This window comes from Chionomys nivalis, chromosome 2 (assembly GCF_950005125.1).
Source record: "Chionomys nivalis chromosome 2, mChiNiv1.1, whole genome shotgun sequence".
NCBI classification, from domain to species: Eukaryota; Metazoa; Chordata; class Mammalia; order Rodentia; family Cricetidae; genus Chionomys; species Chionomys nivalis.
The window spans coordinates 11782988-11917638 of NC_080087.1; the positions used below are offsets into that span (position 1 = coordinate 11782988).

Consider the following 134651-nt stretch of genomic DNA (forward strand, 5'->3'; position numbering starts at 1 on the left):
CAGGTATGTATTACCACACACAGCTTTTTAAAATGGGTCTAGGGAATCAACTCAAGTGTCTGTGTGAAAGGCAAGCACTTTACCCATCGAGCTATCTCCTAAGCACCATGCTCTGTCTTTTTATGGGTACCCTGGTGTCAAACTCAGGTCCTTGGGAACTAGGTGAGAACACCCCCAGACGAGCTATCACCCCAGCATTCTATCTTAACTGTTCTTAAGTGTGCATGCCAGCAAGACTCAGCATTTACACGCTATTTTGCCGCTGATTTGTAGGACTTTCTCCTATAGAACTGAGAGTCACCATTGGTCAGTTCCTTTCTCCTGAAGGCTCCTAGCCCCTCTATACCACCATTCATCTAAGAGGTTAACCATGGCAGATACTGAAGTGCATTGTGAAGTATCAGAATGTCTTCCCTTTGATGACTGAAGAAGATTCTCTCTCTCCACCTTCTTTCTATCCATCTAGGTATTAAAAGACATTTTGATCATCTCTACTTATTATTATTATCATATATTAGTTACTTTTCTATTGTTGTGATTAAAAAAAAAACAAACAAAAAACCATGACCTAGGAAGCTAACAAAGAAGAAGTTTATTTGAGCTCATAGTTTCAAAGGGTTAAAAGTCCATCGGGCAGGAAACACAATAGCAAGCAGCAGGCATAGTGGCTGGAACAGAAATGGAGGGCTCACATCTTGAACTGTAAGCAGGAAGCAGCGAAAGAAGAGAGCAGCACTAGGGGTAGGTGGGGCTGTTTGCTCTCCCAACCCACCCACGTTGACATGCTCCTTCCAGCAAGGCGGCATTTCCCAGGCCTTTGTCTTAGTGTTCTATTGCTGTGAGGAGACACAATGGCCTCTGTTCTGTTCTGTTTTGTTTTTGTTTTTTGAAACAGGGTTTCTCTGTGTATCTTTGGCTGTCCTGAAACTCACTCACTAGACCAGGCTGGCCTCAAACTCAGAGATATCCACCTGCCTCTGTCTCCCGAGTGCTGGGATTAAAGTGCTGACCACAGGCTGACTGGTTGACCACATCAGCTCTTATAAGAGAAAGCATTCAGTTGGAGCTCACTTAACAATTTCAGAGGTTTAGTTCATTGTCATCATGGTGGGGAGCATGACCACATGCAGAGAGGCATGATGCTGGAGAAGTAGCTGAGAGTTCTACATCCATATCCACAGAGAGGAGGTGAAGGGGGAATGGAAGGAGGAGGGAGGGAGGGACTGGGCCTGGTTTGAGCTTTTGAAACCTCAAAGCCCACCTCCAATGGTGTGCTTCCTCTGTCAAGTCTACACCTCCTAATCCTTCTCAAGTAGTACCACTCCCTGATGACTAAGCACTTAAATATACGAGCCTATGGGGACCATTCTTATTCAAACCACCACAGCCTTCCTAAACAGCAGCACCAATTGGGTACCAAATATTCAAATACCAAGACCATAGTGAACAACTCATTCAGACCAAAACACATGAGGATTATACAGAACTTGTTACAGCAACCGTTTTTTTTCTTGGTAGTATTTATGGGGAGGTCAGAGATTAACTTGTGGGCTTGGTTCTCTTCTACTATATGAGTTCCTGGGATCAAACTCAGTTCGTTATGCTTGGTAGCAAACAGCTTTACCCACCAGGCCATGGTCTATATTTAACTGATAGCTACTTAACTTCAGTCATATACAAAAGCTTTGTCTTGTATATTTCTCCTTCCAACTATTGTCCATATCACAAATGATATATTCTTAAATTTGTATTTATTAACATACCTTTATGTAGTTATTTTTAATGTTTTTATGGTTATTTAATTATTTTTTGACTATCACAAAAGCTTATTTAGCAAAAAGTTTCATATGGAAATGTACATGATCTAATTCTATATCACAGACAAACGGGCCCTTTGGGGAGAGATGCGGACTGCTTTGCTGAGCAGCCCTGGTTTAGACCCTTTCCAAGGCTTCTAGCCTGATGGTGCTCTTTCCTTGTGTGAGCGCTAGTCCAGTGTTATTCTGCTGCCTACTAGTTGCCCTCTTGACACGCTCATTAGTCAAAAGATTCATAGAGGATCAAAGTCCCCCCCCACCCACTATTCCTTTACAGCCTGCCACCATCAATGACACATTTCTTCAGCTAGGAGGGTGGACCTAGCTCATGGCAACTCCTCAGCAGGCTCAGCACGGCAGTGGCAAAGGATATTAATTTCTAAATTCTATACCAGAAGCAAAAGTGATTTGCATGCCACCGTTATAGTATTACAGTGTTTGGTGTCTGTTTATAGTACGTATCCTCACCACAGCGCTTCATAATTCCTGTGCTTTCCCATCGCTCTGCAAGCTTTTGTTTTTTCTTGTTTTTGTTTTTGGATAGGGTTTCTCAGTGTAACAGGTGTGGCTGTCCTGGAACTTGCTCTGTAGACCTGCCTGGCCTTGAACTCACAGAGATCCATCTGCCCCTGCCTCCCCGAGTGCTGGGATTAAAGGTGTGCGCCACCACCGCCTGACAAGTTATTTCTTTTACAAGGAAAGAATTTGTATTTTCTGTTGACTTTTGCAGTACTCAAAGTCCCAGTATTCAGTGATGGGTAGGAGTCGGGGTGGGGTGAAGGTGGGGTTCTTAAAGATGCTGTTGTCACCTTCACAAATGTGTCATCTTTTCCTTCAAGGTGCATCACCTTCCAGGTGCCTAAAGATTCGTGCTGGATTTTCCTCCCGCTGAATTTAAAGTCACACAAACCTAATCCCTGAACTCAGCAAAGACAAATCCCAACCTTTGTGCTGTCAAAAGTTGTAAGAGCTAGAGCCTTAAATGAGTTTTCCCTCTGTGACTGTGACTCTTTGGTTACACACTCCTGAGTTCTGCCTGTCAAAATGCCACACTTCTCGAGATCTTGTCACCGTGAGCCCTTGGCTGGAACTGGCCTGGAACAGTTTTCTATGTTGGCTCATTCATTCCAAAAATCGCGTGAAAGACTTAAGCAGGAGGATCATTTGAGTCCTCGAGTTGGAGGTTACCCTAGATGGTGAGGCTCAATCTCAAAAATAAATAAATAGAAACAGAAAGAAGAAGAGAAGAAAAGGAAAGGAAGAAAGGAGAAAAGGAAGGAAAGGAAAGGAAAGGAAAGGAAAGGAAAGGAAAGGAAAGGAAAGGAAAGGAAAGGAAAGAGGCCAGGGATGTGTTATAGCCCAGTTGGTAGAGTGCAACTCACATGGAAAACCTAACTTTCTCAAAGTTGAAAGCAGTTATGTTATGCAGACAATAAGAAAATTTATGATCTTTTTTAAAAGTTTATTTTAGACTTCAGTGTTATAAACAAACTCAAAGGCTTGATGATAAAAATGTATTGAAACAGTTTTTATAGGAGTTCCCAGGTTCACTTGAAATATCACAGTGGAACTGGAGAAATAACTCAAAGACCCATTGCTTGCCTAACATGGACGAGGCCCAGGCTCAATCTTCAACACCAAACCCCGAAACATTGTGATATTATGAATTTTATAAGTGTGGGCACCTACTAAAAGTTATATCTCACCCCTCGGTGCCATCCAAGGCACAGTTGAAGATTTGGGTAATTCTTAATCTGCAAACTAAATGTTCCCCATAACTTCTCATTGATGACATTATGGGATGACTTTTGCACAAATTAACCAGCCTTCTGAACATAGAATCCAACATTTTCCAACATGCTGTTAGGACTACATAGACTGTGCGGTTCACTAGAGGAGGCGACAGCGTGCCCCGTAGAGCCGTGTTCTCTTCCCTTGAAAAGCGCAAACACAACAAATATGGGCAGAATCAGAATACAGACATTTTGTCTCAGTTTGCTTTGTTTTTATTGAGGTCTCACTATGTAGCACAGTCTGGTCCTGTGCTCAAGAGATCCTCCTGCCTCAGGTACCTAGCAGCTCTGGCTATGGAAGACTGGGAACCCGAAGGCAACCATCAGTTTGTGAGGGAGGACCCAGAACACCAGCTAGAGCTGGCTTTCCTCCCAAGCTGTTCACCTAAACTTTGTTCTTTCTCCTTATCCTGCTGCATCTCTCTCACAGCAGAAAGGGACTTTGGGTGCACTCTTTATTACCTTCAGGAATGTCAGCTCTTTATTCTCTGACCTCATCATACTTTGGACCTCTCTCGGGTTATCTCTGTGCTTCTGATCCTTAACCCTCACTAGCTGGAAAATTTGAATTGAATAATAAACTTCCTAGGTCTCCAGGTATGTTATTTTGTTCTACCGTGGTGTTTCTGAAATGGGTTGTTTCCCGTACCACATTCTTTTCTTTAGTTGTTTTTAAAATTACATTATTTACTTACGGAGGAACACAAATGCCATGACATATGTGTGGAGGTCAGAGGGCACTTATGGGAGTTAGTTCTCTCCCTCCACCATGTGAGTCCCAGGGATCAAACTCAGGTCATCAGGCTTAGCAGCAAGTGTCCTTACTGTAGTGCCATCTTGTCAACCCCAGGATGAGATGATCGCACTACCACTGGGAAAATGTCTTAGTCAAGGTGTAAGGAGAACATGTGGGGTCAGAGTTTGTGCTTAAGGATGGGAAAGACTTCAAAGGAGAGGTGAGGAACTTGGGGTGTTACTGAAGCATGGTGAGCTAACGGGTGACCAGTAGCAGATTAATAATTAGTCCTTACCTCAAGCACTAATTAATAAATTAGTAGATTACCCACCCCTCTTCCTGGTTGTGGCAGTGGAAGCCAAAGTGAGGCTGGGGAGTGCTCTGCTGGCCTTGGCACACTTTGGAAATGTACCGTCAGGGATACAGCTGAACATAAATATTAACAGCTGGCATTTGCATCGGATTCTCTGATAGGGCAGATTTTATCACCCCATGCGACAGAATGGGACTGTTGTTGAGGTCACCAGGCACTCAAAGATCCAGATCTCTGATTCCAAATGCTGGGTCCGTCCTCAGCCCTTTCGGTAAGAGAATCTGAGTCTCCACGGAGAGCAGGAAGGCTCAGAGCTGGACAGTATACTTTGGTGCCACCTTGCAGTCCAACCTGAGACACATTCCTTCAAAAGAATGCCTGGTTCATCTGCTCCAGTTTTCTAGGCGCCCATAGACACACACGAACACACACACACACACACACACACACGCACATCTCACCTCTGAGAACAGACAATAGGCAGAGTGTAGAGTCCCTGCTTGTCCTACCGTTCACATTTCCACAGAGCCAGCCAGGATTCCATGCTGTGGGAGTGGGAACCAGAATCTCACTGCCATCAAAGTAGGGACAAGCCTGTCACAAAACCACCTCGGGGATTCCCACGGTTCTGGAGATGGGAAAACGTCCCTGGGGCTTGTTGGTCACTGCTGTTTTCTCTGGGGAAACCTAGCAGCTCAGGTGTCTTGCAGCTGCCCACCTAGTGTCTATCAGAGGGAGTGACACAGACACCAGTGGCATCCAGCATACGACATTAGCAAATCACCCTGTACCGGGCACTCGCTGCAAATGAATGGGCTCTAATAAAGACTATAATTCTAGGCATTGTGGTGTTCGACAGGGGATAAAAGGCAGTCTGCTTAGGGACCCTGCTCAAATGTATCTGGGGGAAGGCAACTCCACATCATCTGCCTGATACCAAAACCACCTGGCTGCAGTCCAGGACATTGGTGCTGAGACGGATCTATGGAACCTAGTTAACTAAAGCCAGATTGTGTGGTGGGGAGGGGGCACACAGGGAACCAGTTCAGTCAGTAAACCTGAGTTCAACCCCCAGAATCCACACATACAAAATGCTAGGCATGGAGGCACACACTCATCATCCCATGGCAAGGTGGCAGAGACAGACAGATTCCCAGGGCTTCCTGGTCAAACAACCGAGTCTTCTTGGTGAGTTCCAGGCCAGTGAGACACCTGCTCAAAAATCCAGGTGGATGGTGACTGAGAAATGGCACCCGAGGTTGTCCTCTGGTCTCTACACACACGTCTGCATGTGTACAAGCATGTCCACATACACACATACAAATAAATAAGTGACTATCAGATGTGGGTTTAATTGTGTTGATGGTTTAACCTCCAGGGTGTCAGAATGTGTATTTGGAAACAGGGTCACTGAAGATGCTAAGGTACTGTGAGTTCTCACTAGAGTGTGTTCAGCCTTTAGTTCAATTGTTCTGACATACAGAGACACAGAAGAGAGATGACAATGAGCCACAGAGGCCGTGAGTGATTGGAGCAATACTGGAACTGTCCAAGGGACTTCTGGGGTTGCCTGAAGCTGGAAGAAGCTAGGGTCGATTCTCTCCCCCACGTTTCAAAGGGAGTGTAGCCTGCAGACTCGTTGACTCCACACTTTAGGCATCCAGAGATGGAGAAAGACATGGCTATTGTTTAAGCTGCTAAGCTTGTGTGCTTTGTTATTGACACCTGGAAAACCAAGAGGAGGCAAAGACCAGGGCTGCCTGGAAAGAGCTACACAGCAAGAGTGACAGGAGCTTGGGGTGGCCAGGAGGACAGGCGAAAGTGGGTGCAAGATCTGGAAAGGGGAGAAAGCGCTTGTTTAAAGGAGAAGCCAGATCCTGGATGGGAAGGGGCCGGGACCCACGGGTATGCAGAGCACACCTGGGTGGAGGAAAGGTCCAGAAAAAGTAGAGCAGCTGGACTGTCCACAATGGCTGGGGAGAAGTATCCCTGTGTGACTAAAACAGAGGAAGGGTGTCACAGAGGGCCGTGGGCTCTCCACAGAAGACTGGAAGGGAGTCAGAGAGCAGCTGAGAGGCTGTCTGGTCCTCCACATGGGCTGACACTTGCTCACTGTGCTGAACTACCTCATTTGGTCACAGGACCTGTTCTCTCTCTCTCTCTCTCTCTCTCTCTCTCTCTCTCTCTCTCTCTCCTCTTCTCCCTCTCTTTACTGGGGATCAAACCCAGGAGCTCACACATGCTGGTCTACCGCTAAGCTACATGTTCCGGCAGTGGTACTTGTCCTTCTTGAAGCCCGCATCTTTCTGCTAGACAACATGAAAATGACCCACGTTTAACCCCAGGTGGTCTGTGCTCCCTGCCTCCTCTGTGTTGCAGGTACAGCAGTGTGGTCCAGGGAGAGGGCCTCCATTCATTTTGCTGATCTTTTCAGAGGACCCACAAAGAATCCTGCTTCTGCGCTAGAGGGTTTGACCTTGACCATGAGCCTGTAGCTGGACCTCTAGACTCCACACGAGCCACGTAGACAGTGCCCATGTCTGTGTCCTTTGCACACTGGCTAGGCCTCCCTTCTTGGACTCTTTTGGTACCTGCAGCTCTGCTGGCCCTGGGTCTCTCTATCTCCAGGGGGCCAGACTTCGTTGCAGGCCCCACCTCTTCCTAGCACCTGCCAGGCTAGGCTGCCCCAGAAGCTACTGGCCTGTGAGATGTTGCCGGAGAACAAGCAGACACACTGGCAGATCCAAAACACAGTTCCACCTGCTGAGTCAGGGCTGTTCTCAATAATAGGTCACATGGAAGCCATGCCTGACCTAAGCCAGGCACTTAGGGAACATCTGTGGGTTAAATGAATGGACTGAGAGGTGACGTGTGAAAATTAATGTGGTTACCCAGGGCAGGGGAAACGAGAATCTCCATATAAGAGTCAGATACGGTCAGGGTGATAACTTAAGTGGCTGGCTCTGTGATGGTGACAAAAATGAATGCTTTGCTGACTGACAGGCTAGGTCCAATCTTGGCTCCCTTGCTCCTGCCCGTGGGTCTCACGTAAGCTACTTAACCTCTATGCCCTGACAGACGTTAATATTCACCTCTCAGAGCACCCAAGGAGAGCAAATGAGGAGCGGCTGACTTCCCGAAAGTTCACAGTGATCTGCAATCAGGGCATGGGTCATCAGGTGCAGGGCTCTCCCTAAACGCCAATTCCTGGAAAAAGGAATAAAATGCAAGCCACTATCGCCCAGGTTCTCAAAGCCCCAGGGCACCTGGGGATAGACTTACCGAGCACACACCCTTATGTGGCCAAGAAAACAGGTTCCATAGTCAGGACCATCCCGTACCTTGCACAGAGTCGGCGTTTAATGAGAAGGAGGAATGCCTGTGTGAGAACACAAAACTAGAGGCGCCAAGGACTAGATCTAAGGTCCGAGGTGAGGAGCACAAAGCCAAGGCTGAGTCACTCCAATGCATATCATGGTGAAGTCCCAGGTGTCAGGTCCAGAACAGCCCTTGGGGTCTGCACAGCTCAAGCTAAGGGATGGGGGTTTGGGTCTATGGCCGTCTGGGGAAGCAGCAGTGGAGGGGAGCTGGAAGAGAAGAGATGGCCATAAGTGGAATTGTGAGGGATTAGCCAGGGACGTGGGTGGAAGAGAGAGGAGAGAAGCTGGGGGTAGCCTTCACGAATGAGGAGCACCTACCTGAGCGCTTTGGGAGTGACTTGACTCTGGGGCCTGCTTGGCAGAGGCCTCAAAGCAGGAGCATTCTTGTGCCTCCTTGAGAGGCTGCGCTGTGGGCAAACTGCACTGCGCTGGAAGGGCACTATGTGACTCCATCACAAGATGGGCAGGCAAACCTAAGGGAGACGCCACGTAGCTGACAAAGGAGACAGACGCCCTGGAACCTAACCGGGAAACCACGAGTCTCGTGGTAAAATACAAAACAATAGAAATGGGTTAATTTAAGGTGTAAGAGTTAGTTAATAAGAAATCTGAGCTAATAGGCCAAGCAGTGATTTAATTAATACAGTTTCGGTGTGATTATTTTGGGTCTGGGTGGCCGGGAAACAAATGAGCAGTCTCCAGCAACACAAACCCACTCGTCCTCTAGGTTGCCCTAGTTTGAATGATGTATGGCTATCTCTCCATGACACTCTTGTGGTCATCTGCTCTATGGAAATTCTCGAGTCCTGAGAGACATGCTCGCAGAGATGGTCTTGGCATCAGTAACCAGAGGAGTTGGAGGTAGACCTGACTGTGGACCTGGGAGGAGGGGCAGGGGAAGGGTGATAGGTGCACACACAAAGGATGATGCAGGCATGAGAAATAATGAATTCCATAAACCCATGGCACCATGGGTGGGCAATGAAAACAGTGATGAGTCAGGGGTGGGGAGATATGAAGGAGATAGAATCCTTCAGCTTCGTCATTTATATAACCCAAAATACACGCATACAACAGTTTGTAGAAGATGCGTAGGAACAAAATATGCCTTAGCTACATTAAAAATTACAACAGAAAGAGCTGAACTCAATCTCAGCAGGTGGGCTCTCCCAGAAAATATCTGCCGAAATAAACATTCATGGGTTAGCCGGTACCCTAGCTCAGTTGTTCATTCATGTTTGTTTGTTTTGATTCACTGAGTCAGGGTCCTGCTGTGTAGCCCAGGCTTGTCTGCAACACTAGATATTTCTGCTTCGGCCTCACATATGTAATTGCTGTTTGCTGAGAAGTCTTGGAGCTATGAGGAGGCCCAGAAGAAAAGTGACCCCAGTGCTGGGCTAAGACAACTGAACTTTCTCTGTGTCAGACATGTCTTCAAGGAGCCAAAATCTGCCTTGCCCTAGAATGTCACTGATGTAACTAACTGTACGCAGGGAGATTCAGACCAAGTTAATCTAGCCTGAGAGGGTTTGAGAGCTGGTATAGTACTCAGTGAACAGAGTCAGTGGAGGGGAGCTTGGTCCCTAAGTGGTATTTTAAGAATGGAAAGGTAGGAGTGTTGAAGGTAGTGGTCCTGACAGAACATGCAAGATGCCAGAGAATGGGGAGGTGCAGAGGGACCCTGGGGAAGCCAGTTTAGATAAATCAGAGACAGGATTCTGAGATACCAGAACACCAAGGTGAAAAGCCTTATTGCTGGAGAATGCCTTGATGAAGTTTCTGTTTTCTCTGGGCTACCTTGGTTGATCTATGGCCTGGACACAGCCCTTGATGGGTAATCTTTCTTCCCAGCTCTTGGATGAAGAGCCAGACGGAGGCAAGTGTGTGTTGCAGTTTGAAGAGGCCTAGTAGGTAATACTGCTACTCCTGACATCTTTCTTCCATCCCAGCTCTGACACGCGGCCCTAAGGCTTCGCTGTTGATAAGGCTGCCACTATGGAATGTGTGTAAAAAACAACCTCAGAACTGAATGGCAGAGTGGATGAGGGTGCCTCCTGGTCAGCGGCAGCCTTGATCTCCTGCATTGCCTTATGGGAAGTGGCAGAGGGCTGGCACCATGGCTCGGAAGACTTGAAGAGGCCAAGCAGTGCTGGAAGGGGCTAAGAGCCCTTGGTGCTCTCTCCGAAGGGTAAAGGACAGACAGACTACAGGTGCAGATGAGTCCTCCACACAGCATTAGGAAGGGGCCGGCATGCTAGCCTCATGGGCTCCTTCACAGTGACCAGCTCATCTCCCTGAGGTCTTCCTCAATTAGAAGGTCTTCTATGTTGCAAGTTCTGGGAGATGATAGACAGGCTGTAGAAGTTCTGGAATGAATCGAGGCCATCAGAGCTTGAGAGTCCCATGACCCAGTCTGGCCACATTCCTATGGGCTTCTCCACCCACCAGTTTGTGAGGGTCCGTCCCATCACTGTCTAGGAGGAAACCAGGAAACCACCCTGAGATGCAAAATAGCCTTTTGTTTGTGAGTGAGCGACTTTTCTTTCATATATATTTATGAGTGCTTTTTCTACACGCAGGTATGTGTACCACGTGCATGCCATGTGTACGCCTGGTGAGAAGCTGTCAGGTCCCTTGGAACCACAGTTACAGGCAGTGGGTCCTCTGCAAGAGCAGCAGTTAAGTACTTTTTACCACTGAGCCATCTCTCCAGCCCCAACTTTATCTTTTTAAGAAATAATTTTCAAAATGAAAGCAAGCCCCAGGAAGTGTGTACCTAAGGCCCCTAGTTTGTTATTGGTAGATCTAAAAGAAAAACATGAAAAAAAAAAACTGCGTAGGTAGGTGTGCCTTGAGAAGAAGCCAGCTGCCTGAGTGTGTTGCACCATCATCTACTGGTCTCTGAGTAGGTTTCATCACTCTGCAGTAAGACAGGCAGATGGGACATGTAGCAGTCACAGGAACAGTAGCCATCGCTGCCAGTCTGAGGACACAGGTCGATCTGCTGGCAAGGTACTCCTCCTTATATAGTGGTGGAGCAAATGAGGGGTTTGAGCACACAGCCCAGATGGAAGCTGCCAGAGAGAAAGACCCATGGCCAACAGTTCAGGCTAGTATATACCACAAATGAGGGGAAATTCCATCCTTGGATATTCCTAGATCCAAAGCCTAAAATGGCCAGCAGTCTTTGGTCATGCCGAAAACAGAGGGTCTATGCACACGGGCCAGAGGCCAGCCGCCTCCCTAACCCCCAAGAGGAACAGCCCTGCTAGTGGTGTTGCCTGGGAGTGCCAAGCATGCCCTGAGAGACAAATTGGACCCAATCCACACAACAGATGCTCAGTCAGGGCTGTGGAACATACACAAAGGATGCACACACACCTGGCCTGCACACATGCTTCATCTGGCTAGGAGAGCATTTTGAAGGAAAACCCCAAAAGGTTCAACTCGTTGCCAACATTTAACAATTGAGAGATTTCATATAAAAATCAGTTTCAGGCTTTTTGGGGACTTGGGACATTGGCAAGACAGGGCCCACATTCTAGCTTGACAATAGCCCTCCCAGTTATCCTGCTTCTCCAAGTCCCCAGGGTCTTCAGTCTGCTCACGTCCTTGTCTGTCACCAGCCCAGGGTCTGAAGTGCCTGCCAATACTCACAGTTACTGCTGGGGCAAGGGCCAGACCCAGTTCCCGGAGTCTTTGGGCTCCACCACCCACTGTCCACGCGTTCCTGAATAAAATTCCCAGGGTCACCTGAGGTCCCAGCCTGGGGATTGCCTTGGTAATATAAATCGGCCAAGTGACAAGGCCAGTTTCTTAGAAATGCAGGGGAAATCTGGTAAACTCCAAACAGCCAAAGGCCAAACTGCAATGACAGTCGACTTCAGGGACTTCTTGCAGCCAACCCACGGCTTGAGAAGAGATTCATGTAGCTCAAAAATATTTGTCAAAGAAATATACGGCTGTATGCAGTGTGTTTCAGCCTAGGCTAAAGCATTGCTTAAAATGTTAATGAAGATAAGCCAGGCGGCGGTGGCGCTCGCCCAGAGGCAGGAGGATCTCTGTGAGTTCGAGTCCAGCCTGGTCTACAGAGTGAGTTTCAGGACAGCCAAAGATACACAGAGAAACCCTGTCTTGAAAAACAAACAAAACAAATAAAGATATTACGAAGATGAATTCATTCTGGAGGGAGTCCTTAGGATCTAACCACATCACACCAAATGCGATACATGCCACAGATTTTATTTGCTGATGTGTCAAAAAGATTTTATTTTATTTTAAATTAAAAAAAAAATTTTAAGCCTGGTGGTGGTGGACGCAGAGGTAGGTAGATCTCTAAGTTCAAGGCTAACCTGGTCTACAGAGTGAGTTCCAGGACAGCCAAAGATACACAGAGAAACCCTGTCTGGAAAAGAAATAATAATAATTAATAACAATTAGAAAATCTCCAAGGCTGCATGTCAAGTCTCAGGATCCAGATAGCTAGCTACGTGTCTGATGAGCCATCACCGACACCACAAAGAATACACAGTGTTCTGTGTTTCCTTCATTTCATAGATCTTCACTGAGCTCTGTCTTTTGCGAGGCTCCAGGCATCGAGATACCAGGACTGACAACAGGTGGCCTTACCTTGGGCTGGGGACAGAAGAGACTCACTTTAAAATCTTAATGCTTATGTGCTTAATAAATAACTTTTAAAACAAAATCTGGGAAATATTATGTTTCATGTAAACAAACCTCTTTCCATATGGATATGTCCATAGTAAAGATATGATGTCTTTAGAATACTGATTGTCCTGGTGAGGGCTAAGTAGGCTTCATCTAGAATACTTTTTAAAATCTTAAGATAATGGGATGAAATATTAATAATCATTAAATCTATAAATAGTGGGCACGTATCTGTAGACTGAATTCCCTTCTGGAATTTTAAAATATTAAATAGCAAAATAGGGTCTGGAGCGATGGCTCAGGAGCAATGGCTCAGGAGAGATGGCTCAGTGGTTACAAGCACTTGATGCTCTTCTGGAGGACCTGGGTTCAATCCCCAGCACTTTCTGTAGTTCCAGTGCCAGGGGATCCAATGTCCCTCTGACCTCCAAGAGCACTACCTGCACGCAATACACAGAATAGATGCAGGCAAAACACCCACTCACACAACAGAATTATAAAACAATTAAAGGGTGAAATAATGCATTTTCTGATAGTAGAGAGAGGGTATATGCCCTTGTCCTGAGACGTCACCGCTGTGATTGTCAATCCACTCCCAAGCTGCACTGCCTGCCCTGGGAGCTCCTGAGGAATGTGCTGGTGGTGCCTGCGAGCCCAGGTGCTGGGTCTGTTTAGTGTCATCCATGTGACCAGCTGTCACTACCTGCCCCGGGGAAGCAGACTATCAAGCTTATTGGAACCCAGGGGTGGGGCTGGGACTGTACTTAAGTTGGCAGACTGCTTGCCTAGTATGCAAGAAGCTGTAGGTTTAGTCCGTAGTGCTCCATAAAGCCAGGAATGATGGCAGAAGCCTGAAATTCTAGCACTTGAGAGGTAGGGGCAGGAAATCAAAACCCCAGAAGTCAGTCTGAGATGCACAACAAGTTCGAGGTCAGCCTGAGCTATGTGGGACCTCAAGACAACCACAGAACAAACAAAACACAAAATGAGGATGGGGGAACGGCTTAATAGGGAAAGCACTTGGCATGGGAGTATAAACATGGGGGTTTGGACCCCCAGAACCCAGGTAAAAGTAGACAGAGTAGTCTATGATCTCAGCACTTCACAGAAAGATGAGAAACAGAGAAGAGAGTCCATGGAAGCTCATAGGCAGTGTGGGCAAGAGGCCACACCTTAAGCAAGGCAGAAGGTAAGGACCAAGAGCCGAGGTTGTCCTCTGATCTTCATGTGTGTACCATGGCACGGCCACTCCTGGGCTCACACTCGCGCATACAAGATCATACATGTATTCATACACAAATCATACATGTATTCATACAACGGCACCAAAAATAAGCAAACGATGAACACAATAAAAATTGTAATGCACAGACCACAAAGGGAACCTAGAAAACCTCTACGCACACACGTAAATTATTGTTAACAATTTGGAAAGTCAAGGTGGTTAAGGAAAGACTTCTAGGTAAACTGTATCATGGCTAGTCATCACCCTTAGCAGACAGGCGAGATGGTGTAAGGACGGTAACCTAACCTGAGTCCCCAGCTTTGGCAGTAACTAGTAGTGTCTGTTCATTTGCTATGACACATTGATTGAACATCCGCAGGGCCGCAGGCACTGCTCTGGTGCTGAGGTCCTGGTCAGCAAACCAGACAGACAGGAGTGTTGACTTTGGTTGGGCTGAGAGGAAACAGGGGTAGTAACTGCAGAGCAACTCTGGGCTGGAAGGGAGCGCTGCTTCTGGAAAGCCTGCTGGGACGTGCTCCCCATAGCCAGGCCTTTGGGTGAAGACTGGGGGGCAGAAAACACAAGGCTGCTAAATAAGGCTGTTTGCTGAGAAGGGGTAGGGGAAGGCTTGAGGAATGGGGGCCCCTTTGGGGAAACCAAGGTCAGAGGTGGAGATGCAACTAAAGCCCTGGGGCCTGATGGAATGACCTAGGAGGGTGGCGTGTCCCATGAGGGCCTGGTCTAGGCCACAGTGAGTCAGGAAAGTCTGTGGAAGGACGCAGAGAAGAGTGAAGGCAGAGCGGAGAACACAGAATCCCAGAAGTAAATGGCGGTCTGGACAGGGGAAGTCCGCTAGAAGAAGGAGGACTCTTCATGTCCCCAGCTTGCTTTCTCATAAAATGAGCGTCTCTGAACAGATCTGACTGGGGATTCCTCCTTCTCCTAGTTATACCACAGGCTAAGAAGCTAGAATATCTCTTTTCAAGACAAGGGAAAAATTATGAAAAGACAAGAAAATATTATAATATCAGAAGATATACTACCTGGTACTCTTTTCTATAAAACTTTTAATGATATTTATGCAAATTGTTAAATGAGAAAAACAGTTAAAACAAAACAGTGACGGGTAGCGTTCTTCTTAGCAAGCGTGCTGTCAAAACTGACCCCGGACACACCCTGGCTTACTGTCCGGGAGAACTCCCTACCACGCTTTCCAGATGTTAACACACACTTGGACACAGCTGAGTGGCACCCTCAGGCTACTGAGCCACCCTCTCACCCACTGGCTTAGAAGAGACCTGTTGCCCTTCCAGAAGCCAGAAAGGAAACTTCAATGCTATCAGGAATTTACACGAGCAGTTCCCGGGACTTTATAAGATTGCATTTCTCCACAGAACATTTAGGTAATGAAAAGCTTGCCCTGGGGTTACGTTTAAAAGAAATTTTCCGGTCCTAGAAAGGATGCAATAAAAGACATGGGGGGACGCCACCTTGACAGAGTATTGCCAATGCTGGAACTCCCCTCCACGGATCATCTCCCTGTCTGCAGACAGAGTCCCCAGTCTTTAATTTTCACCCAAGGTTAAGTGCTGAAGGAGTACCCAGATCCTTGTTTGGCCAAGGGCGCTCGGCCTGTATTTGTTTCCCTATCGTTTATTGACTGCCCTTCCAAAGCTGGAGATTGGCATACTCTCTGCAGACTTGCCTTAATTGGTTGAGATTAACCCGGCACCTGTCTGGAGACAGGCTCTCAGGTGGTTTGATACAAAGACTAGAGGGTGTATCAGAGCAAGTGACTTCTCAAACTACATATGTCCAAGGGAGGCCCTGTCTGGTTGGCTTTAACCTTGCTGGAGGAACTCCAAGTAAGGTGCCCAGAGACTTCCTCCTGGCTCCTGAGGACGACATGTGATCAGGCCCCCATGCCTGAAAATCAGAAAACCTAAAATATGGCTTCAGTCAGAGTAAGTGGCCAGCTGAATAGCTGGTGGGATAGTACCCATGAGCCCTCGCTACACAGCTTTCTCTTGGCCTTCAGAGGCACTGATTATCCTGTTATCCAACACTACTTTCAGATAGATACAGTTACAGGCTTCCAAAGGGTAAAGAGCCATGCAAGGTAAGTAATTCACATCAGGCTCCTATTGTTAATATATCCTAAGTCAGAAGTTCTCAAATCTACGTGTGTATCCCAATCACCAGGCGTGGGGTGATAGGATGGTGGTAAAGACACGACTTTCTAGGCCACCTTTCCATAGACTGCCTTGCAGTTCAGACCCCTAAAAGTGCTGGGCTGAGGGAATTTAAGTCGGATAGAAAGAGATGACCCCTGACACATCCTTCTAAAACAATCATTAGATGTAATATGTGTGTGGGGGGGGGCAAGTTTTTCCTGTACAGTTACTTTTAACTGTACGTTTTAGGGTTTATAGTAATGGGAGATGCATGAGAAAAGTACATACAAAATATGACTTTGTGATGCCAATTTATCTGAGAAAGCATATACATATGTCGAATATGCATGCGTGCTCTCCCCATGTGACCGACTCAGCAGCTGTAAGGATTCTGCAAGATGTCTACAGAGTGCACCTCTGCCGTAGGGATGAGGAGGTGGCCTGGACGCTGGGTTGCGTGGCTTGCCCAGTGACCAGCTGGGAACTGCTGAAGACAGAACACAGCTTTCATTGTTGTTTCTAAATCCTGTCATCCTTTTATTTTTACTACACCGTACTGGCTGTTTTTCAAAATTCCTCTGGAGGGTAAGGTTCAGAAAGGCTTCTGAAGGCCTCGGGCCACTGCTACTTCAGACTGTAAACTGAGTTAAGATCAGAACTGGATTAGATGCAGGCACTGTCAAGGCATGGGGGAAGAAGGCAGCCAGGTGGGCTGGGTCAGGAGTATGTCCAATCTGAGATGTTCTTGCTGTACGTGCTCTGAACATCCTCCATAGTTTATTATTCATTATATGATTTTCATTTTAATAAAAAAGAATTCCATCTTTCAAGGGAAAGGACTGTGCTGATGAGAGGCCATCCAAGCCATGGCCTCAGTCTTTGCCAGGCCCCTGACATGCCTAAACATGCAGTCCCGAGCCATGTGATCCCGCAACAGACTGTGTAGCACTTGGAATCCAGCACTAAGCTACGTTCATTTACGTCTACAGCTTTCTAGGCGTTGCTCCTACGGTCCTATTCTAGAAATTAGGATACTAAGTACAAAAGGACCTCCTCCCAGTCACTGTATACTCTGTACTGGAATGGAGCAGAGTGCGTTTCACATCCAATCCATCTACTCCTTGTGACAACCTCACGGAAGAGGTGCCACAAAATTGGGCAGTTTTGCCGATAAGAAAACCAAGTAATCAACCCATGCAGTCCCCCCTCCTCACCCCACCAGAAAGTTACCGGGGAGCAGCTCTGGTCTCAACCTTCACCCAACACCAACCACCGGTGGAGCTTAGTTGTCTCAGAACCAGACTTTGAGAATCAATATTTTGATCACAGTCCAACAAATGCCACAGATCACCAGGGAACACGTGCCCAGGAGTGTTACAGGGCGGGCGTGTGTGTGAGTCCCTTTGAGGACTACTAGATAGAAAAAAAAAACAACTTTCAGAATTAGTTTAGGTCTTCAGAGGCGACTCCCCGCGGAGTCAAGTCGAGTAAGACAGCACATGAGTTGTTTAAAGCATGCGGGAATGGGATCTTCCAGGCGCGGGTCTGCTTCGGAGGCTGCGCAGGCCACGTGCACGGGGACCGGGGGCCATGACCACTGTGAGACCCGGCCGCCCCACCCACGAACGGCCCGGTGGCCGCCGCCCCACCACGTGGAGGTGCATTTCCTCGACTCCGCTTAGGATGGCGTGGCGCACCACCAGCCCCCTCCTCCCTCCGCGCTCGCCAGCGGCCCCAGACTCCGCGCGGCCGTGAGCCAGGGCGCGCGGCGGGAGGTCCCGGGTCCCGTTCCGTCCGGACCCCGTCGGGCAGCAGCCATCTTGGCGGGCGCACCTCGCCGGGTCCCGCCCCGTTCGGTGTCCCGCCGCTTACGCTCCCCGGCGGGGTGGAGGAGGGGAGGGACCACCTGTGCACGGGGGGGGGGGATAGAGTGGAGCCGGATCCTCGGTGCGCGCCTCCGTCCCGGGGCCCCGCGAAGCGCGGCAGGCTGCGTGGACACGCCCCCTCCCGGCCGCTCCCAGTTTGTAGGGGAAAAAAAGAAAAAAGCGTTTCTCTAAAAATGTCCCGCGGTCGCGGTTTCAGCTCTAGGGCAACGGTTGCTAGACGAAATGAAACTCTCCGGAGCTCGGCTTCGCGTCCCGCGCGCCCCCGCGCCCCGCCCCGCCCCGCGCCCGGCCCGGGCTGGGCGGTGACTCAGCCGGCACCGCCCGGCCTGTTCTTAAGCTCCGGCCTGCGGGGCGCGCTCAGGGCTTCCCTCCGTCTGCAGGTCCCGACGTGTCTCAGCTGCCGCCGTAGAGCCGACTTTCCGAGGACCCACGCAGCCACCAGCCAGCCAAGATGCCCAAGCCAGTAAGTCATCGGGTGGCGTGCGCCAGGCTGGGCTCCCCGCGGGAGTCACCTCTCGCAGGCTGCTCTGCAGTTCTTTTTTTTTCTGGTGAAGGGCGCCGACCGCCCTCTTGGTACCTGGGGACGCCTTTGTGGTACTCTTTAGTTACCTTGCTGGTGCTTTTCGGTTGCTGGCCTCTCCTCAGACCTCCCCTACCCCAACCTCGGGTTTTCCGACTGCTTTAAAAGTGTCTGCTAAATTAACTTCGAAGTTTCTTAACTAGTGCAAATCGCACGGAGACTGGGGTGGCTTCTTTACGACCTACACCTGCCCGCCCAGTTCCTTCGAGCGACCGAAACCACTTGCAACCCACACCTTCCTGGGCGATTTGAAGGGCATTTGGGAGGAGAGAGGCTCTGTGTCTGGGGCAGCCTGGTCTCAGCCCTTTCTGGGGAGGCGCGGCCGGGCTAAGCAGGGTTTTTGCTGGTTGCAGCAGGATCCCTATCTCGGACAGGGTTAGCCATGGGCAGATGAGGTAGTCCCAGAGGTTTGATAAGAAGGTTCACTGGGCGCTGGTTGTGAACTTGGGCTAATTAAGCTGTAAGCTTGCCTCTCTCGTCTTGAATCTGATTGTGTTGAGATTGCTGGCGGGACGGGGTTGGGGGTGGGGGAGAAACAACTAGAGTGGGTTCTCAGGGTGATATATTCCACCTGCCTTAACCCGAGGGGCTGGTGACTGGATAGAGGGAGAGTTTTGGTGCTTTTTTTTAAGTTGAGATGGAGAAAATAAGATTAACAAAAACGACAAAGATATGAAGGATTTATTCCTAGTCTCTAGAGTTTGTCTGCTTTTGCTACTTTTCATTTTATGCTCTGAAAGGAGGTTCTAATCTAGAAATCTTATTATTCTTAAAATGATAATCGATCCGGACATTAATATAGTTTTTGGTCTGAGTTATTCATGAGAGAGTATTTTTAACCCCTACACAAAATGCATTTCAAACTCAGAGTGACTCATCCGTACCCTACAATGCCTGTGGTATAAAACTGGCCCAGGATGTCTTACTCTGGTGCTGCAGCAGATGCCGGTGGGGAGGGGGGTTGGTCAGTACATTAGTTCCCGGTGTGGTTTTCTTGATTTCATTAAAACATACAGAGGTAGTGCGGGGGGGGGGGGGGGGGGGGCGGGGCAGAGCCTGTTTCCAGTCACTCCTTTTCCTTCTCTCTCTACACACTGCAATTTCTCTTTTTCTTCTTTTTATTTTCTTAATTATAAGCTATACATAGCATATAATTTATCCTTATAACCAGTTTTAAATGCGTAGGTGAGTGGCATCAAATATATTGTTAATCAGCCATCACCATCGTCCATTTTTTCAGCGACACTATTTGACACTCCAACACAATCTCCCTTCCCCAGACCCTGGCAATCACCTTACTAGTCTATCTCCATGAATTGAGTATTCTAGGGACCTTCTGTGGATGGAACCTTGTTACTTGTTCTGCCTCATTTCCATTAGTATAAAGTGTTCATAATTCCAGACACTGCCCTGTGTCAAAACTGCCTCACTTTTAAGGTTCTCTCTCTCTCTCTCCCTCTCTCCCTCTCTCTCTCTCTCTCTCTCTCTCTCTCTCTCCCTCCCTCCCTCCCTCCCTCCCTCCCTCCCTCTCTCTCTCTCTCTCTCTCTCAATGGCTAATGGCTGGTATGTTTCAATGTTGTCCTGGTTTAAAGGTCTTCTATGGTAAGAACTTTGGTCTGAAGAGGTAGAGAGTCATCCAGCTGACGAGGTGTGCACTATCAGCTGTAGTAACAGAGTAACTTTTTTGAAGCCTCCGCTCCACAATAGCCAGAGTTAACAATTTCCAGACTGCTGAGAGGGCTCCTTTGAGGTGCAAGGTGCACGCCTGCTGAAGGAAATCCCATCCTGCCCCCTTGCAGGGATGGGAGGATGTGAGCTATGGACTGCGAGATTGAACGCTGAGAACAGCCTAGTGGCCATCTAAGGCTGTTGAGGGAAACTGGGTTTGTTAGTTTAGGTTTTTTATTGTTGTTGTGAGGGGGTTGTTTATTTCGTGCCTGGGTCAATGTTAAATGAAGCATCCACCAGCAAACTCTGTAGGTATGTCCTTTAAACAAAAGGTTATTGATTCTATTGAAGCCTAAAAGGAGCGTTGCCTTGGGTAGCTTGAGTGAGGGGACAATCACAGTCAGCTATGGGCACATCTGAATGGCTGGTTTGGGCCTTCCATGTGGTGGCTGACTTCTCCAGACTGAGCCAGATAACTTTGTTCATAAAACAGTACAAATGGCATGATATTTAGACCCTACTTATTCAAAGGCCGGGTGTTTATATGACAGCAAGCAGGGTGCCCGGCACAGAGGTCAACACGGTTCTTTCCCCGTGGAGACTCACAGTCTGGTTCTCCAACCACAACACAATTTAGCCCCCCACACCGTGCTTTCAGAGAAGGAAAGATTCCTCAGTAAAGTTAAGACAGCCTTCGGGTGGGGTGAGGTGTGGGGGAAACCTGTGATCCCCTGGATCCACCGCAGCCCGCTTGGAAAGCTTTGTAGAGGGGTCTAGTACCCTAGGAAGGACAGCTCTGGCCTGCTGTCTGCTCTTGAATTTTCCATGGTCGCTTTGGAGCTCCCTCTGATAGGACTGATGGACTTCCAAGGAAGGCAGTCTGGTGCTCTGCTCATCTAGTGTCAGGATTAGATGCTGTGTGGTCTCCTTGGAGACCAACCGGGTCAAGTTGGCCTGAGGGGCTGGTTCAGGAAGCAGTTACTGCCTAATCTTTTCAAGGCTGGGTGGCCTGGGAGCTCCTCTCCCTCCCTCCCCAACCTGCTATCCTGGTCTTGTGGGAAGCTGCAGGCGAGTCTCAGAGAGAAGGGTGTTGCCTTTCAAGCCACCATCTCAAATATCTCAGAGCTTCAAGGGGAACTGCCTCTTTGCCTTACCAAGATGCCTCATGTCCAAAGTGGTGGTGTGGACCTTTCTAATGTAGTAGATTTACCCTCGGTTAAAACTTGAATGTACGTTTGACTATCTACTGTGAACTAAAACTTTCTGTCTTACACTGCTAAGGACTGAACCCAGGGCTTCATGTGTGCTAGGCAACTGCCCTACAACAAGCCAAGATAATTTCTGAGATCACCGTACCTCTTTGGTAATAACTGCTTTTCACTTGATGTTTTAACAAGAACAGACTTGTAATGAGTAGACCGATAGGTTTTAAGTACACACGTGCATGCGTGCACACACCTCTTCATTGAGAAGAAAGCGGGCATGCTACCCCCATCCCTCTCACCCAGGACAGATGGTGAATTAGGTAGCTAAGGTTTTGGCATGGGGCAGTGAGAAATGCTGGCTAGGGTTACTGATCTGCCGTCATCACACAATAAGACACCATGAATATTTATAGCTCATCCAGGAGTCGAGCAGACCTTTGCTAAGTTCCCGTGAGAGGTGTGAGGACACTGGATGGCAGACGTAACCCCAGTCATTGGGCAGACAGTAATCACAGTCAACGCTGAGTTGTGACCCCGCAGTTGCGGGCAGGGGTGCTGAGCACTGAGGAGCAAGGAACGAAGGAGTGCTAAGTGGGAGCAAGCACCCTGGCCCCGCAGTGGGAGGAAGTGGGAGGAATTGGGGTTCCAGTTGGAGCCTGGTGTCTGTGCCGTGTCAGCCATACTCTGGCATTTTAATCTTAACTCAGGTCTTGACCTTCTGGAAGGAGTCCATGGTGCGGCAGCCCGGACTGGGGAGGTGAGAGTGGGAAGCATTGTTGGTAGCTTTGGCTACACAGGATTACAAGGCCTGGCTCAGGTGGCCTTCTGGGTTCTGTCCTGCAGAGATGAATGGGTGCTGGGGGATGGTTGAGAACCTGCTTTTGTACATGGTAATAAAGCTGAAAAAAGGTTTTATTTTCTTAAAGTCTGACTTCAATCTTATATTGCTGTTTTGGACTCTGGCTTGTGACCGAGGTGGGAAAGAGGCCCTAATTCCAGAAAGACAATGCTAGCTAGCTCTGATGCGAAGTGGCAACGGTGACTTGGTTTCTCTCTTGTGGGGTCCAGGAGCAGCCCTTAACCCCTGTGAATCTGTTCCTTTCTCCTCTTATTCCTTCCACACTGGCCTCTGTCAGTTGCTGCCCTTAACAATGACATTGTGATTTCTTAGCAGAAAGAGGACTAGCTAGTCTGTTTCTAGCTAGGGAGAAGAGAACAGCACCACCTAGTGAGCTGAAATTCTTTTTCTTAAGTTTTGAGACTGAAACTCCTGTGGCTCTGACCCTTTGGTGACCCCTTTGGCTCAGTGTGCTGGGTCTCCTTGGTGGTTGCTTCCACTAAGCGGCTAGATGCACAGTCGGCTTTGGCCATCAGGAAAGCACGCTTGAGTCTTCTTTCTTTTCAACATTAACTACATGTGCACCTCCCATTGATTCTTAATTAGTTTTTAATTCGCGCTATCACTGTTGAGGTATGGAATGCTTGCGGAAGAGCCCAGAGGTTTGGTCATCTTTCCTTACATGCCTGCCCTCTACAGCTGTTGACTTTGGAATAAAGATGACATTTTTTTTATCTTTAACGAATGGTGGAGCGTTCTCTTGTAGCCAAGGCTGCCTAGACCTTGCTTTGTAGCTGAGGATGACCTTGGAATGTCTGTTCCTCCTGCCTCCAACTCCCGAATACTGGGGCTTCAGGTTTGTGCTACCACACCTAGTGATTGCTGAGCTGGGACCAAACCCAGGATTCTGCACACCAGACAAGCACTCTACCTACTGAGCTATATCCCCAGTGCAAGAGTTTTTTAACTAACCAATCGGTGGTTAAGCGCACTTGCTGCTCTTGTAGAGGACCTGGGCTTGTTTCCAGCACCCAGCATGGCAGCTCACAACCTCTGTAACTCCACCTCCAGGAAAGGGGACACTGTCTCCTAGACCCCTCGAGTACTGTATGGTAGGCAGGCAGAACACACGTACATATAAGATACGGGACCAAGCAGAGCATTCTGTTACAGCGTGACTTAGAAAGTACATTGCTCTTAGAAGAGCCATTGAGCATCTACAGACCTCAGTTTGTCATCTGGAGTATAAAAGATTTTAAGTGCAGAAGATAATCCCTAGGGTAAACTGAGGCAAGGCTTGTGTTTGTGAAGTGCAAATGGCTAATCTTACGCTTTGTGGCTCTCGTGTGCACTTCTCGGAGTAGACTGTCAGCGAAAAGTAGAGTTCTCGGCCAGACTTACCCGTGACTTCACAGGGAAAGAGCCACAGGAAACGTTAGTAAAAATGAATCCCCTGTCTCTCACATCTCCCGTCTTCAGAATCCCCTGGGAATTCTGTCTCCTGCGTGTGGTGAGTTGTCAGGTGCCTCTGTGGGCCTGGCGCCGGGTGTCAGAAATAGTAACAGTGGCTTTGCCTGGGAGGAGTTCTATGGAGCAGGTGAGTGTGGGCAGAGGTCACAGGGAGTGAGGTCGGAGAGTGACCAGGAGCAAGGGGAGTCAGGGCTTTGTTCATTGCCTGTCCCCCCTCCTCACCCCCACATTGGCCAGTTGCTAGGGGCCAGATAAGGGATCTGGGTTGAGGGCTGAGAACATTTCTGGCCTCAGGCTGGTTCCACTTTTTTCTTTGTTGAGTTCAGTAAGGCCCTTTTACATGCTATAGATAGATGGTAATACTGTTGCAAAGGAGAGGAAAACTTTATGAACACATTGCCCTTTTAGTTTAATATATTTGAGAGGACAAACTTTAAAGGCAAAAATGAAACAAATTTAACTTCAACTCTACTTTCTCTGGAAGTAAGGGGGAGACGGGGTGTCCCTCGAGTGGGACCACACGGGTTAGTACAGGGGAGATGGGTGTCCCTGAAGTGGGACCACACGGGTTAGTACAGGGGAGGCGGGTGTCCCTGAAGTGGGACCACACGGGTTAGTACAGGGGAGACGGGTGTCCCTTGAGTGGGACCACGCGGGTTAGTACAGGGGAGACGGGTGTCCCTCGAGTGGGACCACATGGGTTAGTTTAGTACAGGGGAGACGGGTGTCCCTCGAGTGGGACCACGCGGGTTAGTACAGGGGAGACAGGTGTCCCTCGAGTGGGACCACGCTGGTCAGCACAGACACAGCAGATTTTTGCCTAACTTTTGTGAACTCGAGGTCCTTCTCCACAACCGGCTTCTGTTGTTTTCCTTCCCTTTTGCCCGAGAGAAGGTAGCCCAGCATTGCTTGGGGACGCTCGGCACAGTAGATGGTGGAGGTCTCTGTTCTTACTTAAGGAGAGGACAGGTGAACCATCACACGTACAAGCCAATGTTTTTTTCTTCGGTGTCCCAGCTAAGAGTATGTTTAGGGTTTTTGAAGCCTTGCTTTTAAACAGCAGCAAGTGTGAGCATTGATAAAGCCCTCAAAGCCTGAGGTATTTACCCTCTGGGCCTTTACAGAAAAAAGGACCAATCCCTTGCTTCCAGGATAAAGGTAACTATTGTCCAGCTTTTGTTAGACCTTGTGTATATTTTATGACTAGGCCAATATTTGGAAGGAGAACCACTCCTTTGGTTCTAGTTTTTGCAAAACTCTTCTCAGAAAACAAAGGACCCGGTTTTGTTTTGTTTTTGTTTTTTGTTTGTCCTTTTTTTTTTTCAGTAGCTTCTAAGTGTGACCCTCACATGTCCTGAGCACAGACTCCCATGGGGAAAACTGTCACGGAGTGCAGGCAGCATTGGGGCTGAAGTACTATTTTAACAAGGCTGATGTTAGTGGCTGCCCTTTGTTTCGTAGAGAAAATGGCAGTATCTTGTATCACCTTCTAAGCTATTGTCTGATGACAGATTTTTGGCACATGCTAAGAGCAATTTGTACCTGATATTTGAGTTGGAAAGAGAGTGTCTGTAAATGTGTTGCTTTTTTATCATTGAAAACTTAAAAATTAAACCCAGCCAAAATGACACCTACCCCTTGCCCTCTTCATTATACTTCCTAGACCTTAGCTCTGCCTATCCTGATTTTGGTACCTGTTTATTTATGTTTTTCCTGGCAGTACAGTGAGAGGTCAGATAGCTTAAAAAACACTAACTGCTTCCAAAAAGACCTTTTCATTCTTGCATTATTGGCTGATACATAGGAATAGTAGAGTCGGTACAAGCTTGCCTCTCACTGGGTACTTCCACTCTCTCTATGCCTTTAAACAACAACCTACCTGCCTGCTTCGATGGGCCAAGGAGGTAGGTGTGTGTGTGTGTGTGTGTGTTTTACATACTCAGCCTTGTGCCTGAGCCTGGTGGGTTCTACTTCAACTACAGAGTTCTCATATAATCGAGAGAGTTCCTGCCCCATGCTGGTCATTCTTTTCCCTCCAGTTTAGACAGCCCACTGACCTAGGGAGCAAATACAGTTTGCTTTTGCTCTTTTGCTCTCGTGGTCAATACTGCTCACACCCCTCCAACATACAGTGTTTGTCTTGGGGTCTCAAGTCCTGGGAATACACCGACTAACAATGGATGGCCTTCTAAGAGATTGGATCACTGTTGCCTTCATCCCCCTCCATAGTCACCACATCGTGGCTGAACAGTTTCCACCTGCCGTGAACTCTAGCCTTTCCTGAATATGCCCCACCCTCCTTCAGTGGCCAAAGGCCATGGAGCGTTGGTATAGGCCTGAGATAGCCTGTCTGCCAAGAGGCCACGGGGGAGCAGTGGTTCCCTCCGCCCTTCCCTAGGGTAAGGCCTACCTGCTCTCAAGAAGGGTTGGTACGTGATGGGGGTCAGGGGTGGAGAGAGATTCTTAATAAGATGTGGAAAAGCAGGCAGACAGCTACTGTCTATGTTCGGGCTTTGTTAAGGGATAGAATTACTTTTTATTTATTTATCCGCTTTTTGGGTGAAATGACCAGAGTGGACAAGACGTGATGGCTTTGTTTGTTTGTTCTTATAAGTCACTTGTCAGTGAGCTTATCTTGAGTGACATTCCTCTAAACTTTGTTTTCAAACAGATTTGATGGTGGGTGTACATCAGCATCTTCTGGGTCCCCCGAGACATGACACGTCCATTGTTCCTCAGATGCTGTGGGTCAGAGGCATCGGTTGAGAAATGTTTGCCTGTGTCTCCATGGTAGCATCTGTAGATTTCTTCTTCAGCCTCGGTCTGTGTGTTGCTGAAGAGAAAACGGATGTGGGGATGATGTGGTCAGCACAACTCAGAGTAGGATCTGTCCTTATGGACCTGTTGCTGTCCTTGCTCTCACTGAGATGCTCACACAGTACATGGCTGTTGGGGTGAGCATTCCTCAGTAGCCTTAGCCAGGGAGGTAGGGCTGGGACATCTTCCTAAGAAGCTGGCTGGGGAGGACGGTGCGGCAGTAGTGAGAAGCAGGGCGGCAAAATGTATTAGCTGGACCATAAGAGAACCCATGGGGCTGCATGCTGAGGTGGATGGGTGGATGGGGTTTGAGATCCTTAAAATACACAATATCCATCCTCCCTCCATCTTCCCTTCCTTCCTCCCTCCGTCCCTCCTTCCCTCCTCTCTCCCTCTCTCCATTCCTCCCTCCAGATGAAGCATTCCAGGGAGTCAGTGGTATCAATATGAAGGAAGAGCATGTGGAGTCTCCCTGTAGCTTTCCTTCTTTCTATCTTTTGTGACTGTTTCCGTTGTCTGTAGGAGAGTTTGCATCTTTAAAGTTTGTGATGGGAAAGGAGGCAAGATGGCTCAGCAGGTCAAGGAGCTTGCTGCCAAGCCTGAGGGTCCGAGTCGAGTCCATCCCCAGGTTCACATGGTGGACGGAGAGGAGTAGTCCTCTGAGATCATGTACAAGACCCACATGCATGCACGCACGCAGAGCACACGGCAGCACACTAACTAAACCTTGTTACAGGTACAGATAAGGGGAGAATTCTTCACTTTGTTCCTCACCAAATGTCGGCATCTTCTTCCAACTGGAAATCTAAACAGCGAAGCCCCTAGTGCTGGGAGCCTGTCTCTGTATACAGACTTAGCGTGCTGAGGGTTCTCTATGAAATCCCAAGTGGCGTCCCAGTTCTGTAGATGACCTGTGTGTGCCAATCAAATGAATAACTGATATCATTGCACCTGGGCCTTCATCTTCCCCTCAACACACATATTCGTTAAGGCGATCTCTCATCAGAATTGCAGTTGGCATGGAAACCCACAAACTGTAGGTTCCCAGCTATACCAGTTTTAGTCTATAGTTTCAGGACTCGGGGTGGGAGGGAGGTATTGTGGCCCAGCACAGTGTCCTGCCAGTGGTAACAAGACTGCAGAGTGTACAGCCTGGTGTTCTTACCCCCAGTCGAGTACCTGTCTTCACAACCCCTTTGTGGCACTCGGCTGTGACAGCATGCAAATCGGAGAGTTTGGTTTAACTTAATATAACTTCAAAACGAGAGAAGTTTTAAAAATAGAAGGTTTTTTTTGTCTGCTTATTTAAGCAGATTTTACAAACATACCTATTTACAGTGGGTTTCTTTTAAAAAAAGTAAAAAGCTTTTGGGAGTCTGGCTATAATTGCTGGAGGCAAAATGAAAGACTTCATAGGCATAAATTCAAATAACCCTTATCTAAGCCTCTTATAGAAAAAAAATGTTCCCTAAACTGCAAAATATTACTGCTCGTGTGGTCTCAGAAATCACACTGGATTTCATTGTGATTGGCTTTATTGTCTCGTCCCTAGAATAACAGGTTAGCAAAGAAATCAGGGCGTTCTGACAATTTCATTGTTTCCCCGCCGCTCCTCCTCCACTGGACTTTACAAACTTCTAAATTTACAAAGAAAATAGTACATTCCAGGTGGGTTTGGTTGGCAGGCCTTTCGTGTCCTGTGTTGTGTTCAGTGTAGCGTGTAGTAGCCATCTTGGCTGCCCCTACCTTTGTCTTTCCAGGGCTAGTCAGCTGGTGTGTATAATCAGGCAGGTATTTCAGTGAGCTGCATCCAAGCTGACGTATGTGTCATGTAGCCAGTGAAATGTCACAGAATCCAGACTCCACTGGTTTGATAGCTAAGAGAAAGTGCCCTTGAGTGAGAATTTATTTTGTCTGCCTTGGTGGAGTGAGGGATGTGTGGGTTGTTTGTGTTTCTCCTCAGCAGCAGGTAAAGTTCTTTCATTGTCTCTGCCCCCTCCCCTATGTGAGGTGGTCTCTGGGAATTCTTGTTTGATTCCCATGGAAACCCCAGGCTGGAAGAGATGGGCACCCACTTACGGACAGGCACGCACAAAGCGTGTGAGAAGTTACAGATGCCAGGCACCAGGCAGCCCTGGCGTAGACTTAGCAGTTCAGAAAGTGTCCTTTGGGTTGCTCTGCCCACAGGTCTCTCTCTGCTGCTTGTGGGGAGGGCTCTGCACAGCCTGGTTTTGAAGCAGAGAGAGCTAACCCGCTTTTTAATGTGAGGCTCAGAAAGTTCCCTTCTGGTTCTAAGGTCAGATTTTTTTTTTTCCTCCTGATCATAATGAGTACAAACAGGACTGGTTTGTCCGCTCTTTGTGTTTGTTAAGCAGCCTTGGTCTGACAGGAAGTGGGTCTGGGGGCAGGAAGTGGCTTACTTTCTGAGACAGAAAGGAGCTATTGAGAAGAACTTGAGATTTCATTACATGTTCTCAAAGTTATGGGAAAGCCTTTGCCCATCTGAGTTTGTCGCCATTTTCAGTCTGGAATTTAGTAATACAGACTTTTCAATCCAGAGGCTTAAAACCATCGACTTAGATACCGGCTCAGACATAAAGCATGAGGACTATACAGATAGAAGTGGTGGGTTTGTTTGTTTGGTTGTTTTTTTTTTTTTTTTTTTTTTTTCTAGACTGGGTTTCTCTGTAGCTTTGGAGCCTGTCCTGGAACTAGCTCTATGGACCAGGCTGGCCTCAAACTCCTAGAGATCCGCCTGCCTCTGCCTCCCAAGTGCTGGGATTAAAGGCGTGCACCACCACCCGGCTACACCACATTTTCTAAGCACTGAAGAAGAGCAGTGAACTGGGAGAGGGGACTGCTTGCTCCTGATGCAGTCAAGATGGCTCCTTGGGCTCTAACCTCTGCGGTCACATTTTTCGTTAGTGATTAGTGCTAGAGCAGACGCTAGCCAGGATGGTGCTAATAAAGAGGCACTGGCCCAGTGGTGGCTTGGTCTCATTCATGCTACCACCAGGATTCTGTTCTTCCACATGCAGCCCACCTTGAATTCCCCTGCCAGTCGACCTTACTGTTGGGAACCACACCTGTCCCGAAGAACAGTCTTCTTTGAAATTTCTGATCCTGGCCTGGGCTCCTGATGTTGCCGCTGGTTCTCAATGACTTTGTATTTCTGTGAACGGTGTGACCAGCATTCATGGTTCCTGGGAAAGTTAGAGAAATAGCCGAACTGTAGACCCGCACTTTGACCTCTGTGGAATGGCTCTCTGCTTGAGTGGCAAGTGGACTTGTGTCAGCTCTGACCTTGGACTTTATTATTGTTATTACTTAGGCAATAAAAGACACATAGGCTAGGACTGTGCCATCGTATGGGATTTTATTACTCTGCGGACATGCATCTTTCGCCTTGCTCTGCTAGAGACCGTGATGCATACAGACCTTACCCCTTGCCTAGCCAACAGTTTTTGGAGTAATTGACCCAAGGCTGAGCTTATTTTTGTGTATGGCAGTGATCAAGCTGCTTTACATGTGTAGAAAGGCAGCATGACATGATGACCACATCTGACTTAGAGAACTTGGTGTAAATGACCCACAGTGTGTGCTTGTCACTAGCAGTGGTCTGCAGATTCTCCTGGGGCTATCTCATCCCTGCTGTGGTCAGTCCTGCTGCTCCCACCTCTTCCACACATCAGCCCGAATGTGCAGGATGCCTGTCAGCAAGAGCCAGAGCTTAGATGGGCACCAGCCTGCCTTTGAACATCCAGCAGGAGCCAGAGCTTAGATGGGCACCAGCCTGCCTTTGGACATCCAGTTTCAGCTCTAACTGTGGGTAGGAGGTTTGGCGATAACCACATTGCCAGTGCTTGATTGACAGGCATGTGAGCATTGTGACAAGTATGACGTTCCTTCAATAAACAGTCCTGTTCTGAGGACCCCATGCTGTGGTACTGCTCCCTGCCACACTGACAATATTTTGGTCAACTCTGGTTCAGCATAGTAATTCTTGCTTTGGCCCTCTCCAAAAGAAGGGGTAGCTTCGTGGAATTAAAAGTCGGGGGGACACATTACAAATAATTATTTATAGAAATAGTAACAATATCAAACAGCACCCTGGGAGCTGCTGTTGTAGCAGTTTTATAGACCTTATGCATATATAAGTAGCAGTTAGCCTGGGTGCAGATGTAGGTAGTCACTTGTTACAGATGGAAACAATCTTACCTTAACAATTGGCTGGGAGATAGGAAGGGGTGGGATGGGGGTAGCTCAGCAGGTAAAGTGCCGTGCACAAGGTTGCCTATGTGAGATCACTCCCTGGGACCTACATAAAGGTGGGTAGGGAGAACCAGCTTTTACAGTGGTCCTGTGGCACTGGTGGGTCCAGGCATACCATAATAGTAAATTAATAATTAAAATTTTTAATTAGCTATTGCTGTTAAGGCTTCCAAAGCGGGTTGTTTGCAGAAGGAAAAGAGCTTCCTTATCCACAGTAAGCCACAAGAACCACCCACCTGCCGTGGACCATAGTCTGCCCACCTTGACAGAGTTCCGGCGTCTTGCCTTTGCACACAAGGGTGGTTAAGGCTTGCTAAGTTAGTGGTAATGTTTTACAGAATTTGGTTATTTGTTAGCCAGCATTTGTGCAAAGTGGCCACCGTGTCTTAGCAGATGCTATAAGATGGCACTGCATTTGCAGAGACCGTGGTTTGTATCAAGAAGGGACCAGAATTCTGAGAACTAGAATGTGGGCCCCTCTGTCTCGTCTCCCCCCTCACCCCAGCTTCTACCCCCAAGTCCAGTGATTTCCATGAAGATCACAGTTAGCTGGTGCTTTAGTGCCAGCTGAAGGAGGTGCCACCTTCATCATGTCAGGCTCTTTCCCATGGGCACACGTTGTCATTGGCTTCACCCCTGAGTAGAGTAGAGTACATAAGTTCACACACATCCCTGTCTCACCCGGGGCCAGTACATGCTACAGTGTGGCTTACACCCCAGAGGAACACTATGGTTAGTGTTCAGGTGTAGCTGCACACACTTCTTAGACCATTAGGAAAGGTTGTGGCTTAGGTTTCCTTCTCAGGTCAGACCCCATAGAAAGTGTGTTTCTGCGTATTTCCTTCAGCAGGAGCAGGCCTTGGGGGCCGGGGGAGTCTGTTAACATAAGGGTGTGGGGTGACCAGTATCATTGGAGTGGGGTACAGAACAGAGGACCGAGTCCCTGTTTCTCTCTAGGGAGAAGCAGGACCCAGGGAGAGCCTGTCTCTCACCCCTGCCCTAGAGGGACAGACCTCTCAGTCCCAAGGGCTCACCCTGCCACCGCCCGACGTGGGAGTGGGGTGGGGTTGTCTGCTGCTGTGGTCGGCCAGTTTGTGTGATTACTAGTCCTGCCTTCCCAAGAACATTGGATTTTTCATTTAAAACTCAAAGTGAGCTTAGTTAAATCTTTTAGTTTTTGAAAATCAGTCTCCTCTCATCTTTGTTCCATCGAGCTGACCATACACAATCTGGCTTTAGTGACCTTGCTCTTTTGCTGTCCTGTTTGCTGTCAATCACTGAAGCAGCGGGGAACAAACTAACAAATAAAATGCTTACCCAGTAACTCATCCAGTGGATTGAGACAGGGATGTGTCCATACAGTGGAATGTCATTTGGCAACAAAAAGGAATGAAGTACTAATACATGCTTCACAGAGATGATCTCGAAAACGTGCTAAGTGGTAGACAGGAGATTTCATCTGTCTGATATGCCCAGAGTAGGGAAATCATAGAGCCAGAAGGTTATAGAGCAAGGTTTGGGGCCTGAGAGTAGTGAGGGGAGAGATGCTGGTAAGCACTGTGTTGATTTTTGAGGTGGTTGAGAACATCTTAAAAGCAGCTTGGCTATGGCAGTGCACACCTGGAATCCTCGGTTGAGGCAGGAGGATTGTGAGCTGAGGCCAGCTGTTCTGTGTAGCAATACCCTGTCTCCAAAAAAAAAAAAAAAAAAAAAAAATCTAAAATTTGACAATAATGTGTGTGTGTAATTCTATGAATGATAGAAATCCCAAATTGCACATTGCAAATGTGTTAATTTTTACGGCATGTAAATTACATTTCCCCAAAGCCTGACAACAGCACTGACCCAACATGGAAATGAGAATATAGACTTGGCTCATTTATCCAGTCAGGTGACCTGAAACAGCAGGTGAGCGAAGGGGATGCTCCTACATCCTCCCTCTGTGGGAGAGCGGTTCCATGTCCCTTCCCAGTCAGAGCACTTCCAAGCATGTAAAAGGTCCTGCCCGAGTCCACAAGGTTTCCCGAAGTTGCTGAAATGGCACTCCTGGCTGGAATGTTGGACCTCAGCACTGACATTTGCCTTGATAAGAAAGGCTGGACTCTCAGCACAATCTTGGGCCCAGACTGAGCTCTGAGCCCAGATAGGTGTAACTGGGTGCTGCCTTACCACCCAATCCCCTGCCTGAAATCCAAACATTCAGATGCCACTTTCTGAGTTTCCTTTCTGTGCCATGGCGTTCCTCATACTTGAATATAGATGAAAAGTCACTGGGACAGTCTGCTCCCTGAAGGCTGTGTCACGTGACTGTGTGTGGAGGATTCAGTCTAGAAGGTATCCCTGTGTCAGAGCTTGTATTGATGTGTTTGCTTTACTCTGTAAAAGGGAGTGTAGAAGCCGGCCATGGTGGTGCACACCTTTAATCCCAGCACTTGGGAGGCAGAGGCAGGCGAATCTTTGTGAGTTTGAGGCCAGCCTGGTCTACAAGAGCTAGTTCCAGGACAGCCAAGACTACACTGAGAAACCCTGTCTCCAAAAACAAAACAAACAAAAGTGAGTGTAGTAGAAATCTTAAGCTAAGGTCAGGTCTCTCTGTGACGCTACCCAAAGGAAACTTGAGCAACCAAGATTGATTTACCAAGGCCAGAGAAAGCCAGGAGATAATTTGACAGAAGTCAAACTCTGCAATTACACATTGAGAGATAGGATAGATGGTACAAGGTTTCATGTCAAAGTCCATCTGGTTTCTTCACCCCCCCAAGACTCTTAGAAAGATGTTTCAGATAACATTTTGATAATTAAACTGTAAGAATCCAGAAATTGTGTTTTTTCAAAATACATTCTGAAAAATCCTACATCTTTGAGATGCCTCTGGGCAACAGGGACTGGGAATTCTAGCCTGGCATCCATGGAATTTTAGTTTGTATTAGCTAAAGAAAGGAGGAGTTACTCCACGTTCACAGGACCTTGAGATATGGCCCCATCCCTGTCTTCCTATTCTCTTTAAAAGTCCATAACTCTCTAGAGAACCCCCAACCACTGACATGGCCAGAAGACACCCAAGACAGATTTCAGACTTTATACATGGTTCAAGTTGGGAATCACTACAGCTGGGGGAAGGGAGCGTGTAGGTAAAAGATTCTGACCTTTGTGCCCAGTGACTGAGGGACCAGCAAAGGGGAGGCTGGTTTATTTTGCTAACAGGGTAGCTGCTACTGGTTTATTCAAAGCAAAAACAGGTTGGTTGATTAGGTCTTTAATCTCCGAGACACAGAAGCAGTCCGGCCTGCTCTGTGGCCTGTCTGCCTAGAAAGGTCACCCCGAAAACTGAAGTAGGTGTTCATGACCGTGTCCTCCCGGCTACTTGTTACTCAGCTCTGTTGTTACTTTTTTCCCTGGTCAAGCGATGTTATTGGCTGTCCTGTGTTCCATATGCATGGCCCTAAGATGGCAGGCCATCTGCACCCTCAGTTCCTGTGTCTCTGGACAGACCTCGTTCCCCTGGACCAGCCCCAGCCAGCTGAGAACATTGACCTAGCTTGTGTCAAGCCTTTAAGAGGTAAAGGGAGGCAGGACCCACGTCCAGCCTTCTGTGGATCAGGTGACTGAGGCCCAAGGACGGACAGTATCCTCTGCTCTAGATTAAAGGACCCAGTCCATGACACTTTAATTTTATGTATTTATTTATTTATTTTGAGGTATGGTTTCTCTGTGTAGCCTTGACTGTCCTGGAACTTGCTCTGTAGACCACTTGACCATGAATTTACAAAGATTCTTTTGACTCTGCCTTCTGACTAAAGGCGTGCACCACTGCATGGCAACACCTTCCTTCTTCCTGTTTCAGTGATGCCTGCATTTGGTCTGCCCTCAAAACTCTTTACTTGGTTTTAAGAAATATGAACCCCTGAGCACACTGGGGGTCAAGGCCGGAGGATCGTGAGTTCTAGACTAACCTAGGCTGTATACCCAGACCTTGTCTCAAAATAACAAAAGGAAGATATAGGCTCCTAGACTCTGAGACTGACAGGCATATAAGAAGAAGTTCCAAGAAAACTGATGAAGCTCACCCGAGGAAGAGGACAGGGCGGGTGGCTCATGGTGTCCACAGATGCCTATTACATCCTCAATGAGCCTAGGATGTGGGCGGTACCCAACCAGGAAGGCCAGGCCTGTTAATCTCCTCAGTTCTGGGAACAGTAGGTTTAAGATGAGCTAACCTAGACTAAGAATGACAAACAGAATGCTTTGAAAAGATTTATTAAACTCGGGGTGGGTGGAGTCACTGTGGGTCAGGCCACCATTCAGTACTGATCCCAAATAAGGCGTGGCTCAGGGGGTCCCTGTGAGTGCTTGCGAAATGCTAGCTGCTTTTCATTAGAAGCAAAAACAAAACCGCGAAGTTTTGTTTAATTTTAGTTTTTGCTGGCTAGTTTCACCCTTATTTTTTAGAAATAAGATTTTAGTTTTAGGTGGTTTGGTTGAAAGAAAACGCTGCTCCGCGGTCTGGCAGCTGATGGCGAACTGGCCCTCCCCCGAAGTCACTCTCTGAAACAGTGCCGCTGTGGGAGCCACTCAGTAGATCAATGCAAGCATGTGTGTGTTTATTAGAAAACCACTTTTTCTCGGGTATTGTCAATACCACGCTGACCTGACTTGTGTCCAAGACAACCTCCCTTTGAACAAATTTTTCAAATTAAATTAATTAAATTTAATTTAAAAATAATTAAAATTTAATTAGATTAATTTTAAATTACATTTATTTGTTGGGCAGAGAGGGCGCACATATACCACTGGTGTGCATGCGGAGGGCAGAGGTCGTGTTGAGGGAGTCTCTTCTCTCCTTCCACCGTGTGAGTCTGGGAGCTCAAATTCAGGTCAGGCTTGGTGGTAGGTGCCTTTCCCTGCCATGTCAAGGTGTTCCGAAGTTCTGATGGTAGGCGCTCTAGAGAGACTCCCTTACTGCCAACCTGAAGGATGCTGCGTATCAGTGCTTATCCGTACATTCCTATCATAAGCAGTTGAGTGTATTATGTCTGGTTGCTTAGGAATTTTAACATCTTAGAACCCCTAGGTATTTATTATCTTACATCAGTTTCAGGATTGGGCGCACAAGAGACACATGTATGTCCCCCTACACCCTCCCATATAGGGACGCATGCTTTAGAGTACTTTGGCAACCCTGGGATAAATCCTACTCTTTTTTGGATGTTGGGATTAGATTTTAAGTGACTAAGGTGTATGTGTGTGTGTGTGCAAGGCATACATGCACAGGTGACTATGCTGACATCAATACTGGTAGCCCTTCATCATTGCTCTTACGAGTAGGAGATGTAAATTATCCAGACAGTGACCTGCCGCGAGCCCTTTGCTCCCCATCTCTGCGTGCAGTTTGGAGTTGCAAGTCAGTTGAGTTCTCGTGGGACCGTCCTGCTGTCAACAGGACACTTAGTTCTCCTTTATTTCTGTGGCATTGTTGCCATTCAGGCACCAGATGCTCCGCATCCTCTGAGTTCATTAAAAACCATCATTCGCCATACAAACCCAGCATCAGAGGACCACGAAGGAAAGGCGGGGTGTCTTCGTTTGTTAAAGCCTGGTTTCTCTTAGGTTCCCATAATGTGAATGTTATTAAAGGTCACATTTAAATTTTGATGGAAGTTTATGCTGTGTTGCAACATGTTATTAAAGATTGATAAACTGATAACAATCCTACTGGCCTTTTTAAACACAGACTAGGTCAGTGTGCGTAGCCTAAGGTGGTGTGCCATGTTTGGGAAATCTGTGTGGTTGGGGAGATGACTAGTGACTGGGAGCATAGGTGCTTAGAAACTGGTCCTAAGGGACATGGAAGGATCTGCTTGCTTGGGATGGTCTCGTAGAATGACCACCATGCTGTCCAGATACCAGCAATGTCCTCAGCAGAGGCGCTGCTGGGCCATAACTGCTGAGCAGTGTGTGCTCATCAGCCAAGAGCGGCACAGCCATGGACAGCGAGGGCCCTGCTCGTCCTCTGTAGCCATGACAGCCAGGGCCCTGTTCATCCGCTGCAGCTGTGGACAGCAAGGGCCCTGCTCGTCCGCTGCAGCCGTGGACAGCGAGGGCCCTGCTCGTCCGCTGCAGCCATGACAGCGAGGGCCCTGCTCGTCCGCTGCAGCCATGACAGCGAGGGCCCTGCTCGTCTGCTGCAGCCGTGGACAGCAAGGGCCCTGCTAGTTCTCTGCTCTGCTGCCCTGGTAGCTTCCGCACACCTGTGCTAGTCTTTAGTATCAAGATTGTAGAGATAACACCATAGATGAATCTCTATATTTACGTTAATACTGACTTGGCATCTTTAGGGAGGACTTTTTTGTTTGTTGTTTGTCTTTTGCTTTGTTTTTGTTGTGGGTTTTAGAGACAAGGTTTCTCTGTGTAGCCCTGGCTGTCCTGGAACTCTCTCTGTAGACCAGGCTAGCCTCCAACTCAGAGATCCACCTGCCTCTGCCTCCTGAGTGATGGAATTAAAGGCGTGTGCCACCATCGCCTGGCACATTTTAAATTTCTAATAAAGTGTTTCATGTAGTTTTCAGAACGGTTGATACTAACTGCATATGTGTACAAACATATATGTGATGTGGGTAGATGCAGATGTTTATGTATACCTGCTACGGCCTGAAGTTGATGATGGTAGTCTTTAGATTGCTGTCCACTCTATTTATAAAGGCAGGGTCTCTCATGGAACTCCAAGCTCTCCAGTTCCAACTAGTCTGGGTACCAAACTCTGGTCCTCATACTTTTCTGCCAAGCACTTTATCCACTGAGCTGTCCCCACGCCCACACAGCATCTTTTTATGGTAATGACTGGCTTTGGCTTCTGGAGATGATCTCTCCCCAGTGCCCTAAGTTTGGAAAGCCTTGGTCCCAAATGTTCTCTTCATCCAGCCTGCTCTTCCTGTATTGGTCACTGAAGATCTGATGACCTGGTGTTGGGGTGTTTGTTTAGTTTATGTTCTCCTAATGTCCCCTCTTTTAATTAAAAGGAATGTTGTTATCAGGAAGTGACTACCACTCTAAGTTTTAAAAATAATATTAAAATATAAAATGAAGGTTTCTTTACAGCGAATTCTAGTTCTTCAACTTGCAGATATGGGGAGGTGGTTGTTTTTTTGCAGGGGGTGGTTGGGGATTTTTCTTTGTTTTTGTTGTTGTTCTTTTAATCTGGGGAATGATGCCTCTCTCCTATGTACTAGAGAAGCCAGATAGCAAGGCTCTGGGCATCTGGGATCATCCTTCGGTTTGTCCAGTCTTTAACACCAGTGCAAACCTTTTGTTTTTCCTCTTCCTTCTTGGTTTTGTTTTTATATTTTAGACAGTGTCTCACTGTGTAGCCTTGAGACCAGACTGGCCTCAAACACAGAGATCTGCCTGCCTCTGCCTCCCAAGTGCTAGAATTAAATGTCTGTGCTGTCCCAGCTGGAGAGAAAGCAGACAAATTCTGTTTCTACTGAAGGATCTTACATCTAGTGCCTACTCTATACTGGTACATCCTGTATCTACTGTATTCTGAGCTCTCTGAGCTAAGTGCTGTCCTCATGACAGAGCCCTGTGCTGGGAAGAGAGCCCTCTGACTGTCTGAATCACAGTTGCTGTGTGCTGTGGTCTTTCCCCGTGGAAGGATAATAAGGAAGAGATACTGCAGTCTCCTATACTTAGCCTAGGTATTCTCAAGTGTAAAGTGTGAGAACTGTCTTTTTTTTTAATTAAAAAAATATATACATATATACATACACAGCCTGCATGTATGTGTGTGTGTGTGTGTGTGGTACCCATGGAGGTCAGAAAAAGGCATTAGTTCTCTGGAACTGGAGTGATAGATAGTAGTGAGCCACGATGCGGGTGCTGGGAACTGAACCCGGTCCTCTGTAAGAGCAACAAGTGCTCTTAACTGGTGAGCCATCTCTCCAGCTCCAACTTGTTTAAAAACAAAGACAAAAAACCCTAGTAGGGCGAGAGTAGAAATATTTTAGGGCTCTCCCCATCACTGGGATCACCTAAGCAAGGGTACCATTGATGCAGCTTCCACTGCCTTCCCTACATCTGTCCTGTGTGCCAGCATTCATAGACTGCACCACCTGCCTGTGCCGGTTTTAACTTTAGACGTCATTTTCCCTTTTTCTGCTTCACAGTTAGCATCTTAAATGGTTGTGTGACGTTTTGTCCTCTTTGGTTTTGATGTGTACTTGTTGCGTTGTTTTTCTCAGTTCCTAATGTCCCCAAACTATCAGTTGCGTGGCCTTTCCTCCCTTCTCGACGTTTCACCTTGGTGCGAGCCTCCGGCTGGGACCTCAGGAGTGCTGCCTGCCTCAGCTGACTCTCGTGGGGGTTTCAAGATTTTTGCAGACACGCGTGTGCTTTATTGAGGCAGTAAGGCTGCATTTGAGCCCAGACCCTGTACTTGCTGGGACTTCAGTCAGCTGTCCTCATTTAGGACCTGTGGCAAGTGTTTTGTGGTTGGCATGAAGACAGATGTTAGGAGCTTGTGCAGCAGCCACATGACCAAGCAGCTCTAGGCTTAGGTGGGAGGTCGCGGAGGCCACCAGGGGAAGAAAGCACAGGGAGATTCAAGTTTTTCCTCCTGTTTTCCAGATCAATGTTCGGGTGACCACCATGGATGCTGAGCTGGAGTTTGCCATCCAGCCAAACACCACTGGGAAACAGCTTTTTGATCAGGTCAGTCTACAACATCGGGGCGGGGAATTGAGCACTCATGAGAAGTGGATGACGGGCTAACCTTTTGGTCTTCTAAGCAGATAGTGTGTTTTGTCACTCCAGGTAACAGATGAAAGGGGCCTTTGAGAAGGTAGAGCACTGTTTAGATCTCATCCGCCATGACACGCCCGTGACGTCGGGTCTTTCTGTTAAGTAGCTGTTAGCTGATAACACTCAGTAGATATTAGGGTTTATCATAGCAGCCCTGCCACAAACACAGTTTTGTTAAATGGTTCAGCCCTTCCCAAACTGGACTAGGAAACGATACCTAGTGTTGTTTAGCAGCTGCCAGTCACGTGTCAGCAAGCTTTTCGCAGCTCTGTTAGGTTCGAAGACCCCATGGTCTTCGTTGTAACTGCTCATTCTTTTCACTGTTACAAATCCGTGAATTGTGAGCACAGTGACCTTGTTCAGATAAAAGACGATGTGGGGTCCCGCATTTTAAAAGGGATTTCCAGAACCTTTTTAAAAAATAAACAACAACAACAAAAAAGAGCAGAACCCCATTCTTACCTTGAGGACCATACAGGTGGTCAAGCAGGCCGGATGTGGCATCCAAGCCAGAGCTGGCCACCTCTTCTGCAGTTCAGACAGAGGCAGCTTTGCTAATGTGACAGGGCTGTGGTGGAGATCATCCAAATAGTTCTTAGGGTGTCAGTCCTGTGGTCCCCCTCAGTTCCTTGAGGAAACAGAATAGCCTACATCTGTTTCTTAAGAAAACACTTCAGGTAGCTGGCTCCAACAGGCAGTTTCACCGCAGAACACTTGGTTTTGGAAAGCAGCTTTTCCAGAATGTTCTACGTTACTCTCACATAGAATGGGGAGAAAGGGTACCTCTTGTTTCCATCTCTCGGTAGCTCCTGGGAAACCCTCCTTACCTTTTTGTTCTCTGCCCAATCTCATAGACTAAATGGGCCCAGACAATGGTGAGGGATGCACCAAGGATACCAGCTCAGCCTTGGAATCCAGGCCCTCAGCGCGGTCTGCACAGGCTTTGCCTGGAGGTAGCAGGGCAAGCACGTTCCTGTTTCTGCGCCTCTTGAAGCTTGAGGTGGATGGGAGAGATAAATGAGAGCGAACTCTTGAGAGCAGACAGGGGTCTGGGTCACAAGGCCAGAGGTGAGCCACACAACACCTGACCCAAGAGCTTGCTGACTCGAGTGGCCCCACTGCCACAGCGGGTGGCCCTCTGCATTCAAGGTCCAAACCTGAAAATGAGCGCTGGTGCTGGAAAGGCGTAGGAAGGGAATTTCAGCACTACTGCCCATTCTCGGGCCAGCCTTTTCGGAAAAGTGAGCACAGAGTAGTGCCAGGTGGTTCTACCTGCGGCAGAACCCTGGGTGCCAGGGCGTGCCCAGACCTGTTCCACAGGGCTGGCAGCCAGTCACCATTGTTTGGAAGGTGTTCTCTTCTAGTGAGATTTAAGATACTTTCTGCTCTGGGGTGGGGCTAGATTAAGGATGAAATCTAAAGGTCACCCCTGAAAGTTTCCCAGAAAAAGCTGGGCACAGCCGCTAAGTGCCGTGTGGCACCATGTCCAGGACCTTAGCCTGGTCAGTTCTGGCTCTCGAGCATTGCTCTTCCCTACTGGAAAATGGGTGGTGGGGCCACCAGCAACATTGCTTCCAGAGCATAGCAGGAAACTATAGTACGAGGGAAAATGAACAAGGCTTGTCCCAGAACCAGACCCTCCAGCCTGATGGAGCCAAGGGAAAGAGACCATGGGCATGCCGGCACCCCTGTGACAGCGCCCCCAGACATCACCCCACCATCCTGCCGCTGCAGCAGCCTCTTCCCTCGCAGTCCAGGCTGCAGCATGTCACTGGACTAGCTGCGGCTTCATGTAGAGCAAGAGCTGGCATTGGATGTGCTGTGGGGACAGGAGGCGTGGGACATAGCACTTCAGCTGCTGCTTGGTTGATTGAATCAGGCACCTCTGTCCTTGTGTCTCTAAAGTCTGTCATCCAAACCCGTCCCAAGGCAGAGGTGAGGGTCAGCCCCCAAGCTACTGAGACCCTTCTTTGGGTGAAGCTGAGAGATGAATCACAGGACCTTGAAGGCAGTGGAAATAACGACTTTGTGGGAGTGCGAGATTCCCCTATGGGAGGACCATGGTTTCAGAATGTACCGAGGGAAGGTGTTTAACCTGCCCTTGGGGGAAGCCCATCCTTTAAAATAAAACCGCAGAAGCCCATTCATTGAGAACAGTAAGGAGGGAGTGTCAAGTCAGGGCAACGGGGCAGCTTTTCACTGAGAGCGGTGGCCTTGGCTACACGGGATGCTTGCAGACTGACTCAGCCATCCACACAAATGTAGGAGAGGACTCTGAGTGGTGGCCTTGGCAGTCAGTGGAAGCCTAGAGCCCTGGAGAGGGAGGTCAGATGGACAGGAAGTTCTCACTAGCTGCACAGGACTGAGGTTGCAGTTGGGCGGACGAACTGGAAAGGGTGGATTGGAGCCAACACCCGCTTGCTATGTGTGTAGGACTTTGTTGTGCAGCCCGCGTCACCTCGGATGATAAGGTGCTGGTTTGTGCAGAGTAGGAAGTTGGCAGGGGTGGACGGAGAGTCCTCTGCACTCAGCACAAGGGCACGGGCTTCACGAAGTCCTGGGGGCAGAGTGTGTGGAGCAAGCCAAGTTTCCCTCACACCATCCGTTGGGGTGGTGCATCCCCACTGTTGTGTGGGGTGCACGAGCAGGGCGGCCCGGGACAGTTCATAAGCAGAGATTCTGGAGGTAGCAAGCATTTGCCCCTCTACAGATGAAGGTGGCAGGCGGCCAGGGTTCCTCGTTGCCCTGTGTGTATGGTTTCTCTTTTTAGGGAAGATGAGGCATTTCACAATGGAACCTATGATGGTCCCTAACTCACACCCTTCTTGCCATGCACCCCTGAAAGCTGGGATCTGGTGTGTACCACCAACACATGGCTTCCTATGTGGTTTCTGGTGTGTTCATTCATTCTAGTCTTGCGTGTCGTTTATACCTCCCAGGAACTCCTAGAAGGACAGGTTTAATGTTCCCTGTCATGGCGTTTAAAACTGCAACATCTAAGGTTTAGGACTTAGTTCTCTTATGTGTGTGGGTGTGAGTATGTGTGTCTATGTGTGGGGGGGTGATTATTTCCATGGACCACGTGTGGTGCTGGTGATTTCCAGCCATCCCCCTGCCTGAGCATCCTGATGCAGGGCAGTATGCCTAGACATTCCCGAAGGTGGGCTCTCGGTTCTGTGTGCTCATCACAGCCAGCCCGAGCCTGCAGTCAAGGGGTGGGGTGAGAGCTGGTAAAGCTTACAGATAACCTTGAATCCGGTCAGATTCAGGCTAAAATGTGTCACTTATGCTTTGACATGACATCTGGGCCAGAGGTTGTGCTCGAGACTGCCTGTTTGTCGTACCAGTCAGAGTCCCGGTCTCTGGGGACTGGTGAACACATGGCGGGGGCACCCACTGGCTGGCGTTGCCTGTGTGAGGGTGTTTCTCATCGAGGGCCTCTCGTTCTCCCACAGGTGGTAAAGACAATTGGCCTCCGTGAAGTGTGGTACTTTGGTCTCCAGTATGTGGACAATAAAGGATTTCCTACCTGGTTGAAACTTGATAAAAAGGTAAGCCGGAGTTCACCATTTGCAGGCTATTAGTTAACTAGGATCTGATCTGCTCTCTGGGCATTAAAACCAGAATGCTTCAACCATGTCTGCTGTGGGAACTCCTTCCCTCTGTCAGCTAGCAGGCATAGACCCAGCATATGTCTTTGTCTTTGTGTTCCTTGTTATTTGTGTAAAGACTTTTATAGACAGAGGGGCTGCAAGCTTCCAGGAAGGGAGAATCAGATCTTGGCACTCCTCCCCTTGAGTCCCCTGTTGGGGCAGGTAATAGCTAACTGCCTTGTTTCCCCCCACCTCCACCCCCCCATGAGATTAATCTAGAAATCATGAGTCACTTACCATATTGTCAGAACCTGCTGTTCTGTTTGAGTCTGCAGTAAATTATCTTCTAGCTCCGAAAATTTGGCAACGTCATTCATAGTAATGAAAGCTAAGTGTGTTTTCTTCAGACCCTTGCAGGCTGTGCTATTTTTCCTCCACCTCATTTCCCATGTCACTGCAAGGAGGGCAAGAGGGGTCAGTTCATGGTCCAGGCACAGGCTGGCTTAGGGCAAGTCCCAGCGTGAGGACATGGGGCATTCCTAAATGAGCTCTTTGGAACTGATAGCACTGTCCCAAGAAATGGCAGAGGGCCGAGCGGTCCTGCAGCCTAGTAGCTGGGTTTCCAACAGAGCCAAGATGCTTTAGGCTGACATCACATGCTACAGTGATGGATTTGGGGCTAGGGAATGTGCTGAATTGGTAGAATGCTTGCCTGGCATGCATGAAGCCCTGTATAAACCAGGCATGGTGGGTCATGCCTGGAATCCCAGGTCTCAGGAGGCAGAGACAGGAGTATTAAACTCAGGACCACCCTCCATAATGCAGCAAGTCTGAAGCAGGCCTGGGACACTCTCAAATGATAAGAACAATACTTATATAATAGCGTTTGGATCCCTGGTGTTCAGGAATGGGCTGGAGTTGGTACTGAGAACTGCCTTCTGTCCCATAGGTATCAGCACAAGAGGTTCGGAAGGAGAACCCTGTCCAGTTCAAATTCCGGGCCAAGTTCTACCCCGAGGATGTGGCAGAGGAGCTCATCCAGGACATCACGCAGAAGCTGTTCTTCCTCCAAGTCAAGGAGGGGATCCTCAGCGATGAGATCTACTGCCCCCCAGAGACAGCTGTGCTCCTGGGGTCCTACGCCGTGCAGGCCAAGTTTGGAGATTATAACAAGGAGATGCACAAGTCTGGGTACCTTAGCTCTGAGCGACTGATCCCCCAGAGGTGAGCCTAGGCCGGCCTGAGAGGAGGGAGGAGGAAATAGGGAGCACTGTCAAGTCACTTAGGCTGGGAGGCTGGAACTTTCCTAAGTGCTCCTTTAGGACTGTTCTGAGCCAGTCCACCCCTCTGATGATTAACTGAGACACAGCAGGGTCACTGTGTCCCTTCCTCTTGTGTTTGATGGCCAGGCCCCCTCTGACCTGCTTAGCTCTGCCTGGTATACAGTAACCTGGCCTCTGGCAAGTCTGCCCTTCCTCACTGGTGACAAAATATGACCCCTTTTGGAAGAAAAGTCATTTAAAATACTGTATAAAAGCTTACAGCGGGATTTTGGGTTCTTTGAAAGGCTAAGTCTTCAGACTTATGTTCCAGAAAGAAAACCAGAAAGTAGAAACAAAAACCCTGTGTGATTGTCTCATTCACAAGAACAGTGGGGGTGAATGCACGTAGGAAGGGGCCTCTTGGCTCACATGCCACAGCCCTCGAGGTGACAGCCCGCCCTGCATCTCTCCTTTTGAAACCTAGAGTCATGGACCAGCACAAGCTCACCAGGGACCAGTGGGAGGACCGGATCCAGGTGTGGCACGCAGAACACCGAGGGATGCTCAAGTAAGTGTTGCCATTTCCCGCTTACCTTCTTCTCATGGGACTCCAGGTAGCACTTCCAGAGAGGTCAGCGTTTGGTCTTCATGCTTGGTGACATACAGCACAGACAAGTGGGGTTCCCTTGGGAAGAAATTTTAGAGTTTTGTTTTTTTAAATAAGGCCTAGTGTTCTTGCCTGGGGAAAGAAGCAACTCGGTTTAAGCCTCAGATGCTAGCTCCAGCCATCAGAGGAAAATCCTGCAGTGAGGTTATCGCCTTCAACACTACACATAATGTAAACATGGGCCCGGGTGAGAAGGCCGTGGAGCCTGAGGGACAGAGGCGTGGAGGCTTCAGGGTGCTCAGGTGAAGATCCCAGTCCCTGCTGCTGGCCTCAGCCCTCACTATTTTCTTGTAGTGTGGGACTTGGAAACTATGTGCTGCAGAGTCTTTAGCCAAGAGCCTTTGTTGGGATCTCTGGTCATTCTGTGAATGCAAGAAACAGGGTTATCCTAGCAAGAGAATAAAAAAAAAAAATCTGTCTCCTTAGAAACCAGAGCAAATCAGTTAGCTCTCCTTGAATGTGTAGAGCAGATAAGTTTCAGGGCTCAGGATCGCACAGACCCCTGTCAGGGAGCTGCTTGCAGGCCTAGCCCATCCCTACTGCCTAGCTGCCTCTGGTTGATCCAGGCTTTGCCTCCTTGTAAGCCATGCCCCCACTCTCCTTTGCTGGCCTTTATTCCCAGCATCTGCAGAGGCTCGTGTGTTTGGGTGTGATTTATTGCTAACCCCAGAACCTATGTTTTCTTTCCCATTAGGGACAGCGCTATGCTAGAATACCTGAAGATTGCCCAGGACCTGGAAATGTACGGGATCAACTATTTCGAGATCAAAAATAAAAAAGGAACAGACCTTTGGCTTGGAGTTGATGCCCTTGGACTTAATATTTATGAGAAAGATGACAAGTGAGTTGAAATTGATCATTGGTTTTAACTGTGGGGTAGCAGGCCTACAAAGCCAAGGAAATGCCAGGTGTGTGTGCACACATGCTCATGTGCACATATGTGTGTGCATCTGTGTGTGTGTGTGTGGTGCGTGTCGAACGGTGCGGTAGCTTAGTGACCAGAAGTCAGTTGTACCTCTAGTCTGTTCTGTAGCACGTGGAGTCTGTGGCAAGGGAAGGCCTAGAGTGCACCAACCTTAGAACCCTGAGCCCTGTGATGCAGAGAGGGTGTAGCTAGCTTTTAGAGGACTTTCCCCCTCTGCAGCTATTCCAAGGCTGTTGTCTAGCCAAGGTGGACTCCTGGCTCAAGGTTTGTGCTAATCCAACCAGGAATGTTGGTAATGCCAGCAGACACTCCAGGAGTCTGTAAGCAGCAGCAGCCTGCATGTAGGAACAATTAGCTAAATCCCCTGAGCCCACAGAAGGTGTCTAATTGCTTCACAGCCATCCCATGCAAGGTCTGCGAACAGAGTCATAGGAAGAGAGCCGCCTGGCGCCAGGAGTCTCTTGTCAGCCGCAGGTGTTCGCCCGCCCGAGTTGCCTTTTTCCCACCAGGGGAAATCAGCCGGCTTTAGCAAGGGTTGCCTGAGTGCAGCAGCTGGGCAACAGGAGTGTGCCATGGTCTTGATGCCAGCCTGGAGCCCTGAGGTGCAGCCAAGCCCTGTGAAGTGTGTCAGGATGTGTCGGCTCCCCCTTGTCTCACCCTGCCGCCATGTCCCTGTGCAGTTATCTAAGAGAGTGGCCTTGCTGGTAATAAGTAACATAAAGCATCCAGCTAGCGGCCAGGCATGGTGGCAACGCCATTAATCCAGCATTCAGCATTCAGGAGGCAGAACAGACAGAGCTCTGTGAATTCAAGGCCAGCAAGGGCTACACAGTGAGACCCTGTTTAAAATATAAAGTAACCCATTCAGAACATCCCAGGAACCCTAGAAGTGGGCTGTGGAGTGTTTCATGCTTGCTAATGCACAAGTATGCTTGGTGCGGTGTTGGTAGAGAAGCAAAGGCAGTCTGAGCCACAGGCAACAGGTGCTCTCGGCCCACAGGCCCTCCTCTGCGCCAGGACTAGAGGCTGGGGGACTCTGAGACACCACCATGCCGAAAAGCCGGGCCTGGGGTCAGAAAGTGAGCACCCGGCCCTGGCTGTGGGAAGTTAGCTGCCTCTGCCTTTTAGCTCTGTTTGTGAATGGCCAGATTTTGTAACAAGCCCTGGCAAGGGCTGTCCAAACAGGTTTTTCCAGCTGTAAGAAACAGCCATGGGCAGGGACTTGGTGATGTCAGCCTGTAACCAGCCTAGCCCACAGAAATGTTGCCGCTTTTTCCCCCAAGTAAATTTTGAACTGTGCCCTGCTGGGTCCCCCACCCACCCCCAGGCTCCCTCCCATTCAGCAGCCAATGCAATTCCCCTGGTGGCAGCACTGTGACTTCTAAAGAAAGCACAGCCTCTCTGCAGAGGAAAAGCATTGAGATCGAGACCGAATCGGTTAACAGCCAGGTTTTCTCCTGTTTGCAGTAGCTACAGGAGGTTGTTCCCGGCTCTAAGGCCCTGAGTATTGAATTGCATCCTTCACCAATAGAACTAGTGGTAGGGATTGGGTATTCTTGATACATTGTTAATAGGGCAATTTGATACACAAATAAACAGATATATCTTTATCATAGTTTTTTTTAAATTAAATGGGCTCTGGCTGGGAAATGCCTCCCAGAGACCCCCTTTTCATGGTGTACGGCTTAGAACAGTGGGAGCATAGGTATTGAAAGCCTGTGTGTGTCCCCCTTCTTTAATCCTTGGCTCGGAAGGAGGGGCGATGGGCTCAGAAGTCCAGCTGAGCCATTCCCCTACCAAAGCTCTCCTGACTCGGAAATCAGTGAAAACTAGGGACACTGAGGTGTCTCCCGCCTTGGCGTCAGCATGTCAAGCCGCCTCACTCCACCATGAAGTGGTTGTGTAGGCAGCAGTCCTGACTCTGAAAGACTGGGTCCCAGAGGGGCTTGTGGACTGGTGGGGACATCAGTCCATCCATCCATGTGGTCACTGAGGGTGGCTTCACAAGCATGCTCTTCAGCTGGCAGCACCCTACCCTGGAGCTGGTGTGTCTCACCGTGAATTACGGCATCCGTACTTGTCCCAAGAAATGAAAACCGAGATCACGTACTACGTTTTGTTATCGCAGTAGGTTTTGATAGAAGATTTAAAAATAGTAAAATGTAGACTTGTGTTTATTTGCCGACTTTTGACAAATATGCCTGAAAAATCCCAAATCATACCAAGACGTAGAGTATTTATCATCTCAGCTGGGCTCTTGTGGCGCACGCCTTTAATCCTAAGCACTCAAGAGGCCGAGGCAGGTGGATCTCTGAATTTGAGGCCAGCCTGATCTACAGAGTGAGTTCCAGGATAGCATGAGCTACAGAGAGAACCCAGTCTCAAGAAACCACCCTGCCCCCCCCCCAATATCTCCATTGCTGCTGATTTTGGATTTAAAAAGTTTTAAATATCCTTAAAAAATTTGTTCCCAACTTAAGTTTAAAATAGTACAAAGAATTCCACTATACCTTTTACCTGTCTTCTCGCAAGGGTGACCACCAGAACTGGTGCTCACGCGGACGGTGGCCCTCTGTGGGTCTCATTTCCACGTGTTGTCCCAGCAGCCAGTTCCTGCTTCTGACACCCAGCCAGCATCAGCACCGTGCTTCCTTGTCTCCTGGCTCCTCAGCACTGCTGGCCTGGACTTTCCACTGATTTTCTAAAACCTTCAGCTTCGCAGGGCCAGGGTTTGCTCACATCAGATTGGAGTTTTGCCCTTTGGGCAAGAATCCCATAGAAGGGCCTGAGGCCTTCCACAAAGAGCAGCAGGTGGTGTCCGTGGGTCCAGCCCTCAGTGGGAGCCTCCACTGTCATGTCTGTCCCTCTCATTGGAGTTGGCAGTATATTTTAGGGAGATTCTGTGAGGCTGAGCTTACTGACACCGACTCTTTGACATTCTGCTATTGATTCTAATGTCCATGGATGAAACCTTCATGAGATTATTTCTGTGTTAAGAAATGGCGATCTGGGGGAGGGGGACAGGCAGTCTCACACAGATACACATAGCTCGAAGGAGCCAGTTTCTTTTTTCTATTTATTCGACTCTGTATTAAAATGAAGTGCGGGTATTTGTCAGTGGTAATGTTGTTCGTTTAATTACTCGGGCTGTTTCAGATTCAGCCTGTAGGGACCTTGGCATCGGTACCTGTGTCCTTTCCAAGTACCCCATTGTGCTGAGGGTGTCCTTGTCCTCTCACATCTCAGGATGCCTCAGTCCAGTCCTGTGTGTGCCCAGCATCCAGCCATCTGCAGAAACCTCTGTGTTTTTGGTAGAGGCTCCCACGTTGCCATCATCAACCGCCTCCAGTTCCAGCTTACAAGTTGCCCAGGCTACCCTAGAACTCACCACTCTCCTGCCCCTCAGTTTTCCCGGTGCTGGGACTATTGGCATGTACCACCTGTTCTCTCCCACCCCCTTCTCAGTGGGTGACACATACAGGCAGTCACAGGATACATCTCCTTGGTGGGCCATGCCCATGTCCTACGTGTGATCTCTGTTTGGACAGGGAGAGGCAAAGAGGGTGCTTGTAGGCTTTCGTTTTCCAACTGGTTAAGAATTAAAGGGTGTTCTTTAACTCAGAAGTGAGTCACAGCTACCATGTTTAACGCTGTGCTTTGATACAGCAATTAGGCTTATGAGTGGCTACGGGATTGTCGCTCGCTCGTGTGAGCTTTCAAAGTCTTCAAGGCCATGTTGGGCCCAGCCTTTGGGAAACAGGTGCCTGTTGAGCTTGGAGGCCTGGCTTTTCTGGGTCAGAGACTAGAGAGACCTGTACGGACAGGACTGTGGGCCAGAGCCCGGCCTCCTTGGGCTTTAAGGAGCTGAGACATTGATCCGGCCATGTGGCTATGGGTTGAGTAGCTGTCTCCTGGTTCTTAGTGCTTCTGTGACCAGCTTTGTCCTCAGAGTCTGGAGGAAGTGCTCCAGAAGCAGCTGCTTGTCATTGCCATGTTTTAGCTTTTCTCTGTGTATGTGGGGCGGGGGAACACAGGCAGAGGATGCTGGGGACAGACACAGGCAGAGGATGCTGGGGACACACACAGGCAGAGGATGCTGGGGACACAGGCAGAAGATTGCTGGTAGGCACAGGCTCTGGCTGTATTTCAAGTGTTTTGAGACTATATTGCTGAAAGTTACGTGTCCCATGGGTGACAATATAAAGTGACAGACACGCCACATTTGAGGGACATGATGTGTGTTAGCAGTGGCTGCAAGCATAGGTGACAGAGTTGTGGCCTACATGGCTTCTGCAGTTTGTGCCGTGACTACTGTGCCCTAGAAGCCCTCTTGTGGCCTTCAGAGGCTGCCTTTTGTTTTTGACCCAGCCTTTGCTGCCAAAGCAAAAACCCACCCTGCCCATTATGTCATTAGGCGCTGGATGCCACCCCAACCCCCAGCCTTGCTGTGATAGCTGAAAGTAGGAACTGTAGGGGCAGCTGGTTGGTCTTCCCCTCCTGTTAATTTTCATTTAGGTGTGTGTGTGTGTGTGTGTGTGTGTGTGTGTGTGTGTGTGTGTGTGACAGTGTGCGTGTGTGTACAGAAGCCAGAGGACATCAGGTGCCCTGCTTGATCACGCTCCACTTTATTCCCTTAAGACAGGGTCTCTTGTTGAGCCTGAAGCTAGTCTGGTTGCCAGGGAAACTTAGCAATCGTGTCTCTGCCACCATAGTGGTTACAGATGCCTTTGATTTATGAGTTCTGTGGATTTGAACTCTGGCTTTCATATTTGTGTAGAGAACACTCTTCCCCGTGAGCCATCTCCCCAGCCCAGGGCTATTTTGATGGCAGTACTTGGACAGTGGTTTCAGAGTCTGTCCTGTGTTGTTGCTATTTCTGGTGCAGCACTGGAAAGAAGGGTGGGGACATGATGAAGCGAGCAGTGTGGTCTTGACATCTCTTGATGGGAAAGCCAGGATTCAGCCAGTGATGTAGTGACATTGAGTAGTAGGACCATACAGGGCTTCCGTGTAGTCTCAGAGCCACCCTGAACAGACACAGGGTAACATCTAGCAAGGTAGGAGCATGTGCCGGATGAGAGCCAGAGGCAAGGAGTCCGTCTGTCCTGCCCGCTTCCATCAGTCAGTGGCTTCTCTCTGTGATGGAGGCTTGTATGGAAAGCAAGGCATGTTTTTATAAAGCTAAAGGTAACAAGGATCTAAATAACACTGACACGGTCTGTGTCAGAGAGGGAAGGAAGGGGCCTGGGGGAGAGGACAAGGAAGCGTGTTGCTGCCCGGAACCCCATGTTGAAAGTGTAGTTTGAGAAGGAAGGCCACTCTCAGGTGAGTAGAAACAGTTGACATGTCTGAAGCGAGAATTGGTTGACCAACAGGAAATTAATCAGACCCGCAGAACGGAACCAGCTGTGTGAGAGCTTGGGGAGGGTGATGTGTGGGGATTTGAAGCAGGAGGCTGTGTCAAGGCTGGACCTGGGATGGCAGAGACTGTTGAGATGTGGTGTCTTACTAATTATGAACTTGCGTTATGTTTTAAAGAGAGATTTGCTAAGGTCTCTCAGTCCTAGAGTGCTCGTGTGTCCGGACACCTAACCAACTGCTGCTCTTCTTCTTCTAACCTCAGGTTGACCCCAAAGATTGGCTTCCCTTGGAGTGAAATCAGGAACATCTCTTTCAATGACAAAAAGTTTGTCATTAAGCCCATCGACAAGAAGGCACCTGTAAGTTCAAGTGTAGACCTGGCTACTGCTTATAGGTCTCAGCTAGCTGGGTTTTCAGAACATTGAAGCTCCCCTGTGTCCTGGGAAGACAGTGTTTCTCAGAGTTCCCACTTACGGAGGCTCAGAGACCTTTGTGCCACATGACTGACCATCACAGTGGGAGGTTGTTATGGAGACCAGATGTGTCCATCCAAGTTAGATGATGTAATCTCAGCCTTCATACGGAGGAAAGGACAGCTCTCAGTCATTGACCTTGACCAAGTGATAATAAGCATTTCCCAAAATGACACACTTCTGCCGTGGCACACCCAACTTGCCCAATGTTCGTGTAGGCAGCCAGCCTACCCCTCATACGAACTTGTGGGTGCAGCTACCAGTGTCTCCTTGGTAGCTTGTTGGAACATAGACAATGAGACTTTCAAATCCAAAGGACCAAAATGTGACTTTGTGTACCTTCTTGGGCTGAGCAGTTAAGAAGCGTTCTAGCGTTTCAGAGCATGGCAGTTCCCCAGGGCTTCCACTCTGCCTCTTGTTTTTTCCTCCCAGTTGAGCCTCCCACCTTTCCCCATGGTCACTCTGGTCATCACATGACCTTCACTCAGGCCGGTGCTCTCTGCCCATGTGGGAGGCAGAGTGTAAGAACTGAAAGGATCAGTGTATTGTGGCACTTCATTTGGGCTTTATTCTGTCAGCATTTAAACATTTAGCTGACGTTAGCTCAGAATATTAAAGACAGACATATAGACACAACTATAATATGGAGGAAATGGCAAGAATTCTGTTTTCTGGTTTTTTTTAATAATATTTTTTTTTCTAGAGCTTGTTCTTTTTACTACAGTTATAGATTGGGAACGACTAGGTCCCCAGTCACAGTGGGAAGCTTAGGGAGGCAAACACAGGCTTTTAGGACTGAGATCCACTGCGGAGTGACAGACCCACTCAAAACACTCCCTGCTGCTGCCGCTGCTTTCCTCCCCACACTGCGGGAGTTGCCAAGTCAGCAGGTCTCGCGGCTCGGCTGGCGGAGGTATTTTCTTTATTGAAATGTGCCCCGCTGTGCGTGAGCACGTGCTCCACCTCCACAGGCGCTCACATAGTTCTTCAAAATCAAATTGTGTTTAATGCAGACTCGGGCTCCATGGTAACAGCTCCCATCAGTATGTGGTCCCACCAGCTGAGGGCTACAGCAGTTCCACGTTTTGTGGGCAGTGAGGCGGCGTGGCTAGAAGAACAAGACAATTCTAAAGGAGGTGGCTTTCCACCCAGTGCAGTGCTTACACGCTTTCAGAGCTTTGTTTAATTCCAGCTGACAGGAAAGCCAGCCTTAGGGCTAGACTGTTGAAGAGTGTGTGCACCCACGAAAACATATATGTTGATCAGATTGAATTAGTGCATGCATGTTCACTACTGGGCCGCCCCATGGGAAGCCTCACTTAAAGAAACAGACGTAAGGAGATGACTCAGGCAGGTGCTTGCCATGCCAGCTTGAGGCCCTGAGTCTGGATCCTAACCTACCTGATGGCAGCCCCAGTGGTTAGGGGAAGGTGAGACTGGCACAGGCGGATCTGTGGCATACACCAGCCAGCCCGTCTAGTTGAACTTCTGAGCCCCAGGTTCAGAGAGACCCTGCCTCAAAAAATAAGGTGGAGAGTGATTGAGGATTCCTGATTGATGTGTCCTACCCTCAACACACACACCACCTCCGCTGCGTGCACCCCATTGTGAGGGAAAAGCGGTAAAACCAGGCAGAGAGTAGGACTGTGAGTCTGGCAGTGAGCGGGCTAAGGAGAGGGAGGCCTGTATTAGGGAGCTGAGGGGCAATGGAAGAGGCAGTGTCCCGGTGACCCTCCAGATCTCACCAGAGCTGCCATGTGGCCATGCCTCGTGTCAGCATTTACTTTGGGCACAAGAAAACCACATTTTTAAATTAGACTTTGATGTTAAAAACAACAGAACCCCTGCTGGTGAAGGAGGTATAGGATTTTTTTCCTTGTTGCAGCCTTGCAAAGGGAACCCTGGGAATTTAGAGAACCTCTCTAGAGGACCAGGCCAGGAGGCAGCTTCTCGCCTACCAGCTCACAGATTTGGGGCCTCATTTTGGCTTTTGGGTGGGATCTCTGATCTTACTTCCCTTTCTGCTTGTCCAGGCAGCCTGTGAAGGGCCAAAGCAGTCCCTTCCCTTCAGACCAGGTCCCCCCCATTCCTGTAGCAACCAGGGAAAGGGAGAGAGCTCTCAGGCAGCTGATCCATGGCGTCTGGACTCTGCTCAGCTGATTGCTCAGGGCAGCCTTCTCAGGAACCCTGACAGAACAAGATGGAGCTTCCTGGGGGTGTAGCAGGGCTTGTCTCCTTTACCTGACAGGATTTGGGGTGTCTTGGCCTCCCTCTTCCTTAGTCTTTTTGTGCCTGATGTCTGTTTTAGGACATGGGCTGTCTGTTCTAAGAAAGCTCCCCCTGGTCTCTTCTGTTTTGCATTAAGATGCACTTTGGGGACTTGAACTCGGAAATCTTTAGCTTGAAGTCATAACTGGCTTCTTTCTAAGGTGCCGGTGAAATTCCCTCCCCTCACCCACGCAGCTGCCAACTGCTATCTCTCTGAATGTTTGCTAGTGGTTTCTGGGTCTTTGTCTTACAGGCAGGGTCAGGGAGTCTCGTGTCCGCCTGTAGTTCTAACTCTCAAATCTAGGTGATGGGTGTTTTCTAAAGGGGAGTTGGTACATTTCTCTGCACGTACTTGTGAGTCACAGTGGAACATTTTTTGGGCTGTGTGCCTCTGAAGCCATAAGCCAAGGTTGTTTCCTCTTGTGCAATAAGAGATAGGTAGGTAATAAAAATTCCTGTTTCTCTCAGCTCTGTGGGCTCCTCCCTGGGAAACTCAATGAGTTAATAATCAGTCTGAAACCAGAAGGGAGCCCCACCCAGGAAGTTGAGGGTTTCAGATGGCCTCATGCATACAGGGCAACTAAACGGGCTACCCTTGGGTGTGTCACTTGTCTAGTCCAGCATGCTATCAGTCTCTCGGGTGGCTGTGGGCGGGATGCGCACTGCTGTGTTTCCGTCACCTTCCTTCCAGGTGGCTGGAGGAAGCCACAAGACATTTCCAAATAAGCCATGTCTCCCCTCTGTTACCCAAGCTATTGTGGAAGGAGCAAGAAGTTAGGAAGTGAGGTTGTCTGTCCTGCAGACAGAATTTCCAAATACCATGCTCTGCCTCGAGTACATAAGGCATAAGGCAGCTGGCACCAATAAGTAGCCACTGTGCATGGAGCCAGTTTACTGTCCCAGGTACTACTCGAGTCCCTTATGAACAATTTAGTCCCGTGACATTCCCACTATATCATCACCCTCATTCTCTGAGTGATGGAGTAATTTGCTCAGGGTTGCAGGACTCAGCTGTGGTGGCGTGTATTAACGGGCTATCACCCAGCTACTATCTGTTGAGCGCCAGCAGAAACTACTGAGTGTTGATTTGGTCCTGGGAGACAGATGAGTAGACAGCCCCCGCTCTCAGGAGGGAGCTGTGGTCTAGTGGGGGTCGGATGCAGAACTAGGCAGTGGAATTGTGTGAGTGACACACTAGCACGGTGGTCTAGAAACAGGCCTGGGGTCGCTGGGTAGACGGGGCTGGACTGACACTCCCTTTGAAGGTGCTGTGGCAGCGCAGCTCAGTTCACATGGGTTGTAGGGCTGGCAACCGGGAGGCCGATCAGGGCAGTGAGCAGTGTGTGCATGGTGACGGGCTTGGCAGGAGGCAGACAGCTCAGGACCAGGAATGGAAGGATAGTGAGAGGGGCTGGGGAAGCAGACACCAAAACATAATACACTAGGGGGTCCATGATGACCACCCCCCTGCCTTTCTCACGACAGGAGAGGTCTCTTGATAGAACGCTGTAGACCGAGATTTAGTGTGTACAAACCCACGCTAGGCATACCACACACCAAAACATAATACACTAGGGGGTCCATGATGACCACCCCCCTGCCTTTCTCACGACAGGAGAGGCCTCTTGATAGAATGCCGTAGACCGAGATTTAGTGTGTACAAACCCACACTAGGCATACCACACATAGACCACAAATATGTATGTGAGTGGATATACACACATGTGCATACAGACCACACACACGCCTCATGGGGAGTGAGCATTTCTGGCCCCATCCTCTGTGGCATTTGGACCGTTAAAGAAGGTTCTGGAACTCTGAAGTGTGGTCTTGGGAAAGGAGGAGTTGGTGTCAACCAGGCCACCCTGTTCTGTTTTGTAGGACTTCGTGTTCTATGCCCCACGCCTGAGAATCAACAAGAGGATCCTGCAGCTTTGCATGGGGAACCACGAGTTGTACATGCGCCGCAGGAAGCCTGACACCATCGAGGTGCAGCAGATGAAGGCCCAGGCCCGGGAGGAGAAGCACCAGAAGCAGCTGGAGCGGTGAGTGGCCAAAGAGCCCAGTAGAATGTCACCATCTGTAGGTGTCTGGGACCCCAGACACATCCCAGGAACTGTCCCTGGGAACCTCTGCCACCCGGTGTGTCACCAACCATCCAGGCCCAGGCTCCCAAGAGAACAGAGATGTAGCAGGCCGGCAGCTGTGTTCAGGTCCGGGGCTGCCTGCCTCACCCTCCCCTTCGTCTTCCCTCTACCAGACAACAGTTGGAAACGGAGAAGAAAAGGAGAGAAACTGTGGAGAGAGAGAAAGAACAGATGCTGCGGGAGAAGGAGGAGCTGATGCTTAGGCTGCAGGACTATGAGCAGAAGACCAAGAGGGCCGAGAAAGGTCAGGAGCTCGGGCTGCCCACCCCTTCCCACCCAACCCCCTCCCCCCGGTCATGCTGGGGTTGGCCCACAGCCAAGAGGGGACTTGTGTGTCTGTTTAACATAACCCCCTAAGATAGATGACTGTGCCGTCATTGAGATTAGACAGGGTCCTGTGCTTTAAATGTCTGCGCCTGTCATATTTGATTTTCCACTACTTTCCTGAGACTGTGAGGTCGAGGCAGCCTGCAGTCAAGCTCCAGTGAGGGACAGAGATGTGGGACACACTACTCCTACACCTTTTAGAATCAGTACCACATCCCCTTAGCACATACTCAGCTGCCACAGCCAGCTTGTGACACCTCCACCATCCGTCCCGGGTCACAGGACCAGCCCTGCCCTTAGAAGACACTTAGAAGGGAGATGGTGTTTGCTGGGGCCTGCCAGATCCCAGCGGGCCAGTTCTGTGTCTGAGGCAGTGTGCAGATGAGGTGGAGCTGGCGAGGGTGCTGTGGGGCCATTAGGGTGCAGCGGGTTAGCCCCGGGGTCAGGGTGTCGTCGGTGGTCTCCACATACTTAGGTCATCAGCAGGAACGAGCCCTGAGGTGTCCCTGCTCACAAGCCCGTGACTCAATCTAGGACTCGGGGGTTTGAGGTTCAGTTTTTCACCCAGTGTCCCTCAGCCTACTAGGGTGGGAATGGAAGGCTGAGGCTCATTTCTTGCCTGGGAGAGTCTGAGCAGTTCTGACTCCATGTTCCCTGCAGAGCTCTCGGAGCAGATTGAGAAGGCCCTCCAGCTGGAGGAAGAGAGGAGGCGAGCCCAGGAGGAGTCTGAGCGTCTGGAGGCCGACCGTGTGGCTGCCCTTCGGGCCAAGGAGGAACTGGAGAGACAGGCACAGGATCAGATAAAGAGCCAGGAGCAGCTGGTATGATTGCCTGGTTTCAAGATGCTGAATTATGGAGAGGTTGTTCCTGGGGAGCCAAGCAGGTGACACCTGCCTTGCAAAGCTTTCAGCTAGGGCTGTAAGCAGATCTGCAGCCGCAGGGAGCGGGGTGGGCTGCATGTGTGTGCACCCTCAGGGAGGTGCCAGCAGGGTCTCCAGGCCATGAAGGAGGGGGCGCAGCCCATCGCCAGGGAGGCCATTCATTCCTGTCGGTGAATGTTGGTTCACCAATGGACTCTGCCAGAAGGATCCTAGGAGTGACTCCACCCTCTCTTCCAGGCGGCCGAGCTGGCAGAGTACACTGCCAAGATCGCACTCCTGGAGGAGGCTCGGCGGCGCAAGGAGGACGAGGTGGAGCAGTGGCAGCACCGGGTAAGTCTGACCCCAGAGACCCTGCGTAGCCATGGGGTGGGTACATCTGGGTGGGAGCCTTGCGAAGGGCTCTAGCTCAGCTGCAGGTCACATCACAAGCTTCCGGAACCTCTCAGAACCCTTTGCAGATGTCTTCTCTGTTAATGAGATGGAAATCTTGACCTGGTTGAAGAGGTAGAACAGCAGGCCAGCGTTGCATTGGGTTAGCAGAGGAACAAAGGCCTGCTTATTCCTTTCCCACCTCCCACGCGCTTCAGCCTTGATCAGACACTGACTGGAATGAGTTTTTGATTCTAATTGCTTGGGTGCCCCCTGCAGTGGGGTCACCGAGCTTTGAAGCTGGTGTGACAGTTGGAATGTCCTGAAGAACTTGGAGTGCTCCAGGCTCCTCAGACTGGGCGGCAGCAGTGTTGTGTCCTGCCTAGGTCAGTCAGCTATGGCTGAAAGAGTGCCTGGATCCGCCTTTGTCCCCATGTCCTCCAGGACATCTAGGTGATACGGTGTTTACCATGGACTCAACACTGCACTTTGGCAGTCCCCTTTCCCACATGTCCTGCTTCTAGGGGTTCCTTTCTGGGGCTGCCCCGGGCCTGTATCTCCCATCTATACTGTATATGTTCTCCAGCCCATTGCAAGCAGGTGAAGAAAGCCATTTATTTATAAGGCTTCTTTAAGAGGAAGGGTGATGGTGGCTGAGGATGAGATGCAGGCACAGACACTCCCAGTGCTGGTGCTTCCAGGCTGGAGACTAGGAGTCTAGGTGGAGACATGGTATTCAGAGGGTCCAGGCTCTGCACTTGGGTGGTGCCACCCTTGTGAGAGCCGAGGAGTCAAGATCTCTAGGCTCCTTACTGGCAGACCATGCCATTTCTTAGAACACAGGCTGTGGGAAAGAGTTCTCATTTGACCTGTGGTCTCCTCTCCAAAGGCCAGAGAAGCCCAGGATGACCTGGTGAAAACCAAGGAAGAGCTGCACCTGGTGATGACAACACCGCCACCTCCTCCACCCCCAATGTACGAACCGGTGAATTACCACGTACATGAGGGGCTGCATGACGAGGGTGCAGAGCCCATGGGCTACAGCGCTGAGCTCTCCAGTGAGGGCATCCTGGGCGACCGCAACGAGGAGAAGCGGATCACCGAGGCCGAGAAGAATGAGCGCGTGCAGCGGCAGCTGCTGGTGAGTGGGCGGAGGGTCCTCCCTCCTGTCCATCCGTATTCTCATCTGCTGGTCACTCCATGGGGTCACCATGTTAGCATCATGACAGGTAGGTAACAGATCCTTGCTTCATGTTGCAGACCCTGAGTAATGAGTTGTCCCAGGCCCGGGATGAGAATAAGAGAACCCACAATGACATCATCCACAACGAGAACATGCGGCAAGGTCGGGACAAGTACAAGACGCTGCGGCAGATCAGGCAGGGCAACACCAAGCAGCGGATTGACGAGTTCGAGGCCATGTAAAGGCCACGCCACACCACGACCCAGGGTGGAGGGCACCTCACGGCGGGGGGTGTCACCCTTGGCTCTTTAGTACTCTTAAGTCTAGAAACCCCCTTGACAGGTTCCAGTCCCTCAAAGAGCAGTTTCGGGGCAGAACTGTTCTACACCAGGTCCCAGTGGAAGCCCCCTGGTTACTTCCAGCTGTATCATAGTGCCAAACAGGCCAGATTTTTATGACAGTTACCGAATCACTTCCTGTTTTAAGCAGGATTACAGTGGATTTCGGATACCTCTAAAGGCTAAATAACTTCAGGCTGGCCGTGTGACACAAGGTTCACCATCAGCAGGGACCACACTGCGGCGCACACCTGGGTGCCATACTTTTTCTAGTTTCGAAATGAGCTCAAATCGACTTTGTTCTTGATTTCTATGAAGGATCCATCTCCGTGTTCTAAGGGGTGAAAATGATTTTGCAGTCTGAGTCTAAAGCACGCTCCCGCACAGTTCCCTTCCTCCGCACCGCTGCAAAGTCTACGGCGGTCCTTGAGCGTACGGTACAGGACCCTCCCACTAGAAAACTTGGTTTCCGTGCTTGCTGTTAGCGTACATTGGTGGACTTCTCTACCTAATGATCTGCTATAGAGAATAGTATTTATATAAAGTGATAATATGGGTTTGTAACATTAGTTCTCAAAAGGGAAAGTTTTGTTCTGTATATTTTGTTACCTTTTACAGAATAAAGGAGCATTAAGAACCGTGTACTCGAGACACTTGATCTGACATGGGGCAGTTGGAAACCGACTACTGCAGTAATCATGCCTGGACATAATGTTGGTGGGGTTTTGTGCACGTAAGTGCACACTTCAATCTCCTGTCGGTTTCTCATTTAAAAAAATACACCCTGAGAGCATTCACACTCCAGCCCGCCTATTGTGAGCGCCTGGTTCCTGTTTTCAGTTTGTCTTCCTTTGTGCCGCCCCGTCCTTTTCAGATGTGATGTCATCGCACCAGACCTGTGCACAATAAAAGCTCTCCGAGGCCTTGTGTCTGCTTGCATGGGGTCTTTCGAGACATGCCCAGCACACTTACCAGACAGATGTCTTCCCAGGCTCCTTCACTGGGAGGCTTTCCACAGGAAACAGGCAGGCAACACTCAGCACACTCTTTTCTCTGAGACACACACGAAGTACAGAACTTTTGTTGTTAATGATGAGAGCCACAGGCCGCTGCTGAGCATTTATTGAAATCAGGACACTTCCGGTCAGTAACCTCCCCAAGTGGCCGTAACCATACAACTACAGTTGGTTACTGGTGCCCCGGTGGGTCTGATTCCGCCATGATCTGTCGGCCTTGGGCTTCGCCTCAGTGCAGGACGAGGGTCATGTCTGTCCATAAGTTGGGACTGGACAGGACTTTCTGCCATTGAAGTTTGGACTGTGAACAGGAGTCCGTACAACCCGCAGCGCCTCCTTCTGCAATGAGATAGTAGGCGGTGGGTGAGAGCGCCCCTTCCCCTTCCTAGCCTAAATTTAAGAAGGGCGCTAAAGAGAAGCCCCTTCTTTCCCTAAGAGGCACCACACCCCTGCACAGGAGACGTGAGGATGGTATGTACTGGGGGTGTCCTCAGAGTGGAGTCTCCAGAGCCTAGGATTCTATGCTTGAAAGTGGTGGTTTTCAACCTGAGGGTTGTGACCCTTTTACAGGGGTCATCAAAGACCATCAGAAAACACAAATACTTACATTGTGATTCATAACAGCAGCAAAATTAGAGTTCTGAAGTAGCAACAAAAATAATGTTGTGATTGGGGGTTACCATATGAGGAACTGTATTAAGGGTTGCAGCGTTAGGAAGGTTGAGAACGCTGCTCTAAAGGAGAGGAAGTGGACTCCAAGCTTCCAGTTCTCAGCGGGAGTCATGGACCTTAATTCTGAGGTTGAAGGTGGGCTGGGGACCCTGTTTTTTCATGGAAAAGATTTCTCAGAGGAAGGGTTTACTTTGAAACATTTGCATCCTAAGGAATGCAGCTCCAGCCGGTTAGTGCAAGAGATGCTGGTGGTACCTGGGGAGGTCTTAGATGTGGGAGCCCCGCTGAGAGCACAGAACCTGCCTGCTCCCAGTAGGAGGCTGTCCATACAATGCCAGCAGCCCCCTTCAGGGTGAGCTGTGCAGAATGGTGCCCTTGTCTGCCCCTCAGTGACGTCCTTCCAGATGTATGTTTGGCTGGGCTGAGATATTTTCCTTAAGGAAGTAATCCTCTTATGACTGACACCAGAACAATAGTAAATACTGTCCCTTGCCTGTTGTGAACCCTGAAGCTTTTGTTTCTTTAGCTGATCCAAATCTGATTTAAATTGCAGAAATAGTTGGCGGTATTATCTTCTCTGGTGTAGTTAAACCTGGATTTGGGGATCCCCGTTAATGACAGGACAGGGCAGTTTCAAAGCTGAAACTGTTGAAACGGTACCCACGTTGGGTAGTCACTAAGGACATAAATCTGTGATTTTCACCAATAAAGTCTGGGAGACATAGAGCCACAAAGTAGACTTACTTGAGCCAAGCCTGGCTCCCCCGAGCAGGCGGTCACTCATGCCAAAGATGGCCTGGTCCCAGACAGTCAGCTCCAGGCTGGACTGCCTCAGCTGAGAGCTGCTCACACCGCTGAACACGAAAGAGTGCTTCCACTGGGGACAGGCCTGCTTCTTCAGCACTGGGGATCTCACACGCAGCTTTTGCTGGTCTGGCAGAGTGAGGCAGCTGAAGAAGGAAACAGGAAGCTTGAGGCCACAGCCCAGCATGCGACCCCCTTCCTCATTGGTACCCATCATTTGTCACCTAAGCCCATTCTACACTGAACTGTGTTAGAATCGAGGCCTGTCTCCTCCCTAGAATTCCTATTTCCTTTTAGTGCTGGATCCCACCTCAGGTATTAGGGTAAGTTAGAATTCTGTGGGACGTGACCCTCACTGCGAGCTCTCCTCACGGCCACGCCACCACTGAAACCAATGCTGAGGGACCAGATCTCTGTATATCCATGGCTTCATTTTGTTCCAGTCTTAGGAAGATACATTCAGAAAAGCTAAATTGCCCTAGGGTGTACATAGTAGTAGCAAGGGGTTCTATCCTGACAAGCCACCATTTTTTCCCCATGCTTCAGTGACTGGGGTTCACGCCTTTATTAGTGTTTTCCTCTGGGGACACGGACACCTGTAGTGACTGGAATGGCAGAGTGACCATGTGATGCTTAATGCAAGACCAGGTGCTGAGCTAGGGAAATGCTAACTGAACTTCACACTCAATTTCAAAACTGATTGCTGGTCTATCAAGAACTGGCGAGGTCTGGGTTCCTGTTTAAAATGCGCTATTCCCAGTCATGCTGCGCATAACCAAACCTCATCTCTTGGAATTCTTGGTCCTTAAAAATGTGCTTTGTTCGATTTTTTTTAAAATCTAATTACTTTGTTATTTTGTATGTGCATGCATGTAAGAACAAGTGCACACGCCACATGTGTTGGACACAGAACAACTTGCAAAAGCTGGTTCTTGCACTGTGTGGTTGGTTCCAGGTCTTTATTCACTGAGCCATCTCACCAGCAAGCACTATTTTAGATTTTCATAGGAAAACTAAATAAGTTCAAATGGTCTATACTTTTTGATGTTTCCTACAGATTTTGGACCATGGTCAGTATATACTCACTGATATCTAATACCTACCCCTTAACAAAAGAGTTTAAGGTACCATCCGAACGCACGGGTAAATTCTTGGCTCCCAGTACAACCAAACAAAGTTGCCCATTAAGCGATAACTGACCTCCCGTACCTGGAAGGGAAGTCAGAACTCGGGTTAAGCATATTTTTCCTGATATGTTAGTCTACAGTACCAACAGTCAGAAAGTGGTAGCTCCCTGAGAGGCTTTGCCCACACATTTCCTGAGGCAGACAGAATGGAAGAACCAGTAAAATGCCAGGAAGGTGACTGTTCCACAGAGGACCGGGGAAACCATGGCGAGAAAGCTGTGAAAGCTGGTTGTAGCCTGTGCTTTGAGAAGGGAGCCATACGCTGCTAAGCTAGGTCCTGGCAACCTCTGGCAGGTACACGCTGCTGGCCCTGGGAGCCAAAGTCACTGAGCGACGCTTTGTCGTTTATGAGTCCTCCCGTGTCCTTCTCTACCCTCGGTATCTGCATTCCTCATATTATCTAAGTTAAATAGTTCCAGAATCTGCCCTTCACCCACTCCATCCTGACCTCTCTCGGCCTCCAGCTCCCAGGGCCCTAGAAGCAGTCTTGGGTCCTGAATTCTCCATGTGTGCTGCTACAGTGGCCCTCTCTTCAACAGGGCCACCAGAGACTGGCCGTTAGGAAGGATGAAGTGTGCACCGGAGGCCTTGCCTATTCTGGTCACCCATGTACAGGGCCTGGAATGTGGGGCCAGTGGGCAGTGGGAAATCCTTTGCCTACCTCAGACTGCCTGCTCTCTGGATTTTGGGCACAGTGACACAAAAGCTCACGGGGCTGGAGGTCACTCACCTTCTTGGGCCTCCTGGAGCTTTTTTGGCCCTGCAGGAAGGACCAGTTTGGCTCGAACAGCAAGTTCTCCATTATTCTGAGGAATATTGTCTTCGTATTTCTCAGCCTGAGGGTGAGAGGCAGAGCTTAGAAGGAGAATCTTACCCCTGCATCTCAAAACCACCTGTGCCATGCAGGTTGTCCCACCCCAGCCCCATAGACCCTCTCAAAGCCTAAGGATGGAATGGGGGTGCCTGGTGGACTAGCCCTCTGTCTCTCCATATTCACTGCTGCCACCTCAGCCCCTCAGCATGGGAGGAGCAATTCACTACCTTAGCACGTCAGAAGCCATTGGGAACAGCGTGGCCCCAGGGAAGCCTGGACAGCACTGGGCTTGAAAACCCAAGATTTATCCCCGTCCACCAGCCCACTCTAGGTCAGTAAGGATTGGAGCTACCCTTCCATGCCAGCGCCTCCTTTGGGCACCGAGGGCAGAAAGAGTGGCGGACTGCTTCTGAGACCTTACATGATAGCTCTGTAGGCCATGGTGTGTAGCCCTGCAGAGATACAGTTCAGAAGTGACTTCTCGGGTCCTGAGTGACTACCAAAAAGTGAATGGAAAGCCCAGAGAGGAGAGGGTCCTGAATCTGACAGCCCTCCGTCCAGGTGCTGGGAGGGAAGGTGAGGGTTACCACCACCAGAAGCGAGAAGCTGCCCTCAGGGTACCCAGGACTTCTGGAAGCCTGCTTGGGCCTGCTACCATCTGCACTGAAACATTCAACAGGCCCTTCGGTGCCAACTGGGGCAGGGACACTCAAGGTCTAGAAAGCAAGTCCCAGCCCGAGTATCCTGGTGCCAGAGCCCCATGGCAGCCTGTTGACATTCACACCCCATTCAGTGACAGGGTGCTGTGCTACTCCCAGCTGGCATCCCATGAGGTGACAGCTTGGCACTCTGCTGCTGGCCCATTCGCCAAAGGAGGCTGGGCAGGACACCTATGGTAGCCAGTCAGAGATGTCCCAGCCATCTTCATGCTGCCAGTATGTGCGTGCGTGTAGGTGCTCTCAGGCCCTGTGTAGTTTGAATGACAAATGTCCCGCCATAGGCTCATGAATCTAAACTATTAGTGCCTAATTGTGGCACTGTTTGGGGAGGTTACAGAACTTTGAGGATGTGGAGCCTTGTTTGAAGAAGTGTGTCACCGAGGTGGGCTTTGAGAGTTTAGAACCTCAATCCACGTCCACAGGGCTGCCCTTGAGGTGTGATCCCAAGCGTCCTCCCTGCCATGACAAATTCTATCCATCTGGAGCCACACACCAGAACCAAAACATACCCTCTGTTAAGTGGCTTCTGGTCATGGTGTCTTCTCACAGCAACAGAACGGTAGCAACTACAGCTCCCAAAATACAGCCCCCAAAATACAGCCCCCAAACACACACCTTGGCCCGAAGTGGATACCACCTGGCATTCTGGGTCGAACTGTCCTCAAAGTCCCATGTGGCCAGAGGAAGGATCACTTCTCCAAGAAACACCCTCCGGGCAAGGGTACCTAGATGCCACACAGAGACCTGCAGCCTCCGGGTCACCAGCTGGGTGAGGTCTACCTGATACTGCAGGTGCAAGAACAAGATTGTCAGCCGGGTCTTCTAGAACCACCCCCAGGCCTGCGTAGGTTGAGCCCTGGGACTCAGCTGCAGGCAGAGTCCAGGTGTAGTCAGGGTGGGCCAAGCTGAACCTCGCTGTCTGCTTGCCAAGCACCTTGAGCTTCCCCAGAGTCTAGTTCTCATCCCCTCCCACCCCTATTCTCACCCATCACCCTTTCCTGTTTCTCGGATGAAAGTCCTTGCCTAGCCCAGGACTCTGGGAAACCAAATCATGACATACCCTTACACAGGACTGCCCCAAGCCAGTGTTATCCCAAAATACTAAAAACCAGACTTTTGATTTTTTTATTAAATGCAGGGGGACCATAGCTGGAAATCAAAGATATATTTGACACACACCAAGTCCTATGACCCTTCCCCAGTAACGCAGCAAAATAAAGAAGCAAGCAAACAAAGGAAGGCACAAGATTCCAGAGCAGTGTGTTTACCATGGATAGAAAATACATGTGGGTGGGATGTGGGGACAGAGATCAGGAATGTAGGTGACACATGGCCCCTCTGAAGGCTGGGCCACACGCAACACTCCATCTCAGCCTCTGGGAGCCCAGGCTTTGGTCTGTACACTGTACGTTTTCAATAATGGCTACAAAGTGCAAGCTGTTGGGCCCTTGTCCTGTACGGGCACCTTTGGCCTCCAAGAATACAAGTGAGGTCAATACTGTGAATCACTTAGAAGGTAGGTGTGCCTGCCTTGGTCCCGAAGCCATCAGCAGTGAGTGGCATCGCCACCCACGTACCCAGCCCTGAGCTCTCCCTGCTAACTTTTGCACCCTCCTGCCAGCGCTAGCCTCGTGGCATGGTTTGAGCAGCCGCGCACACTGAGGGGACGTGGGCAGTCTGCCTGGATTTTGCATCCTCTTTCCCATCTCAGCGCCTTTCTTTCCCTTTGAGGGACAAGATGGGAAGGAAATGGGGACAGAGACGCTGTGACCTAATTAGCAGAGAGGTGGTGGCGATGGGTGCTGTCCCCATCCTGCCATCTCCTCTTCCCTCTGGGCTCCATGTGCCATGGCTCCAAATGCTTTTGAGCCATGCACATTCCCATTCCACAGCCCTGGGCTCTGTTTTTTTTTTCCCACTTTCCAAATCTCTGTTTTATTTCCTTTCTGTTGTTGTTTTCAAGACAAGGTCTCACTGTGTAACTCCGGCTGTCCTGGAACTCACTGTGTCGCCCACCCGGTCTGGCCTCTAACTCGGAGATCACCTGTTTCTGCCTCCCCAGCACTGTGGTTACAGGTACAGGCACTACACCCAGCACCCTGTTCCATTTCTCCCTCTGTCAGACGGACAACTAAATCATCCTGCGGACTCACCCTCTCCCGTTCCTCACGAGCAGTCGGTTACAAGCCTGACCACAGGGCTGGCTTGCTGCCCTCAGAAATAAGGCTGTTCCAAGAAGAGCTAGCTACAGGGCCATGGTGCAGTGGGTCTTCAGTGTCACCTGAGGCCATTCCCTAACCGCTCCCTCTGCAGCCCCTTGTGGGTCTCCCTGGGACACTCAGGCCTGAGGACATTTCCTGGGTCCTCACTGGCTGCTCACCCTTATCTGATAATCAGGACTGTTCTCCTTCAATAATGAATTTACTATGTTGAACAAGAACTATCTTGTTAGGCTATGTCTCCAAAGCCTGCATCAGTGGTCTGAGGCTACTGTAGACTATGGGGTCTGACACATTAACAGCTCAGAGAACATGCGCAGACAAGGACCAAGTCTGCTGTTTCCTTCCCCTTTCTGATTCCCAGAGTCTCAAAAGGAGTTAGAAACCTCCCCCAACCCAGAGGGCCCCAAGAAACACTCTGTCCAGAAAATGATGGCAAGTGGCTTTTAGAGCCTCAACTTTGTGTGTCTGGTGTATGTGGGGGTACATGCTGTACGTAGTATGTATACATGGTGTGTGTGGTGTATGCTCTATGTGGTATTTGTGTGTGTGTCTGTGGTGTATGCTGTACATGGTCTGTATGTGTAGGACATGTGTGTGTTTGGAGTGCATGTGTCTGTCTGGTACGGTGTGTGCTATATGCAGTGTGTGTATGTGTGTGTGTGTGTGTGTGTTGTGTGATGTATGCTGTATGGGGCGTGTATGTGGTATGGTATGTGCTATAGCATATTATTTGTGTAGGTGCACAGGCATATGAAGATCAGAGATTGATATTAATGTCAGCCTCAATTGCTTTCCTTTTGTTTTCTGTTTTTTGTTTTTGTTTTTGAGACAGGATCCCTCAGTTGAGCCTAAAGCTGTTTGACTAGGCTAGCTGACCAAATGAGCTCCAGGGATCCTCCTGTTTCTAGTCCCGAGCACTGAGGTTACACACATGTATCACAACTGCTTTTTACATGGGTCCTGGGCCCTCAGGCTTATATATAGTGGCAGGTACCTTGCGAGCTGAGCCATTTCTCTAGCCCAAGCCTCAATTTTGATACCCAGACTTCTATAAGACAGACGCAATGAGGGTAGAATTACATCAACCCACAGTTTTTTCCTTAAAACCAGCTGGAGGTAGCTCTCACAGCCATCTCCCCTTGGTTTTACAAGCCTGCTGGATACCAGACCCAGAGAGAAGTGAAATGCAAGTTCCTACCACAGGTTTTTAAAAAAAATTAACCTGGCAAGTGGTGGTGGCACACGCCTTTAATCCCAGCACTCAGGAGGCAGAGGCAGGTGGATTTCTATGAGTTTGAGGCCAGCCTGATCTACACAGTGAGTTACAGGATAGGCTGCAAAACTACACAGAAAAAGCCTGTCTCAAAAAAACCAACCAACCAACCAACCAACCAACCAGCCAGCCAAACAACCAACCAAATGACCTGGAACTCACAATGTAGACCAGGCTGGTCTTGAACTCGCAAAGATCTACCTGCCTCTGTCTCTCTAGTGCTGGGACTAGAAGCTTGCACCACCATGCCTGCAGGAGTTTCTTTAAGAATAAGTTTGGTCTGCGTTAGAACACTATAAAATTAAGACATTATTCTTTCAGATAGATCTAAAATATCCCCTAAGACCCTAAAACATGCCTAAGACTGTGATTGTGATTTCTTTGAGATCGTGCATGTAACTTAAATAAGGCAAGAAAGACTTTTAAACTGAACTATATAATTAAACACTTATCTAAAAATAGTTCACATCTCATTTCTTGAGCCTCCTCAGTCTTACAACAAAATACCTTATCAGACTTATGATGAATATTTCAATATCAACCTAAAATGTGCCAGCAAGCAAGCAGCCTGCAGACTGGCTGCAGTGGCCCACATGTGGGTGGCCAGCAGAGGAGTCTGAGGGAACAGAAGACTTCAGGCCCTGCCTACACCTGCTGAGTCAGAATCTGCAGTTTAAAAACAGAGCAGGGGATTCCTACCCTTATGAACTCTCCAGGATAGCCTCTCCATTGTGAGTTCCTGCTAAGCTTCCTGACCTCCCCAAGTCCAATTTCCCATTGGCAGATGGAGATTCTAATACCATCCTCAGTGTGTACATGAAGCATTTGGCCAGAGCAGAGGCCCAGGGAACAATGGCTATTATTATTATTATTTAATGAATTCAAGGCTCTGTGCCAGCCCCCACACGGCCCCTGACTGCTACTCCTTGCCAAGAAAGGCAGACAAAGCCCCTGCCAGTGCCAGACAGCAGGGCTTCTGAGTTGCCAGTCGTGGCTGGGGTTTCTACAGGTCCAGGCAGCCCATCTGGCTGGAACAGTCACAGCCCATGCTGGGGCTTCCTCTACTTCAAATGAAATTATGAGGGCCCGGCTCTGCTCTAAAGCATAATTCCGTTTCTCAGTAGCACAGAGGATGAAGACTTAAATAATTCCTCTATATTTTTTTCTGTCTTTGTATATGTGTGAGGGGTGTGTATAGGATGTGCGTGTGATGGGTATATATATGATGTGTGAATGATGGGTGTGTATACTATGTATGCATGATGGGTATGTATGATGTGCACATGATGGGTGTGTATAAGATATGCGCATGATGGGTGTGTATATGATGCACACATGATGGATGTGTATATAATGTGTGCATGAAGGGTTGTATAATATGTGTGCATGATGGGTGTTTATATAATGTGTGCATGATGGGTATGTGTATGATGTGTGCATGATGGGTGTGTATATAATATGTGCATGAAGGGTGTATAATATGTGTGCATGATGGGTGTGCATATAATGTGTACATGAAGGGTATTTATATATATAATGTGTGCATGATGGGTATGTATATGATATGTGCATGATGGGTGTGTATGTGATGCACACATGATGGATGTGTATATAATGTGTGCACGAAGGGTGTGTATACAATGTGTGCATGATGGGTATGTATATGATGTGTGTACAAAGAGTGTGTATATGGTGTGTGCACTATGGGTGTATATATAATGCGTGCATGAAGGGTGTGTTTATGATGTGTGGATGATGAGTGTGTACATGATGTGTGCATGATGGGTATGTATAAGATGTGTGCAAAATGGGTGTGTATAATGGATTGCAGGATGGGTGTCTATATGATGTGTGTGTGTGATGGGTGTGTATATAATATGTGCATGATGGGTATGTTTATGATGTGTGCATGAAGGGTTTGTATATTTGGTATGTAGGATATATATCTGCACATGAATGTACGTGTAAGTACAGGCACTTGCATGGGCACCTTTGGATATCAGAAAACAACCATCTACTTTGTTTGAGACGGAGTCTCTTGTTTTGCCACTGTGTCCACCAGGTGTCCTCCAGTTTCTAGGGACTCCACTGTCTCCGCCTCCCACATTGCTGTAGGACATTGAGAATCTGGCTTTATATAGGTTCTCAAGACTTCACCTACTGAGACATCTCCCTGGTCCTATAACTGCTTTTTTTTTTCATAAAAAGAAATGAAACCTATGGTTTTCATCTATTCTAATAAAGAGGTACTTCTGTGGAGAATAAAACCCAGGAGCGTCACTCTTGGGACCCTCTGCTGGAGAATGCCTCTCTGATGTTCAGTCTTTCAAGTCGTTCTGCACCCAGTTGTTAGCTTGAGACCTGTGTCTTCTTAGAAATCATTAAACCAAAGCTGTGTCTGAGTCTGGCAGACTACAAAGGCTGATGTCTGCCTTCTATCAACTTGGCACTGATTGACATGAAGAAATGTATAGATGTCTGCAATTATATTTAACTGACTCAAGAGTTTCAAAGAGGCATGCTGACCTCTGACCCTAAACCTAGCCTGGGATAGGGAAAACTCAGGAATGTCTGGCTCACAAGTACCTTCAAGGTTTCCTCGAAAGTTGGGTCCAGAGTGTTCTTTTGGACTTGCGTCTTGCGCTTTCCTTGGGACGACCTGTCAGGCAACAGGTAGGTCTTGATGTACCTAGTGGGCAGAGGCAGAAGAACAAAGGGAGAACTCAACATGGGGTGAGCATAGAGTTCAGGGGAGTACAACGTAGCATCAGTGGGTTTTCTAGCCTGCTTCCCTGCTGGAGCTTGAGTTAATAGGCAGGATTTGCATCCTGACTTGAGTAGAGAGGGAGAGAGAGAGAGAGAAAGGAAGGGAGGGAGGGAAAGAGAAAGAGAATGTAAGCACCTTTACATGGAGGCCAAAGGTTGATGTTTGATGTCTTTCTGAATTGCCCTCCACCTTATTGCTTTATTATTGTTACTAATGTTATTAACAACACAGGGTCTCTTGTTGAACCTGGAGCTCCCTGGCTAGGCTAGTCTGTCTGGTCTGCAAACCCCAGGCCTCCTCCTGTCTCCGTTTCTCTATCACATGCAACACCATGCACAGCTTGTTACACAGATGTTTTTGGGATCCAAACTTGGGTCCTCATACTTGTGGAGCAAGCCCTTTACTGACCAGGACATGCCCCTACAGCCCTCAACGTGAGCGATCTCAGTGCAGTATGAGTAACTTCGGATTCACACAGCTAGGCTGAGTGCTGAGTGTGTAGCCCTGCTGCATTCTCTCAAGACTGAAGGTAAAGCGCCTTGGCCTTACTCTCGGGTCCTACTTCTAGAATCTGTCCCTGTTCCTCATTTACCGCTTCATGATGACCACATGACCGCAGAACCTGATGTTCCACATACATGCCAGACTCCCTCTTTCCACCTCTACCCATTGCTACCCCTGAACCCTCAGAACTAAGGAGGAGAATAGAAACTCATGACTCACACTTAGCTTTAGCTCAGAGACCTCAAAGATTATACTCTTTCCCACAAAAGATCCACGTAAGGGAAACGGCTCACCTGCATTCTCTAACTCACCTTGTCCCCTCATGAGCATGATGTTTGAGATTGATCCCCCTCCCCCGCTTACGGAGCTTTGATCCCTCCATTTCTCTACATATCATTGTACCGTATTGATCATCACTGTTCCTTAGCCTCGGAAGACTCTTGATGTCTTAGTTTTTGCTATTATAGTCTATAGTCCTGATACACGTATGCATTGGGCACAGAACTAAACATGACAGGGTGCATGCTGACTACTTCCCCAGCCTGTATGCATGCTGTCAATTTTAATAGATCAGGCCAAATTCGACCTCTTTAAAATAAAAGGGACTATTTGGAAGCCTGACTTGGTGGAACACACCTTTAATCCTAGCACTTGGGAGGCAGAGGCGGGCGGACCTCTGACGTTAATTTTGTTTTTCCTCTATGAAATCAGCCTTCCAGCACCCTTTACTGGGCACCATCTCTCTCCCTTGATTGGCTAGAGCTCCCTGACACACACCGAATGTTTTTCCCCTAAGTCTCAACTCCTGTGTGTTGGAGCTTAACTCCCATGTGACTGTATGTGGAGGTGGTTGGGTGGAAGGGTGGCCCTCATGAATGAGATCTGTGCTCTTAGAACGGAGTCCTCAGAGAGCTGCTTCTCCCATGGACTGACAGGCACCGGTGTCCATCTGTGAACCAGGAGCTGGCCCTCACCAGACACCAGCTCTGTCAGCCCCTGGGCTTCTCAGCATCCACAACTGTGAGGATAAATTGCTGCTAATTCTTAGCAATTCCGTCTCTTGCCATCTGTTACAGCAATTCATGTGCTCTAAACACCCCTTGAGCATCCAAATTCCCATATATGCTAAGGCCTATAAAACAGGACCTTGATCCTCTATGGACCTATCTTCACCTTAGCATCAGCAACACATCCAATGTTGTGATGCCAAACTTCAATTAAAGCAAAACAAAACCCAACAACTTACGGGTTGCACTTCCTCTTCTTTTCCTCCCCGTAGGCAAGGTTCTTACAGGTCTTGATATGTATTTCTAAAGAACGGCTTTTAAAGCAGTAACGGATAGCAAATTCGATTTCTCCGGTGACATTAGCCTTGTCAAAATTACCCATCTCCGTGCAGGTGCTGTTAATACTAATTAAGCTTCCCTGAAATCAATGGCAGACATAATAAATTAACTCACAGTTAATAGTTTGCTATTCTGCTCTCACGGTAAGTCACAATTCACGCAGAGCATGCAACCCAACTCACGTTAAGCTGATATGTGCACCCGGCATGCCCGCTGCTAACCCATGTTGCCACCTGGTGACTCCTAAGGTGACAAGGCATCCTCAGGAGACCTTGTCTCCTTCTGTCTCTGCCTGGCAATAAAGATTATCCAATCTTTACCGCAGGTCACCGGGATGACGTGGACTAGGTCATGTGCCATTCTTTCACCGTAACTCTTGGGCCAGATGGCACCCACAGCTGGACGGTGTGTATAAGGCAGCAGTGAGACTAAGTGACCGAGGCTAGAATCAGACAGTTAGGAAGAGGCCTACACAGAATGACTTATGTAGACTGTGCAAAGACAATAGATTATCCTTAAGTTTTATGGGCACCTAAAATAAAAATGAAAGTAGCTTCAGATATTAGCACACTCTAAGCATCCCAGGATGCTGTGCCTAAAAGATTAGGTCATCTCATCATTATTAAATTTGCTTAGACAACTGCCACCATTTGTGAGTAGTCATGTCAGTACTGCCTTTAGAGGAACACTAAATAATTTCTGCTTCTAATACCCAGCCACCTCCTCCACACCATAAACTCCCGGAAAAGAAAGCAAGAAAATCTACAACAGAAAGTCATAACTGGCAGAGAGAGATAAAACCCAAACCAACTCAAAGGGCTGGGAACCTGCTTTAACTAATGCCAAGAATACAGCCCCCACTGCCACACCCAGCCCCAGAAAAATGTCACCTGACCATACCCTGTGATGGTCAGATGGAAAGCAACCTTAGCCGGTATACATTCAAAGATGACACATGGGACAGGAAACAGCGAGAGCGAGTGAGTGTTGAAAACAAAGACAGGCAAAAGATGTCAGCTGCCAAAAGAACTGAAGAATTCTAGTCATTATGATAAAATTTTTGCTGGGACTGTAGCTCAGAGATAAAGCACTCGCCTACAAAGCAGAAGGTGTTCTAGGTTCAAGGCCCAGGACTGGGGAAAACCTCAAAAGGTCCTTTGCCTAAAACTCAGTCCAGAGAAGGACTTTGCCCCACATGAAATTCTTTGGAGGCGGCTGATAATCCTCCAACCAGTTCCTTGTCTGGGACTCAGTTCTGTTTTCTCTGGAGCCAGAATAGAACTTCAGAGCAAGCAACCAGGTGGTGGTGGTGCACACCTTTAACCCCAGCACTCAGGAGGCAGAGGCAGGCGGATTTCTGTGAGTTTGAGGCCAGCCTGGTCTGCAGTGAGTTCCAGGATAGCCAGGGCTGTCACAGAAACCTGTTTAAAAAACAAAAACCTGAGCAGTAAACTTGAATCAACCAAAAGTTTCTGGCCCCAAAGTGCAACCCAGATCCGATTCCTGTTGGAGTCACTGGTTCTGACTGCTTTCGAAAGGCCAACTTAGGCCAAGCAAGGACCATACACCCACCAGTAGCCAGAGACCCCCTGAAGGTCAGAGGTCATCTACTATCACCTCAAACTGAGTCCTGGGCCTGTCTATGTCACAAAGGCAGAAAAACTAGGAAATTTTTTTTTTTTTTTAAAGTGATACATTCTGTTAGCCAAGAACACAGGGAAAGTATTACACAGTGGTTTAGCCGGTGATAGGCAGTCTTTTGTTCTGGCCGAGCCCTGCTGGCTGTGTGGCCTCCAGCAATTTCCCTCAGTTTCCTCATCTGTGAAGCCCGAATCTCTTTTATAAGGCTGTGACAGCTCAGACAGTCACAAGACACAGAGGCTTAGAACCCGGTCTATGGGCAGCTCCCAAAGTGTGTGTCTATTGTAAACTCTGCACCTTCGGGGGCCCTTTGCAAGCTGGGTGAACCCCTTCCTTTGTTCTTGTCTTCTTGGCTGTGAAGTGTATACAGCACTTGAACATCACGTGTATTGCACAAGAGTAGTTAAAAAAAAAACTGCGGTGACCTCATCTCTCCCCACTCGCGTGCTAAGAAAAAGAACACTGGGCTGGGAGGGCGATGGCTCAGCAGCTACCATGCGAGCAGAGCTTGAGGATCTGAGTCTGTAACCCTACCGCCCACATAAAGCTGGGTGCAGTAACACATCTGTAATCTCAGTGACCCTATAGGCAGATACAGGAGGATCCCTGGGAGCCACCAGGCCAGCTAGCCAAGTATAAGCAGTGGAAACAAGAGACCCTGTCTCAAACAGTGTAGCTTGGGTGATGAGGATGACACCTGAGGATATTCTGACACACGCATATGATATGACACACGCATGCCTCTGTTCACAAGCATGAGCGCGTGCACCTGCACATGCGCACACATACACACACTCACCAGGATCTCTGAGACTCCCTATAGCCCCTTCTTTAGTTAGTCCCCACCCTTCCTGTCTGAGTACCAGCTGCTTCAAAGCCTCTTGCTCATCAACTTCATTTTTATTTATGGTTTATTAGTAATATCACTCCCCTCCCAAACAGTCTGCCTTATTCTGGTGTCGCGCAGTTAAAAGCATTTCGTGTGCCTATGAACCACAGCTTGTTCTCTGTCTGGTTGCTGCCAAATTTCCAACATCGAAACAATCGTAAACAGCGCTGCCCTGGACATCCACGCGTGTGGGGCAACATTTAGGACAGGCTTTAGAAATACTTCCATCTGTTGGATTCTTCGAGAGAACCTGCAGGGGCAGGAGTGTGGCTCAGCGGTAAGAGGTGTGTTTAGCATGCACAAGGCCTGTGGCAGAGGCAGACACCTCCAAGGCTTTTGAATATGTGCATGTGTCTCCAGGGAAGCTGCAACAATTTCCATTTGCCATGTGGTTTTCAGATGCCTGCTGCTCTGGGCCCTTGCCTTGCATTTTTAGACATTATTAACATTGTCCCAAAATAGGATTTTGCTTCGGTTTTGCCCTGATTCCACTACTTGGGAGGTTAGATGGTTGTCTCTATTTACTCCCCGTCTCTATGTATAAGCAGAGATTTCTCAGGCTTTTTCTAGCCAACTCCTGGTTTCTCGGAGTCGTGAATTTCTCCAGGAAGGGTAGGCCACATATCTGGACATGAAATAACACAGTGGTTATTTGCCTTGTAGAAGTTTGAATCCCTTAGACAGATATTGCTTCGGTTTAAAAGAAGACATTACAATTAAGAATCTAATGTCACCATCATAACTTTGAAGGGAATACACCACACACACACACAAAAAAAAATTAGAAGGAGCTGGGCAGTGGTGGCGCATGCCTTTAATCACAGCACTTGGGAAGCAGAGGCTGGTGGAGCTCTGTGAGTTCAAGGCCACCCTGGGCTACAGAGCTAGTTCCAGGACAGCATCTAGGGCTCTTACACAGAGAAATCCTGTCTCAAAACAAAACAAACAAAAAATTAGAAGGGATGAGAATGAAGTGGCCTACTGAGTTTAGAGCCAAGAGAAATTATCATAAGAAAAACCCCACCACAATGTCTTCCTCCTTAGCTCAGTGTCATGGCCCTAACACTCTTTTAAAACAGCTGATTTTTTGTGTATGATGTGTACGTATGAATACATGTTCGTGTGAAGGTGCACATGCCACAGTACATGTGTGAATGTCGGAGAACAACTTTGGGTGTCAGTCCCTACCTTCCCCTGTATTTATACCAGGCTAAATGGCCCTGAACTTTTGGGGTGCTCTCATGTCTCTGTTGGGATTATAGACTCATGCCACAGCATCTGGTTTTTACAGGGTTCCAGGGATTTGAGCTCAGGACATCATGATTAGTTTTACCCACTGAACCATTTTCCTCTGCCCAACCTTAATTCTTGAAGGTTTTCTGGGCAGAGATCAGCTATAGGGAGAGAAACAAGGACGGTGTGGTTAAGAAAAACCAGTTCATACCAGAGTGCAACAAGCCTTGGGTCATAGCTGCTATTCTGTGGTCCCTGGGTTAGTTGACCCCAAGTTCTACAACCCCTGCAGGACTCTAGTGAACCACCTACCCCTGAACTCTCAGGTTGCTCAATTGTGAAATGGACTAACAGTGGCCAACATGTGGTCACAGGAGATGAGAAGCCTTCAGCACAGGCTCTCAGAGCACAGTGGCTATGGTGGGTGACTGACCCGTCATCTGGTGAGTGTTTATCAAGGGTCGCTTGAGTGTCAGACATGGCTCTGAGGACTTGGGAGTTGCGTTCTAAGGATCAGCAGATGAAAGGCAGGTAAGTGAGGTGGATCTCAGGTAGAAGATGCTAAGGACATGAGCCCGGAGCAGGTGAGTGAATGGGAACCAACAGGGTCCTCTCTGAAAAGGAGCCTCCAAACAAAATTCAGAGAACTAGGGAGTGACCTGGAAGTCTCTGTGTGTCCTAGGGCTTGAGACCCAGTGACTGACCACATGGTTGAGTGATGGAGCAACGGGAGGAGGAAGCAGATGGGGTCAAAGCAGGATGGGGGCAGGTGCTCAGGACCCTGTGGACCATCTCAAGTGTAGAGACGTGCTGGCTCTGGAGCTGCATGAAAGCCATCCTGTTCCATGAAGGGACATAGAGCCAACTCTAGTGGGATGTCAGGAACTGTGTGGACACAGCCCCTCGGGCTAAGAAGTGAGTTCAGCTGGAACTGTGTGGACACAGCCCCTCAGGCTAAGAAGTGAGTTCAGTTTTGTTCTACTGGATCAGGGTCCTTTTGAGTCAACATCAGGCTCCTGCTGGCTCGTTCCCAGAGTCTCCCTGCTCCCAGGCCGTTCTCACTGCCTTGAGTCCACCATAGGAATCCATACCAGAAAAGAAGGTTCTAGAGCCAGTCTTGCCCGCCTGATCTTCATGGAGAAGTCCTCTTGACTTTCATCTATCTTTCTAGACTATTCTAAAACACAAACAGCCCTTGGTGTTAAGCCAGCCTCACACACGAGCACTGAAACCTATGATATGAGGAGGTGAGCAGGTTATGAGCCTTCATGAATGGGGTTAACTTAGAAAACAGGCCACAGGGAGCCCCTCATCATTTCCACCAGGTGAGCACACAGCTTGAAGATGCCTACCACGAAGTAGGAAGCCCACAACAGGCTGAGTCTGCCACCGCTTGATCTTGGAATCCCATCTTCTAGAATCATAAGTAAATTTCTACTGTTTTCAAATTACCAAGTCAGTGTTGCTCTGTGATAGCACCACAGAACCAATCAAAACTACCATTAACTGAGGCCTCAGAGTTCAGCAAAAAAATCTAGGCCTAAGTATCATTAGGTTTGTTTAGTAAATGAGTCAAGAGGTGACTCCACATGCGGTCTAGAAACAGAGCAGATCTGAAACATTATGAAGCTATCTTGAAAAAGAATACACCTTAACCTCAGACCTCCAAACATAAAGCAAAGTCACAAATAAGACAAGATGGCCTTGGCCTAAATATAGGCCCAGTGACCAGAGGACAGGGTCCAGAACAGGAACCGTGCTCATAAGACTTGGTGACAAAATGACCAAGTCACTAGAGAACAGGCGGTCTTTTAAAAACAGGAATGCTGTATTGACTAAATAGCCACATAAAGTTAGCCTCAACCTGTGCATCATACCAAACAATGAGTCAAAATACAGATGGAAATATGAAAGGAAAATTCTAACGAAAGCTCCTAGACAGAACAGGACACTATCTCCACAGCCCATGAAGATACAAACCACACGAATACCAGAGAAGAAAATCTTGATAAATGAGACCATCAAACTTTAAACCATTTTCTCTGGACAGAATGGCACATGCCTTTAATTCCAGCACTTGGGAGTCAGAGTCAAGCAGATCTCTGTGAATTCCAGGTTAGTGTGGTCTACATAGTGAGTTCCAAGCCAGCCAGGGCTACATACAGAGGCCCTGTCTCAAACAAACTTTAAAACTTTTCCTTGAAGCTAGAGGTGGTGACAACGTGCTTTAATTCCAGCTCTCAGAAGGCAGAGACAGGCAGATCTCTGAGCTCGAGGCCAGCCTGGACTACCGAGTGAGTTTCAGGACAGATAGGACTATACAGAGAAACCCTGTCTTGAAAAAAACAAACAAATCAAAAAAGACAAAACAAGACAAAAAAAAAAAACCCAAACAAAAAGCCAAATCTAAAACTTTTCCTTGAAACACATCATTATTATTCTCCTGTCTTAGCTTGCTTCCTATTGCTAAGATAAAACCAGTGACCTAAAGCAACTTTGGGAGGACAGGGTCTATTTCAGCCTATAGGTGACCGTGCATCATGGAGGAAGACCAGGGCAGGAGATCGAGGCAGGAACCAGGAGACAGAACTGAAGCAAAGACCATGGAGGGACTGCTTCCTGGCTTGTGGTTTGCTCAACTTGATTTCTTATGTAACCCAGGACCACCACCTAAGGGTGGCCCCAAGCACAAAGGGCTGGGCCCTCTTCTGGTCGTTTATCAAGAAAATGTCCAATAGACTTGCCCATGAGCCAGTTTTATGGAGGCGGATCCTCAACTGGGGTTCCCTCTTTCCAGATGACTCCATATTGACAAAACCCAGCACAATGACCAGTTACTGTCTGAAGGTATAAAATGTTCTCAACGAGACGGCATTTTTAAAAGGTGAACAGAAAAGACAGCTTCAATGTGTTTTGAGGCTTTCCCTAGCTCCAAAACTACATGAAAATCACCTCCACACTCTCCTCTTACCTCCAGAGTCGACCACAGACCATCGTCTATTCCTTCCCTTGGGTCTTAGTTACTTTTCTATTAAAATCACCATGACCAAGGCAGCATATGGTAGAAAGTTTACTGGGGGCTTACAGTTTTAGAGGGTGAGTCCTTGACCATCATTAGTGGGGGCCATTGCAGCAGGCAGGCAGGCATGGTGCTGGAACAGTAGCTGAGAGTTTACACCTGACCCACAAGCACAAAGCAGAGAAAGAGCTAACTGGGGATGACAGAAGGTTTTGAAGAAAGCCTGCCACTGGTGATGTTCCTCCTCCAACAAGGCCACTCCTCCGAATCCTTCCCAAACAGTTCAACAAACCGAGGACCAAGCATTCAAATATATAAGCCTATGGGGGCCATTCTCATTCAATGCACCGTGCCTTACCTACCAGGCCAGTTGGATGATGTCTGGTTGGTTTCTCTTTTCTGGTGCTGGGGATTCAACAGAGTTGGGCCGTGTGCATGCTCTGCCTGTCACTACTGCCAAGCTCCATCTCTAGTCCCTGGTGGCTTAAGAACCACACCTCTTACAAGAGTATTGGGACAAGACTCACATGTCTCAGGCCTCCAGAGAAGACAGCGCTGTGTGTCGGACTGGACGGGAGAGTGCCTTGCTTCAAGACAGGACTGGGAGGTTGCTTGGGATCTTCTTGATGGAATGCTTTCAGAATATCGGGTGAGCTGACCTTCTGGAAAGGGTAAAAACAAACATAGCCCACTGTCCCACATGACCAAAGAGGCCAGCAAGCTCAGCCAGCATCTGTGAAGTGATGCTTCTCACACACAAACTTCTGGCCGCTGCATAGGACACACTTGTGTTTGGATCAATGTGCACACCCTACACACCAGCAGGACCTTAAAGCAGAATCGTTAGGGACCATTGCCAGCATGGACAGGTGGGCTCCTATGAGTTATAGAAAGTGCTAAAAAACGTTTAAATTCTGGCTTTAATAATGATCATGTCATGAAATTACATGAAATATAGTATTCATACTGAAAAAATTTTTACTTCTAACATGTCCATAAAAAGAAAAAAAATAAGTCTTTAGATTCTATTTATTCCTTTTTGGTAATAATTAGTATTTCTTCTATCATGTTACAGCAGTATTCCTCAATAGCCACTAACCACATGGGGGTGGAGTCAGTTCAAATTAGCTGAAGTAAAATATAATAAACTAGGTTCCCAGCAGCACCATGCTGCAAGGGAGTCTGTGCAGTGGAGGCTGAGGCCAGGACGAAGGAGCCAAGCCTCTCTGCACTTCCTTGCTTGGATTCCTCAATCCTCACAACTCAGACATTCTCTGAGCTGGGACTGCCTGGGAAGCTCTGAACCATGGACTCATGCAGCAGGGGAGGGGCATGCAGCCAAGGATGCCATGTGACATCAACATTCCGAATGCCAAGAGTGAGGCCTGAGGGAACTTGAGATACCCTGCAGGGGGCACATTTCAAACAAGTGAGAAAAGAGCACCTCCCATGGCAGGAGCTGAGGAGGGGCTGGCACACTCCAAGTAGGTTTGGCCTCCTCTTTCTGACCACACTGTCCTCTGCTGGCTCTCTGCCCCCCCAAGTCCTCATCTTTAATGGGGACAAATCCTACAGAACTGCTCTAAAGATGAAAAGCAACATGGTCTCTCTGCAGAGGACAGTGTCCGGCATGAGGACTGCCCTCGGTCAGCGCCACCATCAGACTAGCTTCGTCTGATCTGGCAAGTGTGCCATCTGGAGTTCCCTTCCTTGAAGCCTCCTCCTTCAGACATTCCCTTGTCCCCAGGGCAGAAATGAAGCAGCCTAGAAATGAGCAATATCTGAACATAGGCTCTACTCCTGGCACCATTGTTCCCTAGATGTGAGCTGCTGGTTGGTCGGCTTCTGAGTCAAGATCAGGTCTCTGACTGTGGTCATGAGAGTGAGTCTATTCTGTGATTAGGTGGGCAGATATGGTGCCGTCTGCCCGGAACAAAGGACTTTAACTAGCTAATGGCCCTCCAGCTTTTTTTTTTTTTTTTTTTTGATTTTTCAAGACAGGGTTTCTCCGTAGCTTTTGGTTCCTGTCCTGGAACTAGCTTTTGTAGACCAGGCTGGCCTCAAACTCACAGAGATCCACCTGCCTCTGCCTCCCGAGTGCTGGGATTAAAGGCGTGCACCACCACCACCTGGCAACAAAGGACTTTAAAAGAGGACCTTGTGCTAGCCCCCACCTGCCCATGGACCCTGTGCTAGCCCCCACCTGCCCATGGACCCTGTGCTAGCCCCTACTTGCCTGTGGACCCTGTGCTAGCCCCTACCTGCCCGTGGACCCTGTGCTAGCCCCCTATCTGCCCGTGAACCTAATGTTAATCCCCATCTGCCCATGGACCTAATGTTAGCCCCCACCTGCCCATGGACCCTGTGCTAGCCCCCACCTGCCCATGGACCCTGTGCTAGCCCCTACTTGCCTGTAGACCCTGTGCTAGCCCCCACCTGCCCGTGGACCTAATGTTAGCCCCCATCTGTACACTTGAAGAGGTTGGCTCCAGGGAGCCACTGTGAGCAGATATGTTTGCACTTGAGAATTTTAAAGCCCTGCCAGTGAGTACATCACAAATATTTGAGACACGTGTCATTGGAAAACCATCAGCATCAGTAACCGTTTATCACCCAAAGCTCAGCAGAAAGGTATCAGAGACTCCACACCTCATACCCAGTGAGGTCACAGTGATGTGGGAGCCTGTGCATCTCACACCCAGTGAGGTCAGTGATGTGGGAGTCTGTGCATCTCACACCTAGTGAGGTCAGTGATACGTCTTCCTATGTCTCTCAGTGTAAAACAGGGCTACATTTAATCTCCAGTTTGTTGGATTGATAGTGGTTCTCAACCTTCCTAATGCTGCAACCCTTTAATACAGTTCCTCATGTTGTAGTGACTCCCAACCAAAAAATTATTTTCATTGTTACTGCATAACTATAATTTTGTTACTGTTAAGAATAGCAATGTGAATACTTTTTGGGGACAAAGGTTGCCTCAGGACCTTTGAGACTTGAGAATCTCTGCTCTAGAGCAAGTTCTAGAAGGAAAGCAAGTTAAGTTCTCCACCATTACAAAAAGGACAGTCTGGGGACATCAAGGATGGACTCACGGGCATAGAAGAGGGGCACGGGTGCTACAGAGCCCACAGTTAGACCGAAACAACAGGTGCTGGCACCTGCCTGCCAGGTCATCTGGGCTGGATTGGAACCCAAGTATTTGACTCCAAAGTCAGCGTTATCCGGAGTTCAGTGCACCTTTTAGTTTAACTCATTCAGTAGAGGCCATTGTGATGGCCTCCCTAACCGCTCTCCTTTCCCAGTGAGCTTCTTTCACTTTAGACCCCAGGGGAGGAGCTGCGCTCCTGCTCCCTCACTCCGTGCAGAGTTTGTGTGTCCACTTTCCACCAGAGGCCGAGCCCAACCAAAGGATGTTTGCCTTGAATGGAAGTTGGAAGGCCTCCCCGTGAGAAGACTTGTAGACCCCAGAAAATGGCAGGTCAGCCCTGCAGGTGAGGCCTGCTTTTGGTTGGCACTGAAACCAGAGAGAAGCAGCCTTGGGAGCTTGGGATTGGGTAAAAGTCTACCCCTGATCTGATTAATTCTCCATGGTGATCCTGAATCATCATTATTCTTTTTTTTTTTCAGGGGAGTCTCACATTGTTGCTCAGCTTGGTTATAATCCCTGATTCAGACAAACCTCCTGCCTCAACTTCCCAAATAACTGGACATGCAGGCACGGGCTAGTGCATATGGCTTGACCTCAAACTCTTGCTTCCTTTGGTTAGGTGTGCCTGAATACAGATTAAACCTACTTAGGTTTTCCTGGCCGATTGAAGCTTTCTATCCAAAAAAAAAAAAAAAAAGCAAATGCAGAGGACGATAAGCCAGAAGAGGACATGAAGAGGACACAAAGGCGCTAGGCATAGAGGCCCAGCAGGTCAGTGCATACCCTGGAAGTGACATTGACGGCTGTGTCAGACTGGCTCCGCCTCTCCGTGTGGACCACACACTGCCTGGGATCCATAGCAAGAAGATGCTTCTCGGAAGTCATGTCATTCTGGGACTTGGAGAGCTCTAGAAGACAAGGGGTGACAGTTGGGAGCATGAAATTTTGCCAGGGTGTACAGATCCTGGGGGACTGACTAAGCAAGGGTGGCAGGTCCACGGTAGAACAAAGGGCACTGGGTGTAACTGTGTGCCAGAGGCAGGAAGAGGAAAGGCTAGCCCTTCGAAGGTCCACACTGGCCGCATGCCTCTGTGGGCAGCAATGGTCAAGGTGGGGTTCAGAGGGAAATTCTCGTCCAGTTTCCCTGTGCCCCAAACCATTGTATGGTCAACCACCTGTTCTGAAACAGACTGTTGGCCGAATATTTTCTCTTGTGACTACAGGAAGGGGGAAGATTAGAGATGGCCTGAGGCCAGAAAGAGTACTCACACTTTGGGTTTCTCAGTACACTAGTGCCCAATCTTTTGGCTTCCGTGGGCTGTGCTTGATGGACACACATTAAATTGACAATGAACAAAGCATAAGGGAGGGAACCCCACACAAGTGAAGGCTCTGTATGCCATCCAGATTCTTCCTCAAATCCAGATCCCCTTCCCAGAGCTCCCCCACCCATCTTCATAGCCGTACTTCATGCTCTAGAGATATAATCTGAATTACTTATGCTACTTTAAGATGTTTCCTTAGCCACATTAACAGGTGACATTAACTCTGCACTTCATTAGACACAGTATTCAGATTGTCAAGATAGATTGCGAATATTAAAGTTACTTGTGAGACCATCCACCAACTGTACAATTCTCTGGAATCTCGAATGTCATTCACTCCAGCTGTGCTCCTTGCCGCTGTCCCCTGGGAACTTCTGAGCATCGTGTGCACCAGCCTCCCCCTGTCCGCTAGTCCACACACGGAATCATCATTGGGATGATCCCATGCTACCATTGCCTGGTGGCTGCCTGCCATCCGCACTGTCCAGGGAGAGCCTGGAAGGTCTCCTTTCCTTGACATGGATCCCTGACCTGCTTCCCGAGCCAAGGGCACCCAGTTTGTTAGTCTCGCTTCCTAGCCACTCTTCTTTGAGAGCCACACCACCCCAGCATTCTCAAGTCTACCATCCAGAAGTATCCTGGGGGTCATCAGTTGTCAGCAACTGGAAAAGACCAGCATATGGCGGAGATCAATGACAGCCACCCGCAGCAACCTGGATGCCAAGGGCACAAAAGACTCTCAAGTCTGGCCATTGGTAGGCACCATCTGCCATCTGCCTGCTCACACTACCTTGGGGCTGTGCCTATTTGGCCCATTTCAAGGTCATGGCTTCAAGTAGAGAAGAACCTGAGAAGTTTGGGGTTCTGACAAGTATCTCTCTACATCAGTAGGATTGGTGATGGGTGGGCAGAAAGAAACAGTTGGCTCCCAAGTAAGAGTCAACCCAACCCCCTGTCTGTCTGCTAAGGGGTCTCATAAAGGACTGGAATCTTTCTCCTAGGTGCTTTGGACCACACTGGCAGACAGAGGGTGCCACTCTGGGGCAGCATTCTCAAATCCTGTGCTTCCAAACCAGCTTTAGCATCCTGGGCCACGAGTTCAACCCAAAGGGTCAGATGTCAGGTAACATCCGAGGCCTCTAACAGAAACTTCCCCACTTTGCCATAATCCAGCCCTCTGATGTTTCCACCAGTGAATTTGAAAAGTGCTGTTGATGGATGATTTTCCTTGTATTGGTACCACAAAATTGCCACGAGACTTTTACTGCATTTCATTGTGGGATTTGGGGTAACCTGAGCTGCGCATCTTTGTCTGCAGAACAAACTGCCTCTTATTTCCTTTGAAATGAGAGCTGTGTTTCTGGAGTGATAGAAAGTTAGTCACGTGGACTTGGGGAGGAGTCTGATTTAGAAGACTGTCATGGGACTAGCGCCAGCTTTTCAGAGAACAGACTGATATCCGCAGAGGGGCAAACGGGCCCATCAAACTCAACTATTTCCTCCTCTGGAAAGAGACCCAAGACAGCCCACTGCTGATGGGAAGAGCCGGGCTTTCATCTCAGCTGTCTGTGTGGTGGGGCTTGTGTGGAATACAGATGACTAATTTAAATCCAGTTGTAGTTGGCTCAGAAGCAATAACAACAATGAGACCATCACAGGCAACTGCAAAAAGTGGGCGGTAAATGAAGATAAAGAGAGTAGAGACCCTTCTGGAAGGATTGCCACGACGGCTGTCCACGGAGAGCAGCAGGTCCAAGGCAAGCTCGTCCTGGTGGGCGACAGCGGCACTGGGAAGTGCCACTTGACTGGCGAGTTCGAGAAGCTGTCTGTAGCCACCCTGGGTGTGGAGGTACACTTGCTGGTCTTTCATGCCAACAGAGGACCCATCAGGTTCAACGTGTGGGACACAGTCAGCCAGGAGAAGTTCGGGGACCTGCGTGACGGCTACTACATCCAAGCCCAGTGTACCATTATAATGTCTGATATAACGTCAAAAGTGAGTTACAAGAATGTACCTAACTGGCATAGAGATCTGGTGTGTGTGTGTGTGTGTGTGTGTGTGTGTGTGTGTGTGTGTGTGTGTGAAAACATCCTGATTGTGTTGTGTAGCAACAAATTGGATATTAGGGACAGAAAAGTGAAGGCAAAATCTATTGTCTTCCACCAAAATTAGAATCTTCAATATTATGACATTTCTGCCAAAAGGAACTACGACTTTGAAAAGCGTCTTCTCTGGCTTGCCAGAAAGCTCACTGGAGTTTGTGGCCGTGCCTGCTCTCACCCCACCTGAGGTGGTCAGAGACCCAGCTTCAGCAGCACAGTACAAGTGTGATTTAGAGATTGCTCAAACAGCTCCCCTCCTGGATGAGAGGACGACCTGTGAGAAAGTGAAGCTGGAGCCTGCATCAGAGTCCAGTCTCGTAGACAACTGTCCCGTGATGTCGTCGGTGAGCGTGTGTGCTACCTTACTTAGCTAAGCAGAGTGTGTACTTTATGGATGCTGACGGACAGGAGTGGGTTTCAGAGTGAACATGTTTTAACATACCATCATTTTTTTGGACTTGAATATTTAGCTGTTTGGAACACAACTGCTTCCTGAATTTCAAAAATAAGACCACTACAGTCCCAGCGCACTGTTCCATCCGTGGTGAATCTTCTTTGTTACTGTCATTCCCATCCTTTTTGTTTAGAATCGAAATAAAGTTGTATTTTAGAAGGAAGGAAGGAAGGAAGGAAGGAAGGAAGGAAGGAAGGAAGGAAGGAAGGAAGGAAGGAAGGACACAGTAGAGAAAGAGAATTATGTGTGTTGTGTATCCAAGGTCTATTTGGACCCCGCTCTATCACTGCCCACGTTTGGATACCTTAGGAGGTGTGAGAAGCAGAAATGGGTAAAGTAGATCTGAACAGAAGGTGCCAGGTCATGGCAGGGTTAATTGCCCCTGCATTGGGGGATTATTGCTGCCTGCATTAAAGTTCACCAGGAAGAAGAATGGACAAGTAGAAGATACTGGACTTGCAAAGCCAGAAAAGCCAAGGTTTTGGATTTTGCTAGGTATTTTGTGTTTTGTTTTCATTTCTCTGGAATCCTTTGTGCTGCTGAGCTGGGCAGGTTTGGGCAAGACAAGCAGGAGTCAGAGCGAGGCCAATAGACCGAAATGGCGCCTGCTCTCAAGGAGCCAGAGGCTGCTCCACTGACCCACAGCTTTCCCACCTGAGGCTCCTGGGCTGACCTGCACAGGGCTGACCTGCACAGGGCTGGATAGAAGAACACATCCTGTGTATCACTTACTTCTCATCTGGGAGGTGACAGACAGAAACAAGTTTTCCACGGACTTATTAAATCCTCTGAAGTGACCAAGTTCCTGTAACTAAAACAGACACGGGACAATGAGATGTTAGGCCACCACCTGTGTTTGCCCCACCGTCTCCAGGCTGCCAGCCCCCAACACTACAAGCAGAAAGGGGTGGAAAGGGGTGCAGGTGTGGGTACAAGTGTGCATGTTTGGAGGGGACAGGGCACAGCCCCCAGGAATTAGGCATCCCTGGCACTTAGCCATCTTCCTCTGTGTTTTGCAGCCTCGTTAAAGGATGGAGCATTATCAACAGGTAGTTCACAAGACAACAACTACCTCTTAGATGTAATGACTGACATTTCATTGGCTCAGAGATAATTACTGCTTGTTTGACCTCCTTTTCCTAGCCCTATACAAATTCTATGTAGAAGGTACAGGATGCGGGTGACATGGGGGTTGAGGGTACCATAAGTGGTAAGGTGACTAGCCTAGGGACAGAGGACTGTCTCCCAAAAGGGTTCATAGAAAAGGGAAAACAGTAACTTTATTCGGGTCTCATCCATCCATCTACCCACTTACTGTCTACCCATCTATCTACCTATCCATCCATTCTTTATCCACTTACCTGTATGTACCCAACCACTCATCTGTCTACCCATCTATCTATCCATCCATTCATCCATTTATATATCCATGTGTCCAATGTCTGTCAACACACCCATCCATCCAGTTTCTACTTGTCTATCCACCTGCCTCAACATTCTATGTACCCATCCACTCACCTACTCAACAATACATGAATGCATGCATCCATCCAGAGACCACTTACTCATCTACCCATTCAGTGACTATGCTTTTGTCCACCCACTTCCATCAACCCATACAACTATCTACCCAGCCCACCTACCCACCTGCCCACCTACCCATTCATCCACCTATCCACCTACACACCTACCCATTCATCCACATACCCACCTACCCAGCTATCCACCTACCCTTCAAACCACCTATCCAGCTACCCATCTGCCTACCCACCTTCCCACCTACCCTTCTACCCACCTATCCATCTACTCACCTACCTACCCACCTACCCACCTATCCACCTACCCACCTACCCAGCTACCCACATACCCACATACCCATCTACCCACCTACCCACCTACCTACCCACCTACCTACCCACCTACCTACCCACCTACCTACCCACATACCCATCTACCCATCTACCCACCTACCCACCTATCCAGCTACCCACCTACCCATCTACCCACCTACCCATCTATCAAGCTACCCACCTACCCACCTATCCAACTACTCACCTACCCATCTACCCACCTACCCACCTATCCACCTACCCATCTACCCACCTACCCAACTATCCGCCTATCCATCCTTCCAGAGCTCATCCATATATGTCCTCAGAACACAATCCCCAAGGTGTCTGTGAACTTGGAAAACAACGAACATGTTTTCACCGCTCAAATGGTCATGTATATTATCCCACGTAAGACATAACTGCTTCCTCTAATGTACAGATTGATGCAGGGAATCAAAACCATACAATTCCCTGGCACTCCAGTTTCCAAGCACACACAGACACATCCTGCATGGGAGACAGAGTTATTTCCACTTCTCAGGTGGAGAACCAAGGTAACTGAGATCCCACAGCTAAATTCTTTGGACAGAACTGGTTCTGCTCCCCCCCCCCTCGAGCCAGCAAACACTGATTCATCCCCACAGGCATACCACTTACACACACACCCACAGCCTGCTGTGCACACATGTCAGACCCGCACACACTGAAAGGCACACTACAGAGTCGAGGATGGAAGCTGTGGCAAGAGCCAGGACAAGATGTCTCAGGGCACGAGCAGAAGGAGCCAGCTGAGACTGCAGATGGTCCCTGGCAACGGAACGAAAAAGAAATCACTTTTCAGCTCCAGGTAAGTCAGGTCCGCTGGCCCAGTTCTCCAGCATCCTCCCCTGGCCTTCCTTCCCCGCTTCCCACCCAGGGACCCGCCGACAGACGAGTTACCCTGCCAGGGCTGCCACTGCACTGGCTCTCGCTGAGTGGTGGAGGCGTCGGAGGGACCACAGAGATTTTGCTGCCAAGGAAAAAGACAATAATGCCTTAGAACTACGCGAGGCACTAGTTCACATGTATTCAAATGTGTGAGTTTACCCTTCGAGTGCTTAGCTTTGTTTGGGTCTAATTTCCTTTTAAAGAAAATGGCCCAGCAGCACAGCTTGGCCCTACTTTTCTGAGCAGGTGCAGTGTGCTGGTGTCTCAGAGGGACATAAAGGTTTCATAGCTCGTCACATTCTGAAGCCACTAGGGGACCCTGACTCCCACTGAGCTGCTCCTGGACCCATGCTTCATATGTGGAATCCTATCTGGACTCTTGTATCCTTAGTACAAACCACAACAGCAAAAGGGTCAAAGTGCAAAGGGGGGAAAAACCAAACAAAAAATTAAACATACTTTGAGAAAAACTGGAAGCATGAGCTAAAAGAACCAATGGGGACTGGAAAAATAAAGTAAAAAGCTGGTGTGGTCACAGCCTGTAAACCCAGTGCTGGGTAGGCTGAGGTAAGAAGATCACCAGAACTTCACAGCCAGCCTGGGCTACATAGCCATGACCAGACCACGAGGCTACACGGCAAGACACTGTATAGGGAAGGAGGGGGAGGTTCTAAGTTTTGAGACCAGACAAATTTTATCATGAGCCAACAAAAGTCAGCGCCGGTGGGATTTCTCGGTGTAGCTCACTAACCTCAGCAGGACAGGCAGTGTGACTCCTGCCGGTTCAAGGCTGCAGGGATTCAGAATCCTGTGCAAAGAGGTCACCACCTCTCAGAGCACTGGTACGGGCAACAGATATTTTTCCCCCACAGATATATTAGGGAGATTCCCAGCACCCGGGAAGATGCCAAAGGAAGGGAAATAAACACAACTGTTTGGTTTAGAAGGTCTCAGATGCACCATCAAAAATGATATTTCATTTTTTACAGCATAGCAGGAGAAGCTGAGGGGGAAACTATGTAAAAATAGGATTGCTAGAAGGTTCCTCATAAATCTGGAAGCGCATCTCAATCTTTTCCAAGAACTTTTGAATTTTTTGAAAAGTCGTGTTCCTCTGGAAAAAGTGACCTTTGGAGGTCTGGACTCATGAGCTCTTTCAGGACGTCCTCTGAGCTCCGCTGGCATGGGACCTGCTGTCCCAGGCACTCACCTCAGCCTCTGATAAGATTGCAGGAGCTTCGCCCCAGCCGTCTCATGTTTACCTGGAGGAGAAACAAGCCAAGGGCAGTCAGGGCTGAGAACATGCTGTAGGTGCCACAACACGGGCATCAAAACGGTAAGATTATCCTAATATCACTTCTTGGTATTAAAGAGAGAGGTCCTTTGGGGGGGTGACAGAAATGCTCAAAGTCAGGTTGCAGAAGACAGGTGAAGTGGTTCAGCAGGCAAAGGCCACCAAACCTACCAAGATGAGCTTCATCCCCAAAATCTACATGGTGCAAAGAGAGATCACTCCTCCAAGTCATTCTCTGATCAGTACACGCATGCCTGGCACATTCATGTGTGTGCATGAATGCATGTGTACACACACACACATCATTAATCAACATAGGGCTGAAGAAATAGCTCAGCAGTTAAGAGCACTGATTCATCTTCTAGAGGACCTGGATTTGATTCCCAGCGCCCACATGGCAGCTCAAAACCATCTGCAGCTCCAATTCCAGGCGATTCAATGCCCTCTTCTGACCTCTGTGGGCACACATGCAGAGCACAGACATACACACAGACAAGACACCTATACACAAAAACTAAAAAATAATGAACATAAAAACATAACTCCAGGGAGCTGGAAAGATGGTTCAGTGGTTAAGAGAACTGCTGTTCCCAGCACCCACACGGCAGCTCACAACTGTCTGTCACTCCAAGATCTGACACACTCACACAGACTTACATGCACATCAAGGCACATAAGCTAAAAATAAATCATTTAAAAATATAATTCTGGATGGTGGGGATTATTGTGCAGCCTTCCATCCCTGGAGAACCACCGACTTATTAACTCTCCTACACACACACCCCACAATCCATCATGTCTGGGACTGCTTCTATGAGACGCTAATGTTGAATTAGATTTTCTAAATCTGGGTAATTTGAAACAATCCTTTAAGTCCCCCAGTTTCTTTCCCCCAGGAAACGCTGCCTACAAAATGCCCCTTGTGATGAAGACTTAAGCTAATCTCTTTAAAAATGTAATCTACTTATTTCTAGTTAGTGACTAATAATTTCCCAGAGCAGACTGCACCTGCCGTAGTAACCCTTTTTATTTCCTCGTGTACCACTACAACTCTGCCTGTCCATATTCCTGTGACCATCGTGGTTCTTAGCTACCAGCAAGGGGGGGCGGGGGAGACTGCAGTATGGGAGCATGTTTGTAGCTCATGGAACTTTCTAGAACCTCCACGCAGCCTGGCCCACCAGGGCTCTGGGAGAGCAGGACCGCTCTTGTGTTGCCTGGGAGATTTTAATTCATTGCACAGATCTGGGTAGCAGTGTTACTTAAGGACACAATAACAGAGTGTGGTACTGAGAGCAGCGGGCAGGCAGGGGCGCCTCTAGGAGGGAAAGACAACACCTAGCGTTAACCCTGATGTGAAGCTCCAACCCTCGAAGCAGGACGTAGCTTCAGCTCCAGATCTGAAGCTGGGCTGCCTCCATAAGAGACTGGAATCTTAAAATCATACCTAAAAGATTTTTGTCTTCTTTTGTTTGAGACAGGGTCTTGTGTAGCCCAGGATAGCCTTGAACTCAGGACATAGTGAGAGGAGATCCTGAACTTCAAATCAGGTGTACACCACTGTCCCTGATTTTATGTAGTGTAAGGGCTCAAACCCAAGGCTTCCGTACATGAGGCAAGCGCTCTACCAACTGAGTCCTATCCCAGCCCAAATGTTTTGAACCTCTGTGATTGTGTACATTTTGGGGGCTTCATAGAAGTGTTCTAAAATAACTTGGGAGCACCCCCATATGCTGGTCCACTAAGAAGAACTTCAAGGCAGAACAAAAAGGCCTCTCCCAAAGACAGGCAGCTAAATAGTAAAGCCAGAAAGCAACATATGGAAACCCAACACCCCCACTCCCACCCCCACCCCCGCCCCCTGCCCATCTACAAGAGCTGCCCTGATGGCAGTGTCTGCATAGAGACAGAGAGAGCCAACCTCACTGCACGGTTATGGTGGACAGGGAGGCAGAGGAGAGCAAGGAAAGGGGAGAAAGGAAGACGAGAAACTGGCACAATGCATACCCAGAAGGACCCCGGCCAAGACACAGGACAGTGAGCTCCGACACCCACTTCCCCTAGCCTCTGTTACCTGCTTGACCTTGGATGGCTGCAATACTCAGCCCTGAGGCACGACCTCCAGGGCTGCTGTTCTCCCACACCCTCAAATCTGATGCTATCATCTGTCGTCCTACGTGGTGTCCTGGGTGTTCTTGCCTCGCCTGGGCTCCTCCGTGCCCTACAGCCCTTGCTCTTTCCACTCCAAATAGCATATCGTTTCTTCCTGCCTCTCTGGTTTACCTAGCCTGCACTTGACCTCTGCCTCCACAACTACTGTGACCCCACCTCTCTTGGGGCTGCTTCTGCATGCATTCCTACCCCAGACCCTTACCGCACAGCTCTCTACTAACTCCCACCCTGGCCCTCCCTGTTTCATATGCTCCTGTGGCCACAGGAAGTGGCCTTGCTGCTGTGTCTGGCTTTCTGCTGCCCCCTGCAGGCTGTGGCGAGCTGTGGATCAAGACCAAATGGGAAGCACTTACTCAGGGCTTCTGCTTGGAAAAACAGCCCTGATAGTTACTGAAGGTTACGCAGCTGTGTTCTGACAAAACATCATGGACACTAACTTTCTAATTTAATATCACTTATATAATCACGAATATTAACTTTTAAAAACAACTGAAAAATTCTAGGGGCCAGAAAGATGACTCAGTGGCTAAGAGCACATGTTACTCTTACCAAAGACCCAGGTTCAGGTCTCCGCACCTACATGGTGGTTCACAACCTTCTGTAATTTAGTTCCAGAGGATCTGATTTCCTCTTCTGACCTCCATGGGCACCAGGAACACATGTGGTGCACATTCACACACGATACAAAATACCCATACATATAAAGTAAAATAAAACTTTTTAAAAAATTCTTAGCTCAGCATAAGTTTGCTTCAGGTCCATATGTCGTATGGCAGGGAAGTGGGGGGCTACCCAGAACCTCAGATCCACCCTCACTGTGGATCAGAACCTCCGTGGCCTGAGATCCCCAAATGAGGCTGATCGGGTGCACACAGCAACTGAGACACATGGCCCCATGTGTGGCTTTTATTGATCCCCCATTCCCCTCGCTCATTGCTTTTATTCAAAAACCACAAAGTCTTCATACTGTTGTTGTTAACACGTTTCCAATTCCTGTAGCCATCTGAGGAAATGTGTACAGAGGTGCTTCCCTGGACCTCAGGGGAGTCAGGAGCAGCAGGACTGGAGAGGCCTGCAGCCTGCTTAGCTGCAGCAAGACCAGCTCCTATGGCCTGGGCTCCTTGCAGGACCATGCGATTGACCAGTTTTAAATTAGAGGAATGTTCTCACTTTGGTCACGCTATTCTCCCCTTTTCCCGGGTAGGAAGACTTTATGGAGATGGCTAGTAGCGATGAGACAGGGGTGAGGTGAAGCTTCTAAAAGCCAAGGACATGCCAGAGGCTGCTGGGAACCGCCAGAGGCTAGACAAACACGGGGAAGTGTGGTCTCACGGTCACCTTGGTCTTTCTTGGGTTTTCAGCCTCTGAAACAGCTAACAATAACTCTCCATTACTTGGAGCTACGAATGTAACAAAGGCCTTGGCACTTTATTGTGGTGTTCCAAGAAGCCAGTCTAGAGACCATTTGTAGCCACCACCTTCCTCTCCAGGGTCCCCTGCTGCCTCTTCTGTCCCATGTACTTGGTCCTGGTCAGGTAAGCTTCCCAGACAGACACACTGCACAACACACTTCGTGTTCTCCCTGAGCCTCTCTCAACTGAAACTGGACCTAGCCTGCCCCTCCTGCTCATGTCTCACAGGCTGTTTGTTTACAGCGATATGACTGTTGTGTGCTGTTAGCTTTCACTTCACACAGCCCAGAGTCACCTGGGGAGAGAATCGCAGTTGCGGAATTGACTAGACCAGGTTGGCCGCTGAGCCCGTCTCTCACCATTGCCTTGGTTATTAATTGATGTAGGAAGGACCCAGCCCATTCTGGGCAGCACCGTTCCCTAATTTAGGGCCCTGGATTGTACAACTCTGAAGAGAGCCAGCGAGGTGTAAGATGCAAGCATGCAAGAACGCATTCATTTCTCTCTGCTCTTGCCCGAGGATACGACGTGACCAGCTGCTTGAGCTCCTGCCTTGACTTCCCCTCAGTGATGGTCTGTGACCTGAAATTTTGAGCTAGATAAACCCTTCCCCCACCTAAACTGATTTTGACTGTTCTATCACAGCAACAGAAATAAACCTGGAACAATGAACAACCAACCATCTTTGAGAGGCTGGTCTCTCCCAGTGGCAACAGTACAGACCCTGTGTCTTCCCCATAGGAACTGGGTGTATGTTCATAACCGCCATTAGAGTGAGGACTCTGAGGACATGAGCCTCATCGTTTTACCTCAAGTACCCAGGAGAAGGTAGCCCATACAAGGGGTGGTGGTTATGAATATAATGTTGACAGGAACCGACACAGACTCAGTAACCTGAAGGCTCACTGAGTCTCCCTGACCAACAACTCAAAAACCATAAAGAAGGGAAAGAGGTGGGTGAGGCAGGAAAGGTCATTGGGGAGTAATAAGAATTACTGACATTTGTAAAACTGCAAAAGAATAAATGAAAATTTTTTTTAAGACAGGATTTCTCTGTGTGATAGTCCTGACTGTCCTAGAACTTAACTTGCTTGGTTGACCAAGCTGGCCTCAAACTCACAGAGATTCGCCTACCTCTGCCAGGATTAAAGGCGTGTGTCACCATTGCCAAGACTAAACTGATTTTTTCTTTTTAATGGAAAAGAAAATCAAGAACCTGCTTTGGGAAGATTACTATCTGCAGACATTGGGTAAAAGCAGAAAGTTTAAAAGTCTGGATCTTACTTTACCTATTGATCATGAAATCTGATTATCTCTGCTCTACCCAGCTTGGTAGGACCAGTCTAAAATTCAGGGGCCTGACAGGCACCCAGCCTTCTGGGAGCAGCATTTCTAGGACTATCCCTCTGTGGTGTCGTGTCTGCGGGCTTTCCTCTTAAGGGGAATATCAAGAAAAAAAGCAATCAAACACAGGATCCTATCTTTTCTTTAATATAAGAAACAGAGGGTTGGAGAGATGACTCGTGGTTAAGAGCACTGACTGCTCTTCTAGAGGACCTGGGCTCAATTCCCCAAACCCACATGGCAGCTTACAGCTGTCCGTAACTCCGAGATCTGACACCCTCACAGGTGCAGGCAAAACACCAAAACAAATAAAATTACAAAAAGAAATAAGACATTTTATCTCTGGGAAATAAATGTGATTTCACTGAAGATACTAATTAGTAGGAGTGTGAAGTCATGGGAACTGTGAGTGTTACAGAACCAGCCTTCTGAGTCTGTCTACCTGTCTGACAAATGGGGTAGGTGGGTGTTCACTGACGGAGCAGAGGAGAGGACACACACACGGTCTTGAACAGAGCTGTACACACTCAATGGAACCTATCTCTTCAAAATTCTTATTTGTTTAGTGTGTGTGTGTGTATGTGTGACAAAATTTGGGAGTCAATCCTCTCTGTGTGGAGCTGGAGACCAAACACAGGCCATGAGACTTGGTTGTTGAACCATCTCTCCCCAGCCCAACTAACCGTTGCCCTTTCTGTCCAGGGATGGACCTCAGTGCCTCGTGCACGCTGGGCAAGCACTCTGCCGTTGAGATGTCTCCCCAGCCCCTCTACTGCTCTTCATTCATGAGCCCGAGCGCTGATTCTGTCTGCAGAATCCTGTGACCAGACAGGTTCTGACTAAGCTGCCTAGGTAGAAGCATAGGACTCTTAAAAGTTGTTTGAAATATTAAATCCCTGCTTACTACGGAAGGGGATAAAGATCCCTGCACTTCCATAATGACCAACTGCAAAACTCATCCTGGTTTGTGATACAATCGGCTACAGAGACAGTTAGCTGAGAGAGTGTGGAAGCCAGCCGCCCTAAGTCATTTTATTTCCAGGTATTAACAACAGAAGTCTCATTATTTACATATAGCATTTACCCTCTTTTAACTTGAAAAGAGTATTAAAGGTACTGATGCTGCTTTCTGATGTGTGTGCGCACGCACACGTGCACATGTGTTCATGTGTATGCATGTGTGCATGTGTGTACCAACTGATGACTAAAGGCATACAAATGTTAAGTTTGTAGAACAAACTAAAAAGCTACCATTGGCACCAAAGTAAACATGCACTTCCAACAACGAGCCAAAAGGCGGCGCCAGAAGTAAAGGTGACTTCCAGTTACAGATTCCAATGGCTAGTGACTCATGAAAATGTCCATCATGATTAACAGAGACACTTCACTAGTGACTCTCAAACCCACAGTGCTCATAAGAACGCCCTGGCAACCTGCCTAACATGACCTTGTGAAGCCCCACCGGCCCACCTAACACACCCCCAGGGTCCCACTGAACTGCACCATTAGTGTGGGAAACCAGGAGCTACCAACTTGAAACACTTTCAGCTGGTCGTGAAGCCAGGGTCCTGGAAACCACATGAAAAGCCTGCACGCACCACCAAATACTGCAGACAGCAGATCCAGAGGAAACAATGCCAAGATAACCAGGGAAGGCTCCTAAAGACACGTCAGAGCTGTGAAGCTCTGGACACACAATGATTCCGATGAGGACAGAAAACCTCAACAACATTGGAAAAGCAGGGGCTGGGGAGATGGCTCAGCGGGTGAGAATACTGGCTGTTCTTGCAGAGGACCTGGGTGCAGATCCCGACACCCACATCAGGCACCTCCAGTTCCAGGGGATTCAACACCCTTCTTCAGACACCATATGTGGTACATATACATACACTCAGACATACATACAATAATTTTGTTGTTGTTATAATTATTATTATTTTGGTTTTTCGAGACAGGGTTTCTTTGTGTAACAGCCCTAGCTGTCCTGGAACCAGCTCTGTAGACCAGGCTGGCCTCAAACTCACAGAGATCCACATCCGCCTGCCTCTGCCTCCTGAGTGCTGGGATTAAAAGCGAGTGCCACCATTGTCTGGCATAAATTATTTTTTATAAAAGCCACAAAACTAATTTAAAAGATTTAGAAAATGTAGCATATCTTCAGAAAAAAAAGTGAGCCAAGATAACTAAATTTTTATACTGTGTGTGTGCAGAATGAGGAACTGGAGTTTATTTTTGCTTATTTTTAAACCTTTTTGATGCACACAGTCTATATACACGGTGTACGCACGAGTGTGGGTGCACACTGTCTATATATGTAGTGTATGCACGAGTGTGGGGTGCACACCATCTATATACAGTATACGCACGAGTGTGGGGTGCACACCGTCTATATACACAGTGTACGCACGAGTGTGGGGTGCACACCGTCTATATACACAGTGTATGCACGAGTGTGGGGTGCACACCATCTATATACACAGTGTACGCACGAGTGTGGGGTGCACACCGTCTATATACAGTGTACGCACGAGTGTGGGGTGCACACCATCTATATACACAGTGTACGCACGAGTGTGGGGTGCACACCATCTATATACACGGTGTACGCACGAGTGTGGGGTGCACACCTTGCACACTCACAGCTCTGTCAGTCCTCATCATGTTTTCCTCAGACAGGTTGTCTCACACATCTGGAGACCGGTGGCCTGGGAGACTTAGTGATCCTCCCCCCAGTCCTGGGGCTGCAGGCACAGACACGGTCACACTAGCTTTCTATGTGGGTTCTGGAGACTTTGAACCCAGAAGTTCATAACTGAGCAGCAAATGCCCTTCCTCGCTGAGCCGCCCTGCCAGTTCTCATCTTTTGAGAGGTTGGCACAGTCAACGTTACCACAATCTATCTCTACCACTCCATCTAGTCCACTCTCACGGGAATTTTGGTAACATTGATCTTAAATGGCACATATCAAATAGAACCATTAAGGGAGAAATAAGTAAAGCACATAAAAAGGGAAATGGTGCTGAGGGCGTAATGATCCCTGGAACAACAGCTAAACATTAAACTCGGCTCTAGTTTTCCAATGATATAAAGGAAAAGCACCAAACCTTAGCCCGAGGTGGGCACTCGTGGATAGGATACAGCCTTTATCGTCAAATAGCCCTGCCTACCCAGCCCACAATCATAACTTGGCTGAGCAAATGGAGGGGACATCTGAGGATGGGTGAGCTGTGGTCAGCAGAAACCACAAGGTCCACGATGTTGAAGTATCTGGAAAATATCCTTCACGAAGTATTGCACAGAAAAATACCAGATTAAAACGAAAGATGAATTGCTCCAATCACACGAATATCATAGAAAATTGTCATCAATCATTTTTATGCCTAAGTCTCTTGATTCACGTAGATAATTAAACATTTCAGTGCATTTTAATACAGTGTGGGGGGCGTGTCAGAGGACGCAATTGAACTCAGGTTGCCCACGTGGGGGAGGGTGGGCAGAAACAACATGTAACAGAACATTAGCAACCACTCCCTGAGAGAAGCGGCTCTGCTTCTCACACCGCCACCCTCCCCTCCTGCTGCTCCTCTTCATCTCCGATCCCCTGCTGAACCCTCTTCTGATGGGAGGCTGAACTCAGGGTCCCACACACGCCAGGCGAGTGTTCTATGAAGCCTTATCTGCAGTCAGCCTCCCTTTCCGATTTTTGAATGGATGCATAGTACTTACATCAAAACAAAAGCACTAATGGAATCTGATATCACGCTTCCGAGAGGCCTAGAGTATTGGGAGAAGAAAGCCGGCCGGCCCGCCAAGCACACCAAGTGAAATGGCTTCCTAGAAGGTGTGTTGGCAAAACATCCCAACCCACTCGTGTGCCCCTGCATGCAATCAGCCACCCTCCCTCTGAGAACTCTCTCCTAGGGAGTCACACAGAACTGCCAAGACCTCTTTACAAGATGCTCATCACAGTGACCTGCCACGTGAAAATCAGATAAAAGGTGTAATGCCTGCCAGTAGGGGACAAGTCGAACCAACTGCTGTCACTCTATTTGATGTATAAAGGCATCGATACATTTCCGACAATGGCTGGGGTGGTTTGAAGAAGAAAGGTCCCTCATAGGCTCAAGTATTTGGCTAAGCGGTCCCCAGCTGGTGATGCAGTTTGGGGAGGCAATGGAGCCTTAAGGAGGTGGGGCCTTGCTGGAGGAAGGATGTGGGTGGTGATGGTTTCTAGTCTGGTTCCATGCCCTATTAGCACAATGTCTCTCTGTTTCCTGTTTGTGGCTACAATGTGCTTAGCCACCAAACTGCTCCTGCCACTAACCATGCATTGCCATTGCTGCAATGATGACCTCCACCCACCTGGAACCATATGCCAAAATAAACCTCTTCTCCCTTTCTTCTTTCCTCTGCGACTGGGTCTCACTGTGTAGCCCTAGCTGTCCTGGTACTCGCTCTGTAGACCAGGATGGCCTCAAACTCAAACATCTGCCTGCCTCTATCTCCTGAGTGCTGCGATTAAAGGGTCCTACCATCACCACCTGGCCAAACCCCTTCATCTTACGCTGCCTTTGCTTTGGTGTGTTTTACCACAGCAAGAAAAGTAACAAAATGTCATCCCCACCCCCAAGTCCTTGGGTCTCATTCATGTGAGCCCAGCACACTACCACTAATATAGCCCCAGGCACTGATCTTTTAAATTTACTTATTTTTTTTTTATTTTTTAAAGCAGCCATATATTTTATATTATTTTCCTGGGGTCCTGCCTGCTTCTCTTGATGCTTCTTTTTTTTTTTTTTTTTAAGATTTATTTATCTATTATGTATACAGTATTCTCAGTGCTCTGCCTGCAGGCCAGAAGTGGGCACCAGATCTCAATACAGATGGCTGTGAGCCACCATGTGGTTGCTGGGAATTGAACTCAGGACCTTTGGAAGAGCAGGCGGTGCTCTTAACCACTGAGCCATCTCTCAAGCCCCCAAATTTACTTATTTAACTTGTATTTAGCGTTATTATCTTTTGTATGTGGATGCGTATATTTGTGTGGGAGCCATGCACTTGCCATGACTGCCTGTGAAGTTGGAGGAACACCTCTGGCATTAGTCCTCACCCCCGTCCTGTTAGAGAGAGGGAGAGAGGGAGGGAGGGAAGGGGAGAGGGAGGGAGGGAAGGAGGGAGGGAGAGAGGGAGGAACCTGCTAATTACCACTCACACAGGAGATGGCTGCTATTGGTCCTCAGGTGTTCCCTGTCTTGTTTATTTGATGCAGTGTCTCTCACTGGCTGGGAACTTGCTCGATGGCGTGGGCTGGCTACCCAGCAAACCCTAAGGATTTGCCTGTCTCTGCCTCTGTAAGGATTACAAGCTTGGACCACATGCCCAGCCTTTTTCTGAGGTGGGTTCTGGGGCCGGAGCTCAGGTCCATATCTGCTTTATCAACTGAGCCCAGATCTAAGCTAATTATTTTTAATTCAGGATCACGAACAAACACTGGATGAAAAGATTTCAAAAAGATTTTTTTAAATGAAAATATAGAAAAGCACTTGCAGAGAGAAATGGAAGCACGCAAACGAGCCTTGCAACAGTCACAGAAAACCAGGCAGAAGGCAGCCGCTGTACGGCAGTCCAGAACAACTCCAGAAGCTGGAAGTCTGGCAAAGCAGAGATGAAGTGGGTTAGACTGGGCAGAGCCTCAGGCAGAGGTAACCAATCGACTTGGTTCAGAACAGGAATGCTCAGATAGATGGAAGGGACAGACCAGCTGTCAGAGCCTAGGCGCCACACACTCAAGTCCTGGGAAGTCGCTCCTGTGGTCTGAGGTCCCAAGAAGCCAGATCAAACAGAAACAGAGTCACTCATGCTAAAAGGCCTAAGGGAGAAGAAAGACCCCAGATAGACTGCCATCCTGGAGACCAGAGTCCTCTTGGCCCGAGCTGCATGCATTAGCCCTTACAGCCCATTTACAGCACTGAAGGAGCACTTACCGTGGGTGTGAGCCCTCACCAGAGCAAGGAAGCTGTCCCTGCCTTGCCAACCCCACTCTCTGCCACTGCTTAGGGGTGACTGCTTACGGTGAAATCATTAGATTTTGTACATTGGAGGCTGCCTCGGTTTGTGACGTGCAAGTAAAAGCCAGTCAGATCCGTCACTAAAAACACTGTCATTTCATGTTTTGACAATTCCAACACCATGTGGGTTTTTGACTTACAAACAAACAAAACAACAGCAAGCCAACAATAACCACAAAAATAACTCAGTGCCAAATACTAGAAAGGATCATCTTACAGGAGCTAAGGTGTTAGAGCAGTTACCTTCAGTTGGAAATTTCCTGGCTCGCTCCTCAAAGAACCATTCTCCAGTTTTGATTTTCACATTTCTGCAAAGCAAACAGAAATATCTTCTTGAGAGCAGGCTTCACTCTCCAGCTCAAACTGACCTATAACTCACTCGGCAGAGCCCAGGCCTCCCGCTCACAGCACGCTCCTGCCTCAGCTGCTCGTGCTGAGGTGACAGCTGTGAGCCATTAAGACCTTTACAGATACCTGTTTTTTAAATAGTGTGATTTTTGTATGGGTGCTTTGCTTGCATGTGTGTCTGTGTACCACACGCATACCTGGTAACTTCCGAGGCCAGAAGTGTCAGATCCATGGGAAATGGAGTTACAGGCAATTGTTAGCCACCGGGCCTGCCCCTGCCCCTACTCTAGGTAGCCATGGACATCCAACCTTTTGGCTTCTCCGGATCAATTGAAGAAAAATGGTCTTGGCCCACACATTCCAAAGTATCCAACTCCAAAGCCAGCTTTGAATGTGGCCCCAACACAAAACTGTGAACGTACTAAAAACATTGTGTGTGTGTGTGTGTGTGTGTGAGAGAGAGAGAGAGAGAGAGAGAGAGAGAGAGAGAGAGAGAGAGAGAGGATGTTAGAGTTTATCTTATAATTTGTTCAATGCTCTAACTGCCCTCATTTGCTTTCTGTGCTGTGGTAAAACATTGACTAGAAGCAGCCTGGAGGAAGAAAGGTTTGTTCGGCTCCCGGCCCATCACCAAGGAAAAGCCAGGACAAGAACTCAGGCAGGAACTGAAGTAGAGACCACAGGAGAACGTTGCTGTTCTTGCTCGCTCTCTCTCAATGGTTTCTTCAGCCTGTTTTCTTAGTACAAGACTACCTGCCCAGAGTGGCACCACCCAGCACGGGTTTGGCCCTCCCACAGACCTGTGCACAAGTAAATCCAATGGATGCAGTTCTTCAATTGTGACTTTTTTGTCATCCTGACACAAACTAACCTGCACAGTAGCCTTTGTAGATGGCAGCATTGTGTCCAGACGTCACTTAAACGCACCCTTGCAACCCGACAACCATGGCTTGAACACTTCTGGAAGATAGTCCCTGCCTGCGGGAGGCTGGGATTATAAACATCGAACACCTGATTCTGCTTCTAGAAAGCACCAGCATCCGTCTTTATGGTCTTCCACCTTCCTGATGCTGAATTAGCAAACGAGAAATAACTGTGGAACACACTCTGTGAATTCTAGCACAGATGTTTCCTGATGGGGAGGCTGGAGGCACCTAGCAGAAAGCTGCTTTGACCTCACTGCTACGAGCAAGTCGCAGATTAAATGGTTATGTAGGGGTGTATCTTCCCTCTGCATCAAGCTGCTGCGTCTGCAGGTGGGGAAGCAGTGACATTTATGCTTTATGTGCTGAGAAAGTGGGCATGATGTCCCCCAGAGATGCTGAAGGTATTTTCACCATTCAACCCACAAGAAGTGAAAGACGGGTGGGGCTGTATCTTCAGAACACTTTGAATGCCTGAAACTGCTCATCTCTGCAGGTCTGCTCTCTGGTCAAGGCCCTGATCGCAAAGAAACCTGAAGAACACCCCAAGAGCCCCTGGTGGCTTGCCAGATGCTCAAGGTGCAAACACTCGGAATTAAGCAGCAGGCTAGTGTGAAACAGAACAACGGGCGTCCAGTGCGGGCCATTCCGCCCTCTAACTCCTGCTAGGAGCAGTCTGTGAACTCACCCAGTTAAAACTTTCCTTCCAACAACCCTGCAGTGAAGCTGCTTTGCTGTGGTGAAGCAAACTAGTGGGGGTTTGCTTTGTCTATCCACAAGCCCAGCTGATCTGCTGTCAGCGTTGGTCCAGGAAAACAGACAGATGTGTGTGATTAAATCCTAGGCAACTATGAGAAGAGAGGAGACTCGTGATGAAGATAAAACATGATTTTATCACGCTGCCATCAACCCCTTCCTGCAAAACATTCACTATGTCCCTTTTTTAACCCAGAGCCTGGTGTCCATCACACCCAGAGACACACTCACAGGTCCCAGTTCAGTGCACTGGTGAATAGATGAATATTCCCACCCTCTAGGGAGCCCTCTGAGAAGAAAGGGATGAGGTGGGATCCAAAGCGGATAGAGCCCATAGCCGTGTGCCTTCAAGGGGCTTCTTGTCACCAAAAGGACTGAGCTAAGGGTACCGGGGCAAGAACCACTCTGAGTTGGCACAGCCCCAATCCAGAGGTCTGAGGAGACAGAAAAGAGCAGCTGGCAAAATGCCACAGGCAATCTCCATGGAGCCTGCAAGACCAGGGGAACAGCCATGCTGAGCAAGCGTCACTATGGCAACTAGAAAGCACTAGCTGGAAGCAGCTTTCAAAAACATGGCTCTTGCCTCTGTGCAAAAGAACCTCAACCACAGCAGGAAATCAGGCTGGAGTGAGGAGACATGGGGCTGAGCGCAGGAGACGGTGAAGGAGGTTAGGACACTGACCGAGCACAGGGAGCCCTGCTGACGCCCAATAAAAGGCAGAACCAGCAGGTAAAGGGGGCGCACGCCTTTAATCCCAGCACTCAAGAATAGAGGTAGGCAGATCTCTGAGTTCGAGACCAACCTGGTCGACATAGTTAGTTCCAGGACAGCCAGGGCTACACACAGAAACCCTGTCTGGCAAAAAAAAAAAAAAAAAAAAAAAAAAAGTGGGGGGCAGAACCAAATCAGCTGAGTCCTGACTGAGGCTCGGCTCAGCCGCTTTCCTCAGCTCCTTCTCCAGCACCATGTCTGCCTGCACGCCACCATGTCACACTACGATGATAATGGACTGAACCTCTGAAACTGTAAGCCACCCCCAATAAAAATATTTTCCTTTATAAGAGTCTCTGTGGTTATGGTGTCTCTTCACAGAAACCTCCAGACAGGGGAATCTCTAGGGCATAAAGAATAGGTGATAAACACCTTCAGAAGTCTCTGTAGCATTACATTCTGAAAGACAAGGAGGAATTTATTGAATTTCTTGATTAAAAGGGCGATATAGAAACCCAGTGAGGTCACCACACGTAAAAAAAAAGCCGCTGGAAGGCACACTTAAATCCACTGGCTTGGGAAATGCAGTTTGACGGGGGTAATTAATGTTCATACGGGTAACTATGTGCAGAACAAGCTTTTATGGGGAAGATCCAAGTGTCTTCCTAGGAAAGGGGCACATTGTTGGCTTCTGAAAACCAGAAGTATTCATCGTAATCAAAAAAAAAATTCCAGAATCTAACCCAACCATCACCAGAGCATCTCAGCGTAGGAGGGATTTCAGAGCACAGCAGCCTACAGTCAGCTCTATGACTGGGCAGGAACCCAGGCTGCCCTCTTTCTGTGACGATCAAGAGGCTCATTCGTGACAACACTGAAATTGCCGCATCAATGGGCCAGTGTGGGAGCTGAGTCACCTGAAGCTAGGACACACATGACGTCTGCTGGTTTGGGAACACACTCCGGTCTGTCTTGTGGATGTGCACAAGTTATTATGGAAATCCTTATGAAAGCATACTGTACAGAAATACCCACCCCCACCCACCTGTCCAAGCTCTCAACTCCCGGCCCCCTGTGACCTGATTACCATGCCAAGTGCCAGCCCCGGTAAACTGCCTCCTGTATGGTGACAGGCTCCAGCTGAAGTAAGCAGATGACAACGGAGAGTACAAACCAGACATAATAAAATAAAAAGCTCACTGATTCTCAAAAGGGTTTTAAAAGCAAGAACTGCAATCAAGTGCTGACCACAAAATGAGCCTGACCTTCACAAAACTGTGTGAACTCATTCTCTTTCTGGGCATGTTGGCATGAGCCTACTAATCCTATCACCCGAGAGGTGGAGACAGGAGGATTATGAGTCTGAGGTCGGCCTGAACTACCTACTGAGGCCCGGTCTCAAAAATGAGTTCTCTTTAGTAAGCACCAAAGAAGTATTCTAGTGCTGAGCTCAGTGGGTCCACTCAGTGCTCACTTCACAAGGGTCGAGAGCCGCGTTTGGCTCAATAGAACCCACATAAAGTTAGATGTGGTAGCATGGGCCCATAATCGCAGCAATCCTATGGCAAGACGGGAGGAGGTGGAATTCTCAGGGACTCAGAGGCCAGCTACGCAGCCATACACAGGAGATCCCGTCTCAGACAAGGCGGAAGGGTGGAAGCCAGGGCTGCAAAGATGCATCCTGCTCTTATTGAGGACCAAGTACAGTCCCAGAACTCAGGGCAGCAGCTCACAACTGCCCGTAGCTCCAGCTCCCAAAGGATCTGACGCCCCTGGCCTCTGAGGGCACCAACACGTATACGCACACACGCTACCCCACACACACAATTAAAAATAAATCTTTAAAATAAAAAGGTGGAAGGCGCCTGATAGAGATGGTGAACACCTTTAATCCCAGCCCTTGGGAGGCAGAGGCAGGCAGATTTTTGTGAGTTCGAGGCCAGCCTGGCCTACAAAGTGAGTTCCAGGACAGCAGCCAGGGCTACACAGAGAAACCCTGTCTCAAAAAAACTTAAGAAAAGAAAGAAAGAAAAAAAATAGTAGAAGGCAAGGACCAACAACTAAGTCACGGCCTCTGAGTTCCACACGTGCACCATGGTACACGCGTGCCTATGCTTAGACATACAAACATGTACACACACACAAACATGCGCGCTCCCACGTCATACACAGAAAAGTATTCTATAATTTTCTACAGTTTTATTTTCTGCTTTGACTTCAAAGAATATTAAGAATCTTTACTCTCTATTTGTGTGTGAGTAAAATATCATAATCCTGTAAATAATTTCCCTACTCTTAAGATGAGTATACATATTCCACATAAAATGGCACGGGCCGCCCTGCAAGGACTAGATATATAACACTGCCCGTGAGGAGTTCTGTCTGACAATGCGAAATCCTTTACACAATATATCTTATTACCATTGCTTAATAAAGAAGCTGTTTTGGCCAACGGCTTAGTAGAGTAAATGCAGGCGGCAAATCCCATCAGAGGTATATAGAGAGAGTAGGCAGAGTCTAAGAGACACCATGTAGCTGCCGAAGGAGACAGATGCTGGACCCTTACCAGTAGGCCACAGCCTCATGCTGATAGACAGATTAATAGAAATGGGTTAATTTAAGATATATGAGTTAGTAAGAATCCTGAGCTAACAGACCAAGCAGTGTTGTAATTAGTGTGTTCCTGTGTGATTATTCGGGTTTGGGCAGCTGGGAAATGAAGGAGCAGTCTCTGCGTACAATTGAGCAAGCCAGTAAACAGCACCCTCCATGGCCTGCACCAGCCCCTGCCTCCAGGTTCCCACCTGTTTGAGCTCCTGTCCTGACTTCCTTCAGCAATGGACTGTGATAGCTAGATAAACCCTTTCCTCCCCAGCGTGCTGTGCTTGTGGTGTTTCATCAGAGCAGTGGTAACTAAGACACTTTGCTCTAATTGTTTTTTTTTTTAAATTAGACTTCTTTTTTTAATTTATTTATTTATTTATTATGTATATAATATTCTGTCTGCATGTATGCCTACAGGCCAGAAGAGGACACCAGACCTCATTACAGATGGTTGTGAGCCACCATGTGGTTGCTGGGAATTGAACTCAGGACCTTTGGAAGAGCAGGCAATACTCTTAACCACTGAGCCATCTCTCCAGCCCCCATCTAATTGTTTTATAAAAATTTCAGGACACACTTATTGCTCGAATACTTTCAAACTTGAATAACTCCTCGATTTTCAGGTTTGAATCTGTTCAGTCCAAGCAGAGGTGTCTGTCCTTTAGGTATGTAGCAAGACATTGTCACCTACAAAGTTCAGCCTGAGAACCACATGATGGGGTTTTCGGTTGTTTTTTAGGTAAAACAATTCCATAATGCTGTAAGCAAATTTATGATTTGCTGTTTGGCAAGGAGTATCCCTAGGCACACACGGCTGGGGGTGCAGTGTAGCGGCTCATTGACTTTCTGGTGTCTAACAACCCACTGCCAGTGTCAAACAGTAGCAAGTACCCCGTAAGACTGTATGCGTGCAACTGCTGGGAGGTGAAGTTCAGTGGCAGAGTGCTTGATCAGCATGCTTGATCATTGCAGCCCCAAAACTGGATGGTGGCTCCATGTGGACAGAGCTGGAGATGAGAGTCAGGAGTGTGAAGAAGTGGGCAGAATGGGGTGAGAGAAATCCTGAGTCACTAAATTAGCTTTCTTCTAACACGGCTTCATCTCCAAATTCACATGGAGTGGCGCAATTACCACAGGTATTTTGAAAAACATCCTTATTTCAAAATAAGGAAGCTGGGGGTCATAGAAAGTGACATTTTGTGTACTTTGTGGGTCAAGTTACAATGCTGGGCATGATGCCGTGTAGGGTGGAAATTTCAACATACTTACCTCCCTAGGAGATTGCCTCAGCCCAGGCCCTCTATTCTGATTTTTAGTTTGCAGTTAACCATTAGAGGGGAAAAAAATTGCTAAGAGTTCATCTATTCCCTTCATTAGGGTTGACTGTAGGCATCAAAGTCAGGTGACTGACTGAGTGGGGAAGAAAGTCCTTGGACCTGTGTGGAGAAGACTTGGAATCAATCCCCTCTCCAGGCCCACATCAGCACCATGTGGCCAGGGCAGCGCCTAGTCCTGCTTAGGTTTTTCTCTTGAACCAAGAAAAGCCTGAAGGACACTGATCCAGGACAGGGAGAGATGGTGTGGGGCCAAAGGAAGGGACTGATTCAGACACAGAGAGTGCAGAGCCATTTCCATATTGTTGAGTGACTGACATGCATTAAGCCTTGCAAAGGAACAGGGAATCCAGCATTACTGTCAGGGTGGCCGTACAGACAGCCTTCCTGTTCCTGCTGCTGTGTTCAAATCTCCCATGATCTGTTCTAGGGCCCTCCAACACGAGCAGGGATATTACAAGTTGCTTTTAGGCCAGAGTCTGACGGCTCATTTACAGGTTGGCATCGCCTCACACTGCCCTCTTCCTGTGAGGTCTGCGGCATTCTGTGTTTGCTCTTCCTTCAAGTGGGTGCGCCCGTTCATGTCTCAAGGAACCTATGACCTGCTCTCATTTAGGACAGTGGGACTGCAGGTCAAATATGCTAATTTTCAAGATGACTTGTTCAAAGACACCACTTCTGGGCTTAAAACACGTCACCATCAACCAGGTACTATGGTGCTCTCCTTCAGTCCAAGAATTTATAGGCAGAGGCTAGTAGAGGTTCAGGCCAACTTGGTCTACATTGATGGGGAACCTCCTTCAGCCAATGGCCTTTAAGAGGCTGGACTAGGTTGGGGCATGACTGGGTACCAAAAAGCTGCAGTCCTTCCCTGCTTGGTGTCTTCTTCCCACAACCCACACCTGGATGTTGGACCCCATTCCTATTTCCTCACTGTGATCCATGAGTTCCCTTTTAATAATAATAATAATAAACAAACAAAACAAAACAAAACAAAAAAACCTTAAAATCTCTATTTGGAGTAAGCTTGGGATTATCTGACTCGCATCCCCCCCCCCCCCCTTGACGCGTTCTGCAGCATCTGGCACACAATGTGGGGCCGAGTCCACGCTTATGGGGATACCCCACCCCCGGCGGTGTTCCCCGTTCACCAGCCAGGGCACATTTCTCACCTGCCCGCGACTCTCCTGCCGCTGCTTAGGACTCTGACTCTGCCGACCCATGGCACCCAGACCCAGCACACTGCTGCAACCTCTCTCGTTCCACCCGCCTCTAGAGGCCCAGGACTCTGAATTTCCCCGCAGTCCGCCATTTTGCAGCTGCTCGCAACTGACAAAAAGCCACCATGAAATTCGCTCCCTGTACAGAATCACTTTAATTGTCCTTAATAACTGCTCTTAATTTGTTAAACAAAGCATATTTGTCAGTATCTAAGTAGGTAACATGAGCAAAACCAAACCAGGACTGTTCGCCACTGCTCGGGTCTCTCCACCACACAGCTGCAGTCATGACACCGGCTGGCCAATAAAGATTATTACACCTATCCACTAAAATCTTCTATAGCAGGTAAGTGATGAATTTAAAAGTTATAAAATGACTGACAATATTATCATTCAAAAATTTAATAACCATTTTGCTTATGCTACCAAGGGTATTCTACAAGGCTTATGTGATTTTTCTTATACATTCATTTATTTGATTTCAGGAAATAGTTTTGTTTTCCATATTATATCATTAAAATTGGTTTAATAACAGAGCCAAGAATGAGGCATTTTTAAAAATAATACAGTCTTTACAGACAAATAATAAACAGCTGTTTAAAAATCCTGTTAAAAAGAATAACATTAATTTGACAGATAAAATCCAATCAATGTCAAAGGGTGCTGACACATTATCTAAGAAAATTCATGCTGTCAAATTTAGCAATCAAAATCAGTTAAAAAGTTATGATAGATTAATGGATAAGGTAGCTCTCCAGAAAGGCAATATATACACCATTAAAATTATGTCCAAGGATGAGACATTTTCTTTACTGGACAGGCTTCATACCTTGAAATCATCAATGAGGACATTAGAATGGAACACTATACAGCAGAGTCAGACTCCACAAAAGAGTGGTAAAAATATTTAAAACAATTGAGGAGATTATTGTACCTGATGAACACGGAGGGAAGGTACAAGAACAGGACTCAACACGGCCAGTACATATTAGAACCAGAGACAAATTCTTGGTGAGGCACTTATGCTGATCCACATGACCAAGCTCTCTATGATGAACACAGCTTGTTCCTAAGCAGCACAGCAGCTTTAAATGCTTGGAACAGGATTCAGGAATCAGGAAAGAGGATTGAATGATATATCAGTGTTAAACAGAGCCAGAGAGAACCCTTTAGTGACTTTTTACAAAGATTAACAAAGGCTGTACAAGTAGGAGCAACAGACCCAGATGCTAGATGAGTATTTATCAAATATATGACTCTTTAAAATGCAAAAAGATACTTGGGCCTTTAAAGATTAGATCAGCACCAGTGGATAAATGGATTCTGCATACAATGAATATTGAGACATTTGACTATAATACTGAGGCTTGGGTAGGAGAAGCAATTTCCAAAGGTATAAGGAGACATCAAAATGCCAAATGCTTTAATTGTGCTTTAAGAGGACATCTGAGAAGGAATTGTAGACAAGAAATTCCTAAAAATAATGTCTTCTTTGAAAATGAGAAAAATAGGCAGTCTCAGCCTTCTAAAATATGTAGGAGGTGTGGCAAAGGCTAACATTCAACAAACAAATATAGGTCAACAAAAGACAGACAATGCGACCCAATACCAACAGAAAACTCCTTGGGGGCCTCTTGCAGGCCCCCATGTCAAACATGGTCCAGTCATTCCCAGTCACTGTAAAAAATATGTCTCACAAAAAAATTTCAAGATCTACTGCCTACTAGATAATATTACTCAATTAATATTACTCAAGTAATATTATCTCCCCTTCTCAGGCCTTTGATAGTGTTAAAGATTAGATAGATGTAGTTACCTTCCTCTTATAATCTAGCCAAGCCATTTCAAATACAAGACTTGGACTTCTTAGGATAAAATGGTTATTGGGCCATTTAGCATATGTTCCTTGCTTAATATTGGTTATGATGGTTACAATTCTAATTTTTATACTTGATATCTATTCTTATTGTAAATAGTTTTGTATTGTGTTTGAAACTCTTTTATTTAGACAAAAGGGGGAGGTAATAGAGAACCTCCTTCAGCCAATGGCCTTTGAGAGGTTGGGACATGACTTTGGGTACCAAAAAGCTGTGGTCCCATCCCTCTTGGTCTCATCTTCCCATAAGCCACTCCTGGATGTTGGACCCTATTCCTATTTCCTCGCTGTGATCCGTGAGTTCCCTTTTAATAATAATAATAATAAACGTTAAAATACTCTATTAGAAGTTAGCTTGGAACTATTTACTCACATTTTTCCCATTTGGTGCATTCTGCATCACTACATAGTGTGTCCCAGGCTATCTTGGTCTACATAGTGACTTCCAACCCAGCCAGGGCTGCACAGACAGACCCTGTCTCAAAACAAAGCAAAACCAAACAAAAGAAGTCTCATGAGAGATGGCTCACTGGTTAAGAGCACTGACTGCTTTTTCTGAAGACCTGGGTTCAATTCCCAGCATCCACATGGTGGCTAACAACCATCTGTAACTCCTGTTTCAGGGGATGCAACACTGTCTTCTGGTCACCAGGTATGTATGTGGTTCACAGACATACATGAATGTAAAATATACATAAATTTAAAAAAATTAAAACCCACAGCATCAAATGGTTAAAATGGATGCAGAATCTGTATACAACTAACAGTCACCAGCTAATTGTGTGTCCAAGCCCACTTCCCTCCTTCAAAACACTCTCCTAGAACACAGCTCCAGACCTTGCTCACAACCCAGTTCTCATTCCCTCCTACTTGGGTAGTAGCTGGAGGATCGGGAGTTCAAGATCAGCCTCAGCTACATATACTGAACTTGAAGTCAGCCTGGGCTTCCTGAGACCCTATCCTTACGAAGAAAAAGACTAAGGCACTAGTCAAGAAACACAGTATCACCTCAAGTCCTGGGTCAGTCCATCATCAGTCACCAAACATTCATCAATAAAAATGTTATATGGCTGGGCAGAATGGCACACAGCTTTCTTTAATCCCAGACTCAGGAGTAGAGATCTGGAAATTCGAGGCCAGCCTGGTTATGAATCAATTTACAGACCTTCCAGGATACGTAGTGAGACTCTAGCTCAAAAAAGAAAGAAAGAGAGAGAGACAGAGCCAGAGAAGAGATGCTTCTGCTTCCTCAGTGCTAGGATGGATAGATACCACCATGCAGCAATAAAATCATTTTTTAATTAAGATTTCTCTCTCTTAAACAGAGAAAATCAGCCCTAGCTGAGGCACCTGGGAGCAGCTATGGATCTGAATTGGTGTGATGATGGCTCTCGGGAACCATCTATTGGTGACTGAAGTGTGGTGGCCACAGACAATGAGTTTGAAGCCAGAATGGTTTTGGACCAGTCCTGGGTCAGAGAAGGAACAGAACACTCTTTGGAGTGCTTGTACACACACACACACACACACACACACACCCTAACTATGATGCTTACCTGTCCTCAAAGCACACTGTGCACTTCCACGCATGAGTCCTCCGCAGGAACACGCGGCACTCGGAGCACACCCGGTGGCTGCAGCCCTGGCAGACGGCCCCACGGTTCAGCAGCAGGCCCAGAGCCCGCTGGCAGCGTGCGCAGCACTTGGCCCTGTATTCCTGGCTCGAGCTCTTCGCCCCTTTCCACCGAAGATGCTGCAGGTGCGTTTTCAATTTCCTGTGATCCAATGAGTTGAATAATGATTGGGTGGTATAATGGTTTGCTTTACCTGCCTACATGGCGCCACCTTGAATCACCTGGGAAGAGCCTCCACAAAGATTGTCTACATTGGGTTGACCTGTGGACATATCTGTGGGGCATTGTCTTAAGTTAACTGATGTGGAAAAAGCCAGCCCTCTGTGGGCAGCACCATTCCCTAGGCAGGGGCAAACTATGAGAATGGCAAGATGGAGCTGGGCTATCAGGCAAGCACATGCGCATTGGTTTCTCTCCACCGCTCTTGGCTGTGCACGTGACTGTTTGAAGTTCCTACCTGGACCTTCCCACAATAATGGGTGGTAACCTGGAATCATAAGAAAAGATAAACCTTTTTCTCCCCTAAACTGCTTTTTGTCAGGGTAATTTATCATAGCAACATAAAGAAAACTAAGCCAGACACGGTGGTAGACAGCCGACTAGAGGCAGGAGCTCCCACAGACCACCACAAAAGGCTGCCTGAGCTGGTCTCTCTCCTCAGCAGCTAAAGCCTAGGCCCAGGGTTTTCTGTGAAGCAAAGCCTGGTCTCCCAGGGTGGCGGAGAGGATCACATGACACAACACCGCGTGCCTAAGTCAGAGGCGGTTCATTCACACTACTGTCCTTCCCGAATAGAGCCTTCTCACCAGCACCCACAAACTCTGTTACTCCAGTACTGTCTCTCTAATTACCAAAGAGATTTAAATCACCTCCTCAGCCTATTATTATTTCAATGAATTAGAGTTTGCAAGTATATTTAAGGGGCTTTGAAACGAAGGAGGAACCAGACAGGGTAACACACCCCTCTAATCCCAGCATTTGGAACAGAGGAGGACACCAAGGCAGACAGATCTCTGTGAGTTCAAAGTCAGCCTGGGACAGGGAATTCCAGGACAGCCAAGGCGATTGGGAGAGAGCTCGTCTCAGACAGATAAACAAATGAATGAATAAATAAAATAAATAGAGGAACAAGGAAAAAGAACTTTGTATCTTTGTTTAACTAAACAAATTCCCTCGCTCTTCAAAAATTTTGCTTTATGTGTATGGCTTTGTTTTTTGCCTACGTGGGTTGTTTTTGCCTGCACGTATGTCAGAGCATCTTGTGCATGCAGTGCCTGTGGTGGCCAGCAGAGGGCATCGGGTTCCCCTGGGACTGGAGTTACAAATGATTGTACCATACGGGTACTGGGAAGGAAACCCTGTCCTCTGGAAGAGCAACCAGTGCTCTTAACTGCTGAGCCATGTCTCCAGTGACTCTGAAAAAGTTCTATTAAGAACCCTGGCTTGGTCCCCTCGTTGGTACCAGAATCGACTCTGGAGTTCTTACATGCTCAGCATGGCTCAACCATTCATCTGCTTACTTTCAAACAGGCCTGAGAGCTAAAAGGTGATCTTGAACTTTTTTTAAATTAAAAAATATTTAGCTTTCTTTCAATTTTATGTGTATGTTTTGTCTATGCATATATGTGCACCACATGAGAGCCTGGTTCCCACAAAGGCCAGAGAGGGCACTGGGTCCCCCTGGAACTGGAGTTAAGGGATGGTTGTGGGTGACCACGCCGATGCTAGGAATTGAACCCAAGGTCTTAGGCAAGATGAAAAAGTGCCCTTAGCTGCTGAGGCTTCTCCTGAACCCTGACCTTGCACCCCTAATACTCCTGTTTCTACCTCCCAGGTACTGAGATTTCAGGTGTGCCATGAACTGAAAAACAAGCCTTGTATTTACAGAGGGAACCTTCCAGCTAACAGTGTGCCGTTCTGCTACCCAGAGCCGCCAGTAAATGCAACCTCAGACCAAACAGCCATGCCAGAAAAAGAAGCTCCTGTTGATAAAGCGGTCAGGGAACAGGCTGAGCAGGTTCACCCTTCCTTCTTCCAAGCCAGCTGCAGGCAAACGTGAACAAAGAGAAAAAACAGAAACGGATTCCTCCGGTTCTGTTTCTGAGCCTCCTCCTTTGTACCTCCAGCTACCACAGAAAACGGGCGTGTGGGGGGGGGCACTCTGAACTGGAAGTTCGCTCTGGGGGAGGGTCTGCCAGAAGCCTGTCGGTGCCCCACTAGGTACCCTCATAAAGTGGGCAAGCGCACAAAGAACAAATATCACAAAGGCACCCTTTCCAAAGAATTGTGAAGTTAATTTAGGTCCATTTAGAAAATAATCCCCATCTCCACACCTTCACTGGGACCCTTCTGGGTTAGAAGTTCAGCCCTGAGCTAGCAGTCACAAGCAAGCCAACAAGCCATGGCTCCAAACAGAAAAAGCCAAGCCCCATAGGACGGCCCCAGGTCGGAGTGCAACTTACCGGACTCTTTCCTCCTCTCTGCTTTGAACAGCCCGATCTCGGTATAGGACCCCGAGAATGACCTCCCGTTCCAACTCCTTGAAGGACTCCAGGTCCACTTCATGGGCCATTTCCTCTCCCCACGACGGAGGGAAGAGATCCACTGTCCCGCGGAGAAGCCCGAGTCCAGCTGCTTCCCTCGATCCTGCAGGAGCCCCTCTCTGGTTTCACCAGGGACCGTGTTTGGTTTGTGACTCTTGCTTCCTTCCTAACTGTGCCATACTCCCTCCAAGAAGCAAGCTCCACGAGGCTGCCCCCCTGCCAGAGTCACTGCCACCGGGCGAGTGTTTTCTCTGGGCTCACTGATGACACAAGAGCGTATCTTTTTCTGAGGTTTTGCCAGAGATTGTTATAAATGATGCATGGCTGCTGAGCAGATGACTTCTGCAAAGCACAAGTAATCGCCAGCCCGAGAAAGTTCACAAACAGCAATGGGAGAGCACCAAAGGTTTATGGCAACAAACTTTTCCCAGGAAAACGGGTCCAGGTCCGCAGAAGCGACAATCAAAAGTCCAGCCTGTTTAATGCCTGAAAACCTGTTTAAAAGACAGAGAACAAACGAGACCAGCGTTAGTCTCCCTGGCTTGGCAGCCCTGCTACAACACTTTGGAAGAGAGAACACGTTTTTAAGCTGTGATTCAAACATTATTAAGGCATTTTTCCAACATTTCTTACAGTTCCCACACTTGGGGTTTCCTATCAAGAATTCTGGATCTTCATTGGAAGGGGACAAAGAGCCCAGTCTGATGTCCCGAGAGATGAGCTGTTAGCCATTCTGTCACCACAAACATTGGAGTTCACCAGACCTCCATTGCATAGACCCATGTGTATGTATGTATGACATAGCCCACTGCACCTGGGGCAATGAACAAAACCTTACAAGATTAGATCAAGCCCGAGAGCAGACGATGCCACCAGAGCTGGGAAGAAATTGGTGCCTGAGCAACAAAACACAGCAGCCTACTTGGCGGTGAGTGTCTTCTAAAAGCAGAAGACAAACACGAGAAAACACATTTTAAAATATGAAGGCTACAGAGTTGGCTACGATGGTGAACTGTTTGCCTTGGAAGAAGGAGAACCCGAGTTCAATACCAGAACCCAAGTAAAAATGCTGGACGTGGAGGCATGCATTTTAATCCAAGTGTTGGGGAGGTGGAGACAGGAAGGGCCCTGTCTTTAAAATAAAAAATCAAGGTGGGTGGTCTGAGGAACAACAGCTGGGGCCTTCATCTGGCTTCTGTTTGCATGAGCACACATATGCACTTGTATATACATGAGCAAATACACATATCACACACACACTAACAATTGTGGTGTGGTAGAGCTGCAGAGATGGCTCAGTGACTAAGAGTACTTGTTACTCCTCCAGAGCACCCCTTTGGTTCCCAGCACCCCAACTGTGCAGCTTACTGGGCAGTCACAAGGGCCTGTAACTCTAGCTCCAGGGAACAGAGAGCTTGGGCACTACATTCCCAAGCACAAATACGCATTCACAGATAATTAAAAGTTAAAAAATACTATGTTCAACGCACAAACGTGTACCATGGTCATTTATCAAGTATCGTTCACACATACAGTCTGGTCTATCCCGGTCACGTTGGTATCCAAACCACCACAAACAGGCAGAACAAGGCACGAATTTCCCATCTCTGAAATAATCTTACGGGACCATTATGTTATATAGCTGTTGACTGAAGCATCTTTATGGAGCATGTGACTACCTTTAATCATCTTAATTGAAAATACATTAGAGAAAGGATGTCCGCAGTCATTGGCTATTATTTTTACAAGTATCGTCAAAACTCAAAAAAAAAAAATTGTAATCAATTAGGGAAAAGTGCATACCCACAGCAAACTCAACTTATCAATTATTTATGTCCAGTAATAGCACTGTGAGCATCGCTAGGCATTGGGCTAACGTTAGGTTTCTGTTTAGTTCAAGTCAGAAGATTCTGCGTGCATCCATCTGTCAAGAGCATATAGATGCTTCAAGCAGCATGCTTCTGTAATGCCATTTAGATTTTCCAGCCTAGTGGACCCCTTAGGAATAAGGAGTCCTCTCGGTACTTTGGCAGCTACACTCCTTTGGAGTCCGTGAGTGATGAGCAACCAATCCTAGGGCATCGTTCTCTTTCAGCAAATGCTCCTAGCTCTTTTCTCTATTTGTAGTCTGGGGAGGTCTGTGTATTTCAATGCATACCATAAAGTATATTGGGTTAAAAAAACAATTGATCACACCAGACTATTTAAAAATTGTTACGTAGTAGCATGTTTGTCCATTGATACATGAGATAACTAAGGTCTGGCACGTATTTAATGGTTATCATAATGTCAATGTGCCAGTGATATAAACAATGCTTTGAGATATCCACGGCACACGATATCATAGGGAAATGCTTGTGATTTCTATTGGGAACAAGGTTACAGGTTTGGCTGATTTTATCTTAGTTTTTACTTAGGTTCATAATTGAAGGAAATGCTAAACTTTAGTTAAAGATTAGTGGAACTAGGGTCTGGAGTAGTTTCTCAGTGGTAGAAGCTCTTCCATTGATCAGAGTTCAATTCCAACACCCACATAAGGGCTTATGACCAATCCCAGGGGATGCAGTGCCCTCTTCTGGCCTCTGAGAGCACCAGACACAAGTGTGTGCAACTATACCCATACACTATAATAAGACAAAACACATTTTAAAAAAGATTAAAGAAGATAAAGATACTGTTTACTCCAGACCAAGATCTGCAGCCTGAGAGGCTCTGAATCTGTTGGTTTCTCCACCGTAAAATAAAATTAGCATAACAGTTGTGGGGGTTGCATGAACGGGAAAAGTTAGAGGTCTGAAAAGGGGGTTTCTACTGCTGTGAAGAGACACCATCACCATGGCAGCTCTTCTAAGGAAAAACATGTAATTGGGGTGGCTTGCTTAGAGTTTCAGAGATTTAGTCCCTTGTCATCATGGGAGGAAGCATGACGGCACGCAGGCAGATGGGGTCCTGGAGGAGTACCCGAGAGTCCTACATCCTGCAGGCAACAGAAAATGGCCTGAGACACTGAGAGATGTCCTGAGGATAGGAAACCTCAAAGCCCGCTCTAAGGAGCAAGCTAATATTCGCGTCACCAGCTTCCCAGGCGTAACCTCCTGGGCTCACAGCAGGCTGTCTCCTCATTTGCACTTCTAGTAAACACACTGCTGAGTCGAACACTGTTTCGTTTGATTCTCAGCTATTTTAAATGAATGTTTTGTGCCCAGCTAAAACACTGGATGCGAACAGTTGTCTCTTCCCAGTGGGATATACTCCTCTCCAGCTTCTCAGCAAAGCAGGCCCCAGTGAGTGCCATCTTGGAAGAATTATGACAGGGTTTCCCGGTAGAGTTTCCACAGGAGGAACCCTGGTATCCCCAGGGCTCACTCAGTCGTGCGATTCAGCAATACAGCTATCTACAAAACACTATTCCATGCCCTTTCTGGATCAGCATCAAGAAGTGGGATCCCAAGCCGGGCGATGGTGGTGCACGCCTTTAATCCCAGCACTCGGGAGGCAGAGGCAGGCGGATCTCTGTGAGTTTGAGACCAGCCTGGTCTACAAGAGCTAGTTCCAGGACAGGCTCCAAAGCCACAGAGAAACCCTGTCTCGAAAAACAAAAACAACAAAAAAAAACAAAACAAAACAAAAAAAAAAGTGGGATCCCTGTCCAAGAAGATGGAGAACTCTGGCACCCCCTTGTGGCAGAGGAGTGGGGTTCACCCTTGGGTATTCTGGAACATCTTCCAGGAGTATGGCACTATTCTGGGTGCCTCCACTTGCTATGTATACCCTTCCTATGACGGGATTATAACAAAAGCATATAAAGAAGAGAATAAATTCAGAGAGATGTCAAGAGCAAGAAAAAGGGGCTGGAATTTTTGTCAGGAAGCTGGAATGAAACAACCACTTTGATGTCCTTCAGTATCAAATAGACTTCTAACCTTCCTAGTCCCCAAGGCAAAGCAATGCGGTAGAAAATCCAGAGGGTGCACAGAGTTCTAATAAACCGAGAGAAATGCAGAAGGGTGTCCTCAGGCTGGAGCACCGGGACACCGATCACGTCCGCAGCACTTCGGAAGCCCCTGAGGAATGTGGTCCACTGTTCAGTGCTATACGAGCTCAAAGCCGAGGATGTAGCACCAGGTTTTAAATCACCGAAAAAATTTCAAGCCTAGGTCACACTGCTTTTTGGTTTTCCAAGAAGACACGGATGAAATGGTCGTCTAACTCCAGGTGTGGGCCTTCCAAATCCATGTCCCTGTGGTTAGTCTTGACTCTTGGGGACCCAGATCCCAGCTTCTGGATACATTCAGCTAAATGGGAGACTTGATTTTTTTTTTTTTTTTTTGGTTTTTCGAGACAGGGTTTCTCTGTGGTTTTGGAGCCTGTCCTGGAACTAGCTCTTGTAGACCACGCTGGTCTTGAACTCACAGAGATCCGCCTGCCTCTGCCTCCCGAGTGCTGGGATTAAAGGTGTGTACCACCACCGCGTGGCGAGAGACTTGATTTTCATTTTGTAAAATTTTAGTATGTCAGGTACTTGGTCAGCACAGAGTGTAAGTAAAGCCTTCTGTCGTTTGAAACATTTATTGTTTTCTTTCTTTTTTTTTTTTTTTACCTTAGAGGGCTGTCTTGGCTAGTTCTATTCCAGCTTGACATAAGCTGGATTCATCTGAAAGGAGGGAATCTCGATTGAGAAAATGCCTCCATAAGATCTGACTGTAGGGCATTTTCTTTATCACTGATAGAAGAGGGAATCCCTAGCCCATTCTGGGTGGGGCCATCCCTGGGCTAGTAGTCTTGGGTCTATAATAAAGCAGGCTGAGCAAACCATGGTGAGTAAACCAGTGAGCAGTACGCCTCCATGGCCTCTGCATCTGCTCCTGCCTCCAGGTTCCTGCTCTGATTGAGTTCCTACCCTGACTCCCTCCCTTCCTTGATGGACTACAATGTAGAAGTGTAAGTCAAATAACCCTTTCCTCCCCAACTTGCTTTTTGGTCAAGGTATTTTTGAAGCAATAGAAACCCCAAACTAAGACAGGGCCTACTTCAAGGTTAAAAAACAAAACAAAACAAAAAAAAACTTACAAAATAGCGACACAAATATGGTGCCCAGGTCATCCGTGACACGGGTCAGCAGAGGCTTGTGGTACACGCTGACCTTTCGTTCACTTACGAGTCACAGGGTCAGTGTCAGGATGAGCTGTACAGCAAGGCCAGTGTCAGGAAGGAAAAGGACTGGATGGAAGGCCGCAGACATCTGCTCTTTGGATAGTGCCACACTGACTGGCTTGGTGGCCTTGTCAGCCTGTTTACTATGATTGACCACTACAGGGGACAATCAGCCCTGGTTTAGAGATGTGTGGCTGTCCTGTTATTACACTGATAAAGACTATCTTACCCAATGACCAGCTTACCCAGCTTAGGGGGAAGGGCACAACCTGGTAACAGAAGTTAACTCGTGGGAACGCCAGGGATGCTTTTGCATCCTCTGCACTTTCAAGGAAAGGAGCCAGTGTGCAAACTGGAGAAGAAGAAAGCTTTGCCCATCGTTTCCCATCTCAGAAAGGCATCACTGCTTAAGGCATTTGAGTCAACCCCACGACAGGCCAGCAACAGTGTGCGCACGTAGAGGCCAACATCCACGGACATCTGGTCACCTCCTCTGTCCACTGATGTTCTTTTCATAGAGAACTCATGTCGCATCCTGACAACAACTTACGTCTCTTTATCATGGCGATGGCGTTGTACCATTACTGTTATAATCACTGCACACGTATTAACCTCAGGATAGAAAGTGAGGCACAAAGCAGTTCCTATGGCAACCGCTGAATCCTACAGGCTTAAGGACCATTGAACTAGAAGACCCCATCAATACCCAGATTACATCACCCTCTTGTCCACTTTCTAATTTGCCAATGTTGTATAGGAGATTGGGGACAAGAAAAATAGCATATGCATTAGTTACTGTTTGGGGCTTATAGAGCTGAATTCTGCCTGATTCCTGGGTTATATCGGAGTTTGTAGTTGCTCTTTCAGAATAAACCATTTATTTATCTATTTACTTATTTATTTTTATGTATTTATTATGTATATAGTATTCTGCCTGCATGCACGCCTGCAGGCCAGAAGAGGGCACCAGATCTCATTACAGAGGGTTGTGAGCCACCAAGTGGTTGCTGGGAATTGAACTCAGGACCTTTGGAAGGTCAGCCAGTGCTCTGAGCCGCTGAGCCATCTCTCCTGCCCAGTATAAACCATTTAAATGACTTCAGTTGTATGTCTCCAATCCTCTTGAACTTTCTCCTGCCTAGGTTGGCACTGGATTCTTGGGTGTCACTTGCCAACGTGGAGATCCCTCTGCTGGGTCATTCAGAACCAACTCCTGCCAGGTACAGCAGCATGCTCCCGTAATCTCCACTCTTTGGGAGGCTGAGGCAGAGGACTGTAATCTCGAGGCCAGTGTGGGGACCTCAGTGAGATGTGTCTTAGGAAATAAAAAGGCAGGCTGGGAACACAGTTGTTTGTAGCATGCTTGCCTAGGGTGCACAAGATCCCTCCCCATCTTAATCACTGGTGAAAAAAATGATCATTGAATCTATAATTCCTGGTGCACAGCATACTTTTTCACAACAATTTTTTTATCTGAAAAATTGCTAGTAAAATTATTCCTAGTCAGACACAGTTAGTTTAAAAGATGCACAGGCCCACCATAGACACCAGTGCTTACAGTTTTAGCAAGATAAAGAACGTAGTTACAAATTTGATATCTGGTCATGTGTACTACTAACACATGTAAGACTATACTGGGGTTTTCCATGTGCTCTTAAAAATATGCACAAAACAGACACACTTATCTCTTGGATGCTCTTCATTTTGTGACATTTTAGAACAGAGCAAGAGAGTAAAGTAATCCTGTGAAAATTTGCTTGCATGATCTTCTCACCGGCCCGTGTTCCGCATAAGGGCAGGTCTGTGCTTTCCCATCCTCAATAACCCCAAGAACCCTGACTGAACTCACTTAAGACCACTTCCCACGAGATCAGGGAGATGTTCAGTGGGTATGGCACTTGCTTTGCAAATGTGAGGTCCTGAGATCGGTTCCTCGGAGCCCACATAAAAGCTGATCAGCACTCTACAGTGAGATGGGCCAAGAGTCAGAAGAGTCCCCCAGACACTTATCAACACTGAGACTCTCCTCAGACAAGGTGGAAAGTGAAGACTGCCAGCCAAGGTTGTCCTGTGACCTCTACATGTGCACCGTAGCATGAGCTGTCTCCTCTCCATTCTGCCTCTGCAACTACGGCCATGTCTCTGAGCCCATCATACTCTCCCATCTCCACATAATTTCCCAACTCTTTCTTCTTGCCAGATAAATTTCACTGACTCTGAGAAACTGAAGGCAATAAGAGATGTCGTCCTGTAAGTAACCCTATTCTGCCCCTTGCTCATCATGGAGGTCTTGGGCAATTTATGTAACTTCACCCACCCAGGACTTAATACCCTTATGCACAAATCAGAGAGAAGCCCAGCCCACATCCTAGTCCTGTGGCCAACGATGTGTAGATACACACAGAGAACTCAGCACATGGCAGGCGGGCAGTGCTGGTTGATATTAGTAACAGTGCTTGGAAGAGGATGCACACTACCGTGTGTGCTGGCTAGATTTATATCAACTTAACACAAGCTATAGTCATTGTCATCTGAAAGGAAGAACCTCAACTGAGAAAATGTCTCCCTAAGATCTAGCTATAAAATATATTCTTAAATAGTAATTGATGGAGAAGGCCCAGACCATTGTGGGTGGTGCCATCCCTGGGCTGGTGGTCCTGGATTCTATAGACAGCAGAATGAATAGGTCATGGGGAGCAAGCCAGTAAGCAGCACCCCTCCCTGGCCTCTGCATCAGCTCCTGCCTCCAGGTTCCAGCCCGTGTGAGTTCCTGTCTTGACTTCCTTTGATGATAAACAGCAATGGCGAAGTGTAAGCTAAATAAACCCTTTCCTCCCCAACTTGCTCTGTGGTCATGGTGTTTCATCACAGAGCAGAACACTGGCTAAGACATGGCGTTAGTCTTCCAAGGCCACATGGACTGCTAACTGCTTCAGTCAATCACCCCTTCCTTCATCTTCAGCCCCTTTCTGCTCTGTGTGTGTCTTCAAGGTGGCTTCAGTTTCACTATGGGTTGGGGTGCTACCCTCTAGTGAGGACCTCAAGTTACAGCAGGAGACACCCAATGCCTGGCTGGAACTGAGAAACCCCGAGAACATCATGGCCTGTGGGTTTACTAAACTGGAAGCAGGAAGTAGCAAAGCAGGGCAGAGACCACTGAGCATCGACCACACACAGAAAGCGGTAGTCTCAGAACTCCGAAGCACACAGGCAAACCAGAGTCATTTCTAAACTTGAAAAGGACACTAGAAATGATCACATACGTAGAAATGACCTCACGCAGAGAGTCACAATGTCACAGCGTACGCCCCGAGATCTCTCAAACCCACTTCTCTACGATGTCTAGAATCTCCTTTGTTCAGGAAGGCCGAAGCAGAAAAGGAAGCCATTTCTCTAGGACTATGGGGCACATTGTACTGTGGGCTGGGGCATTTCTATACGTGCACAGCAACCCCCACCCTGGACTGACCAAAGTCTTCAGTGGGTGCCTGGAAGCCCAGACAGCACCCACCCTGCGTGCAGTGTCTTTTCTGTCATATCTATCGTAAAGTTTCAGGGATAAACAGACAGAAGGGGTTAACAATAAGTGATACTGAAGTGGCAGTAACGAGCTGTGCCACTTCTGTCCCCATGACGAGCAGCCTGACAGAAAGCACCACAGCACAGAGAGGGCTTTATTTGGCTTATCCTTTTGGGTCACAGTCCAGCACCGAGGGAGGTCAAAGAAGAAACTCACAGCCTCAGACAGAAACGGATGTACACACATGTTGCCTGCTGATACGCAACTCATTTTTCTTTAATACGGTTCAGGGTCCCACTAATGAAACAGCACCACCCACACTGGGGTGGGTCTTCCCCCATGAATGAACAACCAAGGGCAGAGCGTGGTGGCACATGCCTTTAATCCCAGCACTCAGGAGGCAGATGCTGGCATAGTTCTGTGAGTTCAAACCTAACCTGGTCTACACAGCAAGCTCCGGGTCAGTCAGGGCTACATAGTGAGACCCTGTCTCAAAATCCAATAAAATAAACAGTCACTCACAGGCCAGCCTGACCGGGGTAACTCCTTAGACTCGCTCTTCCCAGGCTGTTGCAGACTGACAGTGAAAGCCATCACACGTGTTGTAGTAAATTATTTAGCCCAAACATGTGAGATGCTTACTTCTAGGATTAGCTGTTCGTATTTTTGAATTGTAACTAAAAACGTGAAAGATGAAGCCGTGGCTCAGGGAGCCGACTGTAGTCCTCTCTCGTCTGTGCAGACCTACTGGATCCCAGGGGCAGGGAGGGCTACCGCATCCAGACGTTCTGCTCGCCGGGCGTGGGACAGTCCTGCAGCATCTATAAAAATAGTTTTATTGCCCTTCCGAGTGTCAGGAACACGTGAGCAATTGAGGACACAAAACCAAAATCGACCCAATCTGTATTCAAAAAGCCTGAAAAGCGGCATGCAAACCAACCAATCACAGTGCAGGAGGATGCCTGGGAAGTAAGGACACATGCTGCGATGGACACGGGTCCGGAAGAAAGGGTTAGGAGAACCCGGGAGGGCTGACCTGGTCACAGAGTAGCATCTACCATGGGGAAAGTCAAACAGCCGCAAAGAGGCCTCTTTGAGGATGGCAGCCTGTGTAGGCCTCGTTTCTGATACTGTGAGGGAACATCCCAACAAAGGCAGCTCAGGGGAGAAAAGAGCTTATTTCATCTTACAGCTCCGGGTTCACGGTGGGGAAGGCAAGGCAGGAACTTCGAAGAACTGGTCACATTTCATCCGTAAGATCAGAACAGAGAGAATGAACATAAGTGAGTTCACTTGCTTGGTTTGTTTTCTGTACTCAGCTCAATCTCCCCATTTTTATACAGTTCAGGATCCACACACACGCTCTCCCCCATCTAGGGGACGCTGTCACCCACACCAACTAATTTAAGTAAGAGAATTTCTCACAGACATGCCCACAGACCATCACAGTGTAGATGGTCACCCAGGGAATTCTAGTCAAGCAGACAGTTAAGACAGTCCCAGACAACTGTCTCTTCTGCGGAGCCATCTACACTCTGTGACCTTTGCACACCGACAACAGCACCAAACATGGAACTCCTCAAAACTAGTCTCTGTGGTTGACACACGCCTGTATTCATTCCCGAGATGGAAACGGGAAACAGAGATTGTTGCTATCCTGGGCCCAACCGCCAACCTTGACTTTGGCCTTGAGACCTGGCAAGGGGTCAGGTACAGGAAATGGAGGGCGAAGGACAGAAGAGGAGGCGTGGGGGGAGGAGGTTCTTTGTCTGCTGGCAGGCCCTTGCTTCTTCACCTACTGGTGTGTGCTCTTTGAGCTGGCAGCCACTGAACCAGAGGAAATGGACGTCAGCGCGGTGCTGGGACAAAAGGACAGTGGAGTGGAGATGAGCAAACAGCAACAGCGCATGCGCATGCCCGAGCCCACACTGTCCCGGCCCTGCAGTCTCACAGCCTGCAGGCCTCAGCCATGGGGGCTGCACCCAGGCCTGGCTGCTTTCCCACGGCTGTTTTCTCAGCTTCAATGCGAGGCCACAACGTTTTTGCCTCCAACGCAAAGGAAACGCCGAGTGACTGAACAGACCTTGGCGTGGTCCCCGAGAAATCCCCTTCTTTACTTTTCTTGCGTAGCTTCTTGATGGAGGCTTTTGATAGCCACAAAGAACACAGGCCCACCTAAGGCAGATGCTTAATAAAGAAGAGCGGCTGTCTCTAGTTCCAGCCAAACTGGGCTCCCATTTCCAGGTTTCCAAGATTTTGCAGAAATGGGCATTATCAGAAAGCCTTGCGTAGGAAGGGAGCTGTGTGTTTAAATTAATCAGTGGTGGGTTTTCTGAGGAGCCAAAAAGGAACCCCAAAGCCCCGGCCAAGGCCCCATTACTACCTTATATTCATCTTTATAGTTTGTACAAGTTGGATCAGCCGCAGAACCCTTAGAAGACAACACACTGAGATGCAAGCATGTGAGAAAGCCTCCCAGGGTGGGGGCAGAAGTAGAGTTCTGTGGGGTCCTCTGCATCTGTGGAGCCTCATCTGGGTGGATCCTTGCCACCCAGCTCTCCTCTGCACCTCCCACGCTCTTGTAGAATCGGAGTAAAGAAAAAAAAAGTCATGATTTTCCCTGTTTAAACTTGACCTCTTCACAAAGAAGGTCAAAGAAGTGAAAATTAGCCCAATGATGTTGCCATAGCTACCACTGTCAACTGTCGCTATGTCTTTTGTTGTTCGGAGAGCCGCTGTTTATTTAGTACCCTGTCTGGACCAGGCAGTTTTGTATGCTATACACCGATGGTCATTGTGGCAGTCTGAAGTCAGACACCTGCTCTACAGGCTCCGAGAGGAAGGCTGGGCATTTCCTAACTTACCTGAAGTCACACTGGGACCCGGGTCTGCTTGACTCTGAAACCCAATTTTTTGTTTGGACACGAAAGTTAAGAAGTTATAATCTCCAATTATAATGGATGAATGGTTTTTGCTCTATCAACTCTAACGTCAATTAAGATCTAACAGGCATTTTCCTTTGACAAACTATGTCTTACCAAGGTATCTGTTTGGGTTTGAAGGAAGCTCAATTAAAAGAAATGTAAGGACCTGGGAATACTCAGGAATCAGAGGCAGGGGGATTACTGTGAGTTTAAGGCCAGCCTGGTCTATATAATGATCTCAGGCCCGTCAGCTCTACACAGTGAGACTCTGTCGAGATATATAGAGAGGTGGGATTTGAATAGATCCTGGGTAACTTCATTTCTTCATTGTAAAATTATATTTTTCTTTCACCTCCCAACTAGAGGTCAAAGTTGATGGAAACACTCTCGGTGATGTTGATTGCGGACAAAACAATAAGTTGTATGCACAAGACCCCACAAGCACAAGACCCCAGATGACAATCTACGACCTTAGAAACCCATACCACATGGCTCTAGGGTGCTTCTTTGTGTTTTGTTCTTTAAATCTTAAGTGACTTTCTCCATCTCCCTTAAATCACCATTACATTGTCAGTGTCTCCAAGTCAATACACTCTCAAGACATGCTAACTTACCACGAGTTTGCTATTTCTGCCAGCAATTCAAGGAGAGCTCTAACAGTTGCAGGGTCACCCACCCCACTCACAAAACCGAGAACTCCCATGCAGACACGTAGCTTCATCCTACCTTAAGCTGGAAGGTGGCCTGATGAGGTCAGTCCTTCAGTCTCTGACCTGTGTCTCCTTCCTTCCTGCTGGACTGGCTGAGGCTGATGATTCCCATGGCTATCCCAAGTCTACTTGTGGCTAATCCCACGTCACCAAGAACCCAGACAGTGGAGACATCCTGATAGCACGCCAAGGAGCTCACACAAGCTAGAGGAAACGTAAGTAACTTCAGTGGAAAGTCTCACCCTTCCCCAAAACGCCCAGCAGAGCCCAGTGGGTTTCCTGTGTGTGACCTCATATGTGTGACTAGCAACGCCACAAAGAACAGCTTCTCATAGACGGACATGGGCATTTCAGGGGTAATTTTTTTTTTCTTTTTTGAGGGCTAACATGCACACAGAGCAGTATGCAAATCATAAGCAAACTTGTCACCTTCTGAATGGCTGTCCCCTCCCAAACTTATTCAAATGCAGCTGCCACAGCATTGGGTATTAATGGTCTGAAGAGGAGGGCACAGGTCTCTGCTCTCAGGCTAAACTAACAGCAGCATCCTGGGAGTGAGGGGCCATTAATTCAAGAGTGGGCTCCTTATAAGAAAACGAGCTTGCTCCCCTCCCTCCCTCCCTCCCTCCCTCCCTCCCTCCCTCCCTCCCTTCTTCCCCTCCATCTCCGCTGCTGCTGTGATATGCCTTCCCCCAGTCTACAGGTACCAACCTACCTGTGTCCTGAGCGCTTTCGAAGAACACAAGTTACATTTACTTAGGGCCTACAATAGGACTTTATTTTATCCTAATTAAATCTCTTCAAAGGTCCTATCTCCAAGGAAAGTCAGATTCTGGGGTGTGAATGATTTGGGGCTGGGTGACATAATTCAGATATCGAGGATACATTAAGAAAATATTAGAGTTTTCTTAATAGCCCAGGCTGGCCTTGAACTTTTGGTTATTCTCCTGTCTCAGTGCTGTTTCCACGAACGTGTCGCCCCCACCTGGGGTATTTCTATTTACTTAAAATTTTTATTTTCTGTAAAACAGAGATGGGAAGAATGGGTTTTATTGTTTATTTTTAAAGATCTCATTGTTATTTTTATTCATGTATCTGTGTGAGTGTATGCTGTCCACTGAGGCCAGAAGAGGGCCTCGGTTCCCTTGGAGAGGGGGTTCAGGTGGACGAGGACTGCCCCACATGGGTGCTGGGGTCACACCCCTCTCGAAGGGCAGGAGCGTTCATATCTGCTGAGCCATCCCTCTGTCCTGCTCTTCGTATTTTCAAAGCTTCATTGCCGTCCAATAAAATTTCATATTCAAGAGTATATGACAGTGTGTTATTTAAAATATATCTTTGGGTCAAAAAAGAAACTTCCAGCCAGATGGGCACAGTTAAGGAAGTTTGGAGACCTTCACCTGCAGGATCAGGTGGATTAGCAGCGGTGGGACAGAGTAGCTGGTGGGTGACGAAACCACACAAGAGGCTTTCAGAGCGCTGGGCAGCAGGCGCTGGCACCTCCAGCCCCTGTGTTAATCAGGTGCGGCCAAAGGTACTTCAATGACCTGTGCAGAGATGGCGAGTGCCACCAGAAGCAGCACTTTCCCCGGTCTTCACGCCACCACTCTCCTTCCTTCACCCTCACTCGGTGACTGGAGAGGGTTTAGCCATCAGCATGGCACCAGCATAGAGAGGCCACGGCAGGTCCTCAGCAGTCATGGAAGGTGGGCAACAAATCAATCCTTGTTGCCATTAGCAAGAGTCCAGGGTCCTTTGTTTCTGCAGATAACCTAGCTTGTTCAGATTGATATAATACATATTTTTTCATCTACACATAATTTATAATGAAACAAACTGAAGTACTTTTATGTATGCATGTTTGTATGTGTACATACCTATGTGATGCACATGCATATGTGATGATATGTGGTGGGCCAGGGGTCTCTCTTGGGTGTCTTCCTCCATCTTTTGGATAGGGTCTCTCTCTGACTCTACAACTCACCAATTCAGCAAGATAAACTGGCCAGCTGGCCCCAGGGACCGTCTTGTCTCTGTCTCCCAGTGCTGGGATTTTAGGACACATCGCTGCCCCTAACTTTTAATACAGGTTCAAACTCAGTCCTCATATTGCATGAAAAGCCCTTTACTGACTGAGCCGTCCCCACCCTGAGAGCAGCACAGTGTGATGCAGAAATGTCCCCTTCAGTTCCGATGCCAGTTGCAAGCTCCCACTATGCCATGGGTGATGCTCTAGCTGATGGGTCTTGAGGGCTGTGTCCCAGGGAAGGGCCTGCAGAGCACCGCAGCTGAATACTGACCCCCATACAGCCTCGCTTGGCTAATTTCTGTGCACGACCTCTCTGCCACGACTCCCACCTGCGGTGTGTCAGCCAGAAACGAGCCTTCTCGCCCTGTGCACTGAGTTCCTCGGATGAGTATTTCCCCACTGCTGCTCCCCCTTCACCTCCTCCTCCTCTTCCTCCTCAACTTGGTCACAGCATATTTTAGGAACATACTCCCAGACGAGGGGTGGGGGAGGGGAGGGGAGGGCATGGAACACCCATAGCTGCCCATCTGGACTGTGAAGAGCTGCAGGCCTTAGCAGCTGAGCTATAATACATCCTTGGTGCTACTTTGTGACATGAAAAGTTGTAATGAATTTTTGCCCCATGCTTGCTAAATAAAGGCACAGACAATCCCAGTCCCCATTTCTACAGAGTGTGTATTTAAGGGACATTAAATCAAAGGAAGAAGGCTGATTGCTCACACCACCTGCCCATCTATGACTAACTTCAAAACTGGCAAACAAATCCAAGATTCACCCCTCAGGTTGGACCGCCCTCTTAGGAAAATGGTGGCAATGGCAGCTGGTGACACCACACAGCACACAGTCTCTATTTCCTAGTCCTACAGCATGCGCATCAACAGACCAGGATATTACATCACACCCATGTGACCCAAGTACTGCACCGCCACAGCAGCCTGGAGGACTAAACTCCCCTGTTAGCACAAATCTAATGTTTAAAGCATTCCTAAAGGACTCAGGGTACATACACTGCTCTTGCAGAGGTCCCGCCCAAGTTCAGGTCCCAGCACATGGGACTGCTCACAATCACCTATGACTCTAATTCCAGGGACACCTCTGACCCCTGTGGGCACCTGCACCTATGTGTGTGCATGCGTGTACACTCATGCGTGCACACGCGCACACATACACACACTCATGCACACACACACACACAGACCTTTGACTTTGTTAACTTAGTAGTACAAACTGCCTCAGCACCTGACACGGAGAGAGTACTTGACATACGTGTGTTGAATAACTGAACTCATAGCTACCATAGCATACCAACTATCCACCCATACAGACCCATTTAATGAATATCTATTGACACACAATTGGAGGGTGACAGCAGTGCACACCACCTGAGGCCATGCAGGCTCACGAACATGCTGGTGGCCTTCAGCTGCACATTGCTTAAGACCGCTGCCTTAGTAACCCACAGCTTTTTAAGAGAGTTCACTTGCTCTTTCTCTTCATCAAGGCAACCATGCCAGCATGTACATCTTCGTGAAGACCCTGATGAGCAAGACCATCACTCTTGAGGTCAAGTCTGGAGGCACCATCCAAGGCCACACCTGACCAGCAGAGGCTAGCAGCTGGAGGATGGCTGCAACCTTCTGACTACAAGACCCAGAAACAGTGAGAAGGTAACTTTTATTTTTAATTCAGTGTCTGGCGTGACAAGGCGTTGATGTCTCATTAGCATGTATGATGACGCCTTTGTTCAAGTGTATCATGTAACTTGACTCTATTATTTCTTCCTCTTCCTGAATGGTACCCATTCTTTTTTCATGTCATTTATATGTGTGGTTACACATATGACTTATCTATAAATTGAGGTCCCCACATGCCAGAGAAAACGTGGTATTTGTCATTTCTCTTTGGGGGGCTGTTTTATTTCGCTCAGCTTTTCATCTCGTTTTCCTGAAAATGACATAATTCCACTCTTGTTTATGGCCAAATAAACTCCACTGAATATATACACATTTATTTTACCCATCCATCAGTTTCTGGTTCCATAACGAGGCTACTGTGAGAAGTGCCACAGTCAGCTGGGAGGGACAGGAGTCTCCGTGCATGACGACTTAGATCCCTTCAGGTCTATTCCCAGAAGAGGGAGAGCTGGATTATATGGTAGCTTTCTTTTTAGTTAGTTTTTTTTTTTTTAACTGATTTCCTGGTTCACACAGTGCTCCCACATCCATGCTAGCACTTGATTTATTCATTTACTTACTTATTTTTGAAGCTTCAGATAATTTGTTAGAGTTTAAAAGGAAAGTCCCACATCCAGGCGGTGGCGGCACACCTTTTTTATTCCAGCACTTGGGAAGAGAGGCAGGGGGATCTCAGTGATCTACAAAGTGATTTCCAGGACAGCCCAGACTGTTGTACAGAGAAACCCTGTCTTGAAAAACGAAACAAACAAGAAATAAAATAAAAGTAAGGAAAATTCTAGGGCAGGTGAGCTGTCTGTCTCCATGCTGCCCAGAAGGAAAGAATGGAGAAGTTTGGACGGAGGTGAGCCGTGGGGCACCAGGTTGTCACACAGTGGAGGAGGCACTGGGGGGGGGGGGTGGAGAACACAAAAGCCCAAAGCATCAGCTGGGCAGTTTAAAAGCGCTCTTAAGTTCTAGTCAGTATCTGAGAAAAAAGACTGAAGGGAAGCAAAACAATATCTGCTCTTTGCTGAGCCAGGACCCAGAGGCTCAGGCTGATCCAGATGGACCTCGTGGAGGCTCAGTTCCTAGGGACTGCAGTCGTGGTTGATTTTAGGTTAGCTGTTCTTTTAAAATAAGATGAATAGCCATTCCGGCGCAGGTGATATGGAATATCAGTGTGGTTTTGGTTTGCAGTTTCCTGACGGCTGAGAATCTTGAGCATTTTCTTGGTGTATTTATTTGCTACGGTGAGATTCATCTGTTTATTTCATTCACCCATTTACTGATGGACTATTGGAGGCTGGCATTCAATTTCTGGGGTTCTTTATATACTTTAGATAGCAATCCCTGTCAGATGTGTGACTCACAAAGATCTCCCCCATTCTGTGGTTCCCTCTTCACCGATCACTTCCTTTGAAGAGCAGAAACTTTTTAATTTATGCAAAAATTCAATCTTAATTTCCTGAACTATTGGAGTCCTTTCCAAAAGCCTTTCTCCTATGCCTATATCTTAAAAGTGTTTCTCCCGAGTTTTCCTTTAGTGCTTCCAGATCTAACCTGAAGGCCTTTGATTCATTTTTCAAAGTTATTTTCACTTGGGGTGAGTGATATGGATCTAGTTTTGTTCTTGTATACAGGGATGTCTAGTTCTCCCAGAACCACTTATTAAAGAGATTGTCTTTTCTCCAATGGCTGCTTTTACTCCTTTGCTAAAAGCATTAGGGAGCTGAAGTTTGGTCAGTTCATTCCCGAGTCTTTGATTTTATTCACCATGTGTGTGTATCTGTGCCAGTCCCGTGCTGCTCTTCTGTGGTTGGGTAGTAGAACTTTAACTTAGCCATTACCACACCTCCAGAGTGGTCTTTTTGCTCATTATTGCTTCGGCTATGTTTTTTTCTTTCAGAGAAATTTAGATTTTTTTTCTACTTCTGTGGCAAACACTGTTGGGATTTTGATGGAGATTTCATTCATCTATAGATCACCTTCATTATTATTACAGCCGTTTTCACAATATTAATTCTGCAAACTCATGAGCATGAGAGGTCCTTTCACCTTGGGTCTACAATTTAAAGAAATTGTTTTAAAATTCTCCTTCCATGCTAGCAAGGTCAGCATCGCTGCTCTTCACAGGACAGACCAGGACAGAGGGCAGTGTCTTTGGAGAAGTTAGCTTCTTTCTGAAGGACTCTAGTTAGACCCTAATGAATCATCCAGATTCTGGGGTCTCAGTAGTAATCCAAGTGACAGGCACCAACCTTGAGCCTGAGTATAGACAAAGGGTCACTGGAGATCCCTGAGGCATCTATCATCTATCTATATCTATCATCTATCTATCTATCTATCTATCTATCTATCTATCTATCTATCTATCTCTATCATCTATCTATCATCTATATCTATCATCTATATCATCCATCTATCTCTATCATCTATCTATCTATCTATCACCTATCTATCTATTATTTATTCATTTGTTTTTTTTTTTGTTTTTTTTTTTTTTTTTTTTTTTTTTGAGACAGGGTTTCTTTGTAGATTTGGATCCTGTCCTGGAACTAGCTCTTGTAGACCAGGCTGGCCTCGAGCTCACAGAGATCCGCCTGCCTCTGCCTCCAGAGTGCTGGGATTAAAGACGTGCGTGACCACCGCCCGGCGACACTGAGGTCCTTAAAACCAGTTGTTCCCAGGGGTTCCAACAGCTAGCTTCGGGGAAGTCAGGAGTGACCCTTTGGTTTTAAGTGCATGGTAAAGAACACGCGCCAAAGTCAAAGCTACAAAGCTCCAGTACATGCAAGCAGGTGCACACACCTCAGCCCAAGAGGAGGAACTGTGGACAAGCTCAAAACAACTCCTCGTCGGCCTGGGTACAAGTAGGCGCCTAGTTCACTCTGGTTAAGAAAGCTAGGGAGTGGACAGCATTTTACAAAATGTTGAGCGCAAAACGTTTAAAAAGTGGTTCTTAAAAGGAAAAAACTCGCATTGATCGTATATAGGAAAACCTAACGCTTGCAAACTTCCGTTCTGATAGCTGGGAGAATCCTGAACCTAGATCCCCAAGGGGAAGCAACC

At 48.1% G+C, this 134651-nt stretch overlaps 2 protein-coding genes and 1 pseudogene across 4 annotated transcripts; 2 read left to right on the forward strand and 1 right to left on the reverse strand.

The window, feature by feature from the left end:
• Nucleotides 1–18340: 18340 nt before the first annotated feature.
• Nucleotides 18341–60356, forward strand: Ezr (ezrin). 2 transcript variants are annotated; one of them, XM_057762682.1, is made up of 13 exons: nt 18341–18455; nt 39466–39549; nt 43095–43190; nt 44182–44456; nt 44979–45062; nt 45856–46002; nt 51710–51806; nt 56070–56233; nt 56449–56579; nt 57323–57483; nt 57781–57873; nt 58802–59053; nt 59173–60356. In XM_057762682.1, exons 1-13 carry the CDS (start codon nt 18444–18446, stop codon nt 59335–59337), a joined length of 1761 nt encoding a protein of 586 aa, XP_057618665.1. In that variant the 5' UTR covers nt 18341–18443; the 3' UTR covers nt 59338–60356. The 2 variants fall into 2 exon arrangements, with proteins under 2 accessions (XP_057618665.1, XP_057618666.1); XM_057762683.1 differs by lacking the exons at nt 18341–18455; nt 43095–43190; nt 44182–44456 and having other exon boundaries at nt 39491–39549.
• Nucleotides 60357–60553: 197 nt separating this feature from the next.
• On the reverse strand, nt 60554–115627 carry Sytl3 (synaptotagmin like 3). 2 transcript variants are annotated; one of them, XM_057761990.1, is made up of 15 exons: nt 115489–115627; nt 112949–113167; nt 101863–101927; nt 90539–90590; nt 89341–89410; nt 87302–87380; nt 83471–83595; nt 80067–80201; nt 72658–72836; nt 70727–70829; nt 65261–65431; nt 63843–63948; nt 63029–63134; nt 61866–62071; nt 60554–60788 (listed from the first exon to the last, which is right to left on the reverse strand). In XM_057761990.1, exons 1-15 carry the CDS (start codon nt 115596–115598, stop codon nt 60679–60681), a joined length of 1836 nt encoding a protein of 611 aa, XP_057617973.1. In that variant the 5' UTR covers nt 115599–115627; the 3' UTR covers nt 60554–60678. The 2 variants fall into 2 exon arrangements, with proteins under 2 accessions (XP_057617973.1, XP_057617974.1); XM_057761991.1 differs by lacking the exons at nt 112949–113167; nt 115489–115627 and adding an exon at nt 102839–102909.
• On the forward strand, nt 84692–86489 carry LOC130862326 (GTP-binding nuclear protein Ran-like; annotated as a pseudogene).
• Nucleotides 115628–134651: the final 19024 nt, after the last annotated feature.

Coding starts and splice junctions, on each gene's coding strand:
- Ezr (XM_057762682.1), top strand. Junction 46,003..51,709: donor ATTTATGAGAAAGATGACAA/GTGAGTTGAAAT, acceptor TTCTAACCTCAG/GTTGACCCCAAAGATTGGCT. Junction 57,484..57,780: donor TAAAGAGCCAGGAGCAGCTG/GTATGATTGCCT, acceptor CCTCTCTTCCAG/GCGGCCGAGCTGGCAGAGTA.
- Sytl3 (XM_057761990.1), bottom strand. CDS start 115,598: ATGGCCCATGAAGTGGACCTGGAGTCCTTCAAGGAGTTGGAACGGGAG. Junction 90,591..101,862: donor CAGGAAATTTCCAACTGAAG/GTAACTGCTCTA, acceptor TTTCTCCTCCAG/GTAAACATGAGACGGCTGGG. Junction 87,381..89,340: donor GCAGTGGCAGCCCTGGCAGG/GTAACTCGTCTG, acceptor TGTCTGTTTTAG/TTACAGGAACTTGGTCACTT.